Here is a 144,179-nt window from a genome sequence, read left to right as displayed (position 1 = left end):
AGTACTGTTTGATAAAGGGCATGCAGAAAGACCTCTTCTTCCAATACATGGTCAAGTAAGGTGCAGACAGAGAAACAGACCCTCAGTAGAGGCTGCTCCGGAAAATAAAGTGGGCAGTTTCTCTCTCTTTTGCACCAGTAAAGAACTATAATTCTCAAACCACCGTCAAATAATGCATAGATTTTAAGCAATTCAGATAGCATTTTTACTTCCCAGAAGCAATCCATTTTTATTCTGTACATGGATACATTAAATATCATTAAACCAGAGAGTGCACTTAGGCAAAGAATAGATCTAAGGCAAAAAACATTCCTCGGCTCCATCCAGCGCGTCAATTAACTTTGCCAGCAATTTGTAATGATGAATTCATAGAAATCCCAAGGCTCTTTCTTCCAGGTAAGAGGGAGCTTGTCTTTTATCTTGCAGGAATTTCCTGTTTCTTTTCTTTTCTTTTTAAGCAAAAGGAAACATGGTAATAAAGAAGCAATGAACCTCCAAGAACTTTCTTCGACAAAGTCAATGTGAAATTATCCAGCGTTATTCACAGCGTGATCTTCAAGCAGTTCAGGCTTGGCTGACTTAGAACTTTGTCCCCAGAGGCAAACACTCCATTTCTAAAGGACAGTCCATTAGCCATTGTGAAAGGTCCTTCTCTTCTTCCTTAGCATATTGGTTTTGATTGTGTTGATTCACCCTCTTCCTCTGCCCCCAGTCCCTTAATTCAACTCAAGATTGTTGGTGAAAACAGAAATGTCCTTTGGAAACATCAGCATTTCGTTGGGGGTATGGAAGGGCTCCCTTCATCTTATCATAGTCTGATATAAAATGTAACAAGAAAAGTAAGATGCTCTGACTAGAAAATAAAGTAAAACAAAACAAAACAAAAAAGCCAACCCCACCGCTTACAGCCAGGAGGGAGGTGAGTTATCTTTCCGACTACAGACTCATGTTTTGATGGATGTATCATGTTGGATCTTGTCACACAGTGACAACTACTTGCAGGTGAGTGGACACGCTGTATGGCTCCCTGGATTCCTACACCAGGAATTGTTTAGTGCATCTTTAAGGCATTTTGGCAATCTGAATGGATCCCTCCAGTTTCCATGGCTCTTTTTCTGTTGTCAAGAGGAGGCTCTGATGTTATTTTCTACCAAAAAAGTGCGTCTTTTTATGACGCTCTCTCTCTGAAAGTAAGTTGGGGTCTAATGGATGTTTCCATCTCTGGCTCCCAAGTGCATACAGGGGGCGGTAAGGGGATCGCCTTGCCCACTCAATCTCCCCCACACACACAATTCAAAGCCATGTACATGGGTGGAATAATGTAGATGGAACATGTGACACCGATTCTCTCACTCCAGAATAGTCAGTAGTCTGATGGTTAATGGACTCTTGTGGATATATGAGACTTAGGTTCAAAGTCCCTGCTCTGCTCGATTCAGAACAGGTTTCCCACATCCCAGGCAAATGCCCCAACCACTGGGTTATAGAATCAGTCTCTCTCCGGCCCAAGGAACATTTAATAATTTATACAAAGTGGAAAAGCTCCAACGTGCGACAGAGATACTGCCTCTATAGGCTGATGGCTAGGGGGCACCTCTGAACCAGGCAGACCAAGGGCTTGAACCTGGGTCTCTCACATCCTAAGCACTGCGGGAGGAGGTGCGGGGGGCGAGAGAGATTTTTTTCCTTTTTGGTTCCACATCAGAATGAAACATTTGAAAACCTCATAATTTTTCACAAAACGCATTTGTTCTCTGGCCAAAGACAACCTCAGTGACTTGCCATTCCAGAGTGGAGTCTGCTGACCCCATCACAGTGCCAATAAAGACTCTTGGATCATTAAATGAAACATGTTCATTCAAACATTATGTTCCACTTCTCATCTTCTTCACAGGGTTTTCTACCTCTGCCCCTTCGTTCCTTCTCATCTCTCAGCTGCTATCTCCTCTTCATTATCCCATGCACTCTTTCCCTTAGATGAGCAGGTGCCATCAGCATTCTACCTTGTACTGTGCCTATAATCATTTGCAAATTGGACCCATTTTCAGAGGCCTGTTTGAATGCTGCCTTAAAACTTAAATCACAACCGTTTCCTCTACTCGGAAATAATTGTGTGTTAGAAACTCTTATTTTTAGCAATAGCTCAATGCTTTCACAGGCACTGCAGCATTTCTAGAAATAAAAAGTGATGTGTATGAATTAAAATATTAAACTTTCCTCCCGCCTCTCAAAAAACAATCACACACGCTGAATGGGCTATGGTGAAAAGGCAGGCTGCAGCAACATAAATATCACGTTTTGCTAGTCTCTAAAGCCCTCACCCTTTACAAGTGGTAGGACCCCTGCAGTTCCCCATGGGTGTCGACAAGGCCAGAAATCAATTTAAAAAAATAATTTAATAATTATTCAATGGGACTGTGTAAATTAGGATTGCCTTGGGTATTTTTAGCCAATTACGTGGGATTTTCAAGTGGAAGTATGACAGATTGCTCAACAGCCGGCAAACTAGAGAATGCACTGACTCATGCCCCGTTGGTAATTACTCGATTGAAAGGATTTAAATAATGAATAACTGACCAGCGTGTGTGTGTATCAGATGCTGCTTTGATCTGTGCATGTGGGAAGAAAAAAAGATATCCCACACTTTGAATCTTTGTTTTTTTGAAAAAAAGTAGGTTTGAGTAATTACAGTTACATTGTTCATATGATAACGCTAGTTGTTCCAACAGAGATCAGATCCCATTATGCTAGATGCTGTACAAACAGTTAGACGGCCCTCGTAACAAATAGTTTACAATATAGACGGACAAGAAAAAGGAGAATGGAGGTAGTATCCTCCGAGTTTCCAGATGGAGACTGAGGCACAGAGATTGCTTTGCTGGAAGTCACAGGAAATCTGTCAGACCTGAGAGTTGAACCCAGATCTGAGTCTCATCCAATGCCTGAACCAGAAGACCATTCCTTCCTAGTTACAGAAGATGGACTACATTTTCTGCTGGTATGTAAATAAGTGGAACTGCATCTAGGTCAGCAGAGCTGCACCTATTTACACCAGCTGAAAATTTGGTTCAAAAGTCTTCTCAGAATTGCTCAGATACACCATCACAGAGTGGTATTTTTAGATGCTTTGCCAATAGGTGGTTTAGAAACACTGATAAAGTTGCCCTTGGCAATGTAAAATAAGTTCTTACAAAAAACATCAGACATCAGATTTATTTGGGGGGAGAGCGAAAGGGAAGATAATCCTTTAAAGGAAAATCCTTGGTGTTTTTCTATCAAGTCAATATGGGATATAGCAAAAAAATAGAGAGAAAAATCACAAATAAGCATGGTTAGAAAAATTCCTGAGGATGTTTCACCGTTTCTATGGCAGTGGGAGGATAAAGCGGAAGATGCATCACAGGAACACTGATTGTAAGAGGAAGTGTGTGTAGTACAGGTTATCTAGTTCATTTGCAAGGAAGGCACTGATGAGACCGCTGGAACCCATTTACAGCAAGAGGATGATTTGCTTCACATCTTTTCTTACAGTCTCCTGAGCAGAGTTCCACCAGAGTCCTGACTCACTCCAGCTGATTCAGACCCAGGCCTGTCCTTGGAGCAATATCAGGTTGAATTGTGTGGTACCAAGAGAAAAACCACCACCAACTTGTTAATGAAAATGACCAAACTTTACACCCCAAAAAAGAGCGTTTCCAAGTTCTGTGGGGACACACTGCAGTCCATGAACATATCAGCACCTGGGCCTAGCAAGAATATAGGTTCTGAGCCTGCAAAAACACTTCTCATCGGAGCAGCTTTCCTTCCCATGAGCTGTATTGTCCTGAAGAGCAGTGCCAGCTTGGCTAAAGTTGCAGGATGGGGCTCATATACTGGAAGCCTCTTCACAAGTCATTAGTCATCTGTACAGAGGTGTCCAGGGAGTAGGTGGGTCTCTCCACTCAGACCGCCATTTGTAATTTTTAATGTAGAATTATTCTGTAGCTTCAATTATGCCAGGGCACATTTAGACGAATTTAAGGGTCAACTAACTAGTTATTAATATTACATGCAGGTAGAAATGGAGGCAAAGTTTTGCATCACTAGTTTTAAGAGGTCAGATGGCAATACCAATACCATTGCCCCCAATGAAGGCAAATGCATACACGGCACCAGATACTGCTTGTTTTGAGGGGCACGGATCATACAGAAAAACAAGGCTTTCCTGTGGACCTGAAATACACTGCTCTGGATTTCTCCAGAAAGACTGAAAGGACAACACACACAAGATCCTGTAGTGATCTAAATTACACTCTTCACAGCCTTTACAGTAACCAGGCTTTTTTCGAACAGCAGTAACTTTTGATGCTAAGGAGCATTAGGTGTTATATTTTTAGAGGCTGTGACAGTGGTGTGATGGTTTATGAAAACAGTCGAACACCCACAAATATTTGCCTGCCTATATCTGCACTCTCATCTATTACACCCTTAGTACAGATGGTCTTCTCCATGCTTCTTGCTTCTCCCCTTGACCGATCAATTTTTTCCTTCTTTGTTTTAGTTCCCCGTAGCTCCCTTATCTCTATCTCCCCCATAACTCAGAATTCCTCTTGGCTTCCCAGTTTGTTAAGACCTTACTCCTTCACTCTTTCCCTTCCAGTGTCCCAGGAGCCCACAGTGCTTCCTCCAGGATGATTGTCAGACCGGTGTCCTGTTTGTGTGGGGTGGACAACAAAAACCAAGCACAGCTGCTTGGAATGGAGCTGGGCCACAGGAGCTTACTGCACAGCATGGGCCTGGATCCTGAGAGCTGCTGAGTGCCCTTAATCACCCTACTAGTCAGACCCTGGCATAATTCCAATCAATGCGCAGCACCTGATGGCAAGGCCCCTGTGTGCCGAGGCTGGAGTAACAGCCCAGTCAGAGAACCCAGTTTATTTGGAAGGTCTGTGGAAGAAGTTGCTCTCTTTTTTTCAGTACTGAGGGAGACAGGTTCTCTTCCCTGCCCTTTGAGCTGCACATTTGTTTATGCACATCTGGCCTTTTGACGCCAGCGAAGTGTGTTTTTCCTCATGTTTGTACTTTGCACTTTTGTGCGCACAGATGCATTCATCCTGCACAGATCGCATGCTGCGATGGAAACTTGTCACTAACAGATCCGGACTTTGCAAACGTCCCCAAGCACAGTGCTAACTTCCATGAGCAGACCCATTGATGTCAATGATCTGCTCGCTGCCCCCAAGAGTTAGCCGGAACAGGCTTTTATTGCTTTAGCAGACTGATTGCTGCAGAAAAAAAGCTGCAAAAGAGCCGCCCTGGGAACTTTGTGTTTAGAAGAATCTAACAAAGTCTTTACCAATATCAGTACATGACTCGGTGCTGTAGGAACAGGACAGGCTCAGCACTGTGCCAGATCCTCAATCAGCTCTGCCAACGCACTTCAACCCTGACATCTTCAGGGCTCCTCACACTTCCTTGCCAAAAAGATCTCCACCTTGCCCTACAATTGTTCTTCTGCGGTTACCATCCTGGGTTTCTGGAGAAAGCACTAGCCACAGTCTTGCATTGTGTAGTTATTGCCAATACGCAGGCTCGCCGCACTCCAAAAAACGATGTCTTACGAACCAAACGCATGCAGTACCAAATTCACTGCCGGCTGAAAGAAGCGCAGTACCATCGGAATCAACGAAGTTGCTCCCATTTGTGTATTTCTGAGCAGGGAGAGCAGAAAAAAAGAGCAAGACGCTGTACAAAGTCACAGCTTATTTTAAATGTTCTTCACAAGTGCCAAATGATATTTTTATACTAACGGCAGTTCTGCACCCTGGGCATGGGCAGGAAGATTATCCTGTTTATACTAGGTTAATTTGCAAAGACTACTAACTCATGTTTTTAGCACAGAATTCCAGTGAATGCAACAATGTGAGAACTTATCTCCTATATGGTATAATAATCATTCCTGTAATTTATAAATGATCATTAAGTTTCTTATTTTATTATAACAATTTTCCTCAAGCAGGTACTCAAAACAATGCATATATTTTTAAAGTAATGAAAGAAAATTCATGCAGAGATGTTCTCATTATTTCTTCGTAATAATTACAAACATACCAATTATTCAGAAGATGAATAGCCAGGATCACAAAATCATCCCCATGCAAAGCTATTCATTAATAGGAAGATGTTGTTAAACTAAAATTATTGCAGATGTTCAGCTGTAATTCCTCCTATTTGAAAAGAAGACTTAAAACCCAGAAAATTAATCTCTCTTAGAAATGGATATAAGTCTCAAACACTGAAGTTTCATTTTAGGCCACGTATTAAATCTTCTAGGCTCACATCACCCACCATCTTCCCTTAAGCTATATGAATCATCTTATCTAGCAACCTCCAAGATGTTCTGACTCAGCCCATCAATCCGATAACTCTTCAATCCTCAGGATGCTAGAGAAGAAACAAATCCACAATGCATAAAGCTCTTGCAAGACACACTCTAAATATACGGTTACTGGCAGTTTCTCCTCTTAAACACAAGGGCAAATTAGTGCCTCAACCCCACGAAGACCTCGGGATTTGAGATGAAAAATACTTGGTAGTTACTGTCAAGATTTTAATAGTCAAGAACTTGACCCGGTGCAAAAGTGGCTTCAATGCATTTGTGTAACTAAAAAGGAAGCAACTTCCAGGCTTAAAAAAAAGAGGCAACTTTAAAGTTACACGAGCTAAAAAAGGTATTCGCTGTCTTTCAGCATGAAACGTGATTCCCTCCAGCATTCTATAGCATATGAAAACCCAGTTTCTACCTAGACCTCTGTAAGTTCTAGGACATTAATGTAATGTCATGTACCTTACCCTATGCTCATATAGCATGATGATAGGTGTCCTATAAAAACATTATTTACATTACAATACTATAATATTGGGCCCCCTATGTGCTTGCTCTCTACAAATACCTAGGAAGAGGATCTCAGCCCTAATGAGCTTACAATCTAGACAGAAAAGGGTGGGAGAAGTGTTATCTCCATTACTAATGGGCAATTGAGGCATAGAGTGTGCCAGTATTCTATAAAAGATCATACAGAGTCCTAATCTAGGGCGTTAACCACAAAACCATCCTTCCTCTCTTTATTACATAGCTAAAATATTTTTAAAGAGTAGGCTGTACTGCTATCGCATCATGATACGTGCTTATGGTGGATAATGCTATAATCTGTGACTCTGTGCAACCTAAGAGCACTAACAGGAGATTAAGACAAATACCTTGCCATTAATTACCAAAGCCCTACAATAATATTCACCTCAGAAAATTAATAGGTAGAAATGTCATAGAGCAACTGGCAAATAAATCTAGGGCCTGATGTTGCACATTTATTTGCTAGGCTCTTCCGTCAGTTAGATGACAGAATATGGTTGGCTGAACCTTGACAATTAAATTTAGCAATAACATAATTTATAGTATTACACTAAATTGCATATAGATTAAAAAGTGCACTGAATGTAAATTCAAACTGAAGATAACAGCCTAGAAACATGTTTTTACTACGTATCTTTTAAAATAGCAACATCTGTTAACAATGCAGGAGTCTTTTCTTTAAAAAGATTATATCTTGAAATATATATTGGATTTTACAGGAGCTAACATGGAAGCAAAAAGTGTCCCAGGAATTCCCCCCCCCCCCCCATTTCTCTGTGCATTATATTTATTTCAATTTAGATATTGCACATCCCAGTAGCAGTCTAAGACCTCGATCTTGTAATGAGGTTTGCATTGGGCACAAAATTTAAAACAAATCAACAGTTAAAACAAAAACAAAAAGTCCCCTCTGGGAAAAAAACAACTGCAGCTCATCAACACCCATAACAACAATCAACAACTGCCCAGAGCACACCTGGGAGAACTGGTGAGTCTTGCAATATGGACTGAGGGTCACTACCCATGAGTGACTATCTACCCCTTCTTCGGTCTCCAGGCACATCAACACCATGTCAAAAAACAAATCATCAAAAGGCAGTCAATGAATTTGTGTTGTAATGTTCTTGTATATTTACTGTGGGCATGGTCCAAAGCCCATTAAAATCAATGGAAAGATTCTGGGTTTTGGAGCCCTTATTTCACATAGTATTTCTAAGTATTTTAGTCATTGGGTGTCTTTTAGTATATTAAAATCAAGACTGTAAATTTCTCTAGCTTTCACATGGAGGTGTAAAGCTCTCTGTAATAAAGGGATTGGGTGATGGAGATTGAAGTTGTCAGTGGTGTCATGCTGAACATCATTTTGCTTAAGATCTTGAATATGCTTTTGACTTTGTCTTGTTGGGTCAATTTGTGAATCACTGCAGCTGATGTCTGATCTGGTGTGGCAAGAAGCGGAGAGCATTAGTTTGGTTACTAATCCAGACAAAATTAAGTTGCTAGCCATTACCATCAAGCTGCCTCCAAACTGTAGATTACAATGACCTCAGAATCTAGCTACCAGATGGGAGACTGAGCAAGGTGGCAACTCTCAAGTTCTGGGGAAGCATCACAGACAGTACTGGAGGATGCTCAAAAGATGTGGATGCTCATATAACAGCAGCCTCTGGCATGTTCCAGACCCTTCAGTAGCTCTGAGGAGATGTTGGGACATCAAGCTTACTACAAAACTGTTGATCTAGGGAACCACAGTTACACCATCTTTATGGTACAGAAGTGAAATGTGGATACTGAGGAAGGCTGAAAAGCAGAGGATTGATGTTTTGATTCTCGTCATGTCCATCAGTTGCTCCATATTAGATGACAGGACAAGATCAGCAATAAGGATATTCATAGTTGAACCCACTAACTGCCTCCATCCATTCAGCTGATGCAGCTTTCCAGGCAGAGACCTATCACTCAAATGGAAGAGCAATGAATTATGGAACATGTTTACCAAGGAATGCCGCTACAAGTCTGGCAATCATGTGGCAAAAGCTTTGGTGGCACAATAAAGTCACCAGTGATGGATAAATTGTATATCCAGCTTGACCACCTTAAGGATTTAGCTGGAGATCAGTCTAGGTGGTACTTGATCTGCGAGGCAGCTTTGTCCCTTTGGGATTGGCTGCAGTGACAACGAAGATGCTACTAAGAGGATTTTACCCTTCTTTGTTTACAGTCAATCCCCCCCAAAAATGTTCACTCTGGTGTTCTTGCAAGGGAACGATTATTTTTTGCTCCAGCCAATCTGTGTCCCTTGTTTAAAGTCTCCACAGCACTCCATTAGATCTAGTCACACAAAACGACATTAGGGTGAAGAATTATTCTGTTAACATTTCTGTTGATACGGAGAGTGGAAAGGGCAGGCTGGTGTTACGTTACAAATTAGACACTTTAATATATTCCTTTTCTCCCTTTTGAATTTTCATGGGTATTTCAAGACAAGGCAACAGCTCTTCCTCCACACATTTCAATTTAGAAAAGTTAGATTGAATGATTTACAGTGTTTCATCACAACCACACTGTTTATAGCTTTTTTCTGGTTATATCATATTAAGCTGGCAGAATAAAAAAATTAATTTAATTTGTTATTCATAGAGACTGACTTGTTCTCCATTTACAGTCCACTGACTCTTTTGAAAGCAACATTTTTACACTGCAATGAAACATTTCATTTCATTTTATTTATAAAATAGTTGTTCAGATGGCTGTGGATGCAGGTTTTTGCATTTTAAAGTTTACCCACTGCACACACACCCACTTTTTTTTTTTTAAATCTTTCTGGATGTTTTCAGAATAATCATAGTCATTCTCTGAAAAGGATCATATAATTATTTTATTATACTAGGGAAAAGGGAGCTTAAAGCCACAGGGAAACATAGGATTTTCCATATCTGGCCTGACCATTAAATAAACCCATCCAATCTGATACCTGTAAATGACAAAGTCTGGGTATCTGACTAGCCAAAGGCGAGAACACCTTACTATAGTGGTTTTCAAACAGTGGTATGCAAGCTCTCATTAAGAAAGACACTAGAAAAATACTGTGATGGTGGACAATGCATTTTATTTAGCAAGACTTGGTGATTTAATTTTTACAACTAGAAACTTGTCTGAGGGACTATTTTTATCCAAAGTGAAAGTATATATAATAAAATTGTTCATTATTATAATTCATAAAAACCATATCTGGGACTACACACTCCAGGGCTTGTGTGTTGTGTTGCATCATGTTTTCTCTTACAGAGCGTTTTACCCCGTTTTCATAGGTATATTATGACCCTCTCTGGTAGGCTACATAGGGTTACAAGGCCTACAAAGTTTGAAAACCTTTGCCTTGCTATATGCCCAGCTGATGTGGCAATGATACACATGAGAATTTTCTTTCTTAACCCCTTTGCAACTCTCTGAATGGCCTGACCACCACTTAGTACCTCTATAGTATTTATTTTGTTTGGCAAACATTAAGCAATGGACAGCATTCTTATTCTCTGTGCAAAGCACTGCTTAATAAGTGGGCAGCCCACATATGTAATTACACATGAGCTATTTACAGCTGCGTGCTCTCAAGCTGCCATCTGTGTTCATATCGTATCTGTATTATTAAGCATACAGCATTTGTACAAACTGACTCAATTTAGATACCGTATACTTCTCTATGTATGTGCTTGTACATTTATAGCAACACACTACATTCTGCCAAGCCTCTATTGTGCCAGTTAAGTCTATGAAATTGTTACACAATATAAAAGAAAAATAGAAACACTTTGAATGAAAAGGATGGAGAAAAGTAAACATGGATTTTTATTTGTATTGCAGGAGCTCCGAGGAGCTGCAGTCACCCAGGACTCATAGGGGCACTGTACAAATGCACAACAGAAATGCAGTCCTCTGTCACATCCTAGGGACCAAGATAGGATTTTACAATCCATTCTAATAAAGATATCACAAACTGTATAAAAACCACTTTTACCCCTATTTTCTCTCTAGGCAAAGGGGGATGGAAGTGAAAGCTTTTTACAATGAAGAGGCCGAAATTTCAGTTGAGCTCAGGATATGCTATGGATAGAAAAGTACTTGAAAGCTGCTCATTAAGGTAACAGTTCACTTCCAGGAAGAGGGCTGAGAAGCTACTTTGTAACAGTGATGATGACTGAACCAGATCACTGACTCTGCAGTGACTGCGAAGGAAGTAGCAGTTAAATCTAACTTCATTGCAGCATCTATTGTAATGCAAGGCTCGTGGAGTTTATTAACAAAAGGCCAAAGCTGCAAAATACAGATATCCATCTTGAAAACCCCGACACTGATATAACGAGAGATCTGGGTTTGTATTTTAAACTGTCCCCAGAACCTGGTGAAGTTGAGTTTGGACTCTGAGTTCAAGACACACTATTATAAACTTAAAAATCGAATGTGCAGTTGCTTTGGAATCACTGATTTGCTATGCTCAGTGACTGGATTACAGCTGGCTAGATCTTTCCTATCAGAAACTTGTTAATGCTGAACAGTTTATTGAAAGTTCGTCCAAAGTTGGAGCCCTTAAAAAAGTGTTCTTCCCCTTGAATTACCCAGAATGAGATGACTGGGCCAAACAGCCTGACAGAACTATGGTTCAGATTCCATTATGCAGCTTTAGATATTGACATTAGGGTCACTGTTGTTTCTTTGTTGCGTAGAGTGGAATAATCTCTGACCTTTTGGTGTGGTACATGATGGGCAAAGCAGGAGGAATTATTCCCCAAGTCTCTTCTCTGGCCTCCTAGAGGATGGTCAATTGCAGGATGTTAAACTGTTTAGCTGAACCTGAACAAACTGCCACCTGCAGTTTACTGAACCCATTCCTATCTAACTTTCCACAGATTGAATGCTTTGCTCCATTTGCTGAGAACATTCTAGCCTCCTTTTTTTCGTTCAGACGGTACTCGGAGGGAAATTGCCACAACAGGGCCATTGTTAAAGGCTGAATGGTAGCGTTTACTGTATCTCCATATTCTTAGAACATTGTTTCCTTTAGAATACTTAGTATCTCAGATTTGTCTGTGTGAAAGATGGCCACCTCTGCCATTGTATGCGGCTTGAATAGGACTGCTACATTCACACTCTTCTGCATTGTCTACACAAAAATACACAGAGTAATGAAAAAGATACAAATTTATTTTTCAATTACATTTCAGAGTTCCTACACAGCCTACAGTGCTCTGAGCATGTGAATTTCAGCATGCTGCACTGAGCAAGGTGGATGGTTCTCTTTAAAACTGAACAGTTGTGAGGAACTAAGCACACACTCCCTCCTCACTACCTACCAAATCCATGAAACGGGTCATTTCACCTATCCTAACCGTGATTGTTTTGTTTTCATCTCTCTCCCACTTACCCCTGTACTGTGGCATGGGTAACTCATCTATGGATAGAAAGGCAAGGCAAATAAGATTTATTTATTTTGATTTAAATAGTAAGACTTCTATATGAAGCTCTGGGTGCCCTGACATCATGAATATGACCACAAAACTCCTTCAACATCAAAATAGTTATTCTCAAAGGAACTCTAACAGCTTGCCCTCTACAAAAGAAGCTTCTTTCTACTCTTCCATCATTCTGGGAAGCACACCTTTAACCTTCTCCAAAAGCTCTACTGAGCAAATGTCTTCTGCATCATGCCTGAAAAGTCACCAAATCTGGACCAAAGGAGGCAAAGTAGCAGAGCCCTCACAAAGCCCCGTCTTTTCTAGTAAGGCAGGAATCCCATTTAATCACCTTTAAAGCTGGTGGTGCAGTCATACAAAGTTGCCATTATTTAGGGAAGAAAACTCTGAAGTTATTCCCACAGTTCCTTCTGCCTGTCACAGGTTGTGGCCTGTTCAATCTGCAAGTTTGTAATGACCGTAAAAGCACGACCAAATTTTCATTCAGTGCCTAGTAGTGTGAGTGCGTTAGTTGCTCAACTCCAATTGTTCTATCAATGCTCTCAATAAGCTGTCAGAGCTGAGTGAACACTACTTAGTTAAGTAAAGTTGGAGAAATGTCATCAGGTGTGCCAAGCACTGCTCTCATTTTTACTAGTACACTCCGGGATCCAGTATGTAATAGATCATTTGATGTCCACCTTGTCACATTATCTGTGCTACCTTAAAATAGAAAGCTTTTAAAAAAAAAAAAAAAAAAAAAGGGGAAGTCACATCTCATGAATAAAGTTTTAACTTTTTGCCAGTTGTGATGCTGTCAGTCATTATGAGCCAGTGCTGGTTCTGATGGGAGATTGCAAACAGTGGGAATATAATCTGATTAACAGATACATGTCCAATGTTATTTTGTGTGTGCAAGGTGAGGTTGTAGCTGTCAATTTCTATCATTTTCTGTTTTAAAAAGTCATCCAGTAAAAAGTTCATGCAGACAGTGAAAGTGGGAGATGCAGCTAAGCATAGGCATATTTAGGTATGTATAAAGAGACTAAAATGCATGAGACGGCTGGTGAGGTGATGTGAAGCATGGAGAGCATTTTAAGAGCATCACATGCATTTCAGACATCACTCATGTCTAACGACAGATAACTCCCGGACTACATGCTGTATTATCCTATTCCTAAGCATACCAGGAGAAGTTAGCTCTGGAAATGTTACATCATCAGCATATCAGCCTCTCTGAGTCACATTGGTTCAGGCAATCTCTGTCACATGTGGGGGTGAGGTACGCAATATTCATCTTTGCAATTTGCTAGATCACCAAGTAGACAGATACCTTTCCTCTATCAGAAAGTTTGGAGAAGTTCCCATAAGCTTACTAATTGGGTAGAGGTTCAGTCTGGATAAGATGACCATGCTCCTTCCTTTGAGGGTTGGAGGAAAAATACATGGAAGTATGCAAGTAAAATTTTCAACCTGGGAGTCAGATTTGATCACAAAATGAACAAGGAGACTTAAGTCCCAGAGAAGCCTTCATGGTGTATGTCAATTCCTACAGGAACCTTTGGAGACTCCATGTGGAATCTTTAACTCAAGAGTGGATGCCTTTATAAAAGATGCTCTAAGAACTGATTCGTTTAGGTGCTTTTGAAAAATCCCTTCCGGTGGGTAAGTGGGACTACTTTTCAAACCACTTGCAAGCTGCAGTTAGTCAGGACTTCTTGAAGTGTTAAACCTGAAGTTCCAAACTGTGGCCCACACGGAAGGCTGCCAGGGCATATGTGGATGGCCCTCCTCTTTGTTTCAAGCTGCTGAAGCATATTAAAAGACAGCTGAAAATACTTTCCTAATGTTACATTTCCATTTGAGTAACGGCTGCAATTATTACAGGGATATTGTGTGATCCTAACAGATGGGGAAGTGGTTTGTACAACTGAAAGTGGAGGGAAGATGGTCCACTAGCTGTCCATAATGATGTCATCTTCACCATGGAAAAGTTGGAAAACTGGCTCTCGTGGGTGTAAAGCCTGACACTCATGCTCCAGTCAACTGCACTGGCTGTCTCTAGTTTAGCAAGTATGCCAACCAGTTTTACTTTGTGTACGTAATGTCCTAAGAAATATAAGATTGGTGACCCTGAGGAACCTCTAACTCCTATCACTACACTAACAGATGGCACTAAAACTGCTGACCATCCCATTACATGACTCTGAAGGGACAGGAGGCCTCTCCAAAGAGGCTTGCAGCTCTGGAGTATTTATCCTCTCACTCTGTCAGAGTGAGATAGGTTTCCAGGTGACATTAAATGCTTATTTCCCTTCTATCATCTCCTGAATGTGGCGATATCAACTGGAGGTGAGCTGCAGCAGTGTAAAGAGAGAGCGTGTATTTTATACATGTCACAAGATTAATTGGGGTCATAATGTTGTTTGGTAATCACAAGGTTTTGTTATGCTTATGGTAGGGCACTCAAAGGTCTGTGGGCAATGAGCCCTTGATTAAAAAAGCATTATGGTTACTACAGCTTTTTGGCTGAAATCATAAATTACTTCATCTGCTCTGCTCAAAGTAGAAAGGTGTAATTTTTCCAACCTCTGTCCCACTACATCCTGAAGGAAAACAAATGTTATATTATTAAGTCTTACTATGAAGTAGCAGTCAAAGGGATGACCAATTTCAGACATTTCTTGTAGTGGGAAACCATGCCCATGACTTATTCCTTGAGGAGGCTCTGATACTTGGCCCCCACTTTCCATGTCTAGCACCTAATGTTTTGCAAAGGCAGTTGGTATTAGCAAAATTAAAGGGCTATGGGCTCTCTCTCTCTAACAGACAGCAAAGCAATCACTGAAAATAACAGCATGCACTGACTGAAGACGCAGAAAATGAAAGCCAAGAGGTAAACAACAAACTTGGATTTTTTGTTTAAATATGAAATCCGAAATGTGTCCTTATCACATGGTGAAATAAGAGCAAATGCAGGACTTTTTCCTCAGGAATATGTTCTGAGGAGTTAGAAGCAAAGACTACTGGATCAGGCCTAGGCTTTCAGAATCCAAAGATCAAATATCACAGGTCTGGCACTTTCTATGTGGTTTGGGTAAGTCAATATCTGCCTGTCTTCTGCCCCCCTCACTAGGATTTTATTTACCTCACTGGGTTGCTGTGCAGATTGATTATTGTTTGTAACACTATATAAATTCCACATGAAATGACTGACCTCTCTTTCTAAAGAACTGAGGTTTAAATGTGGCTCAGGTCTAAAGAGAAAAATGGATTTGACAGCATCAGTCTACGTCTCTGGTAACATATGTTCACAACAGATCAAACAACACTGTGTTTCCTGAGCAAACTGTGCCAGTGGTCCAGGATCAGCAGAGCAGTAGGTCTGTGTTAAAGTGAATTGGCAGCGCCGTATGTGTGTGTGCGTAGCACCTGTCACTCTACACAGGTGTAGGACTCATTCATGTCAACAGGCATTCCTTTTCATGGAAGAGCATGAAATGGGACGCTTGGGAATTTACAAAATCATTGGAGGGCAAATGAGGAGGTGTTATAACGGGCAAGACTAAATTGAATCTTGCTTCAAGATTATACAAAATCCAGCAGAGCACTTCTTCACATATGTTTAATCTCCAGTGTTCATCTGTGGTAAGGAAAATTAAGGTGGGATCAAAGGCATAACTTGTTTTGTATTGTATGCTTTACCAGGTATTCTTTCACGGTTGTATTTATGGACAGAATAGCGCAGGCCATGCCAGCTGGTTGCTGGGAAGACAGAGTGCCTTCTAAAAGATCTAATTAGTGGGCAAGCACGTATTCACTTTAGACCAACTGTTCTAAATATTGCACCCAGCTGCAGTTTTAGTGATGAAAGCAACTGGCTGGAGGCAAAACAAAATATGCAGGAAGCACTAGCAGTTAAGTCACACTAGAAAAATAATTTAATCAAAAAACCGGAGTGCTCGCATCTTAGGGCTGTATTTTGGAGGATTTCAAACAGCTTCTTAAAAGATTATAGCCAAATTATCTTCTGTGCTGAAAATAACAACTGACGTTTGACTAGCGCACCTCCACACACTGTGCTTCAAAAGTCAGGAGACAAAGAAAACTAGAAAGGAAGTGGATCAATTTGCACTAATATACTAAACTTGATTGATTTATCTTTCACCCCCCTCACTTCTTAGTAGATGGGGGTCATGCTCTGTCTGTAATTGCTGTGTGGGATGGGATAAGAGAAGAAACATGCAAGACAAACTCATCCTGACTAGGTTGTGTCCTTGTGAGTCTATTCAATAGCGAGTTAAAGTAACTTCGCTACAGAATTTCTTCATAGGTGGTAATAAGGATTCAACAAAATATCCAGCATTAGGGATTCAGAAAGCAGAAGAGGATTGGTAATGTCCTTTCTCCCCTCCATGCATCCCAAATGCATCATGAATGCTGAACTGTGATAATTTGTGTTGCCTTATCGACAAACTGAGTGAGAGAACAGTGCTCAATACTTCTTGGGTACATAAAGTGGCACCAATGGGAACTAGGATTTATAAACTCAAGAATAATTGGCACATAAAATAGATTATGCTACAAAGGGTTTGAGCATGACAACCAATGGGAAATTATGATCAATGTCAGCAGAATGCAAATAGATCTCAATGGCTGACACCTCCTTCACAGGGCAATAGTTCTCAATATGATAATGAATTCAGTGTTAATTTGATGGAGGCTGACCTAAAAGTGGAAGCTCGGATACCCAGCAACTGTTCAGCAGAGGAGACAAAATGGTTTTGCAAGATATAGTGAGGACCCCGCCCACTCAAGAGATTTTGCCTTTTTCACAGGCTGTACCTCAGAAGGCCGAAGAGATCTTTGTTAAGGTATTTAATACACTGAAAGGAAAGGGCTTCTAGGACACACACAAGTTATTATGGATCCACGTTCTAGGCAGTGCTGCAACAGGGGCATTTAGTAACCAGCCAGGTGTCCAAGCCACTGCCAATTATTGGGATGGACGACCAATTATTCTGCTTGCTGCTTTCAGACATTTTCAGGCCTTTAGCATAACACGGCAAACCAGGAGGGGCCGGGGTAGACAGCGAACATGTGAAGTGAGCCTGGCTCTGAGTTCTCTCCCTCTGAATACGCTAGGGTGAATGTCTGTGAAAAACGGGAAGTCTGAATATATTTTGAATTGACGGCATGGGGAAATTTAGCTATCAGACTAACAGCTTAAGATCGCTTGCTTAGCAATTTTTTTTTTTTTTAAAGTGACATGTCTCTAATTCCTGCTTTTTCCCCAGTGATTGATTTTTTTGGTCAGTTATGTAACACTCTTTTGATTGACGTCTCTGTAACTTTTGGGGTGTAAGAGGGAGTTTGCGAGTCTAAGTCAGGCAGATTGCTTTGTGGACACATTGGAAAAGATCTCCAGGCACAGACGGCAGGACTGGCCATCTAGAAATCTGTAACTGAATCACCCGAAGATGCCTCAGACTTGTGGGGTAACTATCAGTGTGGGGTACTATAATACCTATTGTATTTGTATGTGCTAAAGACTAATAAGTGGAGACCACTGGTAAAAGCATTCTAATGGGAGTTGCTGGAGACCAATTAAGTAAAGCTTTAAGTTAAAAACACATGGTTTTCACTTCTCTGAGCCAGCCATATAGCAGGTGGAGATACTGCATTTCCTTTGGTTTATTTCTTTATACTGACTCACAGAAACTAAAAATTCCTGGGTCAAGAAACTCTGGGTAACAGTGCTAATGCAACTATGGAGCAGGCTCAGCAGAGACATAGAAGTTTAGTCCTTTCTTCAGAATTGCTGAGACTCAGATAAACATTTCTGAAGGATATTCATTGTGTGGGTGAAAAGGGTGACATACAACTACTTGCTGATAATCTAGGCCAATATTTCTTACACATGATAAAGGCAAGACAGGCAAGCCAATAATGCGGACAACTTTTAGAAGCTCCCTTTGCTTCTTTTATTATTGTAACTTTGATTACTGTTATAATTCTATCCATTATGGAGAAAACAGAAAATATGCAATGCCTAAAAATAAGTGTCTGCAAAAGATGTGGCAGTTCACACTTAAGCAGGAGATGGGACGTAAGTGACCTTTCACTTCATATTAATCAAAACTGAGGGATTTGACTCATCACACAGCATAAAAGCTGCAATAGATATAATGATGTGAGACTGCGGATTCCTGAGAACAAAACTAAAAGCTATGCAGAAAACAACAGAAGGATATAACAATTCTAGATGAAGCACAGACATTGAATTCATAATCAAGGGCACCAGAAACTTGAATTAGGTAGAGAACAGAATGGCAGTGGATAAAAGCCTCATGTTTTGCTCTGAGCAACAGAAAACAAATGCCTATTACCTGAAAAGCAAGACTTGGGACAGGACTGGTCATTGGGTGAAAAAAAAAAACCCTCATCTATCACCATCCTTTAATGCAGGCTTAGGATCCAGTCATTCTCCCATGGAAGTCAATATGAGTTCTGCCACTGAGTTCAATGGAAGCAAGGTCTGGCCTTTTGCAAGTGGTAGAACTAATGACTATTGGATCTGAAACCCTAATGTCAACGGAGCATTTATGGAATGAGGGATTGTGCCGCATAAGGAAAGATGTCAGAAACAAGCCCTAGAGAGAGATATCTGAAGTTCACTGGAACATGTATGTTTTTATTTTTAATTTCTGTTTTTAGCCTCAAAATATTTGCAATTTAATACTTATGAAACAGCGAGATACAAAAGACTTAAGGTTTCCGGTGCATTATGGGCAACGAGATCTGTCAATGGACCTTAATTCTGAAGGACACCACCAATATCCTGAGTTACGTTTGAATACCGAGTGTCAACATGTGTGGTGGCTTTGTTACCTGTACAGAGAGGGACCAGGTCCAATGGCACACAGATAAATGCTAACCAAACCATGCCCACTGACCCCACCCTGGTCATGCATTCCATTTGAGATGTTAGACACAAAAAGTTACACTGCTTGTTAAACCTGAGCTTACATATTATATTTAGAACAGATACAGCAGATGAAGAGGGCTATGAAGACTGTAAAAACCAAATCATAGGATCAATTTCTAAATGGGAGCACACAAATATAGAAATTATGCCGTTAATGCAGCACAAGCACTTTTTGGCGTGTAATGCTATGAAAATTTCCACTTACAAACAAACCATTTAGTAAGTAGGAAAAAACTCTTTTTTATTCCTGGAGAACACAACCACCCTTTGGGACAGTGTTAAATGCAAGCAAGCTGCAGTAAACAATAAAAATACTGTGCGAAAAGGTAGTTTAGTGTTCCATTTTCCTAGAGCAACACTCCATCTCATTCACATAGGACATGCTGAGGGGAAAAAAATAAGATTTGAAATTATAGGGAAAGAAAATATTTTAAGAAGTCATTAAGCAACAACATTTTAAAAGAAAATAAATCTGTAAAGCGGCCACAAAACAGGCCAACCTATTTTACTGAAGAGTTGGGCTTTTTTTATTTTATGACAAACAGTTGGATCCAAGCTGCCATTTACTTTATCATAAAATTGTAGCAAGGTTTTTGACTCCCTTTGGGAGGGGAAAAATAAATTCCCATAAATTTTTACACTGCACAGCAGTCTACACCAAGTGAGTAAAACCTATGTTACATCCTCATTCATTTTATATATACTATTTTAAATTATTTTATACATATATTTATTTACATGTTCAGACATGTAAAAAAAAAAAATCAACACCTTTTATTCTATGTACTGTCTGAAACCCCTTTTTCTGTGCCAGAACAAATCATTAAATTTTACGAGCACCAGATAGAGTGAAAGGATGGATGCAACTGATGTATGTTACTGATTAGATGGTTCAGTTTCATTGTAATTTAGGTAACCAATAAAATATCTCTGTGCCTAGGTATTGTGATGTATATTGTTCCTATTTCTGCCAATTATCGTTGGCTAAATATAAGATAAATAGAAATATACCTGAGCAACCATTGATTGTGAATAATCTAGCCTACCTATGAGAAACACTACTGTTTTCTCTCACTTCAAGTAAAAATTACAGCAAGCAGGGAGGTGTCTGAAGCCATCTTGATCACCAGGTTGCTACGTTTGGGATTTTATATGTCTGCTTTTTTTCTTTTCAATGAAAGAGTGCTCCTGAATTGGAGCTACCAACCCTTGTGGTTCTTTGTAGTCAACAAAGCTTCACTTGAATAAGAAAAACTTTGTCATGTAAGTTTCTCTAACAAAGCCCTAAAAACCCATTCTCCTCTTCCCTTTCCACCCACAACTCTATACCTCCTAATTTGGAGGCCATGCATCACAACTACCAGCTTTTTGGATACTGGCCAGATAGCAGTCCCCCAGGAAGCATTCAATCCTATCTCTTAATGGATGACACCATTTCAACTTAGGCCAACTTTTTAATAAACACTATTTTAGAACCACAAATTATCATAAGTCAAGAGAGAAGCAGACTCAATATCGAACAGAATAGCAAGCATGTTTCATGCAGAAAGGGAATGTATGGCGATCAGATAGATCTGTATTATGCAAAGAATCAGAATAATATGCCATCAAGAGACAACCACTGGGAAGCGTTTATGACTAAAACAGAAGTGTTTTGATGTGTGGGTGATATTTTGATCATTTATTTCCTATTTTAAAGGATAATACTCCGTGAGCGCCAAAGAAGTAAGAGGAAGGGCCAAGGTACAAGGGCTTGCCTGAAATTTTATAAGTATTAAGCCATGACTTAGCACCATTACAAAAAACCAAAAAAGCAGCAAGGCATTTTAAACTTGAGGGAGAGATTTTCTATTCTATTTTTTGGATGACATGAAATGCAGCTAGACAGCTCTCCACATAGGTGATGCAACATAAAAAGACACGCTGGCCAAACAGAGAATGAACTATCTCCAATCACGTATCCAGGTATTACTCATTGAGAAAAACTCATCCCACATCACTGAAAGGACGGACTGAATTGGAAAATCTCCTTAGAAGCAAAAAAACCAAACAAAGACAACAACCATTACACTTTCCTTGATGAACTCTAACAGCTCTAATGGAGATTCTGGAGTCAAACATAGGGGATGCTGCATGTGAATAAAATTCCTATTCCTCATGACTGGTACAAACCAACCTGACAACCAAAATGTTTGGTAGTGCAGCCAGTTTCCGAGAAACAGACATTTAGTACCAATAGCCTTGGCAACTATTGTCACATCTGCCATCATTGTGGCTTTTCTGAACAAAATTATCAAGCAGATGGGTGGTAGAATCCAAACTCCATCATCATTAGACCTTGGGCCAACATGCTAGCAACATGTTTCACTTGTTTTTAGATCCACTTGAAGGCCCTGCTTCTAATCTTTGAAATCCTTATAGCTATTTTTAAAGACTACCTCTCCCATTACACATACTCTTTGAGGTAGCTGAACTCAATGGGATGTTGCAGTTGATGGAATAAAACTTTCAGGAGTTGAATTTTTTCAGAAGAGGATGTCCAGTTGTGGATTTCCTTATTTAGTGTATGTATAATGCATTTGTATGGTGCTAATCTTCACAGTGTCCTTATATATGGAAATCAAAATGACCCTCAGCCTGATTGCTTGAATGAATTGGGTCTCACATTGTACGCTCAGACATCCTTCTACAATGAATGCTCAAAAATATCCTGGCATTGTTAGCCGAATAAAATTACCACTACTGTAATTCAATTATTTTCAGAAAGTGTTGAATTCTCCACCATTTGACAATTAGGTCCCTTTAAAGGTGTCTCTAGCTGAACATCTAAACACTGAGGCAAAAATCACTAGTCTCTCAAAAATCTTGGCTTGCATATATTTCTTCTAAGACACACACACATCTATATCTTTGAATATATCCTTTTTTAAAAAATGGCAATCCATCACAGATATGCCTTGCTCCTTCTCCAACATCAGCTCTGACTAAATAGATCATTTTAGTCCATAGACCTGCCTCCTCCTTCTAGATCTAACCCCTTTAATACAGAGCTTATAATAATCAATTTTAGAGGTTTATATAACACAGCAACTGTAAAACCATACAGCTGAGCCTTGGATAGACAACTATCTTAATTTTTTTATCCTCTTTTCAATTATTGCTTTTTTTGTAGTCACTTTCAAATTAGCTTTCGAAACTCAATTTAAAATTTATTTGAACAGTCTCAATGAACTACACAGAATGCATTATAAATGAACATGTAATTATATCAATTTCACAAGCCTTCAAAAAGCATAATTGGCATTTGTCAATAGTAGTTTATAAAGGCAAGACAGCATCTTCCATAACTTTCAAAATTATTTCTCTTAACAGCATGAAAACTTGGAAATTCAGCAAGGGCCTTGGATCTCTGGAGAACATAAAAGTCTTAAATATCGTTAAAAACTTACTGTCTTTTCAGTAAACATAACAGGAGAGAACACTGCATGTTAAGGAAATGTAGGTTGCTTACCTGCATCTAGAGGTTTTCTCTGCATATTCACATTTTTGGGATCAAGGCGCATACGCCATAAGCTTCTGGAAAATGGTGTCCATCGTGCCCCTCACTCCTCCTTCCCCTTCCCATTCTGAAGGGTTCTGTGTATTAATTTAGATAGAGCATATGGGCCCAGAGTCAAAGATGTTAACATGATTCAGTCACTGTCCAACATAAAACAGTTTTAAACAAGGTTCAGGGTTAGATATAAAGAAACCTCAACCTCTAATATCATGGCAAACACACCATTAAATACCATTTTAATATTGTATTAAACATACAGAAAAGGAAAAAAAACAGTTAAAGCCTTTGAAATCTAAAGTATAAAATAAGGCTTTAATTTTAACGACATCCCCTGCTCCCGATCTCTGGAGTTTTTAAGAAGGAAAAAACCCCTTTGTTTGAAAGTCTCTTACATGACATTAAAGGTCCTTTTAGGGAAAAACAGAAGTTATCTGAGATACGCTGGAGATGTCATCATTGCTGTTGTTAAAGTCCAATCTCATTTCCTAGAGGGCAAAACAAGACCAACATACACAAAAGGAAAGAAAAGAACAGCAAAGATAGAAAATGAAGCTTCTGTCTCTGGCATGGACTCTCACTTGAAACCCCATTGCTGGAGAAACAGAGGAACAGCTCACAATCTTATCAGTTACTTTGTACCAGCATCAGGCTGTTTAGGGCATTGCATTCAGCTGCCTTTCTGGTCACAGGCTTACAGCAGTGTTGCAAAATGTGCAGTCTTGGCTGGCTAAGCCAGACCAAATTACATAGAAGGAAACAAGAGAGGGATAGGAAAGAGGGGAAGGAAAAGGACCACATGGTAGTTGGAGGGAGGGGGAGAAAGAGACAGCTCCTCACAGGTGGTGGTTGAAATTCAGCCAGAGTGGGTACAAGTGGCAGTGTTATCTGGGACCTTCTCTCTGGCACGGTTAGGACACCTTTCAGAATTAGGACGAAGATAGTCCAGGGTTCCAGGAGACAGTGGGGGTGGCAGCCATGACTGTGAAACTTGCTCCTGTAGCCAATTTTTCTCCTCAAAGTCTCTTTCTTTAGAGACCCCAAAAGGGAGTAATTGGTGGACAGAATAATGAGGGAATGGGCTATTCCGCCCATTAAGTCTAATATCTGAAATACCAATTTTGGTTTATTGGTCCTCAACTCCTCTTGTTTACCAGGCATGGTTTTAAACACAGTCCTTGAATTATATCAGTAGATCTTTTTGTTTGGACTAATTCAATCTCCCTTTCACATAAGTTTCCCATCAACATTTGTTGTTATAGATTGTGACATCTTATGAACTTTCACTTACTTTTCACTGTTGAGCTCACAATTATGGTAAATTTCTAGCACCAATTATTACAACGGTTCTGAGGATATAAAAGAGGCAGTGGCCCCTACCATCTCTCAGTTCCTTCCATTACCGGAATAACTCCTAACCTGAGGGCTTGTCTACACTGCGCGGCTCTATTGATGCAAGGTACAAAAGTTATGTTACGCAACTAAAGTCGATATACCTTGCATTGAGTAGCTGTGCTGTCTTCAGTATACTATGTCGATGGGAGATGCTCTCCCATTAACATCACTTACGTTTCTCACTCTGGTGGAGTACCAGAGTTAACAGGAGAAGTGCTCAGCAATTGATTGAGCATGTCTTCACCAGACCCGTTCAATCAATGCCGTTGCATCAATGGCTCTGGTGCTGCAGAGCTGCTCAGAGTACATGAGCCCTGAGACTCTGAAGTGGGGAAAGTGGACAGGGAGTGTAAATATGCAGAGGCTCATCTCAAAGAACTCTGTTTACAGATACATTTAAATTTTTTCTGAGTGGCCCTTGCATATTTCTACTTGTGGGAATTTAACAAGTAGTACAACTCCCAAAGGGATGGGCTGAGGAATTCTAGGTAAATAAGGACAGCAGAACTCCAAAAACATGCACTGACTCTGGATGACACGTCAAGACTGAACAAAGGCAACTAAACTTCTCTCCCTCCCAAAATCAAATTTTATCAAGGAAGAATTTTTGCTAAAACCATATAGCTATAGTAGCAGTCACGCAGCAATGCAATGAAGATAGCACGAGGGCATGCCACAGATCCTGAATGAGGATTGACATTTCCAGGCAGTTGACCCTGTTGGGCCACAGTTGTGAAACATATAGTGCATTTTACATAGATAACCTTTAGACCGTAACTGTTGCATTAGCTCCATCTCTCCAAGGGTTTAGGGAACTTATAGATATGCTTCCATATATATGACAAAGTTCTCTAAATATGCAAAGGTATGATACCTGCTTCCCTGAATTTAAGTGAAGTTCAGGGACATTCAGACAGGCTACTAGTCTGAAAGAGATGGGAAACCAAGGCATCCTAGACAATTGGGATGCAGGTACAGACAAGACCACCTGTTCCGTAAAAAAGTAACTTAAAAGGAAATAGGTATTAGGCTTGTATGTTAGTTAACCTCTAAATTATCAGGAATGGCATCTTCATAGAGATATAGTACAGAGAACAATATGACCAAAGTTTAATAGAAGCATAGGAGAGTTTGATATGGATAAAAATTACAGTCCCTTAGGTTCATGCTAGAAGGGAACATCCCTAGGGTGTGAGAAATGCACCTATCCTGCAGTATTGCCAGTACATCTGAAACATTACAATGTAGAATTTAGTCTACTTTTTTTAATCTCTCAAAAAATAACTATCCCAAACTGTTCTAGAGTTGCACAGAGCAATCCTGTCATAGATAAAGTGGAGAAAAGCTGTCAATCTGTGTATCAGAGATTGGAACAGAGATGACAAATGTCTTTGGCGGAAATCACTGTTTTTTGTTTTGTAACTGTCCCAAATGTCAAACAATCTGAAATAACACTCAAGGAAGATGTTATAAAGTCCACCCACTTATGAATTGCTCAGATAGAGAATCTTTCAAATTGTAGACTAGGTTTGACTGATCAAAGGCTCCTGCTCTTCAACAGAGTCTTGGATCTTAGCATAATGCTCCTAATCAAGAGCCCCAGCAATCCAGAGTCAAGATGTCGAGCAGACAAACTTTGAACCTAGGTGGAGATTCCCACCTCATTTTGGAGATCCTGCAGTTTGGAAATCAGGACTTCAGTGATATTAATATTATACCTATGATTTTGAAGAAGAGAACAGCTGTTCATGGTTATTGACAGCAACTTGGAACCAACCTGACCAACATTTAAAAACCTTCTTAATTCTATAGATATGAAGGTTGGTTACATGTTATCAGAGTTCTTTGAGATGGTTCCGCATATTCATACTTGTGGGATACTGCACCACCTTGTGTTGTGAGGTAGAATCCTCTTTTAGCGGCGTTAGCTACAGCCCTCACAACTCTTGCCCCGCCTCTCTGTTTTGAACATAGAGGGTGAGGCTACATTGGAGGCAGAGCGCCTTCCCCAACTCAGTTCCCTTCACCACAAAGCTAAAGATATAACAAGGACTGACAGACATGCACCTCAAAGAACTCCAGTTAGTGTGAGAAACCATTTCTTTGAGCAGCTCTGCATAGTCCCATTAATGGGAAAGATTGCTAAGCAGTGCTGAGACTAACCTGGAGGCAGGAACAAAGTCCTAGATCAATACAAGCCAAAGAAGTGCCTTGCCAAACCCAGTGTCCACTCTAGAAGCCAATTCCAAAGCACAGTGCTTGGGAAAGGTGGGTACAGAAGTCAGCTCTAGAGAAATGTGGTCAAATTGAAGCTGGTACAGGAACTTTTGCTAGTGTGTAACATTCAGCAATAAAATATTTATCCACCAGAAAATCGTCTGGGAAGAAACTGTATGGCTCATGTCCCTACCACACAAAACAGTCTGTTTTACAAAAACAGTTCTGTTCAAATAGGTGAGAGTCCTTCTAGCATCCAATGTATGGAGAACAGATTTTCCTTCATTAGACTGTGGCTTAAGGACAAAATTGTAAATTAAAAGAATGATTAATGTGAAAATCAGATACAATCTTCAATAAGATCTGAGGATCAGGTCTAGGGACTACCTTGTCATTATGAGAAGTTGTAAAAGGTGGCTCAGCTATGACTGAATTCAGTTCACTCACTCTCCTGGCTGATGTAACGGTAATAATGAGGGTCAATTTTGATAAGATAAATGATTAAACTAACACTCAGCCAATGGCTTGAATGGAGATTCTAACCAACACAATCAAAAACCAAACTGAAGTCCCAAGAAGGGACAGGGTCTCTAACAGGAGAATACACAGTTGATAAACCTTTAATAATCATTTTAAGCAAAACATAAACAAACAGCAATCTACCATCAACTGAAGTATGATACATGGAGATGGCTGCCAAATGGAATTTTAATGATGAGTTAGACAACCCTTGATTTTTTAAGTACATTAGGTATTCCAGAACACAAGGAATGGAAGCTGATACAGGACTATCAGACTTCCTCTGCAATCAGGCTTGAAATCTGGACCACTTTAGATGTCAGCAGTTCAGTGGACTGTTTTCTAGAATTAACTAGTATGTCCTGCACAGACAAAGAACAAGACTGTTCAAGTACAGACACAGTCACAGTACAATCATTCATACTGGGGAGGAGAGACACTGAACAGCTCTTAGCTCCAGTATGAAGGGGAATGTTCTTTCCTGAGACTACAAGTGCCCTGGAATTAAGTGATTCAAGTGTGCCGCCCAACCACCAATTGATGCATCTAAAGTCACTGCCTGGGATGGACCTGGAGAACTGAAATGCACACCCTTGAGCACATTCATCCTGCCCAACCACCAGCCTAGAGAGACTATGATGTTCTGAGGCCTGGTGATCAATAACTGAAGGCTGTGAACATGGACGGTAGAGTTGGGACATCAGTGCTGATTAGGTCTCATTCTCAGATAGGCAAGGAAAGTTATATAAGTTGTGGTAGGGCAACCCTGAATCTTTAATAGACATAAAAGGAATCCTTTGTGTAGGCCAAAGTCGATCCTCTGTCCTACACAAAGGATTCCTTTTATAGGTGCCATATAGGATTCAGTAGAAGGGAGAACTTTTCTGCCAGAGGACAAATTTCTCAGTGAAACAATCATAGGAATGTAGGACTGGAAGAGACCGCTGTAGGTCACCTAGTCTAGTCCACTGAAATGAGGCAGGAGTGAGTATTATCTGACATCCCTGACTGGTGTTTGTCTAATCTGTTATAAAAAACTTCCATGACAGAGATTCCACAGCCTTCCTAGGTAAATTGTTCCAATGATTAACTGGTCTTACAGTCAGGACTTTTTCCTAATATCTAATCCAAATCTCCCTTAAATTGCAGCAAAGGAGATTTAGGATCTAAGGAAGGATCCAAGGAAGGCCCCTAAATCCTTGGTAAGGTAAGGCTGGGCACCCCTATTACTCTATTACTCATTACTTTTATTACCCTATTATTCATACAGGGATGCTACCCAATGAGCACCCAATCCTAGACACTGCATAACTCCAAGGTGGACCTAGACCTAGCTCAGAAAAGCCAGATTAAAATTTTGTTTCCATTTAGACAAAGATTAAAAAAAGAAAAACAAAAAAAGCAAAAAAAGCATGAAGGACACAGTGAGCGCACAATCCCAGCTCACTGCACCTTCTGTTGTTAGAAGGAACTGAGGGGGGCCACTCACCCTTTTAGACTTGGGAAGACCTGCAGGTTGGGAGGTGGGGAGAGGGGCAAGTGGCCCCAATGGACAAGGCTCCAGGTTGTAGAAGGTTCTACAAGTTCAGAAGGCAAGAACTGTGATCCCTCAACTGGGAATATGCAGCAGCTCATCTTGAAGAAGAAAAGGGGTTGTTACTGCAACCAGGAGATATTTCCAATGTGCTTTGCACACTAGAGTTTAATAATGGACAGAAAATTTTGTAGTCTGTGCAAAAACCAGCTCTGCTGTAACATGATGAGCAACGCATGTGGTTAGATTATTGGATATACTAAAGAAGCTGAAAGGTGTTTTTCAGTTTAAGTTAGCAACAGCATTACCTGAGGAACCACTTTAAAGGAACGTGTTTAAAAACATTTAGAGAACTTCAAGTAAAAAGAACAAGCAAAGAAAAAGCCACCCACAATTAAGCATCTTCCAAGAAGCGTGTTGCTAATAATAGGTGTTTCTCTCCTCTTTTATTGTGTAATACTTTATCACAGAAACATGATATTTACATATATACAGAAAATGAGGATCATAAAATCTTACTGAAGAATTAGTCAAAAAATCAATTTACAAAAACCGAAAGCTGTCAAAGAGAGATTCTGGGTGTAAAAAGTCAATGAAGTTCCAATGGGACAGTTCTGTACAGATACAGTTTTCAGTTCTTTAGGGTCTGATAACTTTTGACAAAAGAGAACTGAACCAAATGAGCTAATTTGTCGGCTGTACATTTGAGATGAGGCAGTTTTTCCAAAGTGTTCCTTTTCACACCATTTTCTTGATGGTCAATTCAACAAGTCTCAAGAGGCACTCGTTTGTATGTTTTTGGAAGCTGCAAGCATCGCTCTCACTTTGGCCATTAGATCCTGTAGGGAGAACAGGGGGAAATAGTCAGAAGTGTCCTTAGTTTTTAATCAAGAGTTTGATAATTCTGCACTGAAGTCAGCAGGCCTACTACTGATAAGTTACCAGAGGGTGGCTACACTCAGACAGGTCTTAAAAGGTCTGTCCTCTTGATTTCACAAAAACACCTACTATAATTACAAACTAATATATCTGCTAGGTACCAAACTTTTTAAACAGCTAAGAATTAAATGTCACTGTAAAAAATCTCAACAATAGGAAAGAGAAATGGAACTCCAACTGATAGGGTAGAAAGTGTGTCAGATCAAAAGGTGGAAAGAATGGAACTGAGCTAGAGGCTGTACACAATACACATGGGATGAAGGGCACACACTGGAGCATAAACTTTTATTTTCATGATACTCAGATTCTAATGGCACCAGGCCCAAAAGAAGGGAAAATCTGGAAGAGATGCCTGCTGCAGCAATTAAAATTCACCACTAGAATACTACTACACAGTATTGTAAACAAACAACAAGTACTTCCATGCAAGTCAGAATGAAATAGAAGAGAGCTGCTGTCCGGTGTCACAGCACTTAAGTACATTGTGCCAATATCCAGTGGAGAGCACCTCACAAAAGAAATGTAATCTTATGTTAGTTGAGCCTGATGGCTTCAATGAAGCCTTGTGATCACAAAATATAAAAAAGAGCTTGTGAATACCAAATACACAATTACTAAAACTGTGTTTACTTCAAAAGGGTAATATCAGTCTTCTGTAATGCATGTCAAAAGATGACTTGCTATACATAGGCTAAAAGATAATATCTAGCTCTTACAGACTGCTTTTCATCTGTAGATCTTAAAGCACATTACAAAGAAAGTTAGTATCATTATCCTCATTTTATAGGTGGGGAAACTGAGGCCAGGAAGGGACATAACTTGCCCAAGGTCACCCCTCAGGCCAGTGGCAGACCCAAGAACTGAACCCTGGTTTTCTGAGTCCCAGTCAAGTGCACTACCCACTAGGAAAATTAATTTACTTGGGTTTTAGAAATCTGTGTGACCTGTATGCTAGTCTGGTTTGGAGAAACTGCACAGAAACTCAACCAACAAAAGCCCCATTCCTCCTCTTTGTGTAAATGGAACTATTTTAAATGCTATATTTCACTGAAATGTTACAGCTGTTCTTCAGACACATTTTAACCTCTACTGCAGCTGAGAAGCTGAGATGAAAGCTGATACCTTTTCCCTTGTTATGTTTGTGTTTGGAAATGGCTATACAATAAGGAATGTAGTCTATCTAGGAGCTACATGTAATCATAAAAATCTGTCTCAAGCATGCTTTTCTAACTGTCTGATATTTAATCTGCTCCAAGGACTCTAGCACCTCTTATAGCTAATTAGTAATTCTAGTGCATTTACTTAGCACATAGTACCTAGTAATCTGCCAAGATAACTGTCTCTTTATTTTCCCCCTCTCGTTGCTATATTTCTGATGCCTATTCCTGCTTTTAATTCCTACAGGGAAAAGTAAAATAAAGCATTTTGGAAGAGGGTTCCTCTGACAGAGAGCAATGCGTAAAGTACTAGCCACTTGTGGATAAAGGAATTATGTTTAAGAACAGTTTTCATTTTCCGGAAGAATCATCAATTTCTACACAATGAGAAAAACAAATAGCACCCCCCCCCCCAAAAAAAGCCATCAAGGTTTGAATCCCTCCACAGCAATTGTGCTTCTGAAAATGACAAAAGCTGTAATTAAGGCATTATAACATTCTTCCTCAAAACTGACATTCTAAAAGGGAAGTTAAATACTCATTTAGAAACTACGCTACTGAGTCAAATTAAAATTTTAACAGCAGATTATCTTTTTTAAAAGAAATGGAATAATTTGAACATAAACTCAATATTTTCTTAATACTAACTGTGTTAAAGGAAATGAATGTATTAAATAGCTTTAAAACATCACTTTGGTTAGTATAAGAAGCAAGCCTTTGATAGGACTATTCATGATATTAAAGTCGTACATTATTTTGCTGTGGATCACTGCATATTATGCCTAAATGGCCATTAACTTTTACTACATCTGTTTTAAAAAAGTGGTTCTTGTATATTTAAGGGTATTTCCAGTCAGAAATAAGCAATTTTTAGATTTATAATTCAACACCAGAAGAAAAACAGAATGTATTTTTTTTGGATCAATTTCCAGCCAAAATTTTAGTAGGATGTGTAGCATCCACAGACCGTACTAAAAAAAAAAAATCTATAAAAAATACAGATGGCAGAGTGCATGCCCCCTGCGGATCTGAAGGACCCATGACCTATTAGGACATCTGCTTTTAAATACCACTCTGTATACACATCCCCCCACACAGATTTCCCAAGAGGATACATTCTCCTAACACAAAACAAAACCCCAAAACAAACCCTCCCAAAGCTCAGAATGAAATGTTTCCTATTCCCAAAACACAGCATTTGCATCTCTTATTCCCCTAAATTTCTTCTATATTTCTCATGAAATGCAAACTACATTTTAGCTGGAAGTCCATTTCACCTATTTTTAACTCTCCCATTATGCCTATGCACTGCAATTATGATTTTCAGAAAACTGGGTGATCTTATTGCTACTGAAATTCATTCACCTGAATAAAAACAACGAGAGTTCTGTGGCACTTTAAAGACTAACAAATTTAATTTTAGCAGGCATAAGCTTTCTTGAGGCTCAGCTCACTTCGTCAGATGCAGAGGTAGAAATGAGAAACATAGGATCATCATATGATGCACTTGTATATGTATATGATGCACTTGTATATGTATATGATGATCCTATGTTTCTCATTTCTACCTCTGCATCTGACGAAGTGAGCTGAGCCTCAAGAAAGCTTATGCCTGCTAAAATTAAATTTGTTAGTCTTTAAAGTGCCACAGAACTCTCCTTGTTTTTGCTGTATTCAGACTAACATGGCTACCCCTCTGGAACTCACCTGAATAGTACAGTATGATTCTAGGACAGTGTCCCAACCTTAGCTCAAATTTTCTAGCTGTAACTGGCAGATATTTTTATGCAGAACAATATTCCCAATGATACAACAGTTTTTAAAAATAGTCTTTTCTACTTATTTTATCACCTCTATGACCTGGTTAAGCTTTCCCCACCAATGACAACTGTTTAAGCAAATATAAAGACCGATTAATATAACAGAATCTGTTCAGCTCTGAAAAATATCTCACTAAAAATGATGTCCATGTTTAATGTGTCTCAGTGATATAAATATTAAATATCGACAGTTTACAAGAAAAATGATTTTGCTCCCACCTGCCAGCTTTGCAAACTTAACCTAGTGTCAATACGGGTTCTTCAATAAAAGATGCTACATGGCAAATTAGGCTCTCAGTAATTCTTGCCACTGATGACTGAATTTGCACAGGTCTCATTCAGAACACAAGTCAGCCTGCCGTACCATTATAACTGGTTATAGTGCAAGATAAGGAAAGAACTCAGTTTCACTTTCAGAGGCCAGGTAAAGTTTGTAGGTACGACAGTTGGAAAAACTATTTTTTTGTATAGTGAACAGTTTTAATATTAAAATAATGAGCATGCACCCTCACCGTACTTAAAGCTCTATATCATACCATTATACAAAATAACTGAAGGAGCATGATACAGTGATGGTAATACACTTCATTAAACAATAAAAAAAATTTAATTAATACCTGAGTTATTTTACTTTGCACTGAAGACACGATTGCTGATGAGATCTGGCCCTCTTTTTCCTGAGAAACTCCCCTAAAAATTAAAATTTAATAATTAGAAATGTATATATTTTCTAGTTGTATCTTATGCAACAATTCTATCTTGTATGTGCATGAGCCTCCCTCATATTGCTCAATAGTTTTCATGTTCCACTGGACTCCAGTCAAAGACAGGTGACTGTCACAAAGAGGTCATCTCTCACATACCTCTGGCCAATGCCGTGCAGAACTCTTAAGCATCAGTGCAGGAACTGTGAACAAACTCTGTACTCACTAGGTAAATTCAGTTATGAATCCCTCAATAACTAAATTACAATCAAAATAAAAACAAAGAAAATCCATTCCAACAAAGTTATAATTGGTAATAACTAACCACATTTTAACTGTAGGAATTAGATTATGGAGGTCTCAATAGCATCACCTAGGTTAACATTGTACTGAGATGTGTACATGAAGCAGGAGCATTATCCCTGCCTCACTTAAATAACTATTTAATCTCTCAGATTTTACACACGTTCTTCCCTGGGCAATTGAGTTCTCTATCAATTCCCCCCCCCCCAAATATTAATTAGAAAACACACCCCTTTTTTGGCCTTGAGAGTCTCATAGGGTTCGTCACAAACTCAGGTCCCCAGCACAGTTTTAGAGCCCCCACTACAGACTACACTGGCACACAGTCCGAGCCTCTTGGAGTGCTGAATAATTTGCATTACAAGTCTCTCTGCACAAGTCCAGGCAAAAGATATGTTCATGGTCAAAAACGGTCAGTAACCCCAGATGCAGAAGTGAAAGTGTGTTACCTGGAGCGTTCTTGGCTGGATTCCCTACTCTCCACAGGAGAGACGCTAGTTGAATGTACAGAGTTCTTGTGTGTGGACTGTTTGCTTGGTGACATGGATGGTGAATGAGACCGAGCTTTGGACTTGGTACATGATCTAGACCGCCGTTTCTTCTTCTTTTCATGGGGGCTTCTGAAAAAGGAAGCATTTTATTAGAGGAAATTTAAAATTTATACGTTGTTAACCAGGTTAAGCAGAAGTCATATTAGACATTTCTAAAAGATTTTCTAGCCCTCTTGGCTGTGATGCTACTTGTGTATTGAGTACACGCTGTAACCATCATACCATAGCTGGTTATATTCCCATGATAGTAAGAAGGTAAAACTCCCAGGAATCCTCCCACCTACACTATAAAATTATGATTCCCAGACTTCAAGCATTAAGATTACTTGCTCCTCATCCCTTACTTTACCTTCACAGAAACACTGGAATTAACATACTGATCAGGAACCAGATATTTCAGAGAAAGGAACAAGAAAATCCTGTAAATGGACAATTATAACTGGGCTATAGGGAAAGTTTGATCCTAGCTCCATAATGACCTTGAAACATGAGTGTTTACCAATCTTTATTTTTCAATCCATTGTAATAGAACTATAGACAACCTCATCTAAAAGGCAAACTGATATCTTACATTTTCCTTCTAAGCCAACAAATTCTGCGACCAAACCTACTGTATGACAAACTTCCGTCTGAAATAAAATTACAACTGAGTTGCAGTACCATTCAAATACTCTTACCCATAGCAAAGTGCCTGGGATTGTTTTGAGTAGACAATATGACTGTTAGCTATAACTGACAATCACTAGTATAAAAATAGGAATGAAGTAGATTTTTGGGGTACGTAAAATCCTTTTTGTTGTTGACAAAGCAAGGGGACAGAACAAATATTCTGAAATTATATCTCGCATTGAATTCTATTGTTTTATGCTACAGGTAATACTGGACACTGAGTTAACTAGACCTTTATAGCTGGCTATGAATTTACAGACTAACATCTCAGTTGCTGCAATTAAGATTACTGACTCAACCTCTATGCAATAATTCATTCTGTTCCTGTCCGCCTACCCTGGTATTTTATGTTCTCTCTATTTTTAAAGCTTAACACAAACCAAACTATTAACCTGCACTAAGGAATCCAAAAAGTTCTGCTATAACTTTTATAGTCTATTCACTGGAGGCACATTATGAGTTGCTTGATGCTTCTACTGTGCCTTAACATTTCAAGCAACATTCTAAATATCAGTTATTAGCCCGCTCACTCTGATTTCCATGGAATTGTTCACCACTGAATAGTCCAGTTAATGTACTTTTCAGTGTATTTACTTGTCAAAAAGTATCTTTAATCAGAAAGTTATAGTAATGTATGGAATGAGGTTCTTGAAAATTTATGATTTCATAAAAAGGCCTAGCATAACTCTGGAAGATGAGAAAAGAAAAAAATAAAAGTATCTTACATTTCTGTGCTTAGTTGTTTGCAGGATGAATGGAGGTAAAGCTGGAAAAGTACAATCTTTAAAGCACTACATATAGCCTACATCATTCTCTACATCTTATTCTTTTGGGTATCATTTCCAATGAGCTGACATTAGGCAAAGATCAGGGCAGTCAGCAGAATAATTCTTTTGTTTAAGAGAATTACGTTTGGCCTGTGCATAGTATTTAATACATTCTATAAAATGAATCACTGATAACATTAAACAATAACTCGCTTAGAGAATAAAATTTAAATTTTGTTGCAACAAAATAAAATGGCAAACTTCTTTGATGCTTAAGACTTGCTCCATGAAGAGATTTCACTTTTGAAAGATCAGTTAATATTCAGAAGTTAAAAAACAAACAATCTTATAATTACAAAACTCTTACACTTTTACTAACATTTTAAAATAGAAAGCACTATTCATAACAGAACAAATACATTAGTTACTTCCACTTGCTAAGTGATACTAAACATTAGACAAGTTCACTGACCTATTTAAGCTCCCCATTACCGTAAGTAGCAAAGCCATAGGAATCAGCTCTCTCTTGACTGGCAAGCTCTGTTTTTTAATTGCTGAGTTTCCTAAGCAGCAAACTATAATTTTGTGCTGTGAACATATTTCATACAGCATAATAAGAAGTATTTACTGTGTTTCTAACAGTGCCTTTATAAAAAGTAAAAATATATTTCACAAAGTTTTTTTTTATTTTCATAACATGCATGACAATCTGGAAGTAAAATATCAAACAGTATTAAGCTAATCATGTCTCAATTTTCCAGTTTATTTTTCAACAGCCTATTTCATAAACAGGGTGTACTTATAAACAGTGTCCCAAATATACAAATCTGGAGTGGAAGTAGTATAAATATTCTTACATTAGGCCATTTCTTGTTGTCACTTTTTGATATTCAAACATATTTTGATTTGAACATACACTTTACTTTTTTCACCAATCTCACTGTAGGTGAATTATTATAGGCAATTCAGAAAGATAGGAAGAGGGCCTACAGAGAAAAAATGCAGTCAAATGTACTTTAGAAATATGTCTCACTATACTTAATGAACAAGAGGTTGCTAATTCATTGAAGTTGACAAGAGGAAAGGTGGCTTCTAGGTCCTTGCAGGTAGTACGTTTTCCATTCATAAAAATCCTACAGGCTAGCCTTCACTCATGTTTTTTTCCCTAGAAATTTTTCACTGAATCCTAGTAATGTGACTAGCAAGCTCTCAGAACTGTCTGCATGATGTTTCTGTCTAATATTGTTTCCCCAATTGTTTGGATTTTTGACATTTACTGCCAGTTTTTATTATGCACTGTTCAATGAACTATAACCACAAGATCTTAGTTTCAGTTTTGTGCTGGAGGTCTACAGCAACTATTTATGGTTTCTATCCATAATAGTATAATTTTATTTAAAACAACAATGTTGAAGAGTAAAAACAGATTTCCTTTTTGACTCATGGAGCTCTTCAAAGCAAGCTGGCACAACTCAGCACCATTAGTAACAACTATAATAATCCTTTATTCATTTAAACTACTGAATGATCAGGAACCGATGCCACCAAATACTGAACTATACATTAAGTATATGCATACCTAGTGCATGACTTCGGGAAAAGATTCATTTTTCTTGACATTCTGTTTTTGCAGGGAAGGGAGAACATTAGACTTATGAATGTTGAGTCTTCTGATCTATTTGACTCAATCCACAAGGAGTATGCCACAGGGTCTTTTGTTATTATGAGGCAATAAACAGGACTAAGTAGGCAGAGGAAGCAAACTGGTAAGGTTTCCTATACTGTGCGATCACTCCCTCTATTAAGAAGCTACAGGAACATGCAACTTGGATTCTACTATGTTTTTAATTTTTGCTGTCAGGAAGAGAGTAAAAGGGACACATAATTCCTAAACTATCATTCCTACTGCTATGCAATGGGATATCTGAGATAGGGATTACTCTCATTTTAAAAAAAATATGACAAGTGGAGATCCAGTACTTTTTTAACCAAACATGGGCAATAATGAAAAGAGAGACAAGGATATGAAATTATGACATGCACACTTTAGATGTAGTTACCCCAACGCATGATTCTAATTTAGCGATGTGTACGCATATGCATGTGTGGCGCTCCCAAACTGATTTCAGTACACACATTGGTATATCTGCACATCTAAATTGAGGGTGCATGCCCATCAGCCCTTAAAAACTTTGCAAACGTGTACTCTTCTACAGAGCTCACTGACCTGAAAGGACGTTTTACTTATGTAATCTCTTCAACACAGACTAAAAGTCAAAACTTTTAATTTCAGAAAGACCATGTAAAAGCAATGGAGAGAGTGATTCATGGCCTATGACAGAACACAGCAGTAATTAATTTTATTACATTTTTACTGTGTTTTGGGCTGCTAAAATAAGTTATTTTTCATTATGCCTAGACTTTATATTGATTGAATAAGTGTATAGTGCATGTAATCAAAATATATTTATGCACAGTAAATATGCATCTTAGCACAAAAATGAAGGTCCAGAAGAAATCAAATTTTACAACAGGTGTTTTAAATGTGGTGCTTATCTTACAACACTTACAGAATGTGCCTGTTTCAAAATTTATTACAATATGTATGTAATTGCCTTAAATTTGTAGAAAGTTATTGAACAATACTTTTATTGATAAATACTCTTCATAAGAGAAGTACACGACTAGAGAAGTGAATGGTGTACAAAGTGAAACGGTGAAAAAAAACACTCAAGTAAACGGTGTTTTTTGTTTTGGGGAATTTTTTAGTTCTAATGTCCCTAAAGTAACAGTGAAACTGCAGGTTTACTCTTCAGAACGCAGACTGCACAAAGCATCTCTGACAAAAGTAGGTAACAGAATTTATTTTTCTCATCATAGAAACAAAAATTCCACATGTCCAGTACATAAGATCCAAGCGTACATAAGTGGCTGCAGTGTACATAGCAGAAAGAAACCATAACTCCTACAGGAAAAAAAACACTGACAATTTTACAGGTTGAGTTCCACTAGTACATTCAAACTATATTTTACTCTAAAACGTAATGTGTGCTAAACTGCATTTCCCCCCTTTTGTCAGCTTTAGATATAATCAGGACTATGCAATTTTCACTCAATTCAAATACCAATATGGCATGGCATTTCTGTTTAGCGACTACACTCAGTTTGTGCTACAGCACTCAGAGAATCTTGCCCAAGGGGTAAGGAGTGTAGCCAGACCCTGGGAGATCCAAGTACAAATCTGAACCTTTTCTAAAGCACAGCCAAGATGTTCCAGACTGGGAAGAGGTTAGAATACTTCAACTTCAGTGCATCAAGCAGTAAACATGAACTGTAAAGTAACCTTTTAAAGTACTAGATATATCCAAAGCATGTGCATGCTCATCAATTTATTGCTGTAGATCTGTACACACACATTCTATATAGAAGGGACCAGTGTTTCGACTGCAAACTGTTTTTTCTCAGGTTGGCTATAACTCAAGATATAACTCAGCTCACAGAAGATATAAGCGTTACATATAGAGTACACACAAAGCAACAAACAATATTTAAAACCCCCATATGGGGCATTCTTCATGACGGGTGCACATACCTGGAACGTGTGCGTTTCCTACTCATTCCAGGACTGTTACTAATGCGATATGCCGTTGGAACAGCCCTTTCCTCTCTTCGCCTTTCAGGTGTGTGGGGCCTTCTCCTAGGAGACCTCGATCGTGACCTGAATGGGGGGGGGAGGGAGGAAATGTTTTATTTTTGTTGTTATTGCTGTCATTTGTTGTATTATTTTTATTTCAGTGGAATCTGTTGTCACCGATCCCCACTATGGTGGCATTCAAATGGTTATTTGATTTCATATCAACATGGGATATTCCTGGTCTCTAAGGCTTGCCAATGTCATGAGGGTTTCTCACCCATCAAAATATTTTATTTATTTTTATGTATTTATTTATGTGAGAATGAGTAAGTTACTACTTGCTCTTCACTCTCAACAGGGGAAGGGGTGCCATGTGAACCACTCTCAACTCATATATTAGCAGCTGGGATGTCATAGTGCAGTTAGTCAGTTCCTCTCATGGGAGACAGAGTTTGTGAATTCTGTTATGCTTAACTCCATTTTGGTTTAAAGCCTAGAATTTTCACGCTAGATTTGACTGTCTTTTGAAATTAGCAGCATGCTGTAGTGTAGCTGCATCATGGAGGTAAACTGAAACAGAGAATCTGAGTTAAATAGATTATTTTGTTTTGAAATTTGTAAATTTCCCCTGAATACTGACAAGTCGAAAAAATTCTGTTCCTTATGCTACAGGAAAATCTGAATTACTCAATACTTTCAACCTGTGCAAGTGACTAAACTCCTGACCAATACTGTTTAGCAGTAGCACTTCAACATGAAATGTCTGCCCTACAGAGAGAGAGAAACAGAGCCCGCCCAGTTAAGATTAGAGATCAACATAAGAGCTCAGGCTTATCTCAAAGATTTAGGACTAAATGTTTGTAAAAGGAAAACATGAGCTTTTTCTAATGGAGAATACATAGAATAAGCCAAAAAAAAAGCAAAAATCTTTCCTTTACTTGAAAAATACCTTAGTAGTAGTTAGTTCTGTTCCCAATAAGGTATGTAGATCTAATCATTTTGGTTAGGGATTTTGAATTTTTACTCCACTCATTTATTTACACAAGATACTTTACCCCATGTACCTCAAGCATTCATTTTCTTCAGAAAACCTAATTTTGCAATGACTAAGAGACAAGCCATTTGTAAATCATACCTATTACAGTCAAACAGACCTACTGAAAGGAAAATCACAGCAGTTAAGTACTGTATTGCTATTTAACTGCTTTCTCACTTAGAAATCTGACCTTTACCAGGCCTTTCAGAAGGATTAAAGGAAAAAAAACAGATTATAAAGTTTGAGGTCAGTCAGACACCTTGACGTTTTACCAGGATTTCCCTCTAAAGAGCTCCAGCAGTCAAATCTTTTCGTTGTCGAAGCTGCCTGATAATTTTCTCGCTCTGTTGCTGCTGCCATTGATGAGCTGCTCAGACTCGGCTCCATGCTCAGTGTCCCTGTGGATGCTGTGAGTCTGTGATATGGAGGCACACACTTCACATTGAGAATAAATGTGCTAGTTTTGGTATTAACTAGAATCCTGAAAAGACTTAGTCCCTTAACACAAGCTGAACCTTAGTGAAAGCATGCTTTTATGGACCAGCCTACAAAAGTCCAAACAATCAGAGAAAAATGCATTAGCTTAAAATGTTTATGAATTGGGTATGATAGTTTTGGTTCTATAACATTTTTCCCATCACTTCAACCTGAAAAGATTTAGCCATTAGCCTTCAAATGATTAAAAATGGCTTAACTTTCTCACTGGAATACATGGAATTATTATTTTAACTAGACTGCATGAGATATTCATAAGGCATTGTACTCCTTTAAATAAAGTAAGTTAATACCAGTCATATTGTTTAATAGGCTCTCTTAGAAGTTCCATATTCTATAAAGCTGTCATGTCACATTACATCTGAAGAAACCAGAAGTATTTGAATAGCTATTGCCTCCAAGATGAATGAATGGATTTTGGAGCAACAGGCAACACCCATTTTTACAAATTAAGTGAGGGATTGCTATTTTGAGGTAAATTTTAGTTGAATTTTTAAACTAAGCCAGTGAAAAACGTACCACACATTTACCTATTCTGTCCAGCTTAGTTTACAAACTAACCTTTTAATCATGCATCCCGCTCCTAATTATTACCCAAGGTTCATTAACTAGATAAATAGAGCAGGTAGATGTCTTAGCAGTAATCTATTACTAAAGTAGACCAGGAAAGTGATTAACAGCAAATGGAAGTTTAGAGCTTCACGCTCCACTCATAAGTATAAAATGCAGACTTAAATTTTATCTGTAAAATCATTGTCATTCACTGCATTATGAGTTGCTCTGCAGCCCCCTTTCTTCTCCTTTCCTACACGTGCCCCATGCATTACCCTAGATTTTGTGCTATGATGATCTATTTCATACAAAATAGGAAGATTCATACTCATTAATATGGTCATTATTTACATTTACTGGTCATCAACTGTGAAATTTGAAACTTCTCAGCTAGAACATCATGCATAAAACTTCAGTGATTGACATTCTATGCTACTAAAACAGACCACCACTATCGGATACAATTTACATCAAATTTGTTATGGTGCTTTGAGGTTTGTTATGAAAAAGGGCATTAATGGAGTGTTGACTATAGCTGAACAAGAGGGTCCCAAAACTTGCCTGTTTTCCAAAATAGTTCAAACAAATTCACCCACATATTTTTGCGTTACTTACTCAGTTAATTACTGATTTGTGACTCTAAGGGCAATATCTTTATGGAGCTGAAACATCCACACGAAGCAGTGCTGCAACACACCATGAGGATATTGTGCATTCTTTCCTACTTTCTAAAACTCTAAATGCATCTTCTTAGTCTGCAATCAAATCCCTGGTATATATCAAGAGCTTCAGGGACTAATTTTGGAATATACATTTGGAAGCAGTAATGGAAGAAATACATATTTATGCAGAGGAATAATTGTTAACACAACAAGGACTGCAATAAAATTCATACAGCTGGGTTCCTCGCATATCTACAGTTTTTTACTTTGTTTAGGAGAATAGTGCTGCTCATGAGATATAGTTAAATATCTTACATATGCCCTGAAACAGTGATTCTATTTAAACAGGAAGTGAATTATGCCACTTCAGCCATAAGGTACAAGATTAAATTAAGTGAACTATTTAAAAATTAAGCTATATTAACATAAATGGTGCATCATATATATTTACTAAGCTGTGACTCTAGAATGCTAACAATGTAAGAACAAATTAAAAATATATTGCATTCTTAGCCTCATTTATACCAAATAGCTCTTTTGCAATTATAAGCTGCTACATTTCTAAAATAAAATACTGCACACACTTAAGGATTTAAAAAAAAAATTTTGTAAGCCTCTCAAATCCCTTGCTTGTGAGACAAATTTGGCCTATAACTTATACAAAAAAAGGCAAAACCAAAATTAAATATGCTCTGTAAATTTATTAAACTTCTATGTTTAGCTTCATTTCCCTCAGCTCATCCCCTATTAACTTGCCCCAACAAATTAACTACAATTCTTATGCTGTACCAAATCATCCCTTGAGAAATGGTTATGCCTAATGCATTTTACAACTACACAATCAATAGCAACCAGGAGCTTGTAATTCACATATCGAGGTAAATGGAAAGTCAAATGAACACCCATACACAAATTCTTTGACATTTTAAAAGATCTAAACCAAAACAAAGAGTTTTCCAAAGGAAGCAGAATATGTGCCAATAGGTCATTATTTGTTTTTACATTTCATAATGCAGAGTTCATAAATGTCCAATTAAAACATATCCTAATCAGAAATTTTGGAAGAAAGTACAGCTTCTCTTTTGGCTGTCACAATTAATTTAAACTACTACTAATTTAAACAGCTTCAGACCTAAGACACAAATCTCTCCTGTGTAGATACTTCAAGTCTAATGTGCTAATCTGTCATAAAACTGCAAAATTTTGGTAATTCTGGAAAGATATCAATGAACTGGAGAGCCTTGATTAACAGGATCGTTATTCATACTTTTAAAAAATGTTAAATTGGAAGTCTCTCTATCCATAGTTACTATAATTCTAATCTGCTCCAAGTGCAAAGTAATAACTGACAACTGCTCTATGTTAAGATCTGAAGGTTATGCCGCTCACAGAGAACAAAATAAGGTTACAAAAGCATAACACACCTGTTTAAAATAGTTTTAAGGTTGAGAAACACAAATAAAACAACCAAGGCTGTTAGAATTTACGTAATTTAGTATCAGTGTCCAGACATTATAGGATAATCCTTTACATCAGGTCACTGGATGGGGCTACTCATTACAGGTCAAACTTTACAAAATAGTTGAGTAATTTACTAAAAATTGGAAACAATATGCTTCTAATTAGTCTCTACATCTAAATAGCGAGATATGATATGGTATGGTAGTAAGTCATAACACTGAGTGTTATGGGAATCTAAAGACTGAGCAACATGCTTATTGCAATGTGTGACTCTAGGCATACAAGACAAGGAAGAGACGTGTGAAGAGCCACATTTTGTACATGACATGGCAATGCAATGCTTTTAACCGCACTAGTGCAAAAGATTCTAACTTACCTACCAATTCAGTTGCAAAGGTTTAAACTTCCTTTGGTGTTAGGTTACAGATGGGGAGTTATTTCAATTTAGAACTTTTTTATTTCACATTGGTATCGAAGCTCATCTTTAACATTTTGACACTATAACATCTCCATAGACTTTGGCTGAAATCATTTTGTCATAGACTTAATACTGTAATATTGTCTTGAGAAACTTTCAACTAAATTATTTTACCAATGTGGTCATGTCATCATTATCCTTACAGGCTTGCATTGATAATGGTTTGCCACTGGTTTTGATACTGTAAAACTGCAATCACTGGCATTCCAACATGACATAAGGCCCATGGATTTTACCCAGATTTCTGGAAAGTTATGAACATTCAAGGCAGTTTGATGTGGTCTGCACTGGATTGCCATTTCTGACTGGTTATTTGAAGTTTTCTGTTCTGGGGAGCTGCTATTTTTGTCAGTGTACTTTTAAAGTTGTCAAGGGTACAAAGACCCAGGTTGGTGCTTGTCTCTTTTTATTGTATATCTAAATCATTGTCTTCCCAGTGTATTGGGTTCACAGCATCTACAAACACACACAATTAAGGTTATACTTTTGTTTCAATATCGTAATGTCATGCATGCAAGCCTATCAAATTATTATTATGGGAGCTACTTTTACAAGAAAGATTTTTCATGAAGGTGACAAGTACCAAGCATATTCAGCAAGATTTTTAAAAATTTTAATGCCAGTTGGTTCTAAACCTAAAAATGAAAACAAAGCAGCAATGCCTACTTAAAGGATTCTTGTCTTTCAATCAATTCTTTTCTGTCTAGAACTTGGCAAATAAAGAGAAAACACTGTAACCAGAAGATGTTAAAAAAAAAAAAAAAAAAAAAAAAAAAAAATCTTACTAAAAACTCTGCAAAGGTAAAAGCAAACCTTGAAAAATAAACCTAATGCTTACATTAGCCTGAAAAAAGGGAGTCAAGGCCTGTTCAGAGTTGCATGAGGAAAGCTGAACTTATGTACATTCATATGTGTGTTTACATTCGTACATAGACAACATGTAAAACCCTACTATCAACATTACAAAATACATATGAAACAGCAAAACACTGCTTTGAGACCATTCACTCGATATCAGATTCTTCCATATTTGCTGTGGCTGCATCCGCTCTGTCGGTGCCCTCACCCAAAGTTATAAAGGATTAAGTAGGCCCAACTGCCTCAGTTCCTTTGCCAATATCAATTCCTATGGAAGCAGGTCTCTACAGGAGCAGGGAAGGAGAATGAGCCATGGGACCTGTGTGGGCACCACATCTTGAAGAACCGGTTACTGTAGTGTAAGTAACCATTCTTTTTTCTTCAAGTGATGGTCTACACAAATTCCATTGTCGGTGACTAACAAGTAGTTGTCCATCTGCTTGGCAGTGTGTATGTGGAATCCAGCCTGAAGGGTGATGCAGAACAGACCTACTGGTATCCAGTGTGAAGGCCTATATTAGGGAATAATGAGTAATAAGGGTGTGGATCAAGTTCCATTCTTCTGCTGTATACATCTCAAGCATGGGTATGTTACCCAAACCAGCAGCTAAGAGTGAACCCTAGTGGAATGAGCTCTAATATGGCTATGGGATTCTTTCCCAACTAAGTTCTTATACAGTCTGAGACAAACTTGGATAACTACTGAGGATACAGGTTGCCGTTTGCCTGTCAGCTAATGTAACACAAAGTTTAAGTGTGTTACTAAATTTCTTAATGCTGTCACTACATCAAGTATCAAGGCTAATCCATTGCTTCAGATAGTCCATAACTGACCCTGCTGCTCTGAGGGCAGAAAGCTGGTGCTGAGATGCCCAAATAGAAAACCTTCTCCATTTAGCTTGGCAAACAAATCTAGTTGAAGGTTTCCTGCTCTGGGAGGAAATGTTCTGAACCTCAGCAGAAAAGCTTTGTTTTATGGGATTCATCTAACCAGCACCTGGGCTGTCTGGTACCAGGATGCTGGGTGTGGGTACAGGATCTGACCACTGTTCTGGGAGACCTGGATAAAGTAAGTAAGATGGTTGTGTTGACAGTCACCAAAGCTGAATATGAAGAATTGCCTGGCCCATGCTGAGGCTATCATGATTATGCACCTTGCATTTTGCCTCCGTTTCTTCACAAAACTTGGTATCATGGGGTTTGGTGTGAAGGCATGTTAATCCCAGAGACCAAGGGATAGGAAGCCATCTGACAAGAAACTTGGTTTTGTGACTCCTCTGAAGAAGAAATTCTGACACTTGGTGTGGTTTGTTGCAAACAGATCTACTTCTGGGAATCCCCATTTGCAAAAGACACTCTGCAGAACTGAGTTCTTGATAGACCACATGTAGTTCTTGGAGAAAGTCCCTGCTAAAATGGTTTGCCAGTGTTCTGAAGACCCAGAAGGTGCAGAGCTACTGGCATGATCTGGTGCAGAATGCAACACTCCAGTAGACATACAGCATCTTGACACAGTAGGGATGATCGTGCCACCCCTTGCCTGTTAATATACTGCATTGCTGCAGAGTTGTCTGCCAGCATTTTGAAGGTAGGACATCGCTGATCTGGAGTCTAACAATGCTTCTGTGAATGCTATGGTGTGACTTGGAGTCAGAGAGAATTTCTCCCTGTTCATACTGAGACCTAGCGAGATGAAGAGTTTCAGGACTGTCTGTACTTAGTCAATTACCTGTAATGATCTTCCTCGAATTAGTCAGTCATCTAGGTAAGATTATTGCTGGATTCTCTGTCTCCTTATGACTTGCTACTACCATAAGGTATGTGATAAAAAATTGGCACTGTAAAGGGGCTGAAGGGCAGAAATCTATTGACAACAGGCTGTTCCTAGAAAGAATCTGTTATTTTCTGTAAGATGGATGTATAGCGATATGGAAAGTAGGCACCTTGGTCATCGAGTGCTGAAAGAATTAGTCCTTAGGATCTAATGAAGATACTTATAAAAATCAGAAAGCACCATTCTAAATTTGAAAAGAGCAGATGAAGGTGTTGAGATGTCAAAGATGGAGGATGAGCCTTCAACTCTTTCTTCGAGAGTAGTGGAAATACGAAGCCATTGTCCCTTGTTAGCAGATGGATCAGACTCACAGGGGCCTTTATAGATGAACCAAAGTCCCATAATGCTTTGCATCTAAATTTTAGTGTGTTGTCAACTGATGGATTGTGTGTCTGCTTGCTCTGACTTGCTGACACTTAGAAAATTGTGTCCAGATGTCCAGGAAATCAAGAAAAGAAATACTCATTGTTACAGATGCCTTCAGTGATTGAGGTCTTCAATTTATACAGTATGTAAATTAAGAGGCTATGAAGGGAACTCCATGCCTCAATAGGGCACGAGAATAGCATTGTCTCTTTCGTAAACATGTATGGTACATATGACGGTAAATTTCTGCATAGTAGTTGGAATAGACCAGGCAGCAGGACTGCTTCCCCATATCAGTAATATATTTGCTTTTCTGTAACATGCTGATTAACCTTTGACTAATAATCTTTGATTAATAAATTGACTGAGCATGGATTATCCAATGTCTCATCAATAATAATCTAAATTGAATCCTAACACCTTGAACTCCAAGATCATCCTCCTACATTGCTCCCAGCTGTAAGAGAGTTTATCTCGTTTCTTGTGGGGGCGAGAGAGGGGTAAAGAGAATTTCTTGTGAGAGGATCCCTAAAAAGATGCATGAGTGTGTGTTGGGATTGAAACGGAATAGAATACCCTTTATTTACAATTTTAAAGACCCTCCAGTCTTAGGTAATCCCAGCACAAGCTTCTTGAAAATAAGCTAGGCAGCTGCAGGGTGCATGTGTGGGAGGGGGATTGGGGAGAGGGTTTAAAAAAAGAAAACAGATCCTGTGGTGGTCCAAGCAGGCTCCCAACAATAGCATCAAATCTTCTGCCTATTCGAAGCCCCAGACTGTGAAGCATCTGAGGAGCCAGCAGAGGGCTGCCTCCAGTTTAATTTCTGCCTCTTCCTTGGAGGCTGAGTGGATCCTAATGATCAGCCATGATATCATGTTAAAGAACACTGCATGAAGTATGCCTATGGTCTTGGCTGCTTTCTTTTGGGAGCTGAGACAGAGTCCCAAAGAGCACAAAATCGCCCCGGAATCTTTCAGAGTATGTGGCACTTCATCAGTGCCACAGTTAAAGAGATTGTTGCCCACACATGGGGATGTCCTTGACCATTGCCTGGACTCCTGGCAGGTCCCTGATGACTTGAGCCATGACAATCAGATGAGTGATAGACACATTCAGTGCAGTCTGCCAGGATGTTCTGGCAGTTAGTTGGCCCTCAGCCATAACGTATTTCAGATCCTCCTGTGTGTATTGGGTAATTTATCCACTACACTGGATAGTTAGTACCAATTCAAAAAATCATATTTTGAAGGCATCACTTGGCAGTTTGCTGCCCTCCTTTTACCCTCACAGACAAATACACTTTTCGACCAAAAAAAAAAAAACCAAAAACCCTAACTTTTTTAGGTCTGTCTCATGAGCCACAGACTTGCTTTTTTTGTCCTTTCCTGTAAACTTCTACCACCAGAGAGCTACATATAGGAGATTTGGTAAAAGTATTCAGACCCCTTTGCAGGGACCCGACATCTTGTGTCTGCTTTTTTTTGGAGGTAGCAGCTTCCATCTCTGCTGTGTGCCAAACTGATTTGGTGGGTTCCAACAGATTGAGTGACATGGCCAACCTCTCTGGAATTGCACGAGAGAACATCAAAACATTTATGCTGCTTCTCCTCTATAATCTCCAGGGAGATATCCAAGATGTCAGCCGCCCTTATTATCAAGTCCTAGATCAGGGGTCAGCAACCTTAACAAAATGTTGTGTCCAATCTCCCCCCACCCCCACCCCCATTATACTGATTATACCATTATACTGATATAATGGGTACAGTCATCAACAAGGATGTGGTAGACAATGAGGACACACTGGGTACCGAAGTATCTGCTGAGGGCCAGTACTGGAGACAGTGCGGTCCTTAGCCTTAAACGATATCATATGAGCTTCCTTAGATATCAGTACCGAGGTATTGGCAAAGGTTCTCTCTTACTTATGACCCTTGACTGACTGAGCCTGTGGCCAAGTCATGATGAGTCATGTGCCTTCTGCTAGATGCTGAGAAAGGCAACCTGTACCTGGGCTCATCACTTCTTGCCTCTACTGAACATCATTGCTGATGTAGTGGGGGATGAATGAGGGCTGAAAGAGGAAGTGGCCTGGGAGTTCAGAATGCAGTCATGGCTCACCAGAATGCTGACCAATCTACAGGATGAGGCTTCTCCCAAGATTTCTCAGAATCTGAGAACGTCTGCACTGACTTCTCAACAAGGAGAAGTTTCATTCTCACCTCCCTTGCTCTCTTGGACCACTTGGAGAAGAAATGATACACGGAACAATGTTCCAGAATGTGTCCTTCCTTAAGGCATATTAGGCACCAAGAATGTTGATTGTTAACTGGCTAAGCAGAATAAGAAGGGGGAGGAGGGGGCATGGCCAATACCCTAGGGATTTAGCCTCTGCCATGGTCACAGCACCTCTCTATGGAGAGAGGTGGGGGGTCATCCTCAACAAAATGCAACTTAACTGACCTAAAGAGTATCAAATTCAGGGTTTTATAAATACATCAACAAGCAAAGGAAACTTAACTACACTAACACTATCCTAAATCTAAGGTGAACTGCCCAGTGAGCAATGATGCTGAGTTCCACCTCACAGTCAAAGGCATTAAGAAGGGTCTGAGATGTTGCTGGGCCTACTCTGCACTTTATGTCCTCAGATGAGTGAGTTCAGAGGGCATGGCGATAGGGAACCTAGGGACGGAGCAAGTCAAAAGAATCCGATTAAGTGCATTTAATGCATGAGTGTTAACAGTGGAATCTGTGTTGAAAATCATTCAAAGAACTCTAAGTCACTAAAAGGATTTTTGGACTTTTTCAAAGTGTGGACCACATCTCAAGTGTCTCATGGACACCGCCTCTACCATTTGCAATCGTGCAATATTCTTGTCTTGTCTCCAGGATTTGCTTATATAGTATAATAGGAATGTATTTGTATTTTCAACTGACTGTAATGGGATTCTTGAACAAAGTTAATCACACTGTTTTCTTGACTCACTTTCCTATCCTGTGTTTTTCTAACTCTCTCTCATTCCTGGCTGACCCCTTATATCATCTTGACACCCCCCCCCCCCCCCCCCAACTGCTTAGTTTCGTTCCCTACTCTCCTGAGTGAGCTGCTCAACCACCAGGTCCTCTCTCTTCCTTTGCTTACCTAGACATTATGCCGTTTCCTTATACCCTTCTGCCCTACTTTCCCAGTACCAGCTGAAGTCTCATTGATAACTCCTGACACTCGTTTGCAATTTGTCCTGCTGGTGGTTCTGGTCACTGAGGAGAGCTCATATTTCTTCTTCCCCTGCCTATATAACTCCCCCCCGCCTTTGTTGTTTACAGATATCCAGGCTCCTCTTTGAAACGAAGAATGAAACCACCTGTAGAAGAAGCTGGACCACAGACCATCAACAAGAACCAGTTAGAGAATCACTTAATAGATTCACTCTACAATTGTGACTCAAATTTTGACTCTTGCAAATACTTAAATAAAATCTTTCAGAAGATCATCAAATATAAAGACTATGTATTTACTGAAAGTTTTCCAGTTCTCTTATCTATATTATACATGTTTATTTTCTGTGTGTGTATAGAAAAAAGTACAGAGGCAAATTAAATGTTAGCCCAAATAGAATGGTAAAGAATACTTTCCGTTTCCAAACCCACCTTGAGTGCCTGACAGTTCTATAGGCAGTGGGAAGTGAATGCTTTGCTTTTGAATGTGATCTAGACCTGGACTTAGATGATGAATGATATTTGGAAGGTGACCGAGATCTCGTCCGAGATCTTTTCTTGTGTTTCTTTTTTTTCTTTTCCTTTTCTTCATCTCTGGGAGGATCTTTGCTTTGGCTTGAAGGCCTTTCTGATGATTTAACTTCTAAGGTGGGTAATGTTCTGACTCCAGTCAACAAAGGACACGGCATGTTACTAAGAGCCTGAAATAAGAAATAAATCAACTATTAACACAGCTTTCAGTTTTTCAGCAAAGATTATGCAGATTTTCAATGTGAGGAAATCAATCAGATCTCACAGACATGCAAGTTAGAAACAGACTGGCCTAGTACACTGAGCAGAGGGCAAGGAGCCAGCTATTCAGGTCTAATCCTGGGACTGTGCAGTGTAGCCTTGATAAAGTCACTTAGCATCTAATGGTTTTGCTATATGTATTTTATAGATCTTTGAGGGAAGGAATACTCGAGGAGTATCAGCAGTCTCATTAAAACTCAGCACTCTTTTATTTTACTAATTAAATATTTCTTTTGATTTATAAAAATAAAAAGTGAGGCACCCATCAAAAGCCCTAGGCACACCTAACACAAATTAGAACAAAATAATTAGCTGCTAACTCCACAAGAGCTACCAAAACCAAACCCCCTCTAAACACTTTGCTTTTTCAAATGCTGCAGAAACATTACATAAAACACAGTCTGGGGAGGTAAGGCTGAAATCTTCTAAAATGCATGCATGCTTCTTCCAGAGCTTAACAAAGGCCAATACAGCCCTCATACTCACATGCAAACAGATTTGTGGATCACAAATCAGATTGTGCATGCCTAATCTGGGCACAATTTTGAAGATTTCAGCCTTGGTTTTAAAAGATTAATGATGTTTCTGAGGAATCTGGTAATATCAGACAGATTCTCCTGAGTTTATGCCTTCAGTTTGAAAGGATAAACTGGACATGTTTACTCTGTAAAAGTAATCACAATATACACTGGCATTCAAAGTTCAGTTTTAATGCAACAAGGCAACCTTCTGTTCAACACTACTAGCTTGACTGCAATTTTACAAAAGCAGCAAAACAAAGGAAGTACTGATACAAATCACTTTTCTAGTTTGAAAGTAAACATTTTGTATAAAAAGGGTTGTAAGCCCATAAAACTACCTTTACCCTAAGGATCAAAAGGGTCATTGCTCAATTCATGCTAAATGAATAAATTAGACTGCAGTCAAACACAGCACACCCAAAGCAAATTTCAATTTATAATTTTGTGCCTCAGAGAATTCTGCTGAAATGGTTTGTTAAGAACAAATCAAGTAAGGCACTGTAGGTTTGTTGCTTATTTCAAATGCTCTCACTCCTCAGACTGCTGTTTCAATGCAACTGGAGAAATCAGATTCATCCTGCCATAATTTCCACTCTGTTTGGTCTGACACTTACACTATTTGATACTGGGATACCTGCCGTGACTTGAACAGGACCTAATGTATTAAAACTTAGAATAAGCAAATCAAAAATTGGTAATCTTTTTTTTGCTCTCCCCCTTTTCTCTAGTGTGATTATGTCAAGGCAATACTTGAAGACATTTGGATAATAGGAAGCTCTGCTTCATGTCAAATATGTCAAAGTTATGTTTCCTCTCTGAGCTTTAATTGACAATAGCTATTTTACAACAATATTTACAAAAAACATGGCAATAAAGCTGTACTGTGGTAGTTTCCTTCAAGGACCATAAAGACTACAGCATCGTCACTTGAATTAAATGAGACTGTCCCTCTTATTTCAGGATGATTAGTTTATTAGAGACCCCATTTTAAATAAAACTAACCTTTCAATTCACATGCTACTTCAGACAGCTTTTTCATCTATGATCTTTAAGGTTTCCAAACAGAATACTATGGCCTATTTTTGTTCTCTGGAAATGTTTCATGCATCAGCAAGTGCAGTACCAGAGTTTTCTTTTTTTACATTATCAACTATGTAACAGACAGTAGATACATTCAAAGGCCTAAACCAAGAAGCAGCAAGGAAAGCAGAGTTGCAAGAGAAAGTTGGAAAGAAAGCAGAGTAGACAGGTAAGATATAGCTGCTTTAAGTGCACAGAACTTCAATCTGTTTATAAAAAATAGGGCTTTTGTTATCATTACAACAATGGAAGCAGTGAAGTGGACAACAGAACCATACATTTCACTTTTTGTGCAGGTATTTGCATAAATACCATTTGTGGTGTAGACTGAACCCCCCCCCAAAAAATGTTAGGTATTCTGCAGCTCTACTCACAACCCAAAGCCTAGCTATTGCTCATGATGAGTGACAGCAGGTTGTGCAGATCATCTTGCTATCTGGATCGGTAGTGAAATAGTTAATTTTATAATGTCACCTCATTGCATTTCAGGGTTAACACCCTATCAAGAAGAAAGGTGCAGTTCAGACCTCTCCCAGAGCTATTGTTTCAGGCTGCCTGTTTGCCTGGCACAGGCATGATTGCTTCAGTTTCCACCCGGTTCATGTTTGGACCGCTCCCTTGGCAACTATAACTATAGACAATTTTTTAATATGAAAATTTAGATTCTGGGAGCAACCAGAGACTAATAAGTTGGCTACTTAGGACTCTGCACTTTGCAGAGTGCAGGCCTTAGACTATGGTAGTCAGGCCTCAATGGCAACATTAACTGTGAGAAAAGAGACCAGTTCCCTCTCAGAGAAAACTGTGCTGTGGTTTGGAGGAAGTCATTGACATGCTCAAAGTAGATGTTGAACGTCACTATAGTGGAGTGTGGGGAGGCACAAGATTATTTCGGTATGTGTTTTTCGTAGGGAAAACTGCCCATGGCAGAGCAAGAGCTAATGGGAGAAGAAAAATGGGTTAGGGAGAGAAATATTCATGTAGTGCCGAGAAGCCGTTCAGCATTTCCACAAGATGGGATGATCCATGAAGCAGAGATGGTTCACAGGAACTGAACCAACTTCAGACAAGGAGAAACTGACTTTAGAATGCAGGGCTGCAACTTGAGTACCTGAACTGAGGAAGGTGCAAGTTGTTTTATCGTGCACCTTAAAGGATGAAGCTTTCATGCTATTGGAGTCCCGCCTGGTCTCACGATGGAAACACAGACTGAAGTGTAAATCCAAAGGGGATAGGACAAAACAAAAGTGTTTGCAAACTCTCAGTGTAACCTTTATTTCCTCCCATCTCTTCACCGCTGTGTGCTGGAGTGATCCATTACAGTAATCAGGTACTTGTGCAATGCAGCCTTTACTCAAAAACTGTGCAATATTAGAAACGTTTAGGCAACCATGAAATCTTAAGTGCTTTATAATGTGGGCTGACTGCATTACTCATGAAAGATCCCTTATACACTGAACAGTTGATATAAAAAAATTCCAGCAGTACTTTTTGGGAAAACAAAAACTGAAATGAACCAAAATTACTTCTGCTTAATTGGAGTGGATCAGACAATACTTATCTGCTTCTGGAAGAGCTCACAGGAGTAAACAATCATATGGAAACAGAAACTGGGAACTTCAGTACATTACACAAAAAATATTATAGATATCTGACTTGGGCTCATGTTAACTGGCTAATCCTACTGTAGTTATTGGATATTTGTCTATAACACAAAACCATCGTATAACTTGTCAAAATTAGCAATCACTGACCAAGAAAGGTGCTGGAATAAAATACATGTTACAAATAAACTGTATTTGGCCCACACTATCTTGATTTCATATCACTAATATCTTTCCATTTTTACAACAAAGAAACACCTTTTATATCTTCCTGAAATGGCTAAAACTTGCTTTGATTTGAAAATCCCTGAGTTAATCAGGATTCAATACAGTGGAGAATGTCAAAACTGAAAGGAGTACATCTGTAATTTCCATTATTGTAATTGTGCTCTGGAAACACTCCAGACACCCTAGCTTCTCTCCCTCCTACTGTGTCACCTTTCTTCATTTCAGCTTCCAAGGCTTATGTGTAAGCTCTCCAAAGCACCAAATCAATCAGCAACTGTGTTCTATAAGCTGTGGGAGGGCATGATAATTGCTATGTGTATTAAACAAAACCAACTGATTCTTCCAAGGTAGCAAATGAACACTGCCTTTCTGAAGAAGGTTTTAATCCCAAACTGAAAAAACAGGTCGGCAAAGAAGGGTTAAAAACATAAGGTGCAAAATGCCTTTTCAAAAGGAGAGATGAAAAAAACTTTGGAAAACTAAAACTGAAAAAAGTGAAGAAAAACTGAGAAATAGAGCAACAATTAAAAATGGCTTAATATCTCCTTAATGGGCACAACTCTCAATTACCAAAAAAAAGTACATGTAAACTAAAAATATACACACAGCTCATTTAAACACTTAAGCTATCTGCTTCATCTTGATGCTAACAGGCAAATAACATTGTTATGCAATCTTTTACTGGCTTCATACAGAGTTATTTATCTTGCTCGTAAATTGTGTTTACAAGAAAGCTCCCCTGGTCTGAGAATAATGGGATGCTCCTCGCCCCCTTTGATGTTTTTAGAATGCAGTATAATTTCCAGTATTGTAATATACTTCACAAAGACATTTTCAGAACGTTGTATCATAAATTTAACTAGGAGCTGAGTGAGAAAGCAGATGCCAAAAGGACAAAGCAACCAAGATTGAAACAGTAATTAAACAGGATGTGAATAAAGGTATTGGTATTAGTACTCAATACTATGCCATGTCATTATTCCAAATGGCCCTATCACTAGTATGGCTTAAATTAAGTTATCTTGCTACAGTACTCATGGCACAGCCTTCCGATTCTTTTTTGTCTGGTTGGTGACACCTCCCATCTTGGTATGTCTGAAATGAAGAACTCCAAGTTTTTGGCCAACAGGAGGGCAACTGGTCCCCCCTATCATTTGATTCCTCTAAGAGAACTAACACCTTCCTTATGTAAGCAGAAACACCACTTAATTACGATCACCATGGCTGCTTCAGGTCAGGGTGCCATGTTCTGGTAGTTTGTATGAGGTAGATATCCACAGACTAAGCAATCAATTAAGAACACCAACTCATTGCACAGAATTAAAATATAGTAGCTGTTTGGCGGCTTACGGAAGCAGTGACATGTGGGCAAAAAAGCTGTGAATGAAACATTCCCCAGAGCAAGAGAATCCTGATACATAATTTAAATTTAGCTATTGAAAAAGGGAATGTATCCTGGGAACAAAATGTACATTTAAACTTAAACATTATAAGCCAGACGAGCCAAACTAGGCTAAGAAGCTCCTCATGTTAAAAAATGAAAGAAATTACATGCATCAGGTAAACCCTAAAAGTACTTTTCAGATGAGTTAGTTTTCAAAGTGAACATTAATAAGCACTCCCTTGGCTGACCTTCTACAGCTTTAAGTTCTGATAGTCCATGTCAACTTTATACATTTTCGATAGTGGAGAAATCCTGTCAGAAGTTAAAAGCATTCACAACTCAAACACTATTTGAAGTATGGTTGGGAGAAACAACTGCTAATGTAATTTGCCACCAAAACTTAAACTTGGCTTTTACTGTATCAAGAGGGTCTGATTATGCTATTTAATGCAGTTGTAAACAAGAGCTGCTGCATTTTTTCAGGCTAATTTCTTTAGCCATTTTTCAGAAGTGAGAGGATGGTAGTCTTGAATATCTATGCCACTAAAGTTAATGGAGTTATACGAGCGCAGTGGTTCCCAACCTGTGGCCCACGGGGGCTTTCAAAGTGGTCCGCCATTCCCCCCCCCCCCCCCCCCCCCCCCCCCGGCTGCTGAAGGGAGTTGCTGCCTAAGAACCCAAGTGGAGCACATTGCCGCTTAGCTAAAAGACCGGTGCAGGCTCCTTGCTGCAGCCAAGGGGACGGAAGATCAGTGCTCCCCTCCCCCTGGCTGTAGCAGGAAGCATGGCTGGAGCCAGAGGGAGGGGAGCACTGATCTTCCGTCCCCCTGGCTGCAGAAGGGAGCCACTGCCTAGGGACCCAGGTGGAATGCACAGGGCTCCAGGATGCATGTGGTTTCCCTGCTGCAGCCAGGGAGATGGGAGATCAGTGCAGAGGGAGGCAGTCTCCTCGCTGAACTCCTTCTGTCTGGCTGTAGTGCGGGGACAGGGGGGAGGTCTGCTGGCAGAGACTGGGGGTCCTTCAGGATTGTAACAATGATATCTGTGGCCCTCAAGCCAAAAAGGTTGGGAACCACTGCACTAGTGTAATACTGGTGTAGAAGAATGAAAATTCTAGCCCTGCATTATATAATAAATGCTAGGATATAATACTTGCGCACTCAGAAGGTTTCTGGTGTATGATAGCTGGTCAGAAATATTTGTGACAAATTATAGGGTTTTTTAATTGTATTATTTAAGCACCCCTGAAAAATTAGGGAATTCTAAAGAATCACCTTTCCAGCTACCACTGCTGAAGTTATACACAGAAATCCCAAATCTAATATATATGAACCTAAAAACAAATGTAAGCACTGCACGATACCATAGTAACACACCATTCAACAGTGTAATGAACAGCCTGTTATTAAACACAGGTAATTTTGAAATAAAATTCACATCAGCAGAAAATATTTAACATAAAATAGTCTAAACTATGGTACCGAAACTTAACACCTAGCACGGCTCTGGTAATTTGTTAGAGCCTGAGGAGTGTATCTAATTTGCATATCGATTCTCATTCACCACAAATTAATGCACACAACCATGATATATACTCAATTTGTCTCTCTCCTTGATATATTTAACTCAAGCAACCAATGTTTGTTCATCAGCAATAAACCTACAATTTATCAACTTTGTTCTTATGCTACTGTTATACAGAAAGGGCCTGGCTGAATTTCAAGGCTACACAGATCACAATTTAGATTTGTTTTTTAAAAGTATTTCCAGAGAAAACAGGACATATTAACTGGCCTCTCACTACCCTGTAGGTGATATTCTACACACAGATGAGTAAGCTTATACAACTAGGCAACTTGACATGCCTTTGCTCTTAATTATACACAAATTATAAAACCTATATAAACAAGCACCACAACTGGAACAGAAAAATCAAACTTATTAAGTGCAGTATCTAAACATCCCACTTGTGAAGAAATGCTGTCATAAGCATCAAACATTTTCCATTAGTACAACTCATACATCTCTTTAGATCACTTTTTTTTTTCCATGCAGCTACCACAATTCACTGTAAACACAACACTGCTCTAAAAAAATCTATACAACAGTCAAGAATTTAGCTGTTAGAGACAGGCAGGAAAATGAATGTATTACTTATTGCACACCTTAGGTCTGCACAGTACTTTATATGAATGATTAATGGTCTAAAGTCTGTCTTTCATCAGAAGTGTAAATGAAACTGCTATAATTCAAATTAATCCAGACAATATGCCACACTGCTGTACAGAGATTCAAATGTGGTTGGGATTGACGTTAATAAAACAGAGATATGAAAAGAAAGGAATTGCTTAACATCATATGGGCACATTCCATGGTTACAATACTCTGGTCCAAGGTCATTAATAGTAAAAAGTTTGGAATGATAAGTTTATGTCTTTTAGATAAAGATGCATCAGATTGTTTAAAATTAGGTCTTTATCAGGCGGAGAAGAGTATCTTCCGGTTCAACAGAGCAGTCTTGTAGCAAGTGTATTTTATAGTGGTTTTTTTTTTAAGAGAATATTTTGTTGCTAATAAATTCCAAAATATGGCACTACCTGAAGTTTCATCTCCATTGAATTAACAAAATAAAACAGCTGAAGAAAATCTTTAAACTACCATGGTGTGGTGTTTTTGGTAAACTTTCTATAAAGGCAAAGTTCTCTGTATTTTGTACATGTAATTGTATGCGTTTTTACTTTGACAACCTCTAGCAAAATTAGTGAGATTTCACTGAAATGTTGTTTTAATTATATGTAAAGACAAAAATATTACTGATGAATGAGTGCTTCTACTTTTTAAAGTATCATTTACCTAATTTCATATTTCTTCACCATTTAATTTATTGTATAAATGCAAGCCACCAATAGTCAATTTAAATAGTCAATCATGGGGAAAAAATCTGAAATCCGTGGAAACAAAATCTGAAAGACAAAACAAATTAAAAAACCAGGAAAAACAGCATCTTGAGAAAAAGCATGCACTTGATTTTAGTACTGACAGTTCAGCAAAACTGTCAAATAACTGTTTGCAGTAAGGCCTCAAATTACAGCCATTACTTACAGTGAGAATAAATAGGCAGGATTGTCTCAAGAACAGACTATACCATTTCTTACAGTGAAAATAAATATGCAGGATCTTCACAGAAGGAGAGACTATGAAAAAAATTAACTTTAAAATGACGGGAAAAAATACTGGTCATAAGTATATGACTAAAACTGTAATGAGATATTGGAAACCCAAAAAGGGCAGAAGGTGCCAAAAACAGGAACCAGAGACAGAGCAGTCAATTTACAGTATTTATGAACAGAAAGACTGACCCTCGTTTTGGACAGTAGCTTCTGATGTTTTACAGCTAAATTCCAAGAAGAGCTGGGATAAAAATCAATGAGTCCCCATGGGAACCTCATCCAGCAGAGTAAATAAGAGCTCTTATTAAAAACAGTCAAACGCTTTCCCAAAGTGCAGATGATCAAGGCTGTAAGAAAGTTATGGTTTTGATACAGTCACACGAAAATCACAATTCTGCCCCACATCGAGCCCTGTTCCCCATCACTAGGGTTCACAGAAAGGAGTTGCTATCAGTGCAGGTGACAACATAAAAAGAAATTTAGTAAAATTATCCTTTTCATAAAAAAACTGAAATAAACATAAGCATACAAAAATACATGCAACCCCCAACTGTGTTACTTAATTGTCATACAAGGATATGGTAATATGTATAGTCCATTGTAAAAAGAATACTATTAACTATATTAGTATATATGAAAAATGTGTGCAAGACACTGATTTAGCTCTCTCTCTCTTACGCTTGGCAAATTTTGAATAACTTCCTCGTTTTAGACTCTGCATTATGAATTTCCATTTCACTTGCTAATATATTATCTTCCAAAGTGTTAAGAATACTGTTATAAACAACACAAAAATAAGGACAAAGCATCTAAGGAAAAGAACAAAGAACAGATCTTCAAGCATATGATGATGAAAAGCCAAAAGAGATATTGCTTCGTGATGTAGAACCATCATATTCAAAGAGGCCCACAGAAAGACAACATTTGGGACAATCCACTGAAGCAGATTACTTTCAAATTAAATGTTTGACTGCATTTCACAACGTTATGATTGTTTCGCTTCTTGTTTCTTTTAGATATTTAGAAAGTACTATGGTGTTTACAATTTGGGTATTTCTAATAGTCCCCCTTCTGTGGTTCATGGTATTTTATCATTCAAATAGTATTTCTGACTGATAGTGGAGTCCTTACTAGATATGACACTATCTGGTGAATCACGCTATCGTCAGGCTGATGCTGAAGTAGACTGCAGCCTGCCCCGACACCAGCCTCATCCACTACCTGATCTAGCTCAAGAAGTCTCCTTCAAACTGCCAATGCATCTTCAAAAGTCCTCCTTGGTCCCCACTCCTCTTCCCCAAACATGCCTATGGCAATTTTACTGATAGCTCCTCGTCATCCCAAAGAGATTTTAGTTAGCGTACCAGTAGTGAAACTTGATCTCAACTGCAATAAGGGCAAATGAATGTGAGCCTCTAAATTGTTCTTGGTCAATAGTGGCTATCAATACTGATACTTGTATTTAAGAGTTCAACTAATAAAATAACCAGAATTAGGTATTTAATCTAATTAAGTGAATTTCTTCTACTCCCTGATGCAAATAAAACAAGAAACAAGCTGTAGCTCTTAAAATAGGTATCACGGAACACAAAACCCTTACCTTGGCTCATGGTATGTACATAACTTCTCCAAAAATGTTTCCATTCTATCTGTAAATATTAAGTCTCATCTTCATCAATTTCAAAAAAATTTAAAAGCATTTCAGTATGCTTTTAGAATATGTTTAGTAGTGCAGGCTGAGACACTCTTCATAAAAAAGTGACCGGTAAATCTTTTATAATCAGAATTTTCTATGTAAATTGTACACATAGGCTGTTCATGAAAAAGCAAGCTAAACAAACTGGCTTTTTTCAGTGCTATCATACTGGTGTTGTGTGTTTTTGTTGGAAAACTGAAAGGGCATCATTATTTTAACTTGGGATGCTCAAAGTGATACTGCACAGGTGTGCGTGTGTGTGAGGAGTCAGTGGAGTATACAGTGGCAGTCTTCATAAGGGTTTCCCACCTTAGGTCAATGAACTACTACTTTGCTGAATTTCAGGACAAGCTGCACCTCCTATTTACTCAAACTTCTCCTAAGGAGATGAGTTGAGGGGTGGATTTTCTTGTTATAGTATAGGTGCATTTAAAAAAAAAATAAATACCACATGCTGAAGATGAAATAGTTGTCTTTCAGGTCTGACCTTGAAAAAAGTGAAGAGAACCCTCAATTTCCCATTGGCCTACATGTGTCATTGAGTGCTCTCAGTAACTTTTGGGACTGGGTCTCTACTCACCAAGTCCTAAAATGATTCTGGTGTTAATTGCCTTAAGAGATGTGTAGGCATATTGTGGTAATAACTCAGGATAAAACAGGTTGGTTTTGTTGTTTTTTAATTACACTGCTTTGCATTTCTCCTGCAAGGTTGAGTTTTCTGTTTCTCTTACTTGTTTTATAGCTATTAGAGGCTACAAGAGAACCATACAGATAGGAGTAAAAATGCAACTACAGAAGAAACCAATTTGACTATTTTCAAGGTAGTTTAAGGCAAAACGACTTAATGTCAGAATCTACAGCATCAAACATCCTACACATATGGTGCTAGAGGAATCAATCTCGAAGCTATCAAATAAACTCAGCACAAACATTACTTCAAGAACCATTTGATATAAAAAATTTGATAGAGATAAAATAAGTTTGCTCATTCTTTGCATCTATCTACACACAGTTGTGACAAGTATACCTTTAGCACTAAATCACTGCCACGCCTGGTTGTCAGATTTCAGGCAGTAGCAGGCTGATGGCAACATGGCGTGCAAAAGTACATGTCATCCACAGAAAACTCTAACTCTTTTTTACCTCTCAGTACAAAGATAACATCTCAGGATGACTACTCCAATTTTTTAGAAGGATTTTATACTAGTTAGTGAATCATCCCACCAAGTTTCCATTACGTACATATTAATCTCTTTCACTTAATGGTTTCTAGTTCTTGCTAGTTTCCCATGCTCCATAACAGAAAGATATCTTAGGTTTTTTTAAATACTGCTCTCATTCTTTACCTTTTGGTTTACACTGCACATATAATTAAGATTATGAAGCACACGCTGATCATCTGAGTTATGTTAAAATACTTCTTCCTCTCCACGCCCTTGAAGAAATGGAAAACTGAAGTGGAGACTTAAATTGATATGGAAGAGGACTAGAGCAGCACTTCACAAACAATTTTTAATTTAACTGTTTGGCAGGAAAGTTTTTTTTTGTCTTGGTTTGTTTAACTCAACCAAGAACATGAAGTTTGAAACAATCTGATTGGAACTATTTTCCTTCCTCTTCACTTATCAGCTTGTCTCTCTCACCAATAGAAATTGGTCCAATAAAAGATATTACCTCACCCACCCTGTTTCTCTAATATCCTGCGACCCACACAGCAACAACAAACACTGCATAATCCCACTAGTCATTCCCCAGTCCTCTAAGTTGTCTTGCAGTTAAAATTAAAAGTAAAGAGTGCTTACAAGCCTCAACCACATGTTGGATTCCCATCATTCTAGATGTTATACAACCACATATTAAATACTACCCATTAAATGGGATATTATAAACAAGGAATTATTGGATTCTCGGATTAATTTTTATTAATGTTCCAAGACCTGCCAATACTTCAACAAAAAGGCCCTCCAGCAACTGAGCACAAGTGGAATTTTAAAGATGTTAAATTTTAAAGATTTTAAAGATGTTAAAAATCGATTTTTCTTAGTTGACCTGCAGGCCCAGATTCAGGAACAGGTCCCGGATGGCCTGAGTGACTTGTTGGGCAAAGGATCTTGCCCTGAGAAGGCAATCACCTGGGTATGGATAAATCATGATGCCCTGGGATCATAAGTGTGCTGCCACTACTGAAAGGACCTTGGAGAATACCATGGGGGCCGATGAGAGGCCGAATGGGAGTACTCTGTATTAGTAGTGGTCCTATCCCAGCGTGAATCTGAGGGAAAGCCTGAGACTCGGTATAATGGAGATGTGGAAGTAAGCATCTAGAAGGTCAAGAGCCAAGAACCAATCTCCTTTCTCTGATGCTGGAATGATTGCTGACAGAGTGACCAACCTGAATTTCTGTGATTTGACATATCTGTTGAACATTCTGAGGCCCAGCACGGTCTCCCTGGGTCTCCCTTTTTCTTTGGTATAAGGAAGTAACAAAAATAGAAGACTTTGCCTCTGAGATATATGGCACAGGTTTTATGGCTCCTATGCTGAGGAGATGGTTCACTTCTTGATATAGACTTTCGTGAGAGGGGTCCCTGAAAAGGGACGGGGAAGGGTATTTGGGCAGGGGGAGGGAGAAGTGGATGGCATATCCATTCTAGACCATTTCTAACACTCACTCACCAGAGATTATCTGCTCCCAGGTGCTGCAGAATGGAGTGAGGTGGTCTCTGAAAGGCAGAGTGGGATTTTCCAGCATACAGTAGTGGGGGAAAGGAGGAAGTATTCTATCAGTGCCTCAACCAATCCGTTAAAACTGTGGCTGAGAGCTTGAGGGCTGAGATAAGATAGGTTGTGGTCCTGACTGTTTCTGATTTAGGAACTTTGATCTCTTCCTCTGTTGCTCATATGACCTCTGTGATGGGTACTGAGGCATGTACTGAAATAACTGAGGCTTGAACTGCAGTTGAGGGCTGTATTTTCTTTTATAGGCTGGCATATAGACCCCTAGGGACAGAAAAATCACCCGAGAATCCTTCAGTATGTGCAGGGATTAATCTGTCTTCTTGATGAACAGCTTCATTCCCTCAAAAGGGAGATCTTCTATTGTGGTTTGAACCTCTTTAGGGAAGCCAGACAGATTGAGTGATGAGGCCCTTCTCATAACCATAGCCGTGCACACTGAACGTGTTGCCATGTCTGCTGCATCCAAGGTGAATTGGAGAGACGTTTTTGCCACTAGCTGGCCCCCATTGATTGTGGCCATAAATTGGTCCCTGTGAGAATCCAGGATGTGATCAATAAAGGCGTTTAACTTTACATAATTTTGGTAGTCATATTTGGCCAACAAGGCCTGACAATTTGCTACCCAGAACTGAAGGGTGGCTGACGAATACGTTTTTCTGCCAAACAGGATCTGAGCATTTCCCATCTTGGTCATATGGGGTAGATCTGTGTTGGTACTGGTGGTGCCTAGATTTAACTGCATCCACAATGATGGAATTTGGAGGAGGATGCGAGAATGAAAATTCTATGCTCTTTGCAGGCACATAATACTTTTTGTCTGCCCACCTGCATGTTGGCAGGACAGATGCAGGGGTTTGCCATATGATTCTGGCAGGGTCCAGGAGCGCCTTGTTAACTGGGAGGACCATTCTGGCAGAGGTGTAGGAGTGTAGAATATCTACCAGTTTGTGATGGGGCTCGGTCACCTCATGCTGTTGTATTTGTAAAGCCTCTGCCATCCTCTGAGCTAAGTCTTGGAATGATTTAAAATCATCCACTATGGATGGTGGGGGGAGAAGGAGACATCACTGCCTCGTCGGATAAGGATGACGAAAAGTGGACCTGAGGGATATCCTCCGTTTCTGCCTCAGTTGCTCAGGAGGTTCCAAAGCCCTTGATGCAGCTGCTGAAGGAGGATGTCTCCTTGGTTGTTGGTACATCACACACCGTGCCTGGAAGGCTTGTTGCCCTGAGCCTGCCAGGGGCCTCAATACAGCCACTGAGGGTAGTGGGCCGGTGGCTGAAACCCAAACCATGGGGGGTTGCCCAAACCATGGGGGCTGAGGGTTAGGTGGACAATATGCCTGTTGTCCCTGATGAGATTGGGACCCATAAGGTAGGCAAGATGAGTGGTGGTAGCCCAAGTCCTCTTGCTCACTATTTGATTCTGATGAGGAAGGAAGTGCAGGGCCTGGAGATGTCAACGAATAAGCGGTCTGGTAAAGGAGCCCCAGTGCTGAGAAAGGACGAGTCTAGTGCGTTGGACACAGAGAAATCTGTTGCACATCTGAAATCTGCCAGTGTGGACAGTGCCAGTGGTTGTTGGTGCCCAGAGGCTCGTACCGACTGAATCAAAGACACGGACCTAGCCATATGGTCAAGCCAAGCCACTGATTGCATCAATTAGCCTTCCCCAGGGAGGATCTTCTGTGTATCTTATGCCCTGTGGTACTGGTATTTCCTTGTCCATGCCCATCAGGTCTTTGGACAGCCTGATTTGCTCTGTTGGGGCAGTACCGAGTGTGCTCCTGGTACCACCTCCAGATGGCCTTGGTGCCGTCAGTAACAAAGATATCAATGGGACCAGAGATCATTTCTGGTTTGATTGGGGCTTACTTCGGGGACTCTCAGACTTTTCTTAATCGGTCTTGAGTAAGTGGCTCATCTCCTTACTATCACCTGCCTTTGGTGTAGAAGGTTGCGGTGATAGCTCTCACCGGGACTCTGGGGATTGAATGGCTGACTCCCTGGCAGAAGTTTAAGCCTTCACTCTGTCCTTTCTGGTCCTGGGTTTTAGCTACAGGCACCACTCATACTTGAGGGTTCTGCTTTTCCCACAAGCTGCAAACACACTGAAAGTATCCATCTGTCACTGGGATGGATTCTTTGCAGCTCAGACACTTTTTGAAGCCCGGAGACAGCCAGGTACACCCTTGTCTAGCAAGGTCCCCACCCAAAGGAGATAGCAGGAAACCAACCCTTCTTCAGTTTTCTTCTCCTTTTCTGCTTTCTTTTTTCTGGCAAGGCCAACAAACTAAAAGAAAAGAGCTTCAAAGAAAGCTAAAAATTTGCAGAGCTCTAAAAGCTAACAATCCACGAACGGACAGCTCTCAGCTCTGTCTTTAACCAAGGGCAGTTGAGAAGGAACTGAGGAGGGAATGTCTGCGCACACTGGCTAGCATCGTGGCAGACAAGGAGCCATGCATGCGCGGGATGGACTGCTATTGAAATTCTCCAATCAGTAGCAATGGAGGCACACACATCTTTACAGCGGAGCACTCAGAGACACCACTCGAAGAAGAACAAACATTTTCACTCAAAGGATAGTTATATGACTGCAATAAAAGTGCAAGATTGTTTTTAATTATCAAGAGACTAGCCTATTGATTTTTAAGGTAATGGACTAATTGAGTAACTGGAAGGTCTTTAAAATGAGACTAATATACTTTGAGAACATGTGTTAACATTTAACTTTTTTTGATCCATGATGCTTCTTTAAAAGCTTGCTTAGTTAAAAATGCAAATCTTATAAACAGGTTTTACATAAATCTGCTTTTGCCAGAGATGATGATATGTTCAGCTGTTATCAATCAGTGGAATGACTTGTAATAGTTTTACAGTAGTCATAAATTAGTTGGCTGCTCTATTGTATGCTAAAAAAATAACTGGTTTAATGATTCAGTAATCATCTTTAATCCCGATATAGTAAATTCAAGTAACCTACTTACACTGAGAAGACAACTGCCCTTAATTTCTTTGGTGACAATGATCCAGGGAGGCATTTAGGGCAATGAGGGCACACTACTGCTAGTTCTATTATTCCCCAGAACCAGATTTTAAATCATCATTAACATTCAAGCAGCTTTCAGCCTTTGCCTGTATGAGAGAGCAACACTGTATTGACTCATTCAAACAAGGATTTTGAAAACTCCCTAACGTATATTTGCCTTGCAAGATCTAGTGAAGTTGTCTGTCAAGCTCTCAGAAACAGTGTCAGCAGACAAGTATTTTAGCGGTAGGAGAGAGAGGTGGGAAAAGCAGCCTCCCACAGGCTACATCTATACTCAAAACACTACTATGGAACATCTGCAGCTACGCTGCTGTAGCACTTCAACGTAGACACTACAGTGATGGGAGGCGTTCTCCCATTGCTGTAGGTAAGCCACCTCCCTGAGAGGAGGTAGCAACACTGACAAAAGAACTCTTCTGTTGATCAAATGCAGTCTACCCCGGGAATTAGATCGGCTTAACTACATCTTTTTTTCCACACCCCTGAGAGATGTAGCAATGCTGATGTAACTTTTCAGTGTAGACCAAGCCATAATTTTCTTGCTGGCATTTTAGACCTGCAGTAAGTGGTAATCATCCTCACTGATCAAAGACTGAGATTAAAAGAAATGTGCAACATGATACTCCAGACAGACTTGTTACAGATATATAGCTGCTTGAAAGTTCCTCGTTACACTATATAAAGACTCAGTAGGAAAGAACCACAATAAAAATAAAAACATAAGGAACCATGTGATCACATTAGTTGTGCACGTGCAACTTCCACTGAAGTCAACTGATATGCAATTTACAGGATGATTAAGCCTCTAGTTTCTCTCACTGCCAGTCTTTCAATATAACTCGGTGTAAAATTACCTGGGGCTTACTGTGCACACACCTTGTTTGGGTCTTATATTAGCATTTCTGGCAGTAGTGTTTTACACTGAGTTGAACTCAACTTTCAGTTCTTTAGATAAATCACATGTATGCAAGCCACATGTGAACTATACTGAAACCTCAAAATGCCTCTTCTAAAACCCAAATATAGGTAAACAAGCAATAGCTCAACTGAAAATTAAAACTGCTATCATATGTACTTTAATCTTGAGGGTCGGATACTCATCTATTGATTTTCAATGCAGTATTAGATTTAAATGTGACAAAGCTTTTTTTTTCATTTGTTTGTGTAGAACATACAAACTGACAGTAATATTTCTCAAAATTATCTACCAATTCTATAATTTCTGTTGATCTAAAAAATAAACAAGGAATCTGAAAAATTTAACGACCTTCTAAACGGAGATTTCTGTTACCCAGGAAGAGCCTTTGCCTTCTTAGTCAACTTAATTAAAAAATAAGATAGTCAAAGAAACAGTCTATGCATAGGTTCTCTCTATTAACCACTATGGTACATGGAATTTACTTTTAATTTACCTCCATACTAAAGGAATTCTCCTCAATTTTATCAACTTCTGCTTCTGCCAGGGGATTCTTCAGGGTCTGCAAGAACAGTGCAGCCTTCCGTTTGCGTTCCGCTTGAAGCTGCTTTTCTTTTGATTCTTTGGAGGCCTGTGCAAGCTTCTCTCTTGCTGCAGCTGCCAATCGGTCCTCCAGTTTTTGTTTTGCTGGTGGGAGAAACACGAGGATGCACTGAATTTACAAAAAAATACTGTGTCTAACTCAAGTATCTTCACATTTCTTTTGGAAAGGGTGTAGTGGTTCTCAACTGCAGCCCACAGGCCACCTACAGCCCAATCAGCACGCCGGCTGAGGCCCATGTGATATTGTCAGGACCATTCAGGTAGTCTACATACATTGTGCGGATGCGGCCCACATAACACAGCCAGTTACATATGTGGCGCACAATGGTAAACAGGTTGAGAACCACTGGTGCATAGGTACACAATATGAAACCACATTATTCTGTAGTCACAATATGAAACTGGAAAGTATATAGAAAGAATGGCTGTTTTTTTTCAAACCTTATTTACTACAAAAACGTAGTAAGCTAGCAACTCAGGGTTTTCAACTCTCTCCCGAGTTGTAGTTACTGCTTTCATAACAACTCATTATACTTGAGTGTAGACACTGTCTACGCTGATGTTTGAGGTCCAGGCAAATATTAAACAGACACCATTAAATGGATTTAAACAGACACCATTAAATGGACTAATATTTTTAAGAGTAAAATTTCTGATCAAGTAGCCAGTAACTGTTTCAATAGTATGTCCCAATTGTTATTTTTAATTTCTTTGGTGGGGGAGGAGGATTTTTGGGGATTACTAGGGTCCTCTCAACAAGGAGAGGTGAAGGCCCACCAAACATGCTTACAGATACTAATCCTTTTCCTGCCATTCCTCACCATGTTTACGTATCTATTTAGTGTCAGCACACGGCCTTGTGTTGCTGCTACCATTTTCAAGGCAGATTGTTTTTTTATACTAAATGTTTAAACTCAGATAAAAACTAAAAGAAACATAAGTTTTAATTTGATTAAATTGTTTTTTCATGTCTATGAACTTCAGAAGTTTACTAACCACCTCCTTTCCACCCTCCATGACTCCTTTCAACCATCCAAAATACTGATTTCATGACCCTGACCATGTCACACCCCTATTGTGTCTGTTCATTGGCCTTCTGTATACAGAGTTCCAACCCTTCACCTTCACTTTTAAAGGTCTTCATAAGACAGCCTCTGCTTACAACTCTTTCCTTGTTTCTTCCGACTCCCTATCTTGTGCTCTGCCAACTCTCTATGCTTCCTTCTCGCTTGTCTTTCTTCTGCTGCCTATGCTTTCCCGAGGCCCCTCTGCCTGTAACAGCCTCCCCCTTCTCACCAAGCATCCACACTCTCCTTGCAATATATCCTCAAACTGACCCTCTTGTACAGCCAGTGACTTCCACTAGAGAAATATGTCATCACCTTTCTAGTTTCACCAAAGAACCACCTTGCAAACTTCACATGCACAACTTTACTGTTGTAATCTTTATCCCTCTCCATTCCCGCCCCCCCGTGTTTTTCTCATTTATATTACAAATTATTTGTGACTTGTACTATAGTTTTGTATTTCTGTAAAGCATCTTGCAAAATCATAATGAGGTATACATACAGAAAAGTTTTAAAACATCAAGAAAATACATAACCTGAATGATGCACTAATTTTTAGTCACTGGGAAATTCCTTAAGGCAATTTCTTTTCCAAATTATTCTTCATGGGGCATAATATGTTATCATTATATTTATTGTTAGTTTAGATGAGGAATTTTTCTATACAGTGTGTGGGACCAAGTGCATAGTATAACTGTAATTTGAAAAAACAAACTATATACTTAAATCAAAGTTGGGCTGGATGAAAGTTTTATTTTCATGTACTGATAAGCAGTTGAAAAATCACCAAAAACACCCATAACTACCTATCTACCTATGAACAGTAGGAAAACCTGTTCACTTTTACACAAGCTCTAATATTGATAATATCACAAATAGGATCAATTTAATGAAGTTATCATAAAAAATTCCAACCTATTTAATTCTGTTAAATTTAAGATTAATGAAGTGCACTCCAGTTTGTTAATTTTGTTTAAAAACATGTTACAATAGTTCTTTAATGTGTACTGTATAACAAAAGGCATTAATTTTTTTTCAAATAATTTTTACAATACGTTTTTGTTGGAACTTGAGGACATAACACAAAAATTGCCAAAATGCAAATAATCCTCACTGAAAGACAAGTCTATACTTGCTTGAAGTCTTTCTGAAATTTGATTTTTAATGAACTAGTATATTTTGTATTTTCATGCTAGAAGTAAGTTCTTAATAAGAATTATATCCCCATTGTAAATATAATGAAAGCAGACCTCTGCTCTGATGGAAGGATTAATTAAAACCACTTCCAATGTAGCCTAGCACAGGAACTTTGCCCATATTTTAATGTTGCCACACACAAAAAAAAAGATAGTAATCCCCTAATATTTAAATTGTTTTGCCTTTGTTGAAGTGGAACAACGCAGCACTGTTGCCATTTAACTTATATTCAATGGGACACGTAAGCAAAGAAGCTATAATGTTCACTTTGTTTTCTATATTTATTTACATGCTGTGGGTTTGTACTAGAAGCCACAGCTGTTAAGTTCCTTATGGCTGGAAGCCTCTCTCACAGATTGTACCATGTCTCCTGGACTTTTTCCTGGGGAAAAATGCATTGTTCCAAAAATACAATTTTAATTGTATTTTTATAGTTAAAAATACAGAATTAAAGAAAACCTATCATTGTCTAAATGTCTTTGCCAGTCACGAAAAATGAAACATGCCCATATAAATCCAGTAGTCTATTCTCAGCTAAAAGTAGAAATCCAAGCAAACAAAAAACCACACTCCGTTTTGCTCTCACCCCTCCCATTTTCCAACACTCTTTATGCCCAACCCTCCTCAAAGTTGTATAAATATATGTGCTCTGCAGCTTGCCCATTTTTTTTAAATACCATTGTTACAAGCAATATTCACAAATGATTACAGAAAAAATGTTATCATATATTGTATGAATCTGATAGCAATTTGTATAGTCATTTTCAGTTTCCACTATCATTTCCTGCATTCTACACAAATGCCGGATGGGTATTTTTGCTGGGTCAAGGCTTTTTTTTTTGTTTTGGGTTTTTTTTTGGATGGCTGACTAACATTTTCTGTGTGGTACACAATACTTATTTTTAAGGAATCTTATTCCATGTTTATATTTATATTTAGAAAAGCCTTGTATCTGTGACAGATCTGCATCACTGCAGTAAATATAATGCAAAAAGGATATGCTATTAAGTGACTCCATGATAAATTTTCTGAAGCAGCAATATTCATTTGCACGATGATAAGTTATAAGGGACCATGAATACTGTACATGTATATAAAATCAAGATTTAAAAAACAAACTGTGCCAATGTTTTGTTCATACATGCTGCCAGCATCTTCACATTTATAAAATTAACATCTACTGTGAAATGGCTTGAAGGTGTCTGATCCATTCAAGTGATCACTTCATTCAAATCCTCCCCCCAACACACAAAATAAACAAAGCAACATGCAAAAAAGCTTACAGTAAAAGAGAACAACATGTCATTCGAGTGTATGAGTATGCTACATGACTGGAAGAAAGCTTGAAGCATTAAATGTTCTACAGAGAAAGCCTACAAAGAAAGGCATGTCCATTTTTTGTACATTAATACAACCTATAAACTTGGGAGCTGTAATCAAAACAAAGCAACTTCATATGGACGAAACATAAAGCCACTCTGCTACAGTTTCGCAACAGCGATGTATGGGAATGCCATTTACGTGAGGAGATTAGCAGGGGAAGTAGAGAGTACAGTGATTCAGAACATTTTCAAAAACAGAAAACATAGTTAAGATCCAAAATAACTAATTGTTTAGTTTACAATGCTTTGTGGTCTGAAAAATTCAGACTCCTTTAGGCAATTCATCATTTTCAGTATTTCACAGCATACCTTGTTTGGCTTCCAACTCCTCTTGGGTAAGCTGAGGTTTTTTTTCCTCAGCAGCAGTACAGGGAGTTGCGAGTGTTGGATTATTATTTGAAGTGCTGCTAGTATTCTCTTGGCCTTCCTTGCCCTCTTCCTCCTCCTCATCAGTGTCATCATCTAGTTTAACACGGTTTTTCTCCAAGGGAAGGAGATCATTTTCTTTGGCCTTAATAGCAAAGCTTATTGGAGCAAATGATGCTGTGGGATAAAGGGGTAACACTTTTATATATCATTCTGACTACAGTGGAAAGAGGTTACATTATTTTGCTTAATTACCTCTTCAGATTAAATTCTAAAAGATGAAAAACGACTGCCTAATTTTACAATCCTCTCCCCCAAAACACAATGGGCTGTTAGCAGTACACATTACTCTGGAGAAAGAAAATTTGGCTGATCATTTTTTCCCCTTCAATGTTTTCTATCTGCTACTATAAATTGCTCAGTCTTCTCATTGGATGATTTACATACTTATTTCAGTATTATACATCACAAAAAAGTTAAACAGAATTAAATTTAATGTTTATAAATGGTCCAAAATAAAAAAAATTCAGTGTTCATATAACAATCTCTTTCTTCCAAAAGCTAGCATGCAGCTTCTGAGTACTTAAGACCAGCATATATTGAGGTTTTCTAAACACTGAAATAATTCTATTGTTTAAGCTTAGGCATGATTTATACATTATGTGCTACAGTTCAAATACAAGAACTTTAAGAATACACTCATGAAGTTCGTCGCTTAGAAATGCTTGAGACATCTAGATTGGTAGTAGCAGGCTGTTTTTACTTTACATTTCACAACCCTAGCTCTGTGTGGGTAAAAATACATTCCTTCTCTGCATTTCATACATCATAAAACAGAAGCAAATATGTAGTTACTAAATTTCAATCTCAGTACAAAAATGGCCTGTAGAAGAGAATAACTACATTACACCACTGTTGACTCATTATGAGGAAAGATTAAAAAGACTGGAACTTTTCAGCTTGGAAAAAGCACAACTAAGAGTGGATATGATAGAGGTCTATAAAATCATAAATGGTGTGTAGAAAAAGTGTTATTTACTCCTTCACATAGACAGACTACAAGGTCAGAAGGGATCATTATGATCATCTAGTCCAACCTCCTGCACAATGCAGGCCACAGAACTTCACCTACCCACTGCTATAATAGACCTCTAACCTAAGACTGAGTTATTGAAGTCCTCAAATAATGATTTAAAGACTTCAAGATACAGAGAATCCACCACCAAGTGATGCGTGCCCCATGCGAAGGCAAAAAACCGCAAGGGCAAAATTCCTTCCTGACCCCAAATATGGTGGTCAGTTAAACCCTAATCATGTGTTGGTGAGCATGTGGGCAAGACTCACCAGCCAGACACCCAGAAAGAATTCTCTGAAGTAACTCAGAACCCATCCCATCTAACATCCCTTCACAATTCACTGGGCATATTTACTGCTAGTAATCTAAAATCAGTCATTTGCCAAATTAGGCTGACCTATCATATCATCCCTTCCATAAATTTATCAAGCTCAGTCTTGAAGCCCAGCTAGGTTTCTTGCCCCCACTGCTCTCCTTGGAAGGCTGTTTCAGAACTTCACTCCCCTGATGATTAGAAACCTTCATCTAATTTCAAATCTAAACTTCCTGATTGCCAGTTTATATCCATTTGTTCGTGTCCACATTGGTGCTGAATTTAAATAATTCCTCTCCCTCTCTGGTATTTATCCCTCTGATGTATTTATAGAGAGCAATCATATCTCCCCTCAGCCTTCTTTTGATTAGGCTAAACAAACCAAGCTCTTTGAGTCTCCTCTCATAAGGCAGGTTTTCCTTTCCTCCGATCATCATAGAAACCCTTCTCTGCATCTGTTCCAGTTTGAATTCATCTTTCTCAAACATGGGAGACCAGAACTGTATACAGTATTGCAGATAAGGTCTCACCAGCACCTTGTAAATGGTACTAACACCTCCTTATCTCTACTGGAAATATCTCATCTGATGCATCCTAGAATCGCATTAGCTTTTTTCATGGCCACATCACATTGGCAGCTGATATTGGTTGATCACAGGATGACTATCAAAAAAGGAGATAAAAAAAGGTTGGTCTGGCCGATCTACCTTTTGTAAAGCCACGGTGTATTTGTCCCAATTACTGTTAACCTCAATGTCCTTAACTACTTACTCTTTCAAAAATTTTTCCAATACCTTGTATACTATTAAATTAAGAGGCCTGTCAAATTAACAGCTTTTTTTTCCTTTTCTTAAAAATAGGAACTATGTTAGCAACTCTCCAGTGATACGGTACAACCCCTGAGTTTACAGATTCATTAAAAATTAAAAATCCTTGCTAACTGGCTTGCAATTTCACATGCCAGTTCCTTTAATAAATACTTCACACAATGCACAGCCAACCTGTGGAACTCATTGGCAGGTGATGTTGTGAAAGCCAAAACAATAGTGGTGTTCTCAAAAAAAGAATGACAAATTCATGGAGGATAGGTCCATCAATGGTTAACAGCAAGATGGTCAGGATCCCACACTGTAGGTGTCCCTAGCCTCTGACTGCTAGAAGCTGGGAGTTGACGACAGGGAATGGATCACTTGATGAGTGTCCATTCTCTTTGAAGCGCTTTGCCATTGGCCACTGTCAGAAGACAGGATACTGGGCTAGATGGACCATTGGTCTGACCCAGTATGGCTGTTCTTAAGTTCATTTAGCTCAAAGTTCAGTGCAAAGACCCCTTCAGTTTAGTACATATCTGCCAGTTGCCAAGCTGCCTTTTCTGACTTGCTGCCAGGTATGACAGAAGGAACACCCACAGTCATCCATTGAATCAACTGTACAAAAACCATTACAAGTCACAGGTGAAAAAATACTATAAAATCATATGGACATTAGGCCAATTGAGTACCCAAGCTTTTATTAACTTTTTGGTATAAGCAGTTGGAATTTCCCAATGGAAATTACTGGGAAATAAAGTAGAAAGTTATAGACAAAAGCTTTTTACTAAAGTACAAAACAAAATTTTTCAGATGCTTAGATCTGTTATGACAACAAGAATCCAAGTAGTTAGAATGCTGAAAAAGTAAAGATGAAATGCTAAGGGGAAAGAAAAAGTTCACCTGGAATAATTTTTTCCATAACAGTATAGCACTCTACAAATAGAACAATACTAAATATATGTTTAGTATACTCAAAATATTGAAAAGTTGGAATAGCATGCAATTTCCGTTAGTTATTTGGACAAAACAGAGCATTTTATAAATCAGAATGCTGAAGCTTAAAATGGTATTAATAATGGGAAAAAAAATCTCACTTTAAATTACTTCTCGTACCCACACACTAATTCCACATTATTCTGGTACATATCTGCCATACATACTAAGTCTCAACATCAGATATAAAAGATCCAAACTCTTCATAAATATGAGCTGACCTTACCATGATCTGAACTTCTCTTTACCCTTCCAATGTAAGTAGAGTTCTATGCAGTTCACTCTATGGGTTTTTTGAGTGAGACCTTAGTTAGGTCCTATCTTTTCTGTGTGTTCTTTTCTTTTCTTTTTTATAAACAATAAGGGTTTACCCCAGATGGGGAATGAGTTACAGTTGCTCACACAATCTTAACTTTAACAGTTCCTGATTTATATGCTTAATTGTACATCCTCAATCTTAAACATTTTTGTAGGAGATGTCGTAGGGAAAAAAAAACACTTATTTATATCTATGTTTACATATAAATAAATTAAATAAATAAATAAATAATGTGTGTGTGTGTAAATAAATCAATTTACAGTAAAACCTCAAAGTTACGAACAGACCAATCAACCACACACCCCATTTGGAACTGGAAGTACAAAATTAGGCAACAGCAGAGACTAAAAAAAGCAAATACAGTACAGTCCTGTGTTAAATGTAAACTACTAAAAAATAAACAAAAGCAGCATTTTTCTTTGTACAGTAATGTTTCAAAACTATATTAAGTCAATGTTCAATTGTAAACTTATGAAAAAACCATGTTTTATTCAGAGATACGAACATTTCAGAGTAGCAAACAACCTCCATTGTCGAGGTGCTCATAACTGTGAGGTTCTAGAGTGTGTGTGTGTGTGTGTGTGTGTGTGTGTGTGTGTGTGTGTGAGAGAGAGAGAGAGAGAGAGAGAAAGAGAGAGAGAGAGAGAGAATAAATGAAATGAAATGAAATGAAATAAAATAAAAAGGACTAGGAAAAAAGGAAAAAGAAACTTGACTCTGGAATAAATGACTAGATACCACTGGAATGCATCTCGTGAAACCCCTAGGGAAAAAATCTCTTCCTTTTGCACATCGCAGAACTGGGAGGTCCAAATGTCCATGAAAACAGGATTCTCTCTTACAAAGCAAACAGCAGCCCTCACTAGTTAATTCCAACTTGTGCATTTTTCACCATGTGGCTAAATAAGCAATGCACACATTTGTAACACAGCCTCCATTAGCTGAATACTTCACATATTTAGCAAAAAGCAGTGTGCAAAATTTACTCTCTATGCACATCATGTGACTTGCAGAGAGTCATTACTTGGTTAAATCAAACTGAATTTTAAATACAATGCTCAAAGGCACTTTTCTATCTCTATGGGAGCTTTTTCACTGTTAAAATTTTCCACTTTTTATTTCCAACTCTTTTGGATGTAGTTATTAAAAATATTTTTAAGAGGTAATTTTTCTGCATGCTCCATTTATTCAAAGCTGGTTAAAAATTTTGCTCAAATTTACAAAAAAAAAAAATCTCTCTTTAGGGCAGTGACTTAGTTTGGAAAGGTTCAGCCCAAAACATGAGTTTCATAAAGTTATGAGCAATGGAAAATAGGTGGAAACAATTATGCAAACTTAACTATAACAAAAATTCCAGAGGGGTAGCCGTGTTAGTCTGTATATAGCAAAAACAACGAGAGTCCTGTAGCACATGTCTGTCTGTCTGACATCAGAACATCTGATAAAGTGGGTTACAGCCCACGAAAGCTTATGCCTGCAGAAATTAAATTTGTTGGTCTTTAAAGTGCTACAGGACTCTCGTTGTTTTAACTATAGCAGACACTGATGTTTACCATTACAATATAACCGGAGACTGATATGTTTGCTCATAGATTGACATCTTTGTTTCCAAACAAATCCCATGGATTTGTTGCAGAATCCCAAACCTCAGATCAAATGAACTTGTTTTGCTTGTTTTTAAGAACATACTTCAAGTATAGCTGAGTATTCCTTTCCACAGTTAGTTTCTTTCTTGTTGAAATTACTTTTCTCAATGCCTCATACTTAACTCGCACTGAACTTTCTCTGCTGTCTCCTGACAGAGTAGAGAGCTTTAAAAAAAAAAAAAAAAAAAAAAAAAATCTGATAGCTTGCTCACAGGAAGATTTGCTCACCAGTAGGATTTGCGAGGCTCACACAATACTTAAAGACTTCTTTTAATCTACAAGAAATTAATTAGTCTGGAGAATTAATTACTTTTCAGTGTAGCAGAACTAAATGCAAAAGCACTTTTCCTCACATACAAGGTTTCTTGTCTTACACTGGAAACTGCTCTGCAGGTCAACCATTTCTTCCAAACAAAACCTTCCATGTCAAAGAAAAGGACATCTGAACACAAACTACAGGACTCTGCAGTCAAAAGAAATTTATATTTAAAGCCAACTACAGTTTTACTAAAATCAAAATAAGCATGGCTAACAGATCATATCTTTCATTCTCAAATAGTTTACAACTCTGAAGAATTGAGGAAGTCATAGCTTCTGGAAGAACACAGAAAATTTTATCTGGTAACTTTTCTGCTTATCAAAATAAAACTTCAAAATGGAAGAGTTGTAGTTCTTATCTGTCTCAAGCACCAACAACCTACTACAACTGAGGTGTCCTCAGTGTCAATTTGCTGCCGTCTTCTCACTTCCCAAATTGCTTTCATACATACAACAACAACACCACAGTAAGTTATTTCCAAAGCGCAATTGAAAGCTTCAATTTACATACTAAGATTTATAGAGAACAGGCTTTAAATCAGACAGACAGCAGGAACCTAAAATTACAAATTACAGAGAGAATATACCTAGAGCTAGTAGTAAATGGAAATCCCTGCCTGCAAATATTTTGCATTTTTTTTGTCCTAAATTGGGACAAAGTCTAAACATAACATTTTTCACAGAAAAGGATTCCCAGGAAAAATCCATTCTGACTGGCCAAATGCCTGCCTGGAAGGCTCTTCTCAATTTCACTTTCTGCCTGAAGCTCTTCCCAAGCTGCAGGACTATGCCTACAGCCAGGAGCCGTCATTTCAATTTTCTCCATAGACAGTCAAAATCTTCCTGCAAAAAAATGTCAATCTTGAGAAAAGGGCATTTTCCACCTCAAAATCCTTCTAACGGAAAATTCTTGACTAGTTTGAATTATAACAATGGGTCATCAAATTCTTCAGGTTACTGACCAAATCTTAAAATAGGATTTATGGTCCACGAGGGGACCCAAAAAACCCATTACTGATTCCACACCTAACTATGGCCAACTCTAGTGGTTAGGTCACAAGAAAAAAGGAAAAAACTTGGGCCCTTTTAGGGAGACAAAATGAAAAAAAATTCATTTCACTGGGATGGATGAGGCTGTTTAGTTACATGCCATCATTTTGTACATCAGCTCTATTTACTCTCCCTGAGGCCTGGTCTACACATTACACAGTTAGGTCAACACAAGCCTGCTTATGTCAGAATCTACACTACAGTCTTGCTCCCACCGATGTAAGTGTCCTACCACACTGACGTAACTCCAGCTCCATGAGAGGCACAGGGCTTATGTGAGTGCAGTCAGGGTGACGCAATGTCTGCACAGACACTGCATTACTGACATGGATTGTTGCAGGAGTTGTGAAATTGACAGGAAAGCTGGGCAGCTAGAGTCCAGCTGATCCCCGCTTTCTTGGAGAGCTGGGTAGTGGGACCTTGCTCCCGGCTGGGACCCCTTCCCTCCTCCCCGCCTGCTCCCCACTGGGAGCTGTGAAATTGACATGGCTGCCTAGCTTCGAGTGGGGAACAGGCAGGGGAGGAAGAGCCCGAGAAGCCGGGACAGCTGGACCCTAAATCCCCAGGGGCGAGAAGACCCCAGGAGGCTCCCCTCCCCCCCCCACCCCCCGGCATGGAATGGGTAGGCAAGAAGCCCTGGGCAGCCCCATCTGCCCACCCCTGGCCAGGACAAGGCTGCCTGGCTCTTGGCAGGGAATGGGCGCCGGGGGGGGGGAGAGAGAGACGGGAGGGCTGGCTAAGAAGCACCAGTGGCTTCCCCCTACCCGTTCCTTGCAGAAAATGAGGAATGGGCACCCAAGAGGGAGCTGCCAGTGGAGCTGAGAAGCTGGACTCAGCTCCCCACACTGCCCCTCCTCTTAGGCTGGTGGAAGCACTCCCGGTGAAGATGGCTTACATTTCTAACAGACATACCCTGAGCGTAGGGCTTGCCATTTATTAGTTCCCCATTTCGTGTCTCTGTCTGCAGTGCTGCTCTCTTACCTCCTCTGGCCATATCACTATTTGGAATGGTAGCAAATACCAAGAGGTTGGGTGGGGGGGAGAATCAATGTTTGTATAGTGAGCAAATGAATCAAATTCATCATGATTCTTTGTAAATAAATCCCCATGATCTTTTGTGTCTGAACCAAAGTATTTTGCATCTATAATTCTAGCTACTGTATCTATGATTCTACGGATTCTGAATTTAGGTTAAATTCGGTGTGTGACCAAATGGTGGAATGTGTATAATATTCTAACTCTGATCCCGTTGACCAATGGAAAAAGTACCAATCAACAGAAACATCAATAGGAATAGTTTTCTGGAGCCTCTGGAAGAAAGGGGGTTGTGTGTGCAGGGATCTGAGACTTGCTACCTTTTCAAGGACATTGGTATGGAGATCAAAGGTGTTCTCTGCCATACATGGTTTCTTTCTTTTAGCCCCGAGATGGTTCTAGAATATGGGTCTAATGTCAGCCCTTTGGCATCTACTGGAAGAGACTTTCAAAAGCCCAGTTCTTGTTAAAATGGTTGTGTAATATCCTTAATAACCCCCAATTTAAAAAAGAACCTCAGATTTCTGAAGACCTCTGTGGTTCTACTCTTGGATTAAGATTTTTCCTTTAAGGACACTAGAAGTCATTGACAGAAGTTTAGCTGTTTTATTTACGCATTTGTTTAGCATAAACCATATGGAGGCTCAAGAATCTTTTCTAAACAAGATTACTAAATTGCACATTAAAAATAATTAGTATGTTAAACAATTTAAGAGTCATGTCAACAAAACAAGAGACAATTATGACCTAATGCAGCGGTTCTCAACCTTTTTTTCCCCGAGTACCACTCCGGTCAGGTAGAGTCAGGTCGAGTACCGCTTCACCTGACTGTACCTGGCCAGAGTACTACTCGGAAAATGAGCGCATTAAGCACTTTCAATCAATGCCCTCCGCCGAAACCGTACAGCCATTTGCCCATTTTCGGCAGCAGCAAGGGGGCATGATTCGGCGGGGGGAGGGAAGAACGACAGCGGCGGCTTTTCTCAGCGGGCCGGGGGAGCAACGGTGGGAGGTTTTCTCGGCGGCTGCGGGGGCGGGGGGGAATCAGCGGCAGCAGGGTTTCTTGGCGGCTGCGGGGGGGAATCAGCAGCGGCGTGTGTCCGCGGTTGCGGGGGGGAATCGGCGGCAGCAGGGTTTATCGGCGGCTGCGGGGGCGGGGGGGAATCGGCGGCAGCAGGGTTTCTTGGCGGCTGCGGGGGGGAATCGCCGGCAGCAGGGTTTCTCGGCAGCTGCGGGGGGGGGGGGGGAGGGATTCGGCGGCGGAATCGGCGGCGCGCTTTGCCTCGCGTACCACCAAGCCGGCTTCCGCGTACCACTGGTTGAGAACCCCTGACCTAATGTGTTTGCATCTCTATATCAAGCTTTAAAAAGAGGGGGGAAGGCGCGGGGAGTAATTTTTTCTTTCTTTCCCAATAAGTCAAGTAAATGGATGCCAACGGCACAGGAAACAGGTCCTTCAATGGAAATATATGTCTCACAGATTTGGTACATTTCAACTTCCTTAGCTGACTTTGCAAGGTTGGTCTTAAACTTATTTTCCCCATTGTCCTCAAACAACTAAAATTTCTCATGCAGAAAATTCATCTCATATTAAATAGACCTCTCTTTCAGCAAGGCTTTTTCTCCCAGCAAACGAAGAGACAAGTAATTCTGGAATGTGACCTCAATATACTTCTAATATTTGCAGTTTCAACTAGACCACAGCATTTTCCAAATGAAATAATCAGGCAGAGGTCTTAGATTCCACTCTAACTACAACCCTATTTTGCCAGTGCTTTCAATTATTAGTTTAAACAAAACAGACTTATGTCCTTATATTTCAAATTACTTAGCAATGGCAAAAATAAGGTTCCACTAAGTTCAAACATTCACCATATAAAAAAATATGGTCTAATATTAAATAGCTAAATTTATTTAAAATTCCATGCTATTTATTGTGAAACATATCTAAAAAAGACTAATTCTAAGAGACACAAAATGTTTCAATCATTAGAAATTTTGAGGCTAATTGCATTTTCTTATTGTGCATAGAACAATTCAGTACAGTTTCTTGACCAGAAAAAATTGCTAATATATAATAGAGACCAATGGGGGGAAGGGGAGAGAACATTTCATAAAGCTAGCCTTCCTTTTGCCAATGCAAACTCCGGTCACAAACTTGAGTTATTTCTGCAGGTACAAGTCAGACAGTTAGAGGTACATGAACTCAGATTTAAACCTAGCAGTTTTGAAAATAAAGAAGGCCCACAAATATGGAGGCTAGGACTTTGTCTATCTGAAAATTTATCCCATGGTTTCTAAACTTAAGAATGAGCCAGAACACATTAACATTTAGAAATTAAACTTTGTGCATGTGTAATACAGATAAAGTTATGAATACCCACAAAATATTAAGTAACTGGTCTACTAAATATCAATTCATTTTACATGCTAGTTTTCAACAATATACAATTCTGCTTTCTTCAAACTTTTTGACATTCATGTTCTTGTCCGCTTGGGTTTCAGACTCAAAGTTTGACATCGCTGAAGTATGAAAGTAATCAAATTATTCAATTCAGTGCTTTCTGATGCCTTTATGTCAAAGTCCTTTCTTTGTTAATTATAGATTTGTTCTAAATGTATGTCTACAAAGATTTCATTTTCCAACTGTCTCAACATACCTTTCATCAATTTACCATCGCTGATAGTTTTACTGGCAGGTGCATCCTTTTTAATTCCCGTAACACCCATAGTATCCATCTCAGATGCATCTTCAGAAGTGTCATCATCCAGAAACTGAGTTTCAGCCTGTGTGTCAGAAGCAGTATCTGCTGGAACTTCTTCTGATAAAGATACACCCTTTTCAAAGAGAAATTCAAAATGTTATGACCACAGTTATTGCTGAAAATAAAAATGTCTGACATGCAATCCATTTATAATGTACACCATAAAGTTGACTAAGCAAATGCCTTCGCACTCCGTATGACAGATTTTAAAGACAATTTCAGTGTTTTCTACAAAATGACAAGAAAGTGTGGCAAGGAGAACAAAATATACTCCTTTGTCTGTCCTTACATACAGCTTTCATGACGCCAACATCTTTTCTCTGGGTAAGGATACATGCAACTACTTTTTGCTGTTGTTGCTTTCTTTCTTTCTTTGAAAGATCTATTAAAATTAACAATTTTAATTTAGTCTTCCTCCTCAATCTACTCACACCCTATTAACTAACCCTCCCAGGAAAAGCCTAGAAATCAGTAGTGACCTGAAGGCCAGCAAGCTTGAGCACAGTTTAAAGGGGAAGAGTAGTGCAAGTTCCAGCACAACCATCCTTGAAAATGTTCTACCACAGGTTGTCTCCAACAATAAACCGGAGAGATACTTAGCTCAAACACCTCAGCTGATCACATATGTCAGACTTACTTAAAGAGAGAAGCAGTATTAAGGACTCTTGGCATTTAGGGGTTTATAGGTCAGAACCAACACCTTAAATTTTCATTTGGTTTCTGGATGAGTTAATTAACAACACTGCAAATTTCACAGTTCACTTCATTAAAGAGTATATGCAAGTCATTTCTTCTGTGTCAGCTCCATAATACATACTGGCCTCCACTGACTGAAACTAAACTAAGGCCAATCATTTCCAACCCTGTCTTCCACATGCAATCCATAGATACTTTTCCAGAACCTAAACAGATCAACAATCCCATACATAATACCATTCCACTGTTCTTTATATCAGTATACTAGTCTGAGTAAACTAGTCAAGTTGACCAGGTAAGAAGTTATTCGTATCATTTTATCTTTTAAATAAAATAGTAAAATATAGATTATATTTTTCCCTCTAATACTAATCCTGTAAGAGTCAGAGAATTGAAAAAGCAAATACAGTAAGTACAATATGCCATGTAACTTTTTTCAAATCAAATGCCTTTAAGGTCTTCCTATTTCAGGTTCCCACATTTGGCTTTAAGCTTAAACTAGAAAACTATTGTAAAGTAAGCATTAGCAAAGAAAGCACAATGATTTTATATTCGTTAATTTAAAAGTCTGGTAATACACAGTTGCAGCATTGTCAAAAATAGCTGAATAAACTCTGAAATTAATATAAATCCTGTTCTGTCGTGACTAGTGATATTCTGACCTGTAAGTATAAACATATTTCACCTTTTCTCAAATGATATCTAAACTACTTAAAAATTTGTTAAGCCTCACAATGCCAAATAGGCAGGTCTGGTCTTCATAATATATCAGTTTGAATAGCTACATAAACGTAAAGTTTAATAAACAGTAATTTATTTTTGCCACACCTTGAATGAAATTAATAGCAAGTGTTGTGCACTCTCCTGTTATATAACTGCAAACACTAGAGTGAGAAATCAGATCAACATACTTTTCTTCACCTGCTTCAGAGAAGCTACCCAGGGATACTAAAGAAATGGAAGGGGAAAAAAAAACCCAAACACATACAATCCCAAATGTCTCTTCGCTTTGCCAACAGGTATTTAGTTTCTTAGAATGACACGCAGGGGCTTTACAACCTCTGTACACTCTGAATATAGGTCTTCAAAAAATAGCAATTTAATGCAACTGTCATTAACTGCTACCTATGTAAGGTGGTTAAGAACACTTCACACTAAGTCTGCTGTTGAAGCAGACTTACTTTGTTCATGACACTACGTTTTGTCTCTTTCTTGAACCTTTCACTTATACAGTGTGCTTTACTGTATAATAGAAGGATGAATACAAATGATGTATGAAAATCCACCTAACCTTTCTGAAAATGAAAAACACTTTTGATAAGAGCTGAACTTTTCAATACAAAATCAATTGTACTTGAGAGAACACATTTTTTCCACTTTTTATTTGAAAGATAATGGATGCCTTTTGCATAATATTTTCCTTCAACTACGGAAACTGTAGTTGAATATTTTATCTTTTTTTTATTTAAAAAAAAAGTACAATTACAAAAAGTACAATTACCACAAACTATAAACTCTTCACTGATTTAACAGAAGAGAAACTAGATTTGCATGTCTTAATTGTAAGATATTACCTAAAACTCATTCCCCACACTCCTCAAAATAAATGAGTAAATGAGAGCCACTATATAGATTAATTTACTAACAATTTTGCATAGATGATACCTAACATATAATTTATTTGTTACACATATAATCCTCACTTCATGCTGTCCAGGAAGCTTACTTTTATAATATAAAACTCTTGCCAAAACTGCTGTAATATGATGGATCTGGAACTCCTTCAGCCATTTAAAAAAAGTAGTCTGATTACTAGCAGAGTTACTGATGTCACAGCTAATGACCATACCTAATGTTTATTTTGAATTTAAAGTAAATCTAAACAACTTAACCACAGAAACAATGCATTAAAGTTGAAACAGTGAAAAAATGATTGAATTTTGAGGCAAGGATGTCACAATTCTTAAATTCTTCTGCTGTTCCTGGTTAATTCTGAATATGTCATATACGAAATTACACATGTAAAGCCAGAAATTACACATACAAATTGCCTGCAATGCCTAAGTAATATGGGATGATTTAAAAGGAGAATAATGGGTTTCCATTTAATTCTTTGCTTTTGCCAGTAGTATTACTTCAGCTCTATTTTTTAAGAAAGTGAAGTTTCAAAATTAATGCCAAAAGCTGCCTTCCCTTCAATTTGTATTATTCTTGGTCTCAAGCTACTTGTGGCCTTCAGCAGAACCACTGAAGTCCATTTACAGTGATCAGAAAGAAAGCTCATGTCACTTCTAACATACAATATGCTGTTTATTATTTTGTATTTATACATTCTTTGACAAAGATCATGGGGGAGCTAGTTAGTGCCTTTGAACTATTCCAAGTTGCTGCTACTTCAATAGGGAAAACAATTTATTTCAGCAGCAGCACTACATTACCACTTCTTGCTCTGAAACCATTGAGAGAAGGAGGTTGGTGACGTTACTACCAGAAGTGGGAAGGAGTGAGCTCCTTGCTTTTAGCAATAATTTGGGGCAGATTTGAAATATTCACAAAACCATCTCTCAAGTAGAGGGCTGGTTTTCATGCACTTCTGGCTCCTCTACCCTAATAGCAGTGGCAGCAACAGAAGCACCTCTTCCTCCTCCCCTGACTGCTTGAACCCTCCAACGTTGACTAGTTTTTCCCAGAACTCCCACAAAAGCTACTGGGATGCAAAAAAGGGGAAAGGAGGGTGGATGGGGAGATAAGGGCAACCACTTAAGTGACTCTTTGCTTGATTCTTGGAACAGGGAGGAAAAATCTGCGTGGGGTCACAGCACAGAAGCTGAGACTTCAATTACTGTCAGGCTGCAGCCTCCTGTCTCAGTCTCAAAGATCACCCTCCCAGACTTTCCCCTCAATCAGAAAGTGAGGACAAGGTTATTAAGAAACCAACTCAGTCTAAAAAGTAACTCATAAATGGAAATTAAAAACACAGACTGGGGCTTAATTATTTAAGAGCTTTCCACATTAGAGCACAATTGTTTTGGCTGTGTGTAACACTTGAAGCTAATGATGCATGTAAAATCATTAGCAAAAGACTTCAATAAGGAGAGAGAAACAGGAAGCCTCTTTCCTACTATGGATACTATGAGCTGCCATTGGTATTTGTGAACGAAACTGTTAGAATGCAACTCCCTAGATGCTCAGAGCCTCAAAAGGGATGATACTATTAGAAGTACAAGTATCTATATACTGTCAAAAGAATCAATTACTCTGGTATGAGAAAATGCCAAGGTAAAAAAAAATATATTAAATGAAGGCTATTTGGAATGTTCCCCATAAAAAAGAGCTGAAATACTTAAGGGTCTCAGAATTACATTAAAAAAAAACTTTTTATTTCAGTAACCCTTTCCTAATGGATTGCTTGGCTGCTTCTGAATATACTTATTACTGTTTAAAGATTTTAGATGTTAAGGAGGGACCCATACCACATTTTATATTTCAGCCATGAGAGATTTTCTCCATTCCTTCCTCTGCAGTCATTCATTGGCAAAACATGAACTAATCTATAAGCAGTTTAGAGTGATAAAATATAACAAAATAGCATCGAGAACTTGATCCTGTACCTACTGAAGTCAATGGTAAAGTTGAGTTAAATGATGCAGAAGCCGGCAAAGGTTTTATATTTGGTTATATGAATAAAGTATTCAAAGAATACCACTGTCCATAATATTAAAAACACAAATAGCTTTCATCTTTTAGAAAAGTAGGGAAATTATCTGCCCAACTACAGGGGAAACGTTAGTATAGTTAAAAAAGTTCCTTGAGATTGTGTGTGTGTTCTGTTGGCTTCTTAGCTAGACTCAATCACCAGCTTTGAAAGTCATAATACTTCAACTTTAAAGGACTCTCCTTAAAATTATTTTTCTCTGATGTTTCATTTCCTCAGAAATGAAATAGATAAATTCTTATTAATCTAGGCAACTAATATAGAAGGTAAGCCCATTGCTTTTGCTAGTAAATATTTCATGAAGAATGCTTGGATATTAAATAAAGAAAACTTTCGCATAAAAATTATCAGTTTCTATTAGAATCTTGTAGTTTTAACTGTCTATGAATAATTTAAAAATAAATTGTTTTAAAAAACACTTCATTCATTACAGAAATCCAGTACAGGTTAAAACACAAGACAAGATAAAAGCTTACCAAGTAGAATAACTGGTAGTATTTCCTAGAAAATTGCTTCAATTATACACATTTTCTGGAATACAGAAAAATCTGCCTTATAACTAAGCATACACTAGCTAATAAATTAAATAGGACTATGTTAGTACTATATTAAGTATTTGACATATCTCCATGAAAGGGAGTCAACTGCTAGTGAAGAGAGACATTGCCCATTACTCATCATTAGCTGTGGATCTTCTAATTGTGAATGGTTTTATGTATTAATGAACTAATCACATGCCAAAGTTAATTGTTTAAGCCAAAACTACTGTGCAGCACATTCATTCCTACAAAGTTTACGAATTTAAGAGCAGCCTATGCTATGTTATGGAAACTTTGTTAGACTATTCCTGAGCTGCAATATTGCCACTCTATAGCCAAAACTCACATACCCTTGAATTTGCACTGTATACTCTCTACAATAGTTTAAAATAGAAATGCGTATATGAACCTTTACACATGCTTCATTAAGTTATGCACAAAGTTACTGTCACTTTAAGAAGAGCTTCTGGTTAGAAAGCTCTGAAAGATTCTACAGCAGATGTAGACAGTTAATGACAGAGAAAAACCAGACATCTCTTGAGAGTCATGAGACCAAACTGCTTTGCCAGATGCTCTAGAGAAAGGGTTTGAGTTTAATTACTACACTGTAATTCATTGTATGGATGTCATCACAGCTCCTAGGAAGGGTCCTCCTGCTGCTGTCACTGCCCTACAGACAGCTTACAAGCAGCCTGACAGCAAAGTTGTTTTTGACTGGGTAGTTTGGCAAGTGCAAATTAAATGTCCTTTTTAGAAGCACTTTCAACATGCTGTTCACAGGCTGTGGATACAACAGGACAGAGAATACTGCACATGATTATGTGGCAATTTACTAATTAGCCAAAAAAGCTTCCTAAATCCAAAAAAATGTAATTTTCTAGCCTTCTTCTACTTTGCTTCTCTATCTTCACTTGGGGGTGCGTGTATGTTCTTCTGTGTTTCCTCCGAAAGCAGGAATTCAGTGGGACATAGAAAGAAGCATGTCTTCTCAATTCAGAAGAGTTAGGACAGCTGCCAGATTATACTGGCCTTCTCAGTTAAAGTTTCTCTGAGACACAGTGGATCAGAAAAACTAAGTGTTGCCTTAGGGACAATAGGATGAGACATGCAGGAGAAGGTAACTGCTACTGCAGTGCTCCTAAACCTCAATGGAGCAGAGCACCACTGTGGGTTTTGGATAGCCACATAGCAGCTGCATAGTTTGTTACATTCCCATATGTGGAGTTCAAAAGTTCTCAGGATGTTTCACATTGCCATCACAGAGGTTGTTTGTTTATGCTATACTAGAGTAAAGCAACTAATCTGATCTCACACACACACTTTCTGGATTTATGTTACATGAAATAAAAGGCATCCAAATCCCTCCCCTAACACAAAACTCTCTCTATAGGAATCGGTTTTACATATTACTCTCTGAATATAGAATACAAAAGAAAACAACATTATCTACCTTTCCCACCACCTGGCCCCATCAAAAACATACCTGAGAGCTGTCACTGCTCTCTTTTTGAAGGAAGAACTGTTTCTTGAATTCATAGTAGGCATTATATTGGTGCCATGGTTGCAGGAACTCAAACCTATTTAGAGAGAAGGAAAAGTAATTTGTGAAATATACCCGAACACAGCAAATGCTGCCAATCATTTACCATCTCACTACCTCAGGCACAGGAATATTGTTTGGTGCTCTGAAATATAATAGCATATTCCTAAACTCCCAGGGGATATATGTATTCAGAAACATGGTTTCTGGGTTCTAAATTTTAGCATTTTATGCTTTAGCAATCACTTTAAGTGGTTTCTTGAATTTTAACATAAAAAATTACCAAATACCTTCCTTAAAACACTTTTCTTCAGAAATGCATGAATTACCAATAAAATAAACAGTCCTTTTTTTTTTTTTTTTTTTAAATATAAAATGAAAGTTAAGAGTAGACTTTATCTCACCTCAGATCATTCTTGGCACGAACACTGGTTTCAAACTTAATTCCATTCCTAGCAACATATTCAGCCAGTTTATCAATAACAGGTTGGATATCTGGAGGTGGAGGGATAATGGCAACCACTGGAGCAATTGTGCTAAAAACATGAGAAGTCCATTATTTATACATAGAAAATATAAACATATTGTTTTACAAAGTTTATATAAAAATTTACTTTTGGGCTGTCATGTACTTCTAATGATTAAATATTTGCTTTCAAGCAAAGAGTTCATAATACCTAAATTACAATAAACCATACATTCAATCAATCATTTGGTTCATTTATTCTCATAAAAATGAGATAACACTGGTGCAGAGTATCTAAGGAATCTCTGGAAACATTCAAAAATACAACTATTAATGAAACTATTACAAAACATTTTATATTGGTATATACAGTAGTAGTGTACCTAATGCCAGCTGCTTTAAATGAAAAGCACCGTTGTTACCAGTGTCTAAACTAATCACTAGCAATCTCACTTGATATGTTTTTAATGTCACACAGTTAAATTAAACACGCCTCAGATATGGATCAATTACATGCAGGAAAAGAAAACATTTAATATTTTAAATGGATTTTATGTGTGGCAATAATTATCTTTCTAGGAGTTTATAATGCATTTGTACTGTGTCTCTGACTACATTTGAGTGCAAACTATGAACTAAACCACTACCCATGCATACTGTCAATAAGAGGCATCCCATTACACTGTAGAAACTAAGTAAATTAAATCGTCATTGCTTAAAAAAAATATTTTTTCAAACTGAATATAGAAAATATACATATGACATGAAAGTATGGTACCTTGCAGAAGGTGTAGTAGATGTCAACCCACTACTGGAATCAGTAGTATCTGGGGGAGGGGGAGGTGTAGTACCAGGAGGTGGCGGTACTGTTGTTACTCCCGTAGTGGCTGATACAGTCATCCCTGCAGGCAGTGCACTGTAATAAGTGGCAACATCTATTCCTGGGGGTGGAGGTGCAAGGCAATAGGTTCCGTCAGGTAGCATATAGTAACTGTAATACATGGCTGCCACTGTTGCTATAAAAACAAAACAAAAAAAAACAACCCAAACATTTGTTTTAAGATCAGTATCATCAGGAAATTTGAAGAAAAAAAAAAAAAAGCACATGGAAAAAAACAGATTTTCGCACTGCTACCATAACTAGAATGTCACTTTGATTCACATTTCAAATCAAGTAATATTTTATACATTTTTTTGGTGTAAGAAAAGAAATACGGTTCACATCAACATATTTAGGTTAAATGAGGCAGACATACTAAAGGTGGTATCAGAGCACATCCAAGGCCAACTGGAAACCGAACAGGCATAAACAGTGAAGTGAACCACTAAAGGCACATGAAAAGCATTCTAACATGCAACTTTTCTTCATAAAAGTTAACACATTTTAGCTAAATTAAAACCATGTTTGCACTGTTGATAGCAGGAAAAATAAGTCTATTTTATACTCAAAATTAGCCCCTTTAATTTGAAGAATGAGAATATTAATCTAAGAGGTATTATTACAGTGAAATTAATTACAATAAAGAAAAGTTCTAGTAAACATTTACTTAATTCTAAATACTTTTAGAAAAAAGATAAAATGAATCTTTCCAGGTTACTCAGGACAAGTAATGTTAGTTTACTTAAGCTGCCAAAAATCCAGGTTGTCTGGTTAATACATTTTCCCCTTTTTAATATTTAAGATATATTTGCATTGCAAACTTTGGATTTAAAGTTACAATTTAATCTATATCCAGTAAAGCAGAGCATGAAACAATTTGCCCAATTAATTAACTTTAAAACTATATGTGCATACACAAAACCTGAAACAATAAAGTTTGCAAGGGTTTTTGGTAGGGGCTGAAACATGCATTACAGAGGAATGTCTATTTAGAATACCTCAGCAGCAGCTTATAGCTTCACTGTCATGAGCTGCAAAGCCTGCATAATTCATATGCACTACAGGCACAACAAAATTAAGATTTTACCCTCAAGAGACAAAAAATACAAAATTCACAGCTGTTAATGTGTTATTCTATTAATTATACATGTATGAATCCCTCATTTATTAAACACCAGCTGAACATGCCACTGGTGTTCAGTTATGAACAGCATAATTTTCAGTTGAGAAAATAAATTGGTGGGTCTCATCCATTCCCAGTGGATTTTTCTTTACAGTGGAGAGGACAAGCTCCAAAGTTCAGACATGGGAAGTGGTTTAAGCTCACCTCAAGTCTCTGCTCATAGCCAACTGCATGATGGCTTGGGTGAAGAGCAGGTCTCTGTACAAGAAAGGCTCAGGACTAGAAAAGCAGTGATATTGTACACTAAACTGGTGATGCACTGATAGAACGGTGTGGGAAGTTTGAATGGCACATACTTGTAAAGCCAAGTCTTTTAATCCTTCACATCCATGAGCCCTGTATTTCATCCATATTTAAAATTCAATAGCAGAATTACCACAGGTGTCCCTTGCTTTCTGTCTTGTTCAAAGGAATAAACAAATGAGTATTGGGAAAGAAATGCCATCCAGTGGAAGCTAAATATTCACAAAAGAGAACTGGGGGTAAAATGGCAACTCAAGATGCAATTTCAATAATGAAGAAGCAGAGGAATGGTAGTAGCTGAGCTAGACTTGGATCTCAAATCAAAGAGGTTATCATCTATGTACAGAAAAGGGAACAAGCGCTTCATCTTGTGAGAGATGCCTACACATAGCAGCATGAGGAACCTTCAATTCAGCAGGCCTGCTCCCAGGTCTCATCTTTGCCAACAGTCGATTTCACGTCAATGCAGTGTATCAGGCTTCCCAAACACTGTCTCACGCCTGTGCAGGAGAACTGCCCTGGTTCTTCTCAAGTGGTATTCCACAAATAAGGGGGAAATGAACTACCTCCATCAATTTCAACAGGGTTTTAATTCCAAGGTTTCTGTCACTCTGAGATTCTTGATTTTACCATTGAAAATTGCAATGTCTGGCTTTTGGAATTCTACAGTCCTTTCCCTCTCATTTCCACAAAGCTTTGCTGCTCATGATACATGCAAGGTAGTAAGAAGGATGCATCTTTTAGCTAGTGATTTATCCCTGGCTAGTTATATTGCTTAACAGATTTAGAAACCAAGGAAATTCCGTGCAATGATTTCACATGCCCAAAGTCCAAAATTTTGGTTTAATCTTTATATGACTTTAAAGATGCATTCTATCATTTACTAGGCAGTGGTATTTGTATAATTTAAACAAGACTGGAACAGGAGAAAATTTTATGCAACTATTTCAAATGCAACTTTGCAAAATACCAATAGGATTATGTGGACAGAGATGTGTGGAAATTTTTAGAACTTGATACAGATTTGAAAATTATGACCAACATTTAACATCCAAAACTCTGTATACAGAAAAATTGATGCATTTCTTGATTGTTTAATTATCTGAATTCTCCCATCCCTGCTTAACAGAATGCCTGATTTAGCAGAAAGCCTATCATATCTCCAGATATTCCCTTACAGTAAAAAATAGCAAGAGAAGAAAAGATTCATGGTTCAGCATCTTAAATGCACTGAATTTACTGGTACTAAAATCACCACCTAGAAACTTCACTTCTATAAATGAGCAAAAAGGTGACTACATGACCATTGTGTTTAGAAAATTTTGAGATAAGGTACCAGATAGACAACAATCCACAGGAAAATTTATAGCTGCTACTGCTTTGCTTCTGAGGGATTCAGTTCTAAAATGTATCAAATTCATGAATATGTCTGGAAAAAAAAACTAATTGTAGTGCACTGCAATTTACTAAGCTAAATTACTGATACACAACAAGGTGGAAACCCTTTCTGTACAGATATAGCCAAAACAGATTCAATGCTTATATATGAAAGGACATAACTCACAAAATTCCCCAATTATTCCTATTACCACCTTTTTAATATATATCCTTCAAGAGATATATAATATATCCTCTACACCACAGTAAAGCTATCATTTAAATAGGAACATTTCGTTTTTATAATTTTTCCCCTTTTTTCTACATTTAGGGAGAAGCCACTGCAATGTTCTGATTTTGTTAAGTAGCAATTATGACAGGTGGATCCTAAAAGCAGAATTATCAAAAATCAATCCTAGAAATTTTTTTTTTTTTTTTTTTTTTTTAACACCAACAATTAGTAAATCTAGAAGTCTCCTGCAGTAAATGCAGAATAAGTTCTATTACTTGCCTACTTCCTTATTTAATCTCGAGAGAGGCTCATTTAAGGTCTCTAGACCATCTGGTTTCATCATGTATGTTGCATTTTGCCTTTGGTAGATCTGAAAGTTGCAAAATAAACTTCCAGCTTGCACAAAATTCAACTCACTACAGAGCAAAAGAGCTATATTAATGGGAAACAGATCCCACAAATTTCCCCATCTTGCTTGTGTCACTAAAAATGAGCTAGCAGTCACAACCTTGCTGCTTTCAAATATGCTTAGCTTGTTGTTCAATTATCTACAGTCTTCGAACACTCCTCCTGTATTTGATAGAACAATTTGTGTGAATAACTCACCTCAACCACCCAGCCATTTTAAATATGCTACTTAGAGAACTGAAAAAAAATGAACTATAGAAAATGACAAATTTCAGAGCAACTAGTATTTTTAGTGCCTCAGTTTCTGTTTGCTTAAACCCAACACACCTGGAAGGAACCTTATTTTTAAGAAGTGCTAAGCACTTGCCTTCTGAAAATTAGGAGGACCCTTTAAGATGTCTCAAAGTTAAGTCTCCCCAAATCACTACCCACTCTTGAGAATTTAGGCCATAAGGAATCAACTCAAGGTAATGAATTTACTGCACACCTAGCTAGGCTTGTATTAAAGACTTGAGCATGACTGCTGCCATTAAAATGAGTTTCTACATGTGGATTACATTAACTATTTGGATGCTGATTCAGTCCTTTCTAGAAACGTCAACTACTAGTCACAGATTTCACCCATCCTAAATTACCCCGATGTCACTGTATAGACAGCATGAAACTATCATGTCATCCTCCATGATATATTCAGATTTACTAAATGGATTGCAGAAGATGCCCACAGATTATCTAGAATTATCACATAAGTAACCATAGTTAAAGACTACTCAAGTTGGACACCTTCTGAATTTCTAATGTAAAAAAACCGCAATATTCTTCCCCTCCCTGAAAAATTTGCAAGGGCTTCTTTACGCATCATAAAGTAAAAAGATAGGTGTCCAATTTCTTACCGCTAAGTTATGATAGCAGACAAATTTCCTCAAAATTTCTAGCCTTTACCGTGCCCTGCCTAAATATTTTATACCTATCTACTTATTAGAAAGCAAACATTTTAAAATGAAGATTAGCACAACTCTACAATGGATTCTCTAAAGATGAAGGTGATGAGTTTACTTGTGACATAAACAAGCACGTCTCCCTTTCACTTCAATGAAACCTATATCCATTTATGCCAGAGCTTAATTTGGTCCAATGACTGTGTCAATGAATACTGTGCAAGATACTGTGGATGATTTTAATATAGGTTTTGTGGGAATTTGAATTTTTCAACTATTGCATGTGGAGAGGTTTTAAAATGTAACTAATTAGTAACGGATACCCAAAAAAAGAAATATAAAGTCATTAACAGCCTACAGATTAGCAGTTTAAATGCAGTTTGCTGGCTCAGCTTGCTGAAACACTTATCCAAAAGGTCTTTACTAAGTGATTTCATCAACAAACTGAAGGTTCATTAGCTTCCAAAAGCAGACAAAATCTAAACAAAACACAATTCATGAACTTTAAGAAATAAGACCGTTGTACACGGTTTGCCCTATGTGATTACAAAATGCCTGCAATATTTTAAAGAAAAATATGTAAACCTCAGTGCATAACTGACTTAGGTTAATGGAGTTCTGCATGAGTACAAGGCTGTTGATGTTGTCAACCAAGTTTGAAATAATGACCACCAAAAGTGCACTATAAACCCCTGAAAAATGAACCACTATGGCTTTTAGTTATAAAATCTTAATCAAGAAAACAATACATAATCATGACTTAACAGGCTTTTAACATCAGCATGATGTTATAGTAACCCAAGTCAACAGGGGAATCACCAGAATGCACTACTAGGATACTGACAAAAACAGCAGTCAATGACAGTTAAGAAAAACTAACACACAACTGAGTATTACCATGTCAAGAAGAGACACCCGAGAGATCATTTGATGCTCAAAAATGTGAAGATTAAGAGTCCTTTGCAATCTAATTCTACCTAGTGCAACAATTTATGCCTTGTCTAGTCTTATGTAATCCTGTTTTAAGATTAAAACTATCTGCTTCAACAGTATCTTGCAATAGCAAGTTCCACAAGTCAATTTTATATCGCATCAAACTATTATTCTATTTTATACATTTTAATTTGATGCTTTAGTTTAATCAAATCCCTTTTTAAGCTTCTATTATCACAGAAATGCATAATACTTCCTCTTTAGTTATATATTTTATACCATTTTATTTCATCTCCTCCTATTGCTCTGCATTGTAACTTGACTTCACTTTTCAAGTCTCTCCTAGGAGAGAATCACTTTTCACTAGAGGTTTTCTATTTCTATACTGTCTATTTTGAGATGAAGAGAAAAAACCATTCCATAAGAAAAAGTTAATATGAAGTGCAATCATCCAAAATTATTATTATGGCCTTGCTATTTTCTTTTTTAATTGGTGTTTTTATTTCTTTCAAGTTGGATGGGGATTTATAAATACAAATAATTTTAGTTTAAGTGAATTATCAATAGCTACAATAAAAAAGCCTCATAATACCATGCAAATTTAAGTTTTATGCCCTTTTTTAACAATTTACCAAATACTTTTACTATCAGGGAAACATAAGATACATTATGGTCACTAAAAGACTTCAGAAATTATTTAAACCTGAGTAAGTGCTTTACTTTGATAAAAACATGAAGCCATTTATGCAGCAACTCTGTGCATTTGGTCTACTGAAAAAGTAGACTGGTCATAGGAAGATGGAGTATACATATACTCATATACAAGCCATGGTTGGCACTGCTTTCTTTAAATGTATACAATAAATCAAACAGGGAAAACAGGATAATGAGCTGAGTATTAATGAGGCTTGTTTGCAGCAAAGTGCTGCCAAAGTGCATTTACAGTAAGTATTTCTTGTGAGGCTACCCTACAAAAGTTCAAAGTGAAAGCAAATTACTAATTCTTCTCCAAAGCCATTCCAAGACATATTTTTGGAAGGTGGGGAGAATAGAATCTAAAAACACTCAAATCCATAATCAAAACACAGAAACCCTTATGCAGTGTTTCACACTGCGATTCTTTCAGCAAAGTGACTCAGTCCTCTTCAAAACCGTTTAAAAGCATAGCACAAACAACATGGTACACAATAACAAAGAGTAGTATGTAATGTGTAAGATAGTTACTACTTGCTCAATGCTCAGAGGTAGACTATTTCATAGTTTCATTCTTAATATTTTGAACAACCTTTCAAAAATGTGTCTCACCCTGAGAGACTTGGTAGATCCTAAACACTGATAGTACACCAAAGACTTATAATTAAATCATGGTAGTTGAAGGTTACAAACATCTACCCTATTCTGACAAAATGTGACTTCTATAAGGAAAGCTGTGAATGGTAGTATTTGTCCTTTTCAAACGTTTCTATAGGGAGACATGGAAAGGTTTTTTTGGTTGTTTTTATGGTGTAAAAAAGAGCTGGAAACTGGACAGGTAAAACTTTACAGTGCCAATTTTCTGGTTCTCAGCTGATGAATCCAGTCCCACTTCTGTACTGAAGGTGATCAAGGGAAACAGGAAATACAAAGAACACTGCACAGGTTCTAATTTCCTGTTCACAGGCACATTCAGAATAAATAATTACCAAAGTTTTCCATTTCCCCAACCTCAAAGGAGATCTTATTTAAAAATGTATTAAACCTCTCTTATTCAGACACAGATTTTATAAATTTCTACTGCCTGTATTTTCCAGAGTAGTCACGAGATTTATGCTGGGAAGAACTGAACAAGTTGGGTAACACAGACAGCCACTCACTGTATTTTGGAAGGTTTGGAAGCTTGTAGAGCCACAGAACCTGACCAATTTAGCCCATCAAAAAATAGCAGATGCATTTGTGACAATACTAGCAGGAGAATGAGAAAACAGTACACCTAGCAGGTATTCTCTGGAACTGTTCACCAGAACATCATGAAGCACTGCTGGCAAGGAATGGGTATCTTGCTAGTGGGACAAATGCACTGTTTGCAATATCTACGGTGGTTCTCATTTTGATTCTGGAAAATATAGCAACATGCGCAGAAAATTATGAGTTCCAAGAGCTTTGTGCAAGATCAAATTTAGTACTATGGCTGACCTTACAACAGTAACTGTCCTCTGAACCTCCTTGAAATCCGTCCTGTGGTAAGAGTGGCAGAAAAAGCACTGAAACTGGCCACATGTCAGGAACTGAACCAACGTGAAGACTGACCATTTCTGATTCAATCAGCAATTAACAGTGCACTTAATCTCTCTCTTTAATATGTTCACCTGTCTCTAAAACAACTAGGCCCTAACTCATTTAAGTACTTGTTGCAGAGTACGATTTGAACTGAATCTGGAATTGGACAGTGAGCTTGAGAAGATCATAGGAGGACTGGTATGAGATGTTCATGTTGGTCTTTCTTGTCCAGAAAGCAATTTGGTGGATGCTAAATAAACTGTAGTTTCAAATACATTTGTCAACCCTAGGTAGAGTGAAGCAGACTGGAGTGACCTCAACTTCGAGGTGATGAAACCAGGGAAAGGAAGTGTCCAGAGGTGGAAAAAGGCATTTCTTCCTATTGTTACTATGTGAGCACCGACAAGTGTCGAGTCCAAAATGTACTGATTATCCCATCAATGTTATGTCAATATTGTTTTACTGAACACCTTAATGATAGATTTGCTTCGTTCCTACTAGACATCCATCTGCATTTTAGTACAGACCTAGTATAAATCCAAATTTCCAGTCTTTATTAAGTGACCCCAAGATAAATTACTACCAACGATGGGGCAATGCAAGAAAGCTTGGGATTTGATCTTGAGATGCCATGTGCCCACACTCCTAAGGAAATCAGGTACAGGTACTGGACTTGTGACTGCTGGCATTATGGTACAAAAGAAATTCCATTTCCTCTCAAAATAAAAACAAACAGAACCTCTTCAAGGCTTAATTAAGATACCAGAAAAATAATTTACTAGGTATAAACTTACCCTGGAAAGTTACAAGTCCTTAAATAAAAGGACTATCCATTTTGGAAAGATGAGCTACTGAAAGATCAGTAATATCACCTCTCATTACATTCATCTATAAAAGGACAATTCTCATATCTACTATAATCCTTGTATCGCAATGTACTTACAATCCGCAGGATAGTCCACCTGTGATGTCTGTATGGTTGCTGATTGGGGAGTTGATGAGTTATTGTCAGATTGAGCTTTGCGGACAAGTGCTGCAAGCGGATGATCAGGATCCACCACTTTTAAAGGCTGCAGAAATTGCAATGACATCAATTTAACACTTGATCGACAAAGTGTAAAAGCATTTAGAACTTCTGAATCTGAGGAAGAGGAACAGCAGTTTAACTTTTTCCCACCCAATGTTGACTTCAGAATGCCTTCTAAAGACAGCATCATTATGCTTCAGAGAAATACTGAAAAACTGATGCACTGTTTGGAAGACAAGTCTGATTGGATATCAGTAAAATATCTTACAAATTTAAGTTCTATCCTTCATACCTTTCATGTCACCCTGGCTCTCAACCTGCTGAAAAGTCTTTACATTTATCACAAAAGCATGCCTGAAGAGAGCAGCAAGAATGATTCAAGTAACATTCCATCACAGCTAGCATCAAAAAATCAATGGTGAGCCTTGTGAAAATATGAGGTATCTTCTTATTGGCCAGTTAGCATTCCTGCCATTCCCTTTTAACATCCTCAAATATATATATGAAAGATCACTCTTCATTATGTTCTTTTTAGCTGCTTATGCCATTACTATCAGCAAGGTATCTTGAATAAATTCAAGATAAATAATCTTGTAAAAATAAGAATTAATAAATGGATAGCATTTAATTGTCAAAATGTCATTCAACTAAACCATAATTATATACTAGGATTCTATTAAAGTGTAAAAAAAAAAAAACCGATTAAATTTCAACTTCATTAAAGAACTGTTTATTGATGATATATAGTTAATATGGAAACAGTCCTTTATTGTTATGCAACAGAAAAAGCTGCTTTCAATGCCAGAACAACGAAGATAAAACTAGACTGCTAAAATTAACATGATTTATATGCCAGTGTTCATATAGGTTTTTTATTTAAGTCATCAGGAAATAAGTGTTAAACTACTCTCCTATACAGGGCAAATTTGACATGAAAATAAAAAGCAAATTTTTATTTTGCCTGTAATTTTCTAAATCAATTGTGATGCTGCAGATCTGTGATTCAGAAGTTTCTCCTTCGCAACCTAGCTTCTTAAGCTGTTTGACCTTGTGCTTCTGACGTAAAATTTTCATCATTAAAAGTACATCAATTTCAGCACAATAACATCACTACAAAATAAAATACAGGAGAAGACTGGCTGTGAGAGAACAGAACTATTCAAACTACCAGTCTTGGCAATTAGCAAGGGCGTCAAGGAAGTTAAGAAAGCATAAGACAGGAAAACTTAAGCACAAACGTTATATATTCCCAAGTTTTTTCTAACATATAGTCTCTATTTTTTCACACTGTGTCAACAAAGCAACAGAAGCACGGTATTACAAAGATTGTACCCTATACACTTCAGAACTTGCAACTAGGAGCATTACAACCTAGAAGAGTTGTTTTAATATGGTCAAATGCCTTTTATTATTATTAATTATTTGTATTACAGTAACACTTGGAACCCAAGTCATGGATCAGGTCTCCACTGTGATCGGGACTGAACAAATAGAACAAAAAGACAGTCCCTTCCCCAGAGGGCTTACCTTCATAAGCTCTTCAAGTCTATTGCACTTTTTAGAGGCAAAAAGACTGGGATGCAGGTAGTTACCATCTCCGTCATCATCATCCTCCTCCTCCTCTTCAGAATTAACTTTTGAATCTACATAAAAGCAATATATTTATAGAGGTTTTTTTTTTAGTTTGATTTCTCTCTCTCTCTCTCTCTTTTAAGAGGTGATAGGTAGAGATAAAGGGAGCTGGCATAAAGTTAATTTTGAATACTGTTAGAAACTATGGCTATCAGAAACTCAGTCATTCAAGGAATAACCTATGGAATTTCTAACATGTGAATGAACCCTAACTTTATTAAATCTAATATTTTACATCTTCTTTTATTTTCAATAACAGCCTAATGAAACCTGACAAACTAAACTACTACATAATAAAAATAAAATGTCCTCTTAGGACCATTTAAAAGTATCATTATTTACATATTATTTAGGCAGATATTTATATATTTGAGTAAGTATAATTTACCAGCAGTTCAAGTTCCAATGAAATATATGTGCAAAGTATATTTTCACTCTCACTTGTATACATGGCTGAAGCCTTTACAATGTTTTAAGTGTAGATCAAGCTCCTGGCTACAGACAATTAAACCCGGAAAAAAGAAGGGTTAAACAGAAAAGGCACAGTAGCATTACTGGATATCATAAATTGTTAATCTATCGGACAAAGTGAAACCTTAAAACCTTTTACTGCCTTATAGACAGACTACTAAAAAAGACACAAACAAGCATGGCTAGCCACCAAATTAAGACTAACATTTAGGTGCATGGGGTAATTTTCCAATGGACTAATAGAATTTATTAGCATCAACCATAGGTGTTCCAAGATAACAGCAGCTCTTAGATCTGAATAATATAAAATGTTTTCTCTTTACAGAGAATTTTTTTTTAATTCTTCTGCAGTAAAAGTGTACCTCCTTTGTTCTGAGGCACTTTATCAATCTCAGTTGTAAGATGACAGAGGATTAATTTACTAATATGCCAATACTCCAAAAAAATTAAATGTGGCTGTTCATTATTTCTCTTCTTCTTTGTAGAGTAAGCATTACATATTAGAGGGAAGAGGCACGTGTGTGCGCAGGGCAGGGCAGACTAATTACTTTATTTTGACAGTACTAGTTATAGATTCCTAAAATTTTACTTGCAAATATTGCAGCTCACATATACTTGTGTTACACATGACTGGAAGTTGTCAACTTTAAGAAAGCCATTATTTCCTGTGTACTAATTAGCTGAATGCTTTCTCAGTAATTGCCCTGCTCCCCCTCCACCAACATATTCCCCTTTCAGGAAACAAAATCAATACAAAATAATTCAATGAAGACTTCAGTTCTTTTTCCTTTGTACAAGATTTAGAAAACACAGTAGCATGCAATTAATTCTACAAAAGACAAATGGTCCCCAGAAGAGTACAGAAAGAAAGCCAAACAATAACATTTTTACAAATATATAGCAACTTTCATCCAAAAGCAGGCTATATACACAACGATCACTTCATGTATCCATGATATTCAGTGCTTCTGGGGCAATAAGCAGCCATTGTTAAAGTACATCATAACAGCAATGATTAGGACAGGAAACAATCACATCCTTACCCAATTGAAACTGCTGGAGTCATAGAATATTAGAGTTGGAAGGGACCTCAGGAGGTGATCTAGTCCAACCCCCTGCTCAAAGCAGGACTAACCTCAGCTATGTACTTTATATAGATAATGTAGTAACTCCCATGTGGCCCTGCCATAATTCAGATAGACTCATTTTTGCAAAATAAATCAGAGAACATTTATTTTAAAAAATCACACATGCTCAAGACGTACATTTTATATCAAACAATAACTTACTCTTTTTCTCTTCCCCTTTGTTTTCAGAAGGAGCAGCATATCGCCCCTCCTTCATGGCCTTCTGAATGAGTTTGTAGTAGGGGTTGAGGTAGTGATCGAATCTCAAGAAGTCAAACTGAGAATTGCGGGCTTGCTTGGCTTTCAACATAATCTCAAACTGAGCTCCCTGCTTGCACACAAAATTTGCAGTACGCTCAATAATTGCATGCATTTTTGCAGTTGGTGGCTATGGGAAGAAAATAAAAATACTTATGTACACTAATGAACACGTTTTGCAAGTCAATCCATGAACAATTAAGTAAATCAGCAAAATCTCTAGCTAAACAAAAGGAACAATCCTCCTCAGCTTCCGTATCTGAAGAGACCCTGAAGATTCACCGTATTTCCTCCCTATAAAACCCTTCCTACAGTTACCATTATTTCTGCTAAGGGCAATTAACATCACTCTCAAAGTATGTAAACAGTGTTCCTTGACTGGTAGAGAGATTGATATTAAGTAGCAAGACTTCCTCCAGGAAAATGTATCTGAGCAGTGTCCTCTGAACTGCAATTTCTGTGCTGCCACAATCAAACAGTGAAAAATATCGAAGTTTGAATGCTTTTTTTCAAGGAATAAAGCTAAACAGCACTATGCCATTTTCACCCACTACTGGGGACTAACGAAAGCTGCCCTTTTGACCCAACAAAACGAAGTATGGAGAACAAGAACGTAATTTAAGAACTGAAATGCTTCATAAACTGTACTTCTCACAGTCTTTATTTCATTTGCTACTCGGCTAAATCTATTTTGTCTTAATTGCATATGATGAATTCTACAATTAGTTATTACTGATATCCAAGAACTAGATGCCACATTAATGGTTCATTCTATGTTTTCACATTTTTTGCATCAACAGACAGATTCAGAAATCTGAGTGGAACAAAGCAAGATTCCATTTCAAAACAGCAAAAGCAAATTATATTATTAAGATTGGTGCCATTTGTTTAAACGTTAAAAAATATTTGTTTGAAGGTGATCTCAACACAGAGGGCATTTATTTTGGCAAGTTATCTCTACCAACCAAAGTCTTTATTAAAATATTTACTTGAAAAATAATCACTTTTGGCTAATGTTTTCCCCTCTCCCAATGTTACAAGTAACACCTGAGGTGGTTATAATTGAAGTTAGCAAAGAAGTTCTGTCTACAGCAGGGGTCAACAACCTATGGCATGCGTGCCAAACATGGCACGTGAGATGATTTTGAGCAGCACTCACACTGGGCCCACGTCACGTGAGAGAGGGGTGAGGAGGAGAGAGGATGAAAGACTTGGTACACCAGGTCCAAAAGGTTGCCCACCCCTGGTCTACGGTATCAGTTTGTTTACTTTGCCTATCTGACAGAACACTGCGCTCAGCAGTTTCGCAATGCAATCATTTAATCAGTCCCTCTCTGGTGGACCCTTTGAGCAGCAACAGATGAGAGAATAAGAACAGGGAAATGTTACTGAAACCATAAATTTCAGCAGGAGAACTCAAAAGGCAGAGAATGTATCTGAAACTATTTTTAACATCAGATTTTAAATTAATGGTGCCCCTTTCATCACAAGCGCCTGAAAAATGTATGCTGATTAATTATTCCTATGCTGACAGGGAAACTGATTGCTGTGTTTATTAGTTCTACTTCTTTGTAAAATAAAATGTGTTTTTAAAAATGGAATTTTAGATTAACAAGAACTCTGAAAAAATAGAAAACTTGCATTTTGGATTGTAACCTTGGATTTTTTGATAAATGGGCTGACGACATTTGGAGCATGATCACAAACTTAATAGAGGACCCTAGCAATTTTAGAGGGTCCTTGGAGGCACACAATCATCCGCCAGCTGTATGCCCTCACAAATGCAAAGAGAAGTATCACAACTGCAGTCAACCAGATGAGAAAAAGAATTATGAGAGGGGTGAGAAATGGAGAGCACAGAATGAAAAGATTTTACTGTGATCAGAATGGCTCATCTGGATATATTCTTAATGTACCTATGGGAAAATGCAATTTAATAAGGCTCCACCACTGACAGCAATTGAGTTGAAAATGCAATTTGAGATATTGAAATCATTTATTCAACATGACTATGCCAATTTTATTCAGAAATCATGAGTGTTGTCAATAAAAAAGTTTTTAAAATACCCAATAGCAGGCACAATGGGTAAAGTCTTTCAAAGATATTTTGCAGGTTTTACTGTATTATTAATACACTGGTCTCACGTATTTAAGTCCCACACTGCATTCTGCAACCAAATTTAAAAGCAACAGATCTGTCATTCTTCAACAAAATATAGCGAAGGAGGGTTACAACTTCTGAAGTGGCCAACTATCTTCCTCTACCAATTGACTCCTGGCTCAGACATTCAAACATTAAATAATAACTAACGGGTAAAAGCTCTTTCATATACCTCAACCTCTAACATTTATAACAAAGAGCACTGAAACATCCCTACTGCAAGGACAACGGCATTGAAGGAATATATTTATGCCACACTAATATATGGCTAAAATAGTTTCATTACACAAGCATTTCACAGAAACCTTTGGGAAAAACATGAAATCAATAAAACAAAAAATTCAAATTAAAACAAGGATATCAGATCTAGTAAATGAATAGCTCTGATATGTACCACATGATAATATTAAACAGGATGGAATCCTTCAATGAATACCTAATGAAGACAAAGCTATGGTCTTCTCATACTGTGTGTTCAGGTATTTATTGTACTAGTAAGACAGTGTTTACACAGAGTGCTGGTAATTTTTTGCCAATTAAGAGCTCATGAGCAAATTGCTAAGTAACTTGTTGCCTCTGAATTAAGTCAACTCCACAGAAACATTTTCAAAACATTCTAGAATATGTTTTTATATGATATAAAGAATCCCTGTATCTTTTGGTTTATATAAAACTTGAAACATAGTGAATTCCAGACACTTACAAATCTAGTCAAGCATCAATGGTACCTCATTTCTTTGAAGGAAGAGTTGATTCAGCCACCTTTTATAGAAAATAGGTAAGCTGTATCAAGATCAAAAGTTAATTGCAGGGATTCTGGTGATGACATGACATGAAAAGAAAGCTCCTGTGGTTCTGATGTTCCCAAAATAAGGATAGTATTTCTAAGAATTTATAAATTTTTCTTCACTTCTTCATAGATTTGTTCAGTAACATGGCTATTGTTGATGGTCCCCTGTATTGCAAGCCCTATTTTTAATTTTTTCCCCTTTTTTGTAAAAGATGTTGAACAGTATACTTTTGTTCAAGGTTTTGTCTTTTTGTTCCAATGTATAGACATAAAAATTAGGTTAATGTGGTTCTTTATGCTTTTATTTCAAAGAATTTGCAAAAGTTTGCCATTTTACAGCCACTCACTTGTGTGAGCTGATGCATTTTGCAGTTTTAAAAACAAATACCACAAAAACAATTACATTTTCTTCCAGAGTATTTTAATCAATACTGTGATGCTAAAAGTATATTACAATACAAAAATTACACCTTTTAAATGGAGTAAGTAAAATATGACAATTTTAATTGTATATTGCCTTGATTTGGTCAGTTGAAATTAACCCACTAAATTTAAAATAGCTGGGTAGATTTTAGCTCCAAGTCAAGGGGAAAAATGCAGTGAAAACCCTATGAATGGCTATGTAAGATTACAAGAATAAAGGCTGTATTAAATATACACACATACCAGTTCTACATCAGGAGGTACACTCAGTCCCAAGGGAGCAATGAAAGGTTCTTCATTTTCTTCTATATTTTCTTTCTGAGCTGTTTCTATGGTAAATGACAAAGTGAAATGCTATAGTACAGAACTAGTAAAAAATTAGAAGACATACAAAATATGTATTAAAATTATAAATAAGAAATACTGATAGGCTCTGTGGTTCAAGGAATCAGAATTCTCTAACTGCTGGGCCAGGATGACTGATGAAAAGTATTTGTACTTCTCACCATGAAGTATTTCTAAAGGAGTTGGACCTTAAAAATGAAGTTATGATAATTACAATCTTGTTTTTTTCTGCAATGTGAAACTTGCTTATATTCAGCACTAGACCGGAGTTTGATTTGTAGGATATTGTACCAGTGACTTATTAAAGGTCCAATATCTGACAAATCATCACTTCTGATCCAGAATTGAACATAAACAAGTCTGCTACTGCAGACTACTTTCATTGCACCTCATTCCACTTTGCTCTGCCTCCTATTTTTTTAAAATAAGCTTTTCTCTTCCAAAATTTAAGGAGCAAGTTTTCTGTGCAGTAGATAGAGATGTTCCTTCCTAACTGTGACTAGGCAAGCTGTAGAGCTCCTATGTTTCCAATGTAACTAACACTTATGCATATGTGTAAATTACTCACATGTGTAGTCTCATTAACTTCAATAGGGTTGTGTGTGGGCACAGTTGTCCACTCGTGCAATGAATCGCAGGATCAGGACAAGCATGAATGTAAAAAAATTTTTTTTTTTTTTTTTTTTTTTTTAAATAGAAGGTCCATTTCTACTGCTTTCCATAATCGGGAACACTGGAAGTTTATGCAGTTAAAAATGTTTTCCCTCTACTAAATAATATTTACTTTATTAAAAGGTGGTTAGTGTTCGTAAAGAAAATGTATATTTTAACTAGTCGTTGTTTTAGTAGGCTCCACTTTACTAGTTTAGACTGAAATAGCTTCAAGACATGATTGAATCCACTTTCACCTTGGCAAGCTAAGGAATGCAAACAGTGAGAAAAGACTGAATGAGAAAATGGACAACCTACACTGCATTTTATTTTTGTACTTCAAAGCAATTCAACCAGCACAGTGAGGTTCAATATTTTATTATTGGTGTTTAGCTTCGGTGACCTATGAAAAATTATGTGCAAACTTACATGGCTAATATGAAGAGATAAACAAAGCAGATATATAAAGAAACAACAGACCTCCTCTAGTAGCATATGTTAACGCTACACAGTTTCAGACATCTAGAGAAAGATGCATGGAGACATGCTGGTCTGATTTCAAACAGTTATAGGCCACACCAGTAACATTTCCCTCTAGCTGAGCATAAACTTTAAATGGAAGATTCAGTAAAATGTATTTTAACCTCACACAATTCTCATCCCTCCCTGAACTATAATTCTCTCTTACCCTCCTCTCCTTTTATTTCATACTGAGTTTTGAGATAAAATTATAGATATTTAATAGATTTACATTATACAAGCTTGATTTTACACAAATATAAAAAGGAAGCAATAATACAGGAAATATTTATAGTTATTGCATATTTAATAAATCAGACAAAACTATTTGTCCATTTGATTATTTTATGTACAATGCCATTTTTGAAAATTAACATAATTTAAGACATGAAAGTGTTAAAAAATCAAGTACAAAAAAAGAATATATCTTCAACATTAAAATGCTATTCTATTTAGTAACTTTTAGAACTGAAGTGGGTGTTACTCCCCCATATTATTCTGGTAACAAATGGCAAATCTGTCATTTACTCTTCCTAAATGTACATTAAAAAAATCCAGAAAGTAAACTGTTATTTCACGTATTTTATTCCAAATAAAATAATCCTCCGATACAAACTCTGATCTAAATAAAAAGAGATTACTTTACAGTGGAAATAACAGAACAAAGAAGGGGCACAGGAAAGGCAGAATAGGAAAGTATAAAACTTTCATAAAATTAAGAACCATCCTTCAGGGAAAGCACTAAGGTGGTATTTGGGTGTTCTGCTTTAAACGCACAGGGTTTAGATTCAGAGAAGGTCTATAATACAAGAATGATCAAAAGATAGGTAAATAATCCCATAGAAAATAAGACAAAAGGAGACAGGATAGACGTATACACAACTAACTGAATCAAGAAAGCAGATTAGGAGTTTCTGTGTTCACCTGGTCTCATAGTACAGAACAAGGGGACTTTCAATAAAATTAAAAAGGTAACGAATTCAAAAGTGCTAAAAGGAAACACTTTCTTCAAACCATGGGACCGTGGAACTGACTGCAACTGCAATAACTTAGTAAGATTAAAAATGGGACTGAATATTTTATAACTCTAGATATCCATCTAACAGTTTAACAAAAATAAATTATACATTTTGGAAAGTATATTAAACCACTTTGGGACTTCAGCAAATCTCTCTTATACATCAGGATGAGGTCTAATGTGGTGTGATTATGTCCTACCACCTGCCAACTGCAGAATTCTTGCACCTCCCTCTAAAGCAAGGGTTCCCAAACTGCAGTACATGTACCATCCATTCAGTTCACAACAATTTTTTAAGGTGATATGTGAACCATTAAAGTTCGAGAGCTGCTGCTTTAAAGCATATGGCAATGGCCATTATCAGAGACAGGATACTGGACTAGATGGACCTCATCTGAATCAGCACAGCAATTCCTATGGATATTGCACCCTGAGTAAAAACAATTTTCATTCTAGCCCAACAGCAATGCTACAGAGCTATGACTGAGATAGCCTTTCTATTCAAAATCTCTATTTTGAGGTACTTATAACCCCAGAATTTATTAGCATTTTTCATGCTACTCAGAGGCAACCGAGGCAGAGCTATCAATCAGAGAAAAGTCAGAGGACACACCCCTTCATCCTTCCAACAGATAGCTGGAATTTCTGTTTGGTTAATTTTGGTTTCCGTCTCTTTTCCTTGCAATGAACCTCTTCATTTCTGAACTCTCTTCTGACAGAGAGTCTACCAGGGGTTTCCCCCCAAAGAACCACTGTCTGGCTAAATACCACTAAGGTTCCATTTCCCTTGCATCATGGTGGACCTGCTTAATCAGCATGACTTCCCTCAGATGTGTATAGCCATTGGTGGACACAGATGCTTTTCTTCCCATTTAACTGCCAGACTCCCCCTTCTACTGTACAGAAATTCTAGGAGACCTCCACAGTCCACATATATACTTTGCAGATATGCTGTCCAACATTTTCAGGGCATGTTTTATTGAAGTCATTGGAATGAGAAAGCCAGTCCAGAATTACTGCCTTTAATTCTAGAAAACCGCTGCTTTGGAGGTTCTCCAGAGATGTAAATTATGTATTTATATGGCTCCTAGCACTATACTGTTCAAGTACCTCCAAACAGAAATCATCTGTTTATTCCTACTCAGCAAGGAGAAATAAACAAATATTTAAACTAATAGAGCTATCTGTTTATCTGTTTCTGCAAGCGTGCATATTATGCACACATGCATAGAAATTAAAGGAAAGCTAAACGAAAAAAAGCTTTACAATAGTTCTGAAATTCAATAGTCATTCTTATCTCCAACATAAGTGAACTCAAAAGTCTAGGTCCAGTTGCTGTGAAAGTTCGTTTTCCCCACATTCATGAGTTTTCAGACTGACAGACAATTCCATTGTTTTAGTGGAACACAACTATCATGGTAAGTCATTTTCATGAAGAGAGAGACAATTTCCCAAGTAGCTTGTGCCAATCCCTTGGAGGCCTTTTAATATAAGGCCAGAGACCATGAACTTATATTTTATGTTCAATGGAGTATCAGTTCAGACAACAGAGCTATGGATCAATAGGTTCACAGAGACCTGTACTGCTAAGTGAAAAGGCTGATGTATTTATCAGTTGAAGATTTGAGGATGGATAGCATCCTCAGTCCTAGACAAATCACTCTGACTCTGTAATGTGCTCCTCATCTGGACAGAGATGTATTGATTATGAGAATGATCCTTACTTGATTCTGTGCAAAATCAATGTCAAAATGTTAGCCACCCAGGTAGTGAATGGGTGATCTCCTCTGGTAACACAGCATCCTTGCTGAAATGTAGATGTGAAACCAGTGCTTTAGAACACTGTTGAGTCTCAAATTAATCCTGGCACATGGAATTATCACCACCTCTTTCTTTGGACTAAGCCCCAACTGAAGAACTGGAGGACTGGCACTGACAATAGCTTTCTTCAGTCCTGGTATTCTCTACTGAAAGAGAGGCTCTTCCACTCCCTGAATCTCCCAGCTAGATGAGATAGAACTACTGACCCATAGTGATACAAATAATATAACAGAGTAAATAAGAAACTTTCTTTAGCACTGGGAATGGTCCTAAAGTTGTGAACAAAAACTTTCAGACATGAGCAAGTTGTAAATTGCAGTGCTGAAACATTCTGAATCTATACAAATATCTGATTTAAGGCCTAAATCCTAGCCTCAATGCACAATGTGATCAGCCAGTTCAAGTTGTGTATCTTTCTGGCTCTGTTCCACCCAACTTGGGGCTATCTGGTTTGAGAGAACTTAAAATATGACTTCCTTCTGTGCCAGTATTTTTCTCCTCCACCGTTGTCAATCTTGGTATGCCACTGTCTAAGATTCTGCATTTTCTGAATATCTCCTTCTCCATACGCTTGGCAGCGGTTCTCACTGAAAAGTTATCTGCCATAAACTTAGCTGATGCCATTGAGACTTTGGAGTGGTTATCTGCATTCCATGTGTTCACTATGTGACTGATATCATAGTCCTGGCAGAAAATTTTACCTAGCCTATGAGCGAACCTCTGTCTATTAGTGAGCCGTTCTACCACATCAGGACATGAAGTCTACTGTAAGTATATGGCATTAAGTATATTAACGTAACTGGCAACTGCAGATGATGTTTCAAAGTACTGATATACACTTCAGCCAGTTCTTTCAAGAAATCCCATTTTGAGAAGATTACAATACCTTCAGATAGAAAAGCAATAGCAGCATCCACTTTAGACAGTCAGAAAGTTTGCCTTGGCAACTATAAATGCTTCCTGGTCTGCCTGTTCATGAGTTCAGTACCTGCCCATGCCACCCGAATAAGATTTCCAATACAGGAATGAGAGCAAATCAAATATTCTTGTCTCAAACTGGCTGGGTAATAAACGCTTTGCCTTTTATTTTTTGTTTCTTTTTGGGATCATTAATAGAAGTATCTCAAAGCAGCAAGTGTTCGTTTAGCATAATCTTATTTTCCAGATTGCAGAAGGATCATTTGCATGGATACCTCTTTTGCCCTTACTATCCTGCCCCTCATTTATACATGTATAAGAAGGCCCCAGGGATTCTCAGATAATGACCTTAAGTAGTTGGTGTTCACCTAACTAGGCTGTGCACAATTCTTCTTTGTGAGGCAGAGAATGCAGATGAACCTCAAACTTGTTCTTGACCTACTTGGATTTTTCAAGAGATTTAGGCACAAGCGTTTTCATCATATCTCGGCATCACTACAAAGTGCTCACAATGAGAAAAAATAAAGCTGCCTTTGGAAAAAGCACAGCAATATTTTTAAAGCACACTATGGACTTCGGTATAAGTGCAATGTATTTTTATTGAAAATAAAAAACTGCAACTCTGAATTTCATGGAGTCTGGCGGTTAAAGACTTCTGTAATGAGTCACTTTAAAGAGAAACAACTTTAGGATGACAAATTTTAAAAACCATTTATTGATCTACTTCAAATTATACATCTTTGTTTCTACAGGTCTTTTCAGTTAGTCAGTTTCCTCCTACTGCTTATAAACAAAGTGCATAAAAAAAACTAAAATTTTTTTTTTTCAATTTCTTGAATTTTAGTTCTTAGATACAAACAACTTACACACTTTTCAGAGAAATTTGATTTTCAAACTGACCTGAAGCCCTTCAACCTAATTTTAAGTTTAATGCTACTCAACTATTTTGCATTTAATTCAGTTGATGTGTTTTAAAAACAGTGAAATATATACTTTCAGCTTTCACCTATAACCCTTGCCAATTAAGGGGGTCATTGAGGGCTTGATGACATCTCCAACATAAGACAAAACCATCTTCCCCAAACTGAAGTCATAATATGAGAAAATGAATGCCAAAAGATGACAATTATAATCCAAAACTCTATATGATAGAATTTCATTACCATAATGTGCATAAGTAACTGGGAGATCCATTGTGGATCACTGAGTGTAGTGAATAAGAACACAATTTAAAAAACCCAAAGATAATGCACCACTAAATTTCTTGTTTCCTTATCTTGACAATTATGGTTTTAATTATAATATTTTGCATAAATTAGGAAAAGTAGCATTTTGAAAAAAATAATCAAATCTTCTTAATATGAGTACTCACTGAAGCATCTCCTGTAAGATCTTTGCTGAGATGTTAGGGGACATTACCAGCTTTTAAAAAAACCCCTCAAATTATGACATGTACCTTTCATGAGGTGTAGATTCATGATGTGCAAAGTAAATAAAGTAAAGTAGTAAGAGTAGATGAACATATTTTTACCTTTCCCTACCAATCCCCAATGTTTATTTTGATTCCTCACCTCTTTCTCTGGAGGCCTGTTGCTGCTGCTGCTCCTCCTCTTCTGTGGGTTCTGAAGGATCATAATAATCACTGCCATAACTGAATCCCACGGCATTATAGGTACCATCTTCTGCTAAAGCTTCACTCAGTCTCTTATATTCTTCCTCTTGAAGAAAAATGCAAATTCTAATTATTACTATGAAAAATAATTAAGCTACGCTATTTCTAAAAAAAAGTAAACAATACCAATGTTTTCAACCTAACTTTTAGATAAAAATTGTGCTCTTCACACTTTAGACACAGTAACTTTTGCCAACAAATTTGTGAAAACCAGAGATAGCAGAATGCATGTGCTTTTTGTTGACCATTTCCTCCTGCTGAGATAAAGATTTTTGAAGTTATACAGTCTAATATAATTAAGAAAAATGCAAGAACATTCATTTATACAATACTGTTAAAGAAGAACAATTAAAAGGATGGGGGGAGGGTGTTTGTTTTTTCAAATCCCAGTCTGCCCTCAAAATCTGGGCAATTTCTGTGTGGATCTATATATAAACTATCCTGAGGTCCTCTCAGACAGGCAAAGACTCCTGTTTTTCGAATCCACTGGGTACTGTCAAGATAATATCAGAAAGAGTGAGTATAAAATGAGTGGGAGTAAATTTAATTTTTTATTTAAATTTAATTAAATGTGTTCTAACTCAGGAAATTTTCCTTAAGCAATACCTTGCCTCGCCTCCTCCTCAAGCAAGTCCGTATGCAAGGCTAAATACCTCTCTTCATCACAGAGGGCATCTATTCTAGCCTCCTCTTCAGACAATTGATAATCTCTGTTCCATGTAGAATATTCAGCATCATAGTCAGAGAGGTCATGCAGGTGACCACGTCCATCATACCTGCAAGATGAAAAAGCTGGTCAATGCAGAAAACTTAGGGTTTGGGTTTGTGTGACAACTTAAAAATACTTACCCATTAAAAACAAAAAAATACTAATATGTTAAAATGTGCCTCATTTTAGAAGTTACATTTAATTTTGCTATTCACTTCACACCAACTATCAAAATGACATTTTTAATAGTCTAACTTCCTCTCTAATAGAATAATAAAGATTACAATTAAAGGCAAAAGTATCCTTTAATAGTTTAAATGGGATCCATTTCCTTAATAGTTCTTACCGTATATGGTTCAACCAACCATTCAATGTCACTTGAAAAATACTTTTTTCTGGAAAGTCAAATAGCTTACATTCACACAAACCCGAATACATAAATACCTATCCGTAAGAACCAAACGGTCGAAATTTTCTCGCTTCTTTCTGCTAGTCCCGAACTCTCAGGAGAGATCTTCACCAAAGAAACTTGCGTCCATTGGAGGTAAAATCATGGCTAGGCTCGGCCCCTAGCCATTTGGCTGAGGAAATAAGTTCTGGGTTACGTGATAGAGAGACAAACATACATAGGAACAGTAACATATACATGCAATTTAAGGAGGTTCACCATAAAAATGGAACTAATAACCAATGATATACAATTCCTTCTTCTGAGGAGAAATGGTTTTGTGTGCAGAAAAAGTGCCACATTAGGATAACATTTGGCATATTTCTCCTTTATGTATCAGTATAAGAAATGATAGACAATAAAGAGATAGCAAACTCCACTCCGCTGGTTAGTCTTCTCACACAGAACTATTGACTGAGCCATCTTGCTAAACCAAAACACAAAACCAAAAACATAGAAAGTGCATATAACTAACAGAAAATGTTAAGAGATGATGGTCTTGTTAATCAAGGTGTTTATCCACAGGCAAATTTCTGCCCCTGTCTTCCCACAGTAATATGCTTTCCTCAACAGAAGAAAATGAAGACTTCATGCTGTTGGAAATAAAAATCTGAATTTCCAAAGGAGTCGATAAGATTAGTGCATAATGTTTCATCTGATTCTAACTTTCATTCTCAAATGCAAACCTCCTTAACTTACAAATGTAGATTGTTATTGGTTTTTAAAGTTATGTATACATACATGCACATACTTCCAGTTTGCTCCCAACAATTTCTGCAGCTGTTCTATCTCAGGCCATTGTTGTAATGAAACCATAATGGTCTTAATTTATGCAACGGAATTGGATAATGAAATTTCTCATCACAAAAACAAGCTACCATTAGATGACAGGCACCATCACTAAGTTTAAACTGCCATATCAACAATAACATAACTATAAGAATACACAACTGATTAATTTCTGATCTGTTTTCCAACTTAGATGCTTGACTTCAGTCAGTGAAATTATAGATGGGAAAGGCTGTTAGGTTAGCTACTAACAAGGAAGCATCCGTGAATCTTCTCTGCCCAGTGCAGTCTCATATAATGAGACTCCCACCACTTCCCTTGAATTAATATGTATTCCAGCCAAATAGATATAGTTGTGAACTTAGGCTCTGGAAATCACATGTAATCACTGAAAGAGGTTGAATGAAGTAGGAATTGATGGAGCAAATGCCTACAGTATGTGATGTGATCCTTTTCAAACCAAAACCCATCAGGTTTTCCCACTTGGGTGTTCAGGTCCAATTACAACTGCTTAAAGCACTGTGCTTTTCAAGCCCCCACAAAATACTCCTGACCTGATTCTCCAGGAACCACTCAAAAGCAGGTTTTGAACTAACTGATTCCTACATCTGATTCTGAGTTGCTTAATCTACTGCACAGACCAGGAAAAAAAATCCAATAGCCAGATCCTGTTAATCCTTCAAACTATGAACCGCTAACAATCACAAAGTCAACCAAAAAAAGAAACTCCTGGGAAGAAAGCAAAGCTAATTGGCCTAAACTGCCACACTCATGGCATGACAAAGGGAGCAATCAGGCCAGGAACTGCTTTTAAGGGGATCCCACTAGCACTTTAGGGTCTAAATTAAATGAAGAAATTCAAGTCAGCCTAATTTCCCTCCCTGTATGCAAATAACCTCCCCACTTCTTGCTTATGAACCCCGTGATCTGTGTGTCTAATTTAACACTCCCTTATAACATGAGAAGCTGCTTGGGGCTTGATTTGAAAAGGAGCGGATTATCCTCACCCAACTCCTCCCCACATACACCCACCCTGCCACGGGGATGGGGACCCCAATAAATACCATCTGCCAGAAAGAGGGGGGGAGACTCCTAATCCTGACACAGAGAGAGACCCCAATACTCCCCCTGCCAGGAAGAAGGGCCTCCCTTAACGCTGCCAGAGACAAAACTCTCCACCGCTCATCCTGCCAGAGGGAGGCCCCCACGGCCCCCGCAGCACAGAGGAAGGGGCAGAAAGAGGCTATCACTGGATATCTCGCAGCAAAGGCGGGGGGTTGGGTTGCACCGACCTATCGATCATGATCTTGGGGTCTCCCATCCAGGGAATGAGATGCCGGCCCTGCTCCTGGTATTGGGCCTTCTCGTCGTCCCGGAACAGCTTGCAGGCGTAGCCGAACACCAGCAGCTCCACGCGGCTGCCCCCACCGCCTCCTCCGGGGGGCCCCGGGGCCGCTCCCCCGCCGGACAACAACATCAGCGGCGGCGGCCCTGCCTCCTCCACAGTCCGGCGCGGCCCGCCACCGCCTCCGTACATCACGGGAGAGTGGGAAGGGAAGGGAAGGCAGGCAGCGCGCTAGGAGCGAGCGAAGCGAGTCACCCCGGCCGGGCGGGCCCGCACTAAACTCCCCAGCTCCACAACGCTGCGGTCGCCGCCATCGCCCGACACAAAATGGCGGCCGTTCCGCTTCCGGCCACGGTCGGGGTAAACGAACGCCTAACTTCCGGTAAGCCGCAGATTCGTCATAACGCAATAAGCGAAGCAATGGATTAATCTTTGCGGCGCGCTGGGGCCGGGTGTGGGGAGGTGCAGCCAGACAGCTAGCCTGGCCCGGCCTGGCTCGGCTCGGGGGGTTACGGGAGAAAGGCTGGATGGCCATGACATGAGAGTGGCGAAACTGTCCATGGTAACTACGGGGCTCGGGCGCGGAAGGGGAAAGCGAAGGGAGGGGGAAGCAGAGGAAGCGGTGGGCGGGGTCAGTGATAGTGGGGGAGGGGCGGGGTATAAGAGGAAGGGGTGGGCGGGGTCAGTGGGGGGGCATAAGAGAGAGTGGTGGGCGGGGTCGGTAGCGGCTATGGGGAGGGGTATCAGTGGGGGCTATAGGGAGGTGGTCAATGGCAGCTGGGGCCACGGTTAGGGAGGGGCTGGGGTATGTTGCTGGCTAGGTCCAGGGTGCCCCGGAGCAGCCCCAGTCTGTGTGCCCACCTCCTGGGCATGCTGCTTAGGGCAGGGGAGGGGCTGGGCTCCCTGAAGTGGCTCAGGCTCCTTCTCTTGCTACTGCCTGGCTGGCATCTGCTCTGGCCACCAGTGGCAGGGCTGAAGAGGAGAAGCTGAGGGTAGGGCCTTATGGGAGGGGGGCGCTAAGGCCCACCTTGCCCCCTCCCCCCAAGAAGTGGCTGTTATCACCCCTGAGCTTCAAGCAGGCCTGGAGCAGTGCTGCAGGGAGTTGGGACAAATGCTGTCCCCTAGTCATTCAGCCCTAGACCAGGACTTGAAATGTACGTTTTGGAATTGTCCTGCCCAGTTAGGGCAGGGGTGATCACCCTAAGCATGCATGATGCCCAGAGACTCCAGGACCAGGCTGCTGGGGAAATCGCAAAGTCCAGCCCTCAGTAGTTAGGAAATGCCACAGGGTGCCTGTGCAGCCTGTTTGTCCTTGTTTCTGCCCCAACCCTGACACCTGTCAGCCCCCTGCACCAGTTTGTTCCTGTCATAGTCCTGTCTCTTCTCACCCATGTCTGCATCCCTGTTCCAGTCTGATCTCTGGCTCCTCATCCCAGTCTTCCTCCTCCACGCTGCCTACGAGAGCACAGGAGAGTCTGTTAATTCAATTCCTGTGCCTAGCAACTCATGGCAGCAAAAGTCTTGCTCAGTCTTATATCCCTGGGCAGGGGCATGCTCAGTGCAGATGGAGTCTTCAGAGAATTTAGATGCCAAATTCTAAGAAGTCTCTATTGAACATGTGTAAACTGAGATTTTTCAAAGACTTATAACTTGCCCAAATTTGGGTGAATTTTCTTGAATACACCAAAAGGCACCCTGGCACCAGGGCAATCCATTCTGCCAAATTTAAGTCTTTGCATCAAAGCATGTAGGCACTAGAGCTTTTCAATGAAACATTTGTAAGAATTATTTTAGCATGGATGAAACAAGGTGTTTTCCTTTAATCTCCTTGGAAACAGTTGAACTATTTTTGCTGAAACTTAAAAAAAAAAAATTCACCTGAACTAGACACTCAAAATGGAAAATTTCAGTTCAAATTATTAAATTTTGGAAAAGTTATAATGTCCTATAATGAGAAGTGTCAGGCAAACTTAATTATAGACAGTGCAACCAGTTCTGCCCATAATGACAACTCATTTAATTCTTTGTTTAAAGATTATGTGGTGCTCAAATATTGACAGAACTGTGTAGAGCTGCATCTCTGGATGAAGGAAGCCTGCCAAATTGTGACTTTACTTTAGGAGAAATCTAGAAAATCCCTTGGGCATTTCATCTGCTACTATAGCTGTGAAATTGAATAATAATACATTGTGTTTCTATAGTGCCTTTCAAAGTGCACTACAAAACCTAATTAAGCTTCACAATCCTCCATTTAGTTAAGTAAGACACACATAATTTTATATACGCATATCATTTCACCCATCACTGAAAAGAGTCACGTGATCGAGTAAGCACTCAGTCAAACTCCTCGTAGCAGGAGCAGGTAGGCAGGGATTTGCTATAGCCATTCTTAGCCTTGCAGTAGAGGGTCTGTAGGTATTTGATGTGCTCTCTGCACTGGACACCAGTTAGGTTGATTCCCACCTCTGCCAGCCTCTTAGAGAAGTTCTCAGACAAGTGCAGATTTTAGAGGCTTTTCTCAAAATCATTCTCTTTATATGACTCTCACTAGAGGTTAACCAGATCACTAGTGTGCTCCACTAGCCAGCTAGTAGTGTACTGGAATAGCATTTTCTAAGGGTACATCTACACTGCCCCCTCTTCATGCCCACTGCCGCCCCTGCCCTGGCATGGGTAAAATAGCAGTGCAGACTGCAAGTTTAGGCGAGTAAAGTACCCTATGTTACATGCCCAAGCAATGAATCTCCCAGCTGCACTGCTATTTTTAGCAGTGTTATTTGTCCTGCTGTTGAAGCCTTACTCCACTGCTGGGAAAGACTCCAGCAGTGGGAGAAGTCTGTGGCATAGGGAGGCAGAGGGGAAAGGCCCCGTCAGCTCCCCATAGTGGTTGTCCTGTGCTATGATGGAACCCAACTAGCAAAGGACTGTCTATTTTATTGACATTTACACCATTCATGACTAGTTTAGCCTGCAAATTTAAAGCACTGGATGAACATTTAACCTCATAGTCAGTGTATGGCAGAACTATGAAATAATGAACAACTAAGGCAATTTTGTGAGGGCCAATGTGTGGGGTCCATGCACTGATCAGACACTTGCCCTGCAGCAAGGGGGTCAGTGGTATCTGTAATGCCATCCAATTTCAATCAGATCCTGAAGAAGGTGTTCCATGGGGCAGAGGTCTCCACAGAGAGAGAAAGGGAGTGAAGATTAGGTGAACCAGAGAATGGATGGGGCCACATTGGGAGGGGGCAGATCCAGCTGATGCACATCATATCATCCTCCCTTCCCCCAGGCCCTCAGTGGTTCCTCAAAAAAGGTAATACAGGCTAAGGTTGTATTTTTCTGGGGGAGCATCCTAGATAGTGAGAAGCATCTTTTTATGGGGAATGGCACGATGAATGCCCAGAGCAGATGTAATGTTAGCTTTAAATGAGTACATCAAAATTAATATTACAGCTAGTGTGTGCATTTGTTCTGGGTGTATGCAGAGAAAGGAGTGTCAAAAGATTGGAGCATCTCTTGGGAATTGTACTTCAGAGCCTTAAAATCTCACTGAATAAAGTATTCCTGTTTTTCCTACTCCCTTGTTTGTAACACACTTACTGGCTTGAATATACAGTTCCTTCCTTACCAACTAATCAATCAATCAATCTCAGTCATACTTATCTGGCCCCCATAACCCTAGTGTCTGAGAACTGCACAATTGTTGACATATTTCTCTTTACAACATTCCTATGAGTTAGGAAAGTGCTGTTATCCCCATTTTACAGATGGGGGACTGAGGCATGGAGAGACAAAGGGCTCAGTTTGGAAAGGAGACTTTCACATGGCAGTGCCTTGCTCCTAGGGACTCTACCGCCCCGTGGAATTCACAGCTCTGAGTTAGACATCCAGGCTCCCCATACAATTCACAGGGAGCATCAGATACCTGAGAAGGGATTCATGGCAACCAGACAGCTGAGTGGGAAGCCAGCTAAGCTATCCAGGACTATTGTGCAGAGGAAAGATCTTAGGTCTCAGATCAGGGAAAGTACTTAGGGCACCTATCTCTCTACTCAGGGTTGATGGCCACGAACCCTCTCCTGGAGTGAGGCAGCTAAGCCAGGTCAGCCCTTCCTCATGAAAAACAACAGAGGCACATACCCACCTGGTTTTACCCAATAGCACAATGGTTAGAGCACTCCCCTGGGAAATCTATTTTCCAGTCCCAGCTCTGCCTGATTTGGAGCAGATTTGAATCCACATTTCCCAGGTGAGTGCCTTAACCATCAGACTACTGGGTATTCTCGGGTGGGTTTCTTTAGACTCTCCTGCTGAAGTTGTTCCACTCTGTATACTAATTAAATATTAATTGGGTGAGAAAGAGCGAGACTGACTCTACAGCCTGGTGGGCAGGGTCCAACTCCTCCCCTAGGATCTAGGAGAGCCAGGTTCAAGTGCCTTCTCCAATGGATATTTAATTAGTTATACAAAGTGAAACAGCTTCAACAGGAGAGACAGAGAGAGTCCCACTTCAGCCTTAAGGCTTACTGCTACCAGGTGAAAGACTTGCTCTACCTCAGGCAGAGTGGAGGGTTCAATCCTGGGCTTTCCCTAGCCATCAAGGTATGTGGTATTCTGCAACACACTCACAACCAGTCACAAAAATTCCCAACCAACTTGCTCCCTGATGTCTTTTGTGTATGTTAGGCATGCTCCAGGCTCACCCACTAGATTGATCCCAGCCAGCATGATAGACAAGAGAATGCCTATAGCAGTGGTTCCCAATCTGTGGCAGAAGGGAGCCACTGCCTAAGGACCCAGGCAGAGTGTGTTGCCACAGGGCTAAAAGACCGGTGCAGGCTCCTTGCTGCGGTCAAGGGAACAGGAGATCAGTGCTCCACTCCCTCTGGCTTTAGCAGGGAGCAGGGCAAAGCGCTCTGCCTAGGTCCATAGGCGCTGGGTCCCTGCTGGAGCCAGAGGGCAGGGAGATCAGCAGTCCCCTCACCCTCCTCCAGCAGAGTTCAAAGGGCTCGGCCGGCTCCCTAAATGCTGCGTTCTTTGCTGGTGCCAGTGGGGTGGGGAGCAGCCAGGACCCACTATGTTTGAGGAGGGGCAGGACTCTAAAAATTAGTGCCTTCCGGTTTGGCCTGCACTTAGCAGGCCACCCACTATGACTTACCTGCCAGGCCATGTGCTTCAGTGTGTACTGACAGTCACTTATACACCAGTGCTTTCTTTGTGAGCTTGTGACGTACCATGAGTAATTTGTAGGTGTCAAATAGTGAATGTAAAAATGAGCACACAAAATGTTTACTTTAAATATGTAGTTATTTACAGTCCTTAATGGTGTATATATCAATACGTTTTGTAAGAGTTGGTACACTGGTGGCCCTTCAGAGTTGTAAAAATGATATTTGTGGCCCTCGAGCCAAAAAGGTTGGGAACCACTGGCCTATAGTTTGAGAATCCCACTGGGGCTTAAGTGTGAGTTACACACTAAGCAGCTCCGTAGTGTCAGGATTGAAATGGCTTTGCATGTACCCACAGGCAGAAAACTGAGGTGCCTAGAGAGGATTACACTAGAAGAAATATAGGCACATTTTAGGCAAGTGTCTTGCCTAAGGTCACATAGGAAGAATATAGTAAAGCTGGGAATTGAACCTGGTTCTCCCAATTCCTATGCTAGATGCTAACCATTAGGCAGTTCTGTCTTTCAGGGCTCCAATGAACCAATGCTCTTGGCACTTTTCTGTTGGGCAACAATAATTTTTCTTTCAGTGTTTGTAATGAAATTTAAAGTTAATCTGATTCCTTTTATTTTCTTCTTTGTGTACGCCAGCATCAGCAGTGATGTTAAAAACACTCCAGGGAATAGAATTTGTGTTACTGGCCAAATAATTGCAGTCTTGGAAAACAGTGATGTAGAACAAATATCAAAGCAGACCAAAAATCCACAGTTATTAAGGAGAAGAGCTGAGCACACCACAAGATGCAGCATCTACAAAATCCAGGATGCAGCTAAATTGCTTAACTTCAGCAAACTGTAACTCATTACCAATGGGAGAAGATACTGAAGTGAACTACAGGCTTCTGCCACAAAGCCTTTATACAGCAAAATGCCCATGTGGCCTCAGTTCCTGATGATTATCACAGAACTTGTTACACCTTAAAGTAGCCCCAGCTGGCCTGGCTGGACCTAAAAGAAGCCAATTATAAGGCAGGAGCTGACAGAATTAGTTTTTCTCCTGCTGGATCAAGTTGTGATAGGAATATTTATTATTTTCTCCAGCTTGCCTTAGGTAAAATAGCTTACTTTCATTTACAGGAGGTGAAGCAATAAAAAAAATTAGTTTTTCTTTTTGAAGCTGACACCTGTCTCTTCTGCCTATTTTAGCATAGCTGGACATGGGTCTCTTGAGTTTGCCCTTAAATCAGGGGAACAAAAGGTTTCCTCTATGTTTGGAAGTAGGTTTCAAAAGAAAGCATGCTGGGTTGATTTTACAAAAAGAAGAAAGATAGTTAACTACTGTTTATATCCTATCCATATGGTCTCACGCACTCCATAAGAAGGAAATTTTGGTGCAGAGAAGTAACTAAATAAAAGTTAATCGCTGGCTTTAAGAACAGGGAAGGAATGAAGTTCTCATCTTGTATCTTCACAGGCTTTCATGTCAGGGATGCTCTAAAAAGGAAAGTGCAGAAAGTGCATTTCTTGCTGTGCAAAACTATTTTTCCTCTAGACAAATAAAAAAAATTGTGTGTTATGCTTTGTGTAGACAGTACTTTAATGCTGGCATTAAATGCATTAACAAATAATGATATTAATAATCCAAGCACTATATATACACCATATAGTGGTGTACAAAGCTGAGGAAGATCTTCTGTTCCAAGGTTGTGTCCCCCACATTAGACTGATAATGCAGTTCAGACATATAACACAGTGGATGATCACAGGAGGGTCCATTTCAGATTGGTATAGATTTCTCTTTTAAACACTTCCCTGGTAGGTTATCATAGAAAGGTTTAGTAGAAAAGGTGTGTTATGTGGAAGAGAGGGCAGTTGTTCGGTGCACACAGATAGAGGGGGTTCTAGCATAGGCATTGTCATGAGTGAAGGTGCAAATGTGAGAACTGGGGAAAGATACAAAAGGAACATTTAGGAGAATGACTGGGGAAAATGTAGCCTGTTAGACAGGAAGAGGAGGAAATGAGTGACAACTAGGGAAGGGTAGAGTTGTGCAGGAGAGCACAAGAAGTTTGAGCTTAGTGCAGAGGGTTGGAGGAATGTAGGGTATATGGGAAGGCCATACAAGAGAAGAGGCTGCCATGGTCAAAACAGGAGATAACCAAAGCATAGATAAGAATGGTGAGATGGTGTAATACTCTACAGTAGTATTATATAATGAATTCTAAAAATACTATAGATATTTAGACTACAAAAGACAATTCCAAATTAAAACAACGTTGACAGTCAACTATTTTGAAAATGTCTATATTGTTTTTTGGAAAGCAAGACAATCAGAATAAACAATCACTTCCTAGAGAAAGTGTTGATATGTGTTCTAGTCAACACCATGATATGTACTCTGCTTTGTTTTTTAAATGGGTCTGTATTGCTGAAGAGAAGGATTTCCTTTCTCTTTATCTCCTAGTGTCAACACAACTAATAGCAAGTTGGGGGGTGGGGTTTGCTGTGCAGTGGGTTTATACACTAGCCTTTTTCCTTTGAAAACCTTTGTTTGAATCTGGTTCAGGATACACAAGGAAAAGAGTTTGTCTCCAGTCTTGGTTCCCATTTGTTCAGTTCATAATTTGGTACAAGAAGTCAGCACCATTGGCAGGCAATGTTTAAAAAAAAAAAAAAAAGGCCCTGGGCTAGGATAGCCAGGGCTTTGTAGGTCTGTTAAGGAAATTTGCCCAGAGCCTGCCTATGTTAAAATCCCTCATTTATAAGAGTACTAAACTTGCTTATAATTCTATTATCAAAAAAGAAAAAATTAAAGAAGTCTGACTTTCTCAATAGATGCAATAACCACTTTTGCTGGTGCAGTAGGATCCACAACAGAGCACATCCAAAAGCATATCGGAATGAGATCACTTTTTCAGTGCAGTATCACTGCATGGTAATAATAGGAGCACCATGGGTAGCTAAGTTATTGAGTGTTTTACCTAAAGTAATGGATGCTCCTCAGTGTTCATAATCATGACTTGGAAAAGATTCTAAACGTGCACAGATTCATGAGTTTGGCTGCTCTATCCCTTTGCTTCCATGAGTTACTTACCTTTCCTGTGCATCATAAGTCCTAACTCCACAGATGAGGATTTAAAGATTCTATTTACTGATGTGTCTAAAGGGAATAAAGCGTTCCAAAACCTCTGGACACAAATATAATTGTGTAAAATATATTCATATGTAATAAGTTTTCTTTCTGTGACTCACAGCTTGTGGTACTTTGCCACATGTAGAAAAATATCATCTGTACGGTTTTGCTTGTCAACTTTCGATATTTTCTTTTGTTGCCTTCTTATTGGGTAGAGGGATTTTTCACAGAGCATGTGTGATGGGATGTCCATCCCCCCACAAGGCAGAACAGGTTAAATTAGGATAATTAACCTGAGGGGCTGTGCCTGGGGAAGAGCTAGGGCTTCAAGGACTGATTGAAGATGGAGCCCAGCTGGGAAGGAACAGGCAGAGCTAGAATAAAGCCAGGAAGCTGGCAGTAGAATGGGGCTGTAGTAAGGGAGTCTGTAACCACTTGTTAGAGGGTAGTGTAGGAAAGAAGGGAAACTAAGTAGATAGGGTGTGGTAAAAGGCAGTAAGGCTTAAGGGGGTGCAGAGTATAGCTACCGATTAGAGGGTCTGTAAGATGGAACCCAGAGTAGGGGTGGGCCTAGCTTCCCCTATTAGCTACTGGGCAAGTGGTACTAGTGGGAGTAGTGAAGGAAAGATGGCTATCTTAGATGCAGAGACTTTGATACCCTTGGAAGGAGAGAAAATATAGTGACATGGCCAGAGGGCCAAGCCATAAAGACACAGCACCCTGAGTTGCAGAGAGTGAGAGAGACGACAGCAGCAGCTGGGTGCATAGCAAGCAGTAGAAAGGGATGTTGGACCAGAGTAGAGCTAATCCCCAGTGGTGGCAAGGAGGAGGTGTCCTAGTGGTGAGTGGACCCTGTGCCATGGTGATATTAGCATTATAAAATATTTATGTTTGAGTAACACCCAAAGACTCCAGTCAGGGTAAATGATATAGTTCCCTTTTCCCATCTCCTCGCCTTTCCTTTTCTGCCTTCATTCCAAACATATGCTTCTAGGTCCGCTCTTCCACCCTGCTGCTGTTCCCCCATTTAAAGGCCATAGCTGAGAACCTGTCTAATGTCCAGACTCCTACTCTGAATGTCTGGGTTGTTTTTTTCCAAACTCTGGAATAGACAGCAGCTACAAGTCTTATCGTAAGTCTGGGACTGGAAGAGATCCATAGTAACAAGCTGTTGAAAACCAGCGTGTGGTTTTTGTTTTGTTTTTAGCTGCAGTTAATATCATCACTGCTATAATGTATGATGATGTATGAATGCATGTTTGAAAACAGTGAATTATAGTTTAAAAATATCCCTGGGAGCTGATGTTTGGATTGGTTCCTGAATTGCTTATAACCCCAGTTCTGTTTTCTTGTTTGGTGGCTTTTTCCAAACATTCTTGTCTATTGGACAAGAGCTAATATATAATATGATTAGAGAATTTTCTGTTACTATACAAACATTGCACACAGCTCTGGAAATAAACAGTTTTATAATGTATTTAATTTATAATTAAACAAATACTTTATATTCAGTCTTCATCGGGGTCTGATTTTTGTTACCATAGAAACACATGGCTTTTACATTTTGGCCAAATCTCTAATGAATGTGGGGTGGGTTTGTTTGTTTTTGTTTAAGCGTGTTATCAATGGATTTCTGCTTACAGTCTGACTTTTTAAGTAATGTTTTGTCTTGCACGTATACATTCGCTAATCAGAATTAACTGCTTCTTGGTAGATAACACAGCAGTATGTTTAAGGGCACACTTTCAAAGTTGGTAACCCAGCTGTCTTGCCTCAAGGATGTTTTACATTAAATTCTTTGTGCAACTAAACAGCCAGCCCTGTGTTACAATCTGGTTGATAGTATTTTTGTCTTCATAAACATTAAGAGGAATCCTGTTTGCAACAGCAGAGAAGGTCATAGCTCAGCAGGTTTTTGTACATTCAGAAAATAAACTTCTTACCCTAAGCAAGGTAAAAGTGGTGTACATGTTAGTTGCTGATTATTAGCAGATATCACTGGGCTAGTGATATGAATCAACAAAGTAGGATGAGCTCAGTTGTAAAGGTGACAGTTACTTTTTTCTCTCTCGCTCTTTCTCACTCACACATGGCATTTATATAGCATGTTACAGCTGTAACACGGTGGCCTGTTTTTAAGGACCAGGTTTTTCAACAATGACATACCCTATTGGCTCTCAAAACAAGCCTCACACAAGCCACTCCTTCACCAACCAATATTGAGCACTGCAGTTCTTTTTAACAGCTAGTGTAACACACAATAGCAGCAGTGAACTTACTGACTGCATACTGAAATACATTACAGGAGGGGAGGAAGAGGATAAGGACATATTACACACACTCTCTGTTGAACCAGCCTGAGATCCAGGGTGCCTTGTTAAAGGCCACAAGACTGTAGCCTTTGCAGCTTTGATCAGCCCAGCTGTTTGAAGACTTTGGGTGGCTAATTGCTCCCTGGTGGTGAGGGGCGGAGCTGAGCTAAGCAGGAAAGACTTGATATAAAAAGCCACCTGCTAGGCAAACTCAAGGGCCAGTGATGAGGAGTTTTGGAAGGAGTGTGGAAGAGGCTTTCCTTCCTTCCTTCCTTCCAGGTGCAGCATTATATGTGATGGAACAGAGGTGGTGATCTGCCATGGCTGTGCTGTGTTCTCTTTCCAGCCTGAAAACCAAAGGAATTTCATGTGGGTGAAGTACAAGTTGGTGGCTGTGCTAGACGAAAAGATTCTTCTATTGGAGGGACAAGTTAAGATGCTGCTGAGGAGTTCCTTGGCAGCTACATTTGGAAAACACCAGTACCTGAGGTTCAAGGAAGAATGGAGCTGGCCAGAAAGGAATGTGAGAAAAAGGAAGTCAGAGGAGGCCTGGTGGTCTGTAAGCACCCAGAGGCAGGAGGTCATAGCGGCATTCTAAGTGGCTGGAGACAGATGGGCAGGTTGTAGCCACCAGAGATAAGCCCAGGAGGAATTCCATACTGCTAGAAGTTTCAAATCAATACTAGGCCCTCAAAGGGGAAACTTTGGAAGATAGCTCTCAAGATCCAGCAGGTCCAAGGGAATGGAGAGATGTAGGGGACACATGGATGCCAGCTCAGCCCAACCCGTAAAAATCAAGCTTGCTTACAAAGAATTCTCAATTGTCCAAGGAAGACTGACAATCTTTGTTGGAGATTCAGTACTCAGAAAATTCAAAAGACTTCTGCAAGGGACGGGTAGACAACGGGACTGTGTGCTGCTTTCCTGGAGCCAAGTCGTGAGAGGTCATGCCAAGATTGCCCATTGGGTAGGTTTCTGAAATCAAAGATCTAGTGGTGATGACTCATGGGCACTAATAACGCTGCGTTGACTGCTATCTCGCAGATGGCTTCAGGGAACTCGGAAGCGTGGTAACAAAAAAGAATGTCCAAGCGGTCTTCTCTGAGATCCTTCCTATCCCTTGAGCAAAGGAAGATAGAAGGCAGAAGATTCTGAAAGTGACCTGCTGGCTAGGTAAGTGATGAAAAGCTTTGGTTTCCTCTCATTTGATGGGGAGAGGAGGCTGTCTAGTTTGGATGGCCTCCGCCTCAGTAGAATGGTGACCAATTTCCTCAGGGACAGGCTGGCTAGTGTAGTCAGGAGAGGCTTAAACTAATAATAAAAGGGGAGAATACAAAGAGGGAAGATGTGAACACTCATTTAGCACAAAATTGAGTTCTTGAGAAGAAAATTAATCAAGGAATCAAAGGATACAAGAAATTCTTGATTTGCCTATATAGCAATGCTAGGAGCCTGAGTAACAGACAAGAGCATTGAAATTGCTCATTTATGCTCATAAATTCAATCTATTTGGTATTACTGAAACCAGGTGGGATGAGTCCCACAACTGGAATGTTAAAATCAATGGTTATAACCTATTTAAGAAGGATGGAGAGAACAAAAGGGGAGGGAGTGGCACTCTATGATGAGTTTCAAAACGTTAAAGCTTTGTAACTCTTAAAACACATTGACATATATAAAGCAAATATCTTTAAATCAAACTAAGTTCTCAAACAGAATTTTTCTTATTTGCCTAACTGTAAATTTCAATTATTATCCAAAGAAATATTTTTGTCCTTATATGTAGAATGAAATTGACGTTTACTGGCACTTACTGATTAAAAAGCTAATCCTTCCAAGCCTGCAAAGGAGAGATGCTGGAGAGAGGGTGGTTCCTGTGATTACCCCTGGAGTAGAGAGAGGCACAGAATGAAAGGCTTATGGGACCCTGCAACTTGTGTTAGGGGAATAGCTTTATTTTTGAGCTTGTGTTTAAATGAATAAACTATGCTCTGAGGAAGGGGCCTGAAAGGAAGCTGGGTGTGGTGTTCAGACTTTCCTGGGATGGGAAAACAGGCTAGTAGCCCAACAGTCAGAGAATGTACAGACACTTAATTAAGGGCCAAAATTCTGCCCCTATGCAACCCTCTTAGAACTACTATTTATTTGTTTTATCTATGGGCTTAAAGGCCCCAACTGAGATTTGTACCTCTTTAATGAAGTGTGGCCCCAAATGCACTGTTAATCAGGAATGCTGGGCAAGGAACTGCTGCCATGCTGCCATTAGGGTTTTACCTACACGACAGCATTAGGCTGACCTAACTCTGGCAGTGTCTACATTTAAATTTCACTCTCTCTGACGTACCTGCCCCACTATGCCGTCTTAACTGCACCTCCACAAGTGGTGCAGAGTCAAGGTCTACATAGCTAGACCCAGCATCAGTATAGGCACTGCGTTGCTTATGTCAACGCTGTCTGGCTTTCAGGAGCTGTCCCACAATGGCTGTACAATCAGTACAAACTCTCCTGATCAGGACGTGCACTGTTGGCACACGGAGTGAAGTGTAGACGTGTGCAAGTGATATAATTACTGCAGTGACGGTAGGCTAACCTAAGTTAAGTCGCTGTAATTTTGCAGTGTGAACATGGCCTATGTGTGATTTTAAAATAAAGGTCAAAGCTAGGGGCAGTTTCTACTACAAATACTGTTTTTGGTGTTATGGTGGTTCTCTGTGGAAGCAAATACCACTATCCAGGAGCCACAGTTTTTTTTAAGGGTTTTTTCGGTTTGTTTTTGTTTCCACAAGCGGTGGAAGCACACTTCAGAAAAATCAATGCTGCACTGCTGTGGTAGTAATCATGAAAGATATGGGTCAACTAATGCATTACTTGCTCCTAAAGAGAGCCTGCTACCAAAAAAAAAAAAAAAAGGTGGGAGGGTGGGGGGAGATGCTATGGTTCAGTATTAGTTTCTTTAATGGATTTTGATCTGTTCTGGGAACAAGATTTGAAGGGTTTGTGTGTTTTAAACCTTTCCCCACAGATTAGACATTTAGTGCAATCTGCTGGAAAGTTTGGTAGTTAAAGCATGTCTCAAGGCGCCCGTATCTTTAGTGGGGAGAAATGCCCATGGGCTTCCCACAAGTCCTCTCTGCTTTTCAGTGGCTGGTGAACTCCTTGGTTTTGTATGTGTTGCTACTTGACATTTAGCAAATTAGTTCACAGCTCCTACAGTTCCAGTAATCCCTGAAGAAGAGGGAGCCCAAGTGTGTAGAAATCAAATAGATTATTTTATTTATAGTTGAGCAAACAAATTGCTACAAATAAAAAAACCTTATTTTTCCTTTTCGTTATCTGCACATTGTCAGCAAACAGATCACAATACTCTCCATTATATTGATATTGTTACTTTTTGCCAGACCTGCAGATGGCTTGCAAACAGTTAGCTGTGACTATTCACAATTAGCGATTTGTACTGTGTTGGGCCCCAGTTGTGCAAATCTGTCTGTGCAGGGGGACCTTTCAATTTGTTCAGGACCGTTGGCTTCAGGGGGCTGCCAGTAGGTTCAAAGTTCTACCCACATAGATTGGAGCCTAGACCAGTACCAGAGCTTGGTTTGGTTGGATGATTACCTAGAAGTTTAATGAATAGTTAAAAAATATGTAAGTAAAAACCTGTGTGTGGGGGGGGATCTTTTTCAAGTGCACTAAAACAGTCTTACATTATGTCTGTTTACAACATTTATTGGTAGTTGTATAAAATGGTTCTCTTTTTCTGATGACCTAGAAATCCATGGAAGTCATTTGCAATACTTGTCTCGTGCCTACATTTATGTGCTAGGTAGCTGCGTACAGTTATTAGACTGATACACTAAAGATCATAGACTGCCTTTTATACACAGTTGCCATTGATCAGTGGGAGTTCCACCACAGATAGATGGCAGTACACAGTCCTTCATTTCCAAATATTATGCAGGCAAATAACTGTCAAGGCTGGTGAACCAGTATGAATACTGAACTTTGCAGGACCTCAAAAAAAAAAAAAAAAATCTAATTTCATGAGACTACTCCACGAAGTGCAGCATCACTTTCATACCATCTTGTATTTCTAGTAACCTGCAGCTTGCTCATATTTAAACTACCTATCTTGGCCGCATTTCCGAGTCCAATTAAAAATACCAGCTTCTGACAATTTGAACTAATTCCATTTATTCACTCTTGATTCACTCTTATATACATAACCGTGTCAGTATTGAGCCGATATGGATCTCTATAGAGGTGGGTTATGAGCAGCTACTTGGTCGGCTAATTAAAGGATGATTTAGCTACTGATCAAATACATAACCTGTATCACCTTTGCTATTCTGTAGTCTGGAAAAAAACGAATACTCACTAGTTTGCATAGTAAATAAAAATTAAATTTATTTTAGTGAATGTCAGGCAGCTGTTAATCTCCTATAGCAGCCAGTTATTCAGCCTGTCGAGTAACTCAGTTATATGCATATAAATGTCACCTTCATCTAGGCCCTCCTCTCCGCAGAGGGTGGGGCCATTAGTTTAGCAGCCAGGCATCCATGGGGGAGCAAACAGGAAAAACAATTATTTGTATTGGTGGGGCTTACCCACTTCCAGCAGGGATAGGCTGCATTGGTTCAGCTGCCTGCCTGCTACAAGGGCTTGCATGAATGCAGCCCCACTGGTGGCTGGCTACCTATAGCTGTAATTGGGACAAATCCCCAGGTTAGACAAGGACAAAGAAAGGCAGGAGTTTGCCTTTTAAAATGGCTCTTCCCAATAAAACTACCAACTCTGTGTCCGTGGTTCTCAGCCTGGGCTGCAAGCAGTCGGCAATCAGTACTCAGCAGTGGCCCCTGTCCTCAGGGCCAGACAGGTAGTATTGGATGTGGCCCACATAACCCATTGTGGGCCGCATAAGCAGGTTGAGAACCATTGCTGTATGCCATATTGTGGGGGTAAAGTTCTACAGTGGGATGCTTCATTACCAAGCAGTGAGACTTAGGCCGCTATAGTTCAGTCACTCACAGACCTGCACATCTCATGGATATCTGTATCAAAGTCTCATGCAGCTGAGGCATTTCTCTAACTGCCTTTAGGAAATCGTTAACAGCATCAAAGAGCAATCATTTGGCAAATGGCTCACCGTTCACTGATGATTTTTTTTTTTGGTTTGGGCTATGCAAATTAAATTGTGCCGCAATACAAATGCGCCCTTTCCCAAGGCTCTCCATAGATATGGTAGTGGCAAATGAGGTGGTGGTTGTCAGTTCCAGAATTAAGTGGATTTATAATACTGAGAAATATCTGTAGCTTCAGCAGCTGTATTTTTGTCAAACTGCATTCAGGGTACCCTTGGTTTTTATGACTGAATATATTTGCTATAATTGTTGTTCAGAGTCAGCTGCTGTTATGTGGATTGTTAGATTTATTTGAATAATCTAGTCAAGGCTGCTGCTGCTTCCAGCTCAAAAGGCCAAATGATCTCCTCAGAGTTGCACATGCACCTCCCATTGAAGTTACAGGGTCGTATTATGGCCCCAGCTCTGGAACCCTGGGGGAAGTCCCTCCAGGGTAGGAGCAGCATAGTGTAAAGCGGTGGTGTAAGCACTACCGAAACAACCACTCCTGGAATCGGGGAATGGCTGAGAGGTAGGAGTGGCCCGAGTACATAACTCTGGTTAGTCTGGGCTGTGTGGAGCAGCCCAAAAGCTACTATAAATTGGTGCAGCACTTAGGACTACTCCCCTTCAGCACTGGAGGGTGGTAGCTGGAGCAAGCTGAAGAAGTGAGGGGCAAAGGTGGCTCAAAGCCTGAAAGGTGCAGCACAGAACATGGTGCTGTATGTGTGGAATGGTAACTAGCATTTATTTTTTTGGTGCATGTGGGGGAGAAGTCTGTCTCTGAAATCCGTCTGCAACTTCCTGGTTCACTGAATCTCTTTGAAGTTGGGGGTGTGAGAAGGGGAAAGGGTTTGTTTAATAAGTTGAGATGCTGATTAATGAATAAATCTGGACTTAACTCCCTTTTCCTTTTTTCTTTGTTCACCTTTCATAGACTATATTTCAGCTGTTCAGTTTAGCCTGCGGAGGTCACTGTCCCAACTTCACAGAAAATTGCTGTCCACATCCACGGAAGTGAGACATTCTCTAGGCCCACTTTTGCCATCAAAATGAGCACAAAAGTGGTGCCCCAGCCTTTTGCAGGTGCGCACATAGTGAATTTCTCCTATGTAAATAATTAAAACCATCAGCCCCTTTTAATTTGGTATCTACTTCAGCATGAATTTTCATAGGTTTTGTGGTGTTGCTCATGACAGACTTAACTTGGAAACAGTCAGATTGGCCATTTGCTTGGTAACGGTGGAAGGAACAGCCATTTGCTTTGTAACCTGCTAGAAACAGTGGCCTGCTTTTGGGGTATAATTCAGACAAGAAAAATTTTGTTCTCCTGGTGTGATGTATGGCGTGACTTGAGGATTTGCTAAAATTTCTTTTTGGGTAGAATGTTGGGGAAACTTCCAGAATTTTCTTTGCACCAAAAGAAGTTCTGTTCAGCTCTGGGGTATGTGTGTGTGGTTTTTTTTGGCCCCTCCCCTATTCTTAATTACTGCTACTTACATGTGCACGCGCACACAGACAGCAGAGTGCAATATCCTCTAGTTAATTTATCGCTTCCCAAAATCCGTCCATATGTCCTAGATTTTCAAAGGAAAATAGCACTGATGTATAACAGGGTGAGTGGGGAACGAGACAAAATATAAAAAAGCAATAGAAAATTTAAGTTTAAAGTGTAAAACTTATGGGAAAAATTCTGTTCTCAGATGCATCTATGAAAATTTGGAGTCACTTCACTGAATTCAGTGAGGTTTCTCCAGGCTTATACCAGAGTACAGGTGAACAAAATCTGGCCCTTTCTCTTCTTGATCACCATCTAAAATCGTGTGAACTTTTGATGCTCTATTTGCCTAACTGTTGCATTTTAAGAGGTTTTGTTTTGCAATGGTTTGACAAAACAATTACTATTGCGTTTTCTGTTGCATTTAATTGAAGCATGAAAAACAGCCTGTAGGAAATAAGGATTCAGCAGGCCGTATAGCCCTGGCTGTCTTTCATTGCAGGCTATCCATCTTCCCCTAGTCTCCAAAGTCTGGTATATTGGAGGTATCAGAGTAAAATGCAATGTAAAATAGAAGTCATAAAGGCAGGATTCATGCTTGTGTGTATCATTTTGCAGTGTGAATGCATTCACACATCATGAGTCAGGCTCCCAAAATTACGAGAATGGGATAACCTTTCAGATAATAAATTTTGGGTTTTGGTTTTTGTAGCTTGAGCCTTTAGGATATATATTTCACAACTCTTCTCCACAAAAGCATGATATGTGGTAACAGATGAGTAGTCTGATGTGACAACTGAACAGAAAGATGTTTTTAAAAACAAAAATATTCAATAACAAAAAAACAACAGAGAAGGAAGTCACTTAAGGGTTTTATTTCTTTATTGTTTTTGGGTTTTTTTGGCACTACTTAAGACCACTACCAGAAATGCTTATCTAGGGCCAGCCCTAAGTGTTTTGCTGCCCATGGTGGAAAATGGTTTTGGTACCCCTCAAGTAGCAGAGTTTTTCTTTTAATTTTTCATCATATTTTAGAAAAGTGGTGTAGCACCCCTTCCTTCCCTGGAATTGGGTGCCCACCTCTAAAGCTGTCTCTGCTCCTATCTGTACCTAGCCTTTGTTTAAGGATCAAGGTACAAAGAGGATGCACTAGAAACTTGCAGTGCTGAGGAGCTGTTTCCAGACTCAGAAATATTTTGACTGCTTTCTTCCAAGACCACAAAACCTAACCATGAGTGGATGACACTGTAACTATAGAACTGTATCAGAAATATCTATGAATTTTACTTTTTGAAGGAACTGAAATATTTCTAATCCACTCAAAATTCAATGTGATAAGTGTGCCTCTCTTACATCATCTTTTCATGCAGTTGATTGTGATACTTCGTTTTTATCCTCATTGTCAATGAGAAATCTGACTTGCACGGATACAAGGACAAAACTAGGCTGAATAATTGCAAGGTTTCTGCAGCTAAGCATGGGTATTCCTCTTTTAGGGACGGCCACTATCTGCTGAGTTCTTGGTCTAAAACTTAGTTGCAGGGTCTTAACTTTTTTTTTTTTTTTTTTTTAATATGACGTCTTACCAGTTTGTATCCTAAAGGCCTAATCAGTGCTGCCAAGGCAAGATCATCTTGCATGGAAGGGTTAGTCCCTTGTGAGGGTCTTTAGGAAAGTAATCCCACAACAGAGTCTCAAGTTCCTTCAGATGCTTGTTAGTCCTTGATGGCTCCCAACTGGCTGCCTGAAAGTATGAAATAAGAAAAACCCACTAAGGTTGTTTCGTCGTGCATTGGAAGACCAATTCCAAGTTTTCTGATGAATGAATGCTTCTGTCTAGTTTGCATGGAAACTACCACTACCACTGAATGTGTACATCTTTAATTGCATCCTGAAATGTCTTGAAATTAGAGGTAGGCAGGAAATGGTTTTCCTATGCCATTTAAAATTTTAGAAAGTTCAAAAAAATCTTTCCATTCAGAACCAGGATGACAAAGAGAAATCTAGGTTGAAAATTTGTACAAACTGAAAATCTGGGGTGAGGAGAAATCCATTTGGATCAGTCAATACATTTTGTTTAAATTTCAATGGTAAAACAATTCCAGTCTGCTTAAATTTTCAAATGAAGTCATTTCAGATCAGGAAATCAAATTTTTTTCACTTTTTTTAAACTACTTTCAATGATTTTTTTAATAAAGATATTTGTCAAAATGGCTCCTTTACTGCAAAAAGTTGTCAACAAGTTGGCATTTTCAGTAACCAGTTTATCAAAAAATTCCCATCTATTCTTCTTGAAATAAACATTCTTCCGCTTTGAGTCGTAGTACAGCTTTATAAAAAGCAATTCTTAAACACACAGCACAAATTCTATAAGCTGGGCAGCACCACAGCCATCAATTGATCCATTATCTTAAATAGCTAAATAATCACTTCATGAGTTTTTTGAAAGCACTCGCTGCTGGACATACTCAACCACTGATAGAATGCAAAACGGTGTTTGACAATGCTCTTTCATTTTGGCTGCTGCGTCAGGCCCTGTAACTTTTGAAATCCTGTCGATAGTCCTGAGAAATTATAAGATTTCGCGCAGTGGCATGCTATTCACAGAGATACCAAGTAAAATGCCTCAAGGGCATCTGTGTTGGCACTGCTAGTTTGACTAATCAAGTTCAGTTGAGCTGTCATTTTTGGATCGTGATCTTATTCCTCCAAAATCTCCAAGATCCACCCTGGAGACTCCCTTTTCCTAATATGTCCCAGAAGTCTATACAGGAGCCCCAGAGCATCATTGTTTTGATTAAGAAAATAAAACTTTTGGCTGCTAGGTATTAGAAGTAAATGGCCATAGGATATCTTGAGGGTTCATAAAGACTAAAACAATCTTGGTCTGATATAATATTTTTTGCTCCTCTACCAATTTGGAAGTCTGTTCCTACAAGCATTCCAATTAGCATTAGCCTCTTGTATACGATGAAGAATGTGTGGGGTTTTTTAATTTCAGTTTTTTTTTTTCATTCATTTTTTGAAACTCATTTCAATTTCAAATATTTGGAATCTCAAAAATCCTTTGAGAAATGGAACTTCCATCCTCCAACACAGCTCTAATTACAAATCTCTTCTGGCCTCGAAATCTATGAATCCTAAACCCAGAGTGGTGTGAAGCTGAAAATTAACTAGTGAATGACTCCCTTTCTTTGTAGGCAAATCACTGGTGGCTTTTGCAGAGCTGGAACTACTTACCCAGCACTGATGTCACAAACAGTTTCTCCTTGAAGCCCTAAGAGGCCATGTGGTCTAGCAGTGGTGAAAGAAAGCAAAGGAGCATCCTGGGTTCTAAACCTGGTTAAACCACTGCTCAACACTTTGAACCTGGGCAAGTCACTTGGCTCTTGTGCCTCACTCAATGTAGCTGTAAAGCTGGGTGCTTTTTGTTTCCTTTTTTTTTTTTTTTTAAAAAAAGAGCATATTGCTGAAAAACAGACATTACATCTGAGCTGAGCTTTTCTGGGTAAATGTAGATTTCCAAAAAACAACTCAATGAAACACCTGCTGGGGAACCCAGGCTTGTAGGTGGATGGAAACATTTGTGTATCCCGTAAATTCTCACACTCCATCCGGATCCCTGGGGGGGAGGCCTCTCTTCCCCCATGTTTCATCTATCCTGAAAGCGACCAGAACAGGATCTCCAGTAACGAAGCCCCGGTGCTCTCACCAGCCAGTGATTTTTAGTGTGGCATCAGGGTTTTCCAGGGCTTCCACAAAGGCCAGACCCTTTGCCAGTTTACAGCCTGTGCAGTCCCGTGGATGCTGAGTATAAGTCGATGCCATGGCAGGTGGGAGCAGGCTAAGTCCATTCATGGTCTGACCCGCAGAGCACAAGTGAATACTGTAGTCGGCAAGCCCTATTTATTCCTCTCATTTTTCTGGTATGGTGAACAGTGCATGTCAATATTTAGTCATTGCTGTGGGAATAGGGGGGAAAAAGAAAGTGGAAAAGAATAGAACTCCACTATTTCAAGGCTTAACATACTTGACCTTGCTGGCACCTTTCACTAATTGATTTGATTTCTATTTTGCATATGTGCCTGGCTCTTTCATACAGAAGGAAGACTGGAATTAAAAAAGGGATATGGCACTTGTCCATGGTTTCATGGCCACAGTCAAGAAAGGGAGCCAGCACTTCTGGAAATCCCGTCAGCAGCTCTTGAGAAGAGCTTCCCAGACCCAGTGTTTCTGCAGGGCTTCTGGTTTTTTCAACTTTTCAGGATTTATGAGATGGCCAAACAATTCCATGTTGGTGCTGAGATTCTCCTGTTCTCTCTGATACCCTGGGTCGGAGAGTCCTCTTCTGAGCTTAAAAGAACTGCATGAGACTTTGAAGCTCATCATCAACGTTACATGTTAATCGACTAGAAGAGTCGTTATCGGGGTGATAAGAACTTCTTTTCTCAGTGCTCTTGCAGCCTGGAGAGGGGAGCGTGAGAAACTAGGACCAGAGTCTCCTGTGCAATATAATACTGTGCACTAGGCCAGGCTTGAAAACACATAGGGCCTGGATTTTCCTCTCACTACAGAGGTGCAAAGATGATTGAACTCTATCTTAATCAGTGAGCCCCTCCTACCATCACTGAAGAAGGGAGCAAGGAGGGGGAGGCAATAGAGTGCAATGTGGTCCAGGGCTGTCAGAATGGATCCTAGGGGACCATTCCCGCCAGCATAAGTTAGAGTAGGCCTGTGGCTGCTCTAACTTGAACTAGGAGCTGATTTGCCCCTGGGCTCAGAGAAGAAGCAATGATGGTTTAGAGCAGTGTTTCTCAACCTGGGGGTTTAGAGGGGTCGCAAGTGCAGAGCTGGTATTGGGGGTGGCAAAAAAGGCAATTGCCTGGAGCCACAGGCCATGAAACTAAGTTACATGCCTCAGCCCCGTGGGGGTGGGACTCAGGCTTCAGGGATACATTAGTTTGGAAAGGTTAAGAACCACTGGTTTAGAGGTTCCAGCCCTTCATATTCACAAACAACTTTCCAGGGAAATACAGTAATTATTTTAAGGTTTATTCATTATCATGTTTTCTAACATGTCTTATGAAACATTGTTAGAATGAACTATGAAATATGTTGCACTGACAAATATTAAAAGAATGTCTAAAATTTATGAGCAGGGTCTTAGTTTAAAGTGTTGCCAGCCACTTGCCATTTGCTGCTTCTTGGAAACAGAGTGATGTGGGGAAGTATGACTATTTTTTTTTTTTAAAAGAGCTGAGAAAATCCCCTCAGGCTTTTCATTTTAATGAGCTGTATGCAATTCAAAAATTACTGCATAGTACCTCCAAGGACTATTACTACCCATATACCAGTGAGATAGGGAAAGCTGTTGTCTTTATTCATAGCTTTAAAGATGAGGTGTATATCTGGTTCTGATTTAGAGAAAGTCCATTAACCACGGTGAAAGTTAATTATTAGCAGTTGCATTAAACAAGCAGAAGGAGCCATACTGAATAACTGTGTGCATGCACACACCTAGGTAGAGTCTCATCCTGAAGCCCTGACTCTCGAATAGTCACACTGAAACAAATGGGAGTATTTACGTTCTGAGTAAGGATTGCAGGGTTAGCCCCTAGTACGTTGTGCAATAGCTTATTAGTAAGAAATTAGCCCTCTGCCAGAAGTGCAGATTCCTGATGAAAATCTGAAGGAAGATGAGACTGCGGCACTGCCCCAGGCTTTGGCAATGGTGTGCATGCACCACTTGGCTTCCTGATTGCAAAATGAAAATGTCATGTTGGCAGCAAGCATGGTGTGGAATTTTGAACTTTCTGCCATCTGCAGCCCCGTGAAGAGATTGGAAAGTTTGAATTTCTGCCAGAGAAAGACACCAGGGCTACCAAAGACTAAGCCAGCTCAATGGTATGTTTAGACTAAAAGTGCGATACTGATTTCAGACCGAGTGACGGTTGACTTTTGGGGTAGTCACTGCTGATGTAAGATCTGAATCAGCTCGCACAGATCAGTCTGACTCAAGTCAGCAAGCACTCAGAACCAGGTCTAGGCCTCTGCTGGGTGGTTGGTCAGAGACTGAGTCCCAATGAGGCTCTGTTCCAAGCCTCGTCATTTGGCAGTGCAGACGTAGCTACAGACCTGAATCAGAAGGCTTGCATAGTGTGGTGTGGATGCACTAGCAGAGCTGTGAGAGCTGGCTCAAGCAACTGTAAACCCAGGTTTACAATGCCGTATGGATGCTTCAGCAAAGGCTTGGAAACAGAGTCCACAAAGCCAGCTCCCAGAGACTATACTTAGCGTGCACTGTAGACATACCCTCAGGCACAGTGATTTAGGGCATGTCTGTGTTGCCCTGCAGTTTGGATTAGAGGGGTGTGAACAACAACGTGCACCATGGGTCTGCATTAACTAGGAACCTTTTCAGTGTGCACCTGCAGCATCCACATGGGGGAATTGCAGCATGGCACTTGTGTGCATTGCTATTCACACACACCCTTACCCACTCCATGGCCCAAATTCCAGGGAAGCGTAGACGTGCCCTCCAGTATAAACTTCATATGTTGCTATTGTTCTTTTCTGTACAGCCTTGTACCTATGGAAGTATCGTGAATTTTACTGGGGGATAAATAGCTGTCATAGTGAAGCGGCGTACGTCCAAATGCTATTAACACAAAAACAAAACGAACGCTCTCCAGCAGGCAGTCAGTCATTCCTTCAGCTCCTTCCGACAGAAGTAATCTACATTTAATACCTTTCTGCTGTTTGGTTAAGGACGCAGTTTGGCATATTAGATCAGACAGCTGGTCTGTGCTCCAGAGGAAAATGAAACACTGACATCATACACCATGGGTGTTTGGTGCATTTGAGGGGAGGGAGGGGGTCATTCATTTCTGTGAAATGATACTTGATTTATGGGATAAACAGTAACATTTGGCAACTTGGACTAGATATTGAAGTATTTTCATTGCAGTGTATGCGTATGTAATAGACTCTGCTGCTGATGAATGTTATGCATGTAATTCCTTTTTAGAGGAGAGTTTCTCTTGTTGGTCTTCCACGTCTCCCCTCTTAAGAATTGCTTGAGGTGGTTGATCCTGCTGCTTGGGGTGGCAGAACTGCAGCAGGATCAATCTTAAACTTTGGAGTACCAAATCCCACTGTAGTCTATGGTGGACAGCTCATAGATAATCCATACAGAATCATTCATTTTCTGGGGAGCTGTAAGGATAACTCTCATTTCTGAAGGTGGCCCTAACCAGCTGAACGTTAAGTTGCAGCATACTCAGCTATTTCAGTGAGTGCTGTTTCTGGAGAGAGGTCTCTTCCTGGAATTGCAGCAGATAAAAATAGCTCAAAAGCTTTGATGGGATGTCCAGTTCTAGGATTTCACAGTGGCAGAGCTGTTCTGCTGACTTGTACGGGAAGTCAGATTAGGTGGTTCCCCTTAACTCGAGTCCAAGGATATATAGAGTCCAAGAATATAAATGTGTGTGATTGATTCAGAGGGGATTAAAGAGTGAGACAAGGCCTTGCAGAAGAAGTCCTAGAAACAACCAGTTCAGGAGGAAACTTAGGCCAAAGTTGGTGTTTTTTCCTTAACTTCAAGACTAAAGGAAAAGTCCAGGTTGAAGTGAGGGAGGGAATTCTCAGGTGTGTGAGAGAAATGGGGAAAAGCCCCTACCCATTCATGAGATGAATTTATTTAATTTTATAAGCACTGGCACTGCTCAATGGCATACAAAACAAGGATGTGGTGCCTTGTCCCACCCATTTTACAATCCATTAGGCACTCCCTTTCAGAGGAACTATAAATCTTCATGTGGTTAGAGAATTTTAGAAGTGTGTGTGTCTGATGTGTACACAGTCTTAGGTTATTGACCACTTCTTGAGTTAACCTGATAAATGTTGAATTGATATAATTGAAAGGCTTCAGGTCTACATTCCGGTGTGAGTTACATTTGTGTAACCCTAAAATAATGTCAGTGAAGTCAATTGCAGCTGAGATCAGAACTTCTTCCAAATACTGCAAGCCACCGGGAGAGATTGACAGGAGTTGTCTAAAGCTGCCATAAATACAATGTGCATGCTTTTGTACGTTTAAAAATATAAAATAGTGGCTTGAGATGCTTGCCCAGTGCTCACTGGACTAGGCAGTGCTCTTTTTTTGTAGGAAAGTAAGCTCACCAGTACTTCTTAAATCCTGAGGGGGGCTTTAAAACCCAAATGTTGGTGACATTTAGGAGAGATGCATAGAAAAACTAAAATTGACATAAAAGAAAATGGACTTTAAATTTGAATTCCAAAGAGGGCAAGGGACAGAACCTCTTATCTGGGCTGATCAGTTGATTGTTACTCTAAGCCAGTTCATCTACAAACAAAATATCTACAGCAGCAAAGAACGTAAAGTTGACTTTTTTTTTTTTTTGACTAATAGATGACAAAAAAGAATTGTGCTGTTGTCATACTACATTAAAATTGAGAGATGGCATCTCCAGTCCAGGAAATGCACTTGTATCTTGGGCTATATCTACATTGACGGCGGCAAAGTCGCTGCCGTCAGATCGACTTAACTGGATTGACTGAGTGGTCAGTGAAGATCAGCTCAGTTGATCCAGAAGTCGACATACTAAAACCATCTCCTCAAGTGGCGTAGTGCTGCGTTGACGGGAATGTGGTTCCCCTAGGCGCAGTGCAGTGAAGACGGCGCGCAGAAGAGAAGTACAGAAGTTACGCATGTTCTTTGCGTACTTTGCGTAACTCCCGTCAACTGCTGCCGAATCACCGAAGTAAGTGTAGACCAAGCCTTAGAGGAAATTCCACACTTGACAAATGGCTCAGCTATTGTTTTATAACTCTGAGATGGGGGTGTAGACATGTTGGACATTCAGCAATGTACTTAAGCTAAGGACTGTGCAAAATGAGATAGGGGCTGATACAGGCTGAAGATGTCTCGCAGTGAAACCAATGTGTTTTGATTTTCTTCCACTAGCTATTGTTCTGTTAGCCGAAACACTGAGGACAGACATGCTGGAGGGCCTGCAGTCATTCAATAAGATGAGGAAAATGTGGCCCAGGTACAGCAAGTCTGAGCTTTGAAGTCCATTGAGCATCAGAGGCAGCCTTGATTGACTGACTGAATTTGGGTCTGACGATGCAGTACCGAAAGCAGTTTGCCCTTTTAAAACTGAACTTTGTGTTTGTTGATGAGCTGATTAGAGCAAAATATTGTTTAAATAGACTATAGAGCCAACCCAGTGATGTAGTGAGAACCTGAACTCCACTGACGGCAGAGGAGGCCCAGTACTTAGGAGAATCGAGCTATTCATAACTGGGTTCTCATTTTATGTTTAAAGTTATTCTTTTTACATCACTGTTGATGTTGCTATTGGGCAGGAAGTGAATGGATTTTAGTGCTGGGATGTTGTGTGAACTCTTGCTGCTCTCTGACTTGTCATACAGTTAACTCCAGGCAATTTGTCATCTTTATGAGCACAGATTTTAAATTTAGAGCATGCCATTCAGAATCAACTAATGGTTTAATTGTCTAAGAACTTTATCTGAAAATTGCCAGTGTGGGGTTGGACTGGACTGCAACAATAAAATAGTGTGAAGATGCCGTGTTAACAATGCCTACATACACTGATAAAGCCACATCTGCCTGTTCATTTTAGCAGCTGGTAATTCTCAGGACCATGGGATTATGTTGCTCTGGTTTACATTGAGCCCAGTCTTCCTCCTTTAGTCATTAGGAGTCTTGCAAGTGACTTCTGTAGGAACTGGAAAGATTCTCTCTGTGTAGGAATTACAAGTACCTTATTATATTGGTTTGAAGCTGTTGTTAGCTTGTTAGCTATGTTGCTTTCTATTCTGGTCTTAACAGCTGATGATTAATATATCGGCAAGCACTTCTGCTTTGGTGCCAGTCTAGCTTTTTTTTTTTTTTTTTAATAGATACCTCCACTTTGTTCTGTCGTTTGGTGGTCTGGATCGCTCTGCATTTTTGTGACCATCATATGCAAGTTTATTTTAAGATAGAGGCCAGCAATCTTTTGAGTATATCTTCACTTTCGTGTGGCCATTAATTTTTGCATGTCAGGACTAGGGTTATTGCTTCACGTCAGGACAACCCAATTAGCTTTAATAATGTACAAGAATTGGATTTATTCCTTTAAATAGTTTGGGAGCACTTCTATATGTCTTCAGAAGCCACCAGAACCTGCCAGAGCAGCAGTGACCTATATGCAGCTAAGCATAGCATGTTCTCTAGTTAATAAACACAGTGATTTGGACCCTACTGTACCCATGTGATCCTTCTTATTACATGTGTTTAGTAAAGAACCAAAAGACAACCATTTTGTCAGGCACTTGGTGTCTCTTAAATATTTCTCCTACTTCTAATAATTTGGCTGACTTTTTTAATCAGTCCCCACTTGTAGAGAGTTGTGTTTTGTTTTTTGTTTTGTTTTAAATCAGATTTTTGTCTTACTCTTTTAAAATCATGCAGTATGATCCACAAGTTTGAACAAGGGACCTGGTTTCTGTTTCTGACTCTGCCATTGATTCAGCGTGACCTGGGGGAGGTGTCACAGGCTTAAATTTTCAAAAGCTTTCTCTGATGGCATTAGAGGATATCTAGGCCTATGATAAAAGTGGACTGGATGTTGACTCTAATTGGAAAAGTATCTGATATCTATTTTCTCCAATTATTATTCGCACTTTATAGGCTGAGGTGGAGAGACTGTCCATTTAATTTTGAGTTTCTTCAGTTTCTGGATGCCCAGTTTGAGATCCCTAGGGATGTACTCAGCATCTCTGGAAAGTCAAAATGCATGACTCCAGTTGATAGGAACTGTGGATGTTTACTGCTGCTGAAAACCTTTCATGTGGACAGTCTAGAAGAATTAGCCCTTAACTTCTGTGTCCCAGTCCCTCATCTATAAAATGAAAATGAGTCATCTTTACCACATGCTTTGAGATGAAAGGTGCAATATATAATGCAAATGATTATTTTATTTACTCATAAAGTGAAGGTTTCACAATCCCAAGAAATCAGTTACTACTTTCTGGGATTTTTTACAATTGGTTTATGCATCTGATTTCCTGATGGATTATTATGGTTCTTGTTGTCCTCCAAACTAACTTATTGAGGATTTCCAAGCAATTTGGATTCTATTGCTCAAGTTCTCTGTTGGAAGTTGCCTCCAGGTCACATTACCTAGCTTTCAAGACAATTGCATTGACTTCCAGCCAGA

The 144,179-nt window shown here is 39.0% G+C and overlaps 1 protein-coding gene across 6 annotated transcripts; it reads right to left on the bottom strand.

Moving 5' to 3' along the window:
* Positions 1-28,977: 28,977 nt before the first annotated feature.
* SFSWAP (splicing factor SWAP) lies at positions 28,978-115,996 on the bottom strand. Of its 6 annotated transcripts, none has more exons than XM_067539761.1 (19): positions 115,648-115,988; positions 113,016-113,185; positions 112,309-112,455; positions 105,709-105,794; positions 101,996-102,221; positions 100,131-100,246; positions 98,520-98,646; positions 89,905-90,142; positions 89,065-89,196; positions 88,604-88,697; positions 82,066-82,243; positions 71,788-72,021; positions 67,726-67,916; positions 50,483-50,751; positions 40,388-40,543; positions 39,051-39,176; positions 33,921-34,091; positions 33,082-33,154; positions 28,978-29,387 (listed from the first exon to the last, which is right to left on the bottom strand). In XM_067539761.1, exons 1-19 carry the CDS (start codon positions 115,890-115,892, stop codon positions 29,322-29,324), a joined length of 3,045 nt encoding a protein of 1,014 aa, XP_067395862.1. In that variant the 5' UTR covers positions 115,893-115,988; the 3' UTR covers positions 28,978-29,321. The 6 variants fall into 6 exon arrangements, with proteins under 6 accessions (XP_067395862.1, XP_067395867.1, XP_067395866.1 ...); XM_067539766.1 differs by having other exon boundaries at positions 113,063-113,185; positions 115,648-115,774; XM_067539765.1 differs by lacking the exon at positions 115,648-115,988 and adding an exon at positions 113,563-115,620 and having other exon boundaries at positions 113,063-113,185.
* Positions 115,997-144,179: the final 28,183 nt, after the last annotated feature.

This window comes from Emydura macquarii, unplaced genomic scaffold (assembly GCF_026122565.2).
Source record: "Emydura macquarii macquarii isolate MOO-44397 ecotype Brisbane River unplaced genomic scaffold, CSIRO-AGI_Emac_v2 contig_554, whole genome shotgun sequence".
Taxonomy (NCBI): Eukaryota; Metazoa; Chordata; order Testudines; family Chelidae; genus Emydura; species Emydura macquarii.
Note: the sequence above shows the minus strand (reverse complement) of the source record. Positions and strands in the feature narration are given on the sequence as shown.

Bases quoted from the DNA above. Each gene is read 5' to 3' on its own strand.
- SFSWAP (XM_067539761.1), bottom strand. From the start codon at position 115,892: ATGTACGGAGGCGGTGGCGGGCCGCGCCGGACTGTGGAGGAGGCAGGG. The intron at 112,456-113,015 runs GTATTGCTTAAG...TTTTTCTTCAAG, and splicing joins TGAGGAGGAGGCGAGGCAAG to AGGAAGAATATAAGAGACTG. The intron at 105,795-112,308 runs GTGAGGAATCAA...CATTTACCATAG, and splicing joins ACAGGCCTCCAGAGAAAGAG to AAACAGCTCAGAAAGAAAAT.